Here is a 135,548-nt window from a genome sequence, read left to right as displayed (position 1 = left end):
TCACTTATTTCATGTTTTTTTATAGCATGTATCAGTACCTGAAATTCTTATTTACTTTTTTTTTAAGTTTTTATTTGTACTGGAGTATATTTGATTTGCAGTGTTGTTTTAGGTGTACAGCAAAGTGATTCAGTTATTCAGATTCATATACCTATTTGTTTTTTAATTCTTTTCCCATTTAGGTTATTACAGAGTATTGAGCAGAGTTCACTGTGCTTATACAGTAGGGTTTTGTTGGTTATCAATTTTAAATATAGTAGTGTGTATATATGTCAACCCCAAACTTCCAATTTATCCCTCCCCCAACTTGTTCTTTTTATCTTTTCCCTTCTTGTCAGAAAATGTAACCTCCACATAAGCAGGACTTTGTCTTTTTTACCATTACATCACTAGCAGCTGGACAGGTGCCTGGAAAATAACGGGATGTGTATACCAAGTGAATGAATGAACTAAAAGTTAAGGACAATGTTTATATTCTTTCTTAAAACATTTATAAGACTATTACACTTTTGTGTATCTGTTACATTATTTTTCTGATTCTGTATTCCTTGATGAATTTCTGCCACCTTCGAACTAGGTTATAAGGTAACTGAGGTAAAAATGAGAAAAATATTCCTAAATAATTTGTTTTGAGTGTGCCAATCTGATTTGGGGTTAGGCAGTTTGAGTTTTTATTCTTATATCAACACAATATCATGTCATATCCCAAATGCTTGAAGCGTAATTCATTCTTTGGGCATTTTGTAGCATGCTAACATTCAGAGGAAGAAATCCTGCTGCACCATTTTTATAGAACTGTCTGAAAGAAGTAAAGACAGGTATGTATAATCATCTAGTTGCATAACTAGTTGGATAGCACCGCAGGGCTGGCTGACACTGACCACAAGAACTGCTTGTTCTTTTCATTTGTAGGTTGTTCGTTATTCCTCCTATAACCACCACCATATGTCGATCAGGGCTTCCGTGGTGGCTCAGGCAGTAAAGAATGCCTGCAATGCAGGAGACCTGGGTTCGAATCCCCTGGAGGAGGGCATGGCAACCCACTCCAGTATTCTTGCCTGGAGAATTCCATGGACAGAGGAGCCTGACAGGCTACAGTCCAAGGGGTCGCAAAGATTTGGACACAACCGACCAACTAAGCATATGTCGATCTAATGCCACTTACCTGACTTTGGAGTTCTCCCCATAAGAGGTTTTTTAAATATCCTAAAACTGATATTGCAGACTAAATGAATTACACTGGTAAAATTTTAGTTTTAAAAGGCCAGGAAGGTTCTAAGGAAGAAGCTCTCTGAATAAAAAGTCATGATATCATAGGTCATATTGTAGCTAAATCTAAGAATTTTTGAAGTTTGATCATGCAGAATAATCCGTATTTATGGCTATGTACCCTTTATCCATAGTCTTCATCCTACTTGCACTCCTTACTCAGTGTAATTCAGGGTGTTGGCATAACCTGACATAGGCATGCACATCTGAATGTGGTAGCTAAATAATATAATAGCTAAACATAATCTGCAAAGTATTTTTTGTATTATTTTATATAAGCATTTTATATTATTTAATTTACCGGCTTCTCTGTCCTAAGAGCATGTTATTATATTTTCCCTTTTGGTTACACAAATTGAATTTGGGATGCTGGGTGTATCCAAGGGTAAATGTTAACTGCTAAGTTAACATTTACTAATGTTAACTGTAACTAATGTTACTGCTAACCAATGTTACTGTAACTGATGTTAACTGTAACCAATGTTACTGCTAAGTCGCTTCAGTCGTGTCCGACTCTGTGCGACCCCACAGATGGCAGCCCACCGGGCTCCCCCGTCCCTGGGATTCTCCAGGCAAGAACACTGGAGTGGGTTGCCATTTCCTTCTCCAGTGCATGAAAGTGAAAAGTGAAAGTGAAGTACCTCAGTTGTGTCCAACTCTTAGTGACCCCATGGACTACAGCCTACCAGGCTCCTCCATCCATGGGATTTTCCAGGCAAGAGTACTGGAGTGGGGTGCCATTGCCTTCTCCCCTAACCATTGGACCACCAGGGAAATCCCTTACCTTCATATTTAAAAACTATTCTTTAATACTGCCATCTTTTTTCTCAAACCTGGTATCTGTGGAAATCCTGTATGTGAATTTCACATAGTGGGAATCAATTAACAAAAATACTTTTTAACCAAAAGTACAGTGGAGGACATTTTGGAAGCCAAATAAACCTTCTCTATTTTACTGGGTATTTTAGAAGCTAAATAAATTTCTTCAATTACCCTGAGCTCCAATTAAAAATGTTTATTTTAAAAACTAAGAAAAAGCCAGTTGTAAAATGGTGACAGGTGAGATACACCAAAATAAATTAACTGCTATGGTTTCAAAAAATAAAACTGCGGGAAGAAGAATTATTTTGTTCATTTTTTCCCTGAGTAGTAAAATAATAACCAAAAATATAACTGGAGTGGTTTCATGATAATTGAAGAATGAAGAAATAATATAAATATGAACTGAATCCTGTTGATTAAAAAAGAAGCAATCATATATTACAATAAATCCCTTTAACATAGTAGAGATATACCAGTTTTCAATTCTACCGTAATTAGAAGTAAAGTATTAACCCTTACAACACTTCAAGTAGATATATTCAATTTATAGAGCACAAAAAGTCTCTTCTTGAGGAGGAAGGTTAAGCTGAGAATCAGAACTCTTTAGTTTGTCTTAAAAATCCAATGTGATTATAAAGTTATTAAACTCTTATGTCCTACAGGATCACAAAGAACTCAGGTAAATAGGGGTGAAGAGCGCTTGCACTGAGCCGTGGACCCCTGCCACATGCAGGTGTGTGTGTGAACACAGGTGCCATGGGCCCGGTGCAGCGCTTCATCCACGCCTGCCTTCTTTGGTTTGTCATCTTCTCTCTTTTTTGAAGAAGAAGAATAAGCTTAAAATGTTAACTGGGGTACTGGAATTCAGACGAGGAAATTAAGACTACGAGATGCTAGGTTATGTTTCAGTATGAGAGATCTAGTGAATCTTGAACCCAGTGTTTCATGTTGCTTCACACATAGCTAAACTGTCGGTGAATCAGCACACAATCGGTGTCTATGAAGACAGTTCAGTTCCAGACCTGTGCCTTCTTCAGAAAATTACCGTGGTGGGAAGGAACCCAAACAATCAACAGCTTGCAAATGTATAAGAATATCCACTCAGTGCACTTAAGATGGAAACCCAATAATATAATTTCATTTATCTATTCAATCAGTATTTACTGAAAGCCTACTACGTCTTCTATGGAGAACAAAACCTGGTCCCTGCTTTTAAAGAGTACTGGTGTAGCTGAAATGCAGGGTGACAGACACTGGCATTGAGGAAGGCCAGGGTGCTAAAGAAGAACACAGGAGGGGCACCTAGCCCGGGCCAGGTGTCCAGGGAAAGCATTCAGAGGGATGCGGAGTCTAAGCTGAAAAGATAGAATGAGGAGAAACTAGCTACAAGGAGAGGATGTGGGGAAGAGCGTTCTATTAGTAGATACATCTGAGTCCAGAGAGCAAGTAAGCATGGTTGGATTGCAGAAGGAAAATGGACCAGTTAGAGGCAAGACAGATGAAGCTATAGTAATAAAGGGGCTGGGGAATGGAGGCTCTTACAAGCCACATTAAAGTTTGAACTCTATCGTTAAAGTAGTGGGAGGCCATTGAGGGATTTTAAAGAAAATAATGACTGTATTTTGGAAAGAGCACTCTAGTAGCCAGACAGAAAAACATGTTCTCAAACTACAGGTGATGATCCATCGGTCAGTTATGAAATCACTATAGTGAGTCAAAAATATCTGAGTTTCTTAAATACATAAAATACACACATTGCAAAAGAGTATATGGGAATTACAGTTTTGTTCAGAAATTTTTTTGTTCAGAGTTTTTGTGTGTATGTCCTTGATCTTGATGTGAAATGTGTTTCTTCCTAAGGATCTCCATTAAAAAAAAAAAATTATATGAAGTACAGAGAACAGACTGGAGTAGATTGGAAAGGAAGAGTGTCAGGTATTCCAAATCCCGATCATTTTACAATCATTTAATGCCCTACCCTCCACTGTACTTTCCTCCCTAAGATTCCAGTAGAGAGGGACAGATTGAAGAAAGGGGAATAACTAATGAAGTAAAGACCATCTAATGCCTTGGAGAATGCATATGACATCACGTTAGTGTGTAGCAGTAGGTTCCATCTGCCCCAGCATCCAAATGTGAAGTCAGAATTTGTGGATGCCAAACCACAGATCCAGAGGGCCAATTATTAGTTATACTCGGATTTTTGGCTGCATAGTCAGTCAGCACCCATGATGTTCAAGGCTCAACCATATATTATACAAGATGATACCCTACATTCCCTTTAACTGAAGTGTGTTTTTTCCCTTGGTTAATGTAAGGTATATGTGATTTTGATTATTTGCCTGGAATGTTGATCTTGGACAGGTAGGGGTGGGCAGTGGGGAGCATTTAACCAGGGCTCATGATGCCAGATGTGAAGGAAAGCCTGGATCCACTTGAAATGTTTCGGGGTTCTAGGCAAGTGTCCTATATTGGGAGGTATTGAGAACTCATAAGAGGCAGGTAAGAGGTGGCCTCCAAGACCAGTCTAAGGAAGACAGAGGTCTCTCTGATTGGGTTTCCTAATAAACTACCCAGCTGACATGGGATGTAAGTTATAATGCTGGGCTGGGGTGGGGTGGGTGTGCCAGAGTTGGAGAGTCTTGTGAAGTGAAACACTGGGAAACAAGATGGGCTTGGGTAGCTACTGTGCCGAAAGTTTTCACTTTCATCTCAGGTTCAAAGGATTTGTTAAAAGAATAAGCCACTTGTTCTATACAAATGAATAATGCCATTATTTGTTAGAGAATTATCTAGCTTACTTTCAATATACTAACATTAAAAGAAAAGAGAACTAGAAACAGCAGAGGATACATCACCAAACTGGGTTTTGACCAACATCCAGACTCAAATAGTGCTGGGAAGTCCCATGTCACAGCACATCTGGAGTCCCAATTGGCAAAAGGTCCCAGGCAGCACATGCCGCTCTGTGGCTGAGACTTCAAAGATTGAAGTTCAGGGTTCCCACTTATAATTCCAGCAGGCAAACTGATATCCTCATCAGTCTGTGAGCAAATTTCAGCTCTTTTCATATTAATGCTGTTTGTTTTGTCTTAAAAAACTTGGAATGTTAAGCCTGGGGCTTGGTTGGCCAGAGCTCCTGCAAGGGCTCAACAATCTCAAGATTTGTCCCCTATCTTATCTATGGTGCTGTAAGTCTTACACTCACAGCCGGCAGTCAGGGCACTCAGGGCTGTGTCCAGGCAGGTTGCAAACAAGGTCAGAGGCCTGTTCTACTTTGTCTCTGAAGCCTAAACAAGGCTATTTATTTAATTTCCCTAACAGTAGCCTTGTTCAAATGTACCCTTTTGCACCAGGAGACAGCCTATAGCAGGCACTGCTTGATTCCCCCTCCATCCTTTTCAACCTAGGTGATAAATCTAAGCTAATTATGGTACTTCCATCCCACTTGCTACTAGTTTGTTTGCAACAGCTTTGAAATGTCACATAAAAATTATATTTTATATATATTTAACAGGTACAACTTGATATACAGTCTGAAATGACCACCACAATCAAGTGAATTAACGTATCTATCACCTCTATGTAGTTACTTGTGTGTGTGTGTGTGTTGAGAAGATTTAAGATCTATCCTCTTAGCAAATTTCGAGTATGGGCATACCTCAGAGATATTTTGAGTTCAGTTCCAGACAACCACAATAAAGCTAATATCACATTAATGTGAGGCATGTGAAGTTTCTGATTTCCCAGTGCATATAAAAGTTATATTTACCACTATACTGTAGTCTATTAAGTGTGCAGTAACATTATGTATAAAAAATAATATGCATACCTTAATTTAAAATATTGCTAAAAAATGCTAACCATCATCTGAGCCTTCAGCAAGTCATAATCTTTCTTGCTGGTGGAGTTTGAAATATTGCAAAAATTATCAGACGGTGACACAGAGACACAAAGTGAGTGAATGCTGTTGGAAAGATGGCCCTGAAAGACTCACTTGCTGCAGGGTTGCCACAAAGCTTCAGTTTGTAAAAAACGCAGTATCTGTGAAGCACAATAAAATAAGGTAGGCCTGTGTATAATAAGTAATGTTAGCTGTTGTCACCATGCTGTACTTTAGATCTCAAGAACTTATTCATCTTGCATAATTGAAACTTTGTACTCTTTGACCAATATCCCTTCACTGCTGGTTATTACTAGACAGGGACAGAACTCAGCCAGTCTCAGCTAATAAAACATGAAACAAGAAAGCATAGAGCCCTCATAGATACCTGCAGCAACTTAGAATCATGGGAGGCTTTATGCTGAAACCAATGCTAAGGACAGTGGAGGAGAAAAAAGAAGAAACTAGTCCTTGATGACATTTTTAGTGACAGTCAACTCTGGTTTAGTCCTTTACCTACCTCTGAATATCCTATGCAAAACAATAAATTTTCTTATTGTAGTTTGTTTCTTATTTTCCATTACTTTGCAGCCAAGAGCATCCTATTGTATGTATCTGCAAAGCATAGCAAATATAATGACAATAGTGACATCCTCTAGGATTGTAAGCCTTACTGGACTCTCTAGGTCACCATCAGGTCCCCGGTGGGTCATGGCCACCCAAAGCAGGAAGAGGAACTGGTAGATCCTTGTGCCAGTTACAGGTGCAGGTAAGTGAAAAGTGGAAATATGAAATCAGCTAGAATGGTTATCTCTGCGTTGTGTAAGTGAGGAGAGGAGGTAGGTAAGAAGAATTTTACTTTTCAGTGTATGCATTTTAATTTTTTTCATGTCACTTATATGTGACACATGTGTGACGCATGTGTCACTGAAGTCTTTTTTACTGGTAAAATGTAAAATACAATTTACCAGTTTAACCATTTTTAAGTATATAATTCAGTAACATTAGTACTTTGATACTGTGAAATCATTACCATCATCCATCTCAAGAACTTCTACATCTTCTCAGAATGAAACTTTGTACCCACTAAATAGTAACTCCCCATCCCCCTCTACCCTCAGTCCCTGGCAACCACTATTCTACTTTCTGTCTATGAATCTGACTACTCTAGGTACCACAGGTAAGTGGAATCCTACAGTATTTGTCCCTTCGTGACTGACTTGTTTCACTTAGCATAATGTCTTCAAGGTTCTTCCATGCCCAAGCATCTTTCAGTACCTGATCCCTTCTTATGGCCAAATAATATTCCATGGTGTGTACATATCACATTTCCTTTATTCACTCATCCATTGATGGACAGTTAGATGGCTTCCACCTTTTGGCTATTGTGAGTAATGTTGCTGTGAACGTGTATGTACAAATAAATATTCTATACTAAAAATTTTTTTATATGTGCAGAATCTAAAAAGATGATACAAATGGACTTATTTGTAAAACAAACAGACTCACAGACTTAGAGAACAAACTTAGGGTTGCCAGGGGGAAGGAAGAGAGGAAGAGATAGCTAGGAAGTTTGGAACCTACTTACACACTGTTGGGTTTAAAACGGATAACTGACAAGGCCCTACTGTATAGCATAGGGAACTTGGCTCAATGTCATGTGGCAGCCTGGATGGAAGGGGGGTTGGGGGAGAATGGATACATATATGGCTGAGTCCCTTTGCTCTCCATGTGAAATGATCACAACGTTGTTAATTGGCTGTACTCCAGTATAAACTGAGGACTTCGCTGTAGCTGAAATGGTAAGGAACCTGCCTGTGACTCAGGACCCCAGGGTTCAATCCCTGGGTTGGGAAGTTCCTCGGGGAAGGGAATGGCAATCCACTCCAGTACTCTTGCCAGGAAAATTCCATGGACAGAGAAGCCTGTCGGGCTACAGTCCGTGGGGTCGCAAAGAGTTGGACACGACTGAGCAACTAACACACACACACCAATATAAAATTAAAAGTTTAAAAAAAAAACTTTTAAATTAAGCCTATACATGAGGTAGGACAAAACCTGGGGGGAAAAAATTAATGAAAATGTTAACCATGATTGCATTTGTGTGATGAGATTATTTCATTTTTGTCTGCTATAAAGTCATATACTTTTTTTAAAAAACAAGCATATATCACTTTAAAGGAAAAAATATAGCTGATTTACAATGTTTTGCTCTTCTTTGAAAAGAAACTTAAAAAGGAAGTTAGAATAAACAACAAGGTGCTACCAAATAGCATACCAAACTATATCTAATCTCTTGGGATAAACCATAATTGAAAAGAATATTAAGAAAAGGATGAATGTATATGTATCACTGAGTCACTGTGCCGTACGGCAGAGACTAGCAAAGCATTGTAAATGAACTATACTTCAAACAAATAAACAAAAAAGACCAAGAAAAAGTAAAACTGACCTTAGGAGCAGAAAAGTTTACACAAGGAAGAGAAGAAACAAAGCAATATTCATGAATTGCCTATTGGACATGAGGCATTTTAGCAGGCCTTAGTACACTTTTTGGTGTGCTAGAAGCTTCCGATTAGGATCTCTGTGTGTGTCTGTGCTCAGTCGCTCAGTCATGTCTGACTTTTGCGACCCCATGGACTGTAGCTTGCCAGGTTCCTCTTTCCATGGAGTTTTCCAGGCAAGGATACTGGAGCTGGTTGCCATTTTCTACTCCAAGGGATCTCCCTGACCCAGGGATCAAACCCACATCTCCTGCATTCCTAGGTGGAGTCTTTTACTGCATCACCTGGGAAGCCCAATAAGGACCAACACTAACAAGTAAATAAGTAGGTCATTAAGTTCAGAAAAGATGTCATCTGAGACAGAGATGCTGATCTTCATAGAACATTAACCACTTAGAATACTCACAAACTGGTTTATTCTTATGCACAGTTGGATAATTTAAATAGAGATCATTGCAAATAATCAGCAGCAGCCTCCTACATCCATTGGATCATCGAAATGATCCGTGGGATCATTGAAAAAGCAAGAGTATTCCAGAAAAACATCTACTTCTGCTTTATTGACTATGCCAAAGCCTTTGACTGTGTGGACCACAACAGACTCTGGAAAATTCTTCAAGAGATGAGAATACCAGACCACCTGACCTGCCTCCTGAGAAATCTGTATGCAGGTCAGGAAGCAACAGTTAGAACTGGACATGGAACAACAGACTGGTTCCAAATAGGTAAAGGAGTACGTCAAGGCTGTATATTGTCACCCTGCTTATTTAACTTATATGCAGAGTACATCATGCAAAACATCAGGCTGGATGAAGCACAAGCTGGAATCAAGAATGCCAGGAGAAATATCAATACCTCAGATATGCAGATGATACCACCCTTATGGCAGAAAGTGAAGAAGGACTAAAGAGCTTCTTGATGAAAGTGAAAGAGGAGAGTCCAAAAGTTGGCTTAAAACTCAGCGTTCAGAAAACTAAGATCATGGCATGCAGTCCCATCACTTCCTTTGCAAATAGATGGGGAAACAGTGGAAACAGTGAGAAATTTTATTTTGGGGGGGCTCCAAAATCACTGCAGATGGTGCTGCAGCCATAAAATTAAGACGCTTGCTCCTTGGAAGAAAAGCTATGACCAGCCTAGACAACATATTAAAAACCAGAGACATCACTTTGCCAACAAAGGTCCATCTAGTCAAAGCTATGGTTTTTCCAGTAGACATGTATGGATGTGAGAGTTGGACTATAAAGAAAGCTGAGCACTGAAGAATTGATGCTTTTGAACTGTGATATGAGAGAAGACTCAAGAGTCTCTTGGACTATAAGGAGATCCAACCAGTCCATCCTAAAGGAAAACAGACCTGAATATTCAGTGGAAGGACTGATGTTGAAGCTGAAACTCCAATACTTTGGCCACCTGATGTGAAGAGCTGACTCATTTGAAAAGACCCTGATGCTGGGAAAGATTGAGGGCACAGGAGAAGGGGACGATGGAGGATGAGATGGCTGGATGGCATCACCAACTCAATGGACATGACTTTAAGTAGACTCCGGGAGTTGGTGATGGACAGGGAGGCCTGGCGTGCTGCAGTCCACGGGGTCACAAAGAGTTGGACACAACTGAGCAACTGAACTGAACCGAGCCTCCGAAAGCCCTTGTTTTCTTAGAATTGATTACATAGTTCCTATTATTGTGTGACTACAAAAGAAAGTTTTAATAGTTGGTTAACTTTCCTGAGCTCTTTCCTGCCTTTTTTGAACACTTAGCTTGCCTTCTCTTCTACTCTGTAACAAATCTTTTGGTATTTCATGCCCCTAGGTCCCTAAATGTATCTTTCCCTCAAAGAAAAATTATTCTATGTCTTGCCATGAAAAGGATTACTTGAAAACAATCATTCTGTAAAGAAGATAAGTTTCACAGTTCCCTGTCTACCACTGGACAGTGTGACAGGAGGAACAATTCTTCCCCATCATAACAGGCACCAAATTCAGTTTCTTCCTGATGGCAGCCGAAGAACTGAGCCAAATGTAGGGCAGAATACTTAAATCAGCAGACAACATCGTCAGCCTATAGCCACCTTCCCTTAGCTCACATTCCACCAGTGCAAAAAAATAAAAGGAAAAAATGTTAAAAATCCTATGTACTAAATGAACTTACAAGAATATTTTTGAGAAACTTGACTCAAAACTGAAACTTGCTAAATTGAGTCACCTTTTGTCACCTATTAAAACAGTGGTTCGTATACTGGCTGCTCCTTCATAGGCTAGTCGAAGTCTCCTAAGTGGTTCTGACTTTGGGGGATTTATTTTCATCCTTGTCTACTTTTTCTTCTCACCTCCTTTTATAAATCCAGATGAAGAAAATGATGCAAAACAACTGCCTATATTCATTCTGTAGGCGCTTAGCTGCCTTCCAGATGGCCACCTGAAGATTGTAGGAATATACTCTCTATTCAGCTGCACAAAATATAAAAACCAGCCAAATATGCATAGGGTGGTTATAGTGTCCAAGAACCATTCTGTGCTGGGGATACATAGGTATAAAAAGAAGTTCCTTTACTCACAAAGCTTGTGTTTTAGTGAGAAGAAAGAAGAAATACATAAGTAAAATATACACTATGTCAAGTGGTTAAAAAAAAAAGTGTTATAGGAAAAAAATAATAGGGAGTGCCAAAACTAGGGGAGATCTGTAATTTTAAGTAGGAGGATAAAGGAAGGGCATCAAGAAAATTTTTGAACACTTGAGCAAAGACCAGAATGAGAAGGAAAAATCCTATGGAACATGGGGAAAGAGCTTTCCAAGCAGAGGAATATTTATTGCAAAGTCCCTGAGGCGGGAACATGCCAAAAATGTTCAAGAAACAACAATAAGGCCAGCATCCCTGAGGGCAGAGTGAAGACTTCAGCACAAAACTGGCTCCCTTTTACCCCTTCTCTGCTGAGTCTGAAGAATCAAAACTCTGTAGATTAAAAAACCTCTAAACTACTAAAGAGGAAGCCCTCAAGTCCATGTCAAGGGATGGTGAAGCTCTACTGAAATGGGCAACAAAATAAAACACATATTAGGCTTAGTCTCCAAGGAGAAAATATTTAAATGGATCAAAATCACTGCTGAACTAAGGGGAAGGAATAGGAGCAGGAATTGACATACACTGAAAGCCATAAACTGGGCACCACTGAACTTGTGAACATGGGTTTTATGGACATCAAACAGGATAGCCCAAAAGCTAATATTAGCTCCCATTTTACTGATGAGAAAACTTAAACTGAGAGCATTTAAATAATAGCTGATAAATAGAATTCAGATTTGAATTCAAGTCTGAATATCTTTAAAGTTTTTGCTTTTCTTCCTGTAACACACTGCCTTGACTCAAAAGGTCCTCGAGTCCATAGCATTCACAACAGAAAATTCCCCTGTGAGAAGGATCATGAAACACTACTAATTAATTATTTCAGATGAATGAAGTCTTATCCAGTCTCATCTGATACCCCACCTCTCCCATCATGGGAATCCAAAGAGATTAAGTGATTTTCCAAGGTCAAATGGTTGTTAGGAGGGAGAGCTGGAAGGTCTCACTGAGCAGTGCACAGGGCGCTGAGACTGAAGAAAGAATAGTTTCCAGTCCAATTCTCAGTAAGTGTGTGCTCCGGGAAATCCTGAAACTTATCCGGACTTCAGTTTCCGCATCTTCAAAGTAGAGGATTGTGGGTGATGATTAAATGAGAGTTCAGACAATGAACATATCACATAATTTCCATGAGATAGATTTTTCACCTCTGTAACTATTTCTATAGTCATGATCCTAAAGTCAGAGACAGACACTGAGACGGAGACAGACAGAGGTCTCTGACATGCCCCTACCCTCTTCCACCACCACCACCACAAGAAGTAGGTCAGACTGGGACCCCACTCCCTTCCAGCACCACCACTAGCAGGCCACACTGGGCCCAACCGGGGCTTCCCAATAGTAAAGAGTTCACCAATGCAGGAGATGTAAGAGTTGGGGGTTTGATCCCTGGGTCAGGGAGATCCCCTGGAATAGGAATTGGCAATCCACTCTGGTATTCTTGCCTGGAAAATTCCATGGACAGAGAAGCCTGTTGGGTTATAGTCCATGGAGTCTCAAAGAGTTCAAGACAACTGAACACGCACATGCACAGGGCCCACCCACAAGAAGTAATCCTAGGCAGCCAATTCCAAGGCCATTCTCTTGTGTCCAACCTTGGTTCTCCCTGGTCAGTGCTGTATTTGTCCATTACTTCCACAGAAATGATGCATCACACATTAACTCATGGATCTGCAGTTCAGCTCCATTCCTGTGTCCAAAGCAACTTACATGGCCAAGTCCTTATCAAAGTTGGTGGGGATGGGCAAGAAGGAGTCGGGGTGAAGAGTACACAGTTCAGATTTAGAGAAGAGGAAACGTTTTACCAGTTCAAGTCTTCCCATGCTCCAATGCATGTGGGTGGTTTATCCCTAGCTATGTAGTTGAGACAATGTGCCTGTCAGTTCAGTTCAGTTCAGTCGCTCAGTCGTGTCCGACTCTTTGCGACCCCATGAATCGCAGCACGCCAGGCCTCCCTGTCCATCACCACCTCCTGGAGTCCACCCAAACCCATGTCCATCAAGTCGGTGATACCATCTAGCCATCTCATCCTCTGTCGTCCCCTTCTCCTCCTGCCCCCAATCCTTCCCAGTATTAGGGTCTTTTCTAATGAGTCAACTCTTTGCACGAGGTGGCCAAAGTATTGGAGTTTCAGCTTCAACATCAGTCCTTCCAATGAACACCCAGGACTGATCTCCTTTAGGATGGACTGGTTGGATCTCTTTGCAGTCCAAGGGACTTTCAAGAGTCTTCCCCAACACCACAGTTCAAAAGCATCAAATCTTCAGTGCTCAGCTTTCTTCACAGTCCAACTCTCACATCCATATATGACCACTGGAAAAACCATAGCCTTGACTAGATGGACCTTTGTTGGCAAAGTGATGTCTCTGCTTTTAAATATGCTATCCAGGTTGGTCATAACTTTCCTTCCAATAAGTAAGCTTCTTTTAATTTCATGGCTGCAATCACCATCTGCAGTGATTTTGGAGCCCAAAAAATAAAGTCTGGCACTGTTTCCACTGTTTCCCCATCTATTTCCCATGAAGTGATGGGACCAGATGCCCTATTAGTTTTCTGAATGTTGACCTTTAAGCCAACTTTTTCACTCTCCTCCTTCACTTTCATCAAGAGGCTTTTTAGTTCCTCTTCACTTTCTGCCATAAGGGTGGTGTCGTCTGCATATCTGAAGTTATTGATACCTGGCAATCTTGATTCTAGCTTGTGCTTCTTCCAGCCCAGTGTTTCTCATGACGTACTCTGCATATAAGTTAAATAAGCAGGGTGACAATATACAGCCTTGACGTACTCCTTTTCCTATTTGGAATCAGGAGCTGCCTATAGTCTATAATGTGCCTATAGCCCCAGTGAAAAGATACTGATTATCATTTAATCTGCGTATTTAGGAGCTTCTTGAGATTTTACCTTCTTGTAGATCTAAAGGATCCCTGACTTACCCAGAGGTAGAGAAAACAAGACATCAGCCGTGCACCCAAGAGAAAGATAGAAGGAGCTCCCAAGGCACTGATTTGCAGCTGACACAGTTGAGAACCTTAGGTGTGAGCTCTTACTTGTTAACAAGAAAGAAACTGAGCTAGAACAGTAATGATGAACTCCACCTGTTAAGGTTCTGTTTTCTTCCCTGAGTAACTGGCCCAGGATTAGGCCAGATAGGGAAGGAATCTGATCAAGAATAGAAATTTAAGTTGTCAGATTCTCTACAACTAAGTCAGAACCTTCCAGAAAGAACCTCTCACAAGCAGTAGTCCTAGGCACCTAATTCTGAAAACAAGGGCTAAATACCTGTTATTCTAAACAGTTCAAGAGCTTTTACATTGAAAAAAAAATACAGTTGACCCAGTCGTAGGACACAGATTTGAACTGTGAGTGTCCACTTAGATGAGAATTTTTTCAATAATAAATTCTATCAGTTCAGTTCAATTCAGTTCAGTCGCTCAGCCATGTCCGACTCTTTGTGACCCCATGAATCGCAGCACGCCAGGCCTCCCTGTCCATCACCAACTCCTGGAGTTTACTCAAACTCATGCCCATCGAGTCAGTGATGCCATCCAGCCATACTATAGTACTACACAATTCCAGGTTGGTTGAAAGTGTGAATGCAGAATCTAGGATACAAAGGAACCATGGACGTTGAGAAATTCTGTATATGGGGACTGTATGTTATATGTGGATTTTCCACTGTGAGGAGGGCCAGCACTCCAGTCCCCAGTGGTCCTTCAAGCCTCAACTGTATTGCTATTACATACTGTTTGACTAAAAAGCATCTTATATAGGAAATCATCTTTCTTGCATCCCATTCATTTGCTGCTGCTGCTGCTAAGTCACTTCAGTCGTGTCCGATTCTGTGTGACCCTATAGACGGCAGCCCACCAGGCTCCCCCGTCCCTGGGATTCTCCAGGCAAGAGCACTGGAGTGGGTTGCCATTTCCTTCTCCAGTGCAGGAAAGTGACAAATGAAAGTGAAGTTGCTCAGCCGTGTCCAACTCTGCGACCCCATGGACTGCAAGCTACCAGGCCCCTCATCCATGGGATTTTCCAGGCAAGAGTACTGGAGTGGGTTGCCATTGCCTTCTCCAAGTTTCTGTTAAGAGAATTGAAAACAGATACATTTTCGAAAGTCTGTCAGAATTGCAGTTAAAGACTGTTACTTCCTTGGTGTCCTGTTTCACAGTGAAACACCTTGCCTAGTACCAGAGTTTCTGTCCTGAGGCTACCTTTAAAGAGCAATTTTGTGGGAAAGAATCAGATACTTTACATCCCTTTCTCTTTCACCAAAGGGACAGAGATCCTGAGTGTGTCCGTCCACTTCCGGCAGCCTCTCTAAGCATTAAAAAGAGGGAAAAAAAGACCCTGCTTTGTGAAATATGGCAGAGTGTGAGTGCGAACTGGAAAGGGCCTGCCAGCGGCAGTTTTCCTTCAAGCACTGCTCTCTTATGGAACCCGTTGTTCCCCGTCAGAAGTTGTAATCGGTCGCCATCTGGTGGTCCCTCCGTCCACCAGATGTTTGAAATAGCGAGAACTGGGTGTCTTAAAATGTGCAAAAGATTTGCCCAAATACAAATTACTCTATCCCCTTTGATTAATTTCTTTATTATTAGAATATTTTCACCTTCAGAAAGAGACCATGTGACCGAAAGGGAAGGGACCATGTGACCATTATTTGAGGAACTCACCACTGTTCTTTAGAAGAAAAGGTTGCAATTTCCGGAGTCCTCTCGGCTGCGTTCAATTCCGGCTGGAATTCTCTCTCGCTTGCCACAACTTTTAACCCTTTCCTGTCTTTCAGGGGTGAGTGTGAGTGTCATCCAGGGGTGCCTGTTGTGGGTAGGGGTGTCGATTTAGCTATGGTTCCCAAGGAAAGTCCAGAATGAACTATCTTTAAAGTACACAATCGCACCGAATTCGCTCTCACTTAAGAAAAGCTGAGTGTACGGTTAACAGCGCTTCCCACAGCCCTCGTCTCGGGAGACAGACGTTTAAACGGTGAGCACTGCCATTCCGCCCCCCCCCCCACCTTTTTGGTCATAAATTAGATGCTTAAAATAGACTTAACGAGCAGGCAAAAATGAATTCACAATGTGGCTCCAAAATTACCTTTTCTGATGGCTAAAAATGCTAAATGCGTCAAAAAAGACTGACGTTTCATATTTACTCACCTTGACGTGGATCACATTTTACGCATAGAAATCTCCCCCGCAGCCCATTCGGGTGCCCCTTCCACTCCTTACTTCACCCACTCCTTTTTTCCTTTGCCGAAAGGTTTGGCTCCAAGTCCACTTGGAGTATCTTTAAACCTCCCAGAGAAGGGGCACTGTGGGCGGAGGGTCATGTTCCCAAGCCCCAGGCATCCTTGACCTAAAGGAAAGTTGTCTTCTGAAGACACAATCGAGTAGCCGGAGCTGCAGGCTAGCAAAACCTCCGCGCCCGGAAGAGAGAGACCAGAGGGGTCGCACTCGCCGCCTCTTTCTTCTGCCTCTGAGCATCTTGTTCCCATTTCTTCAAAGTGCTAAATCTTAGATCAAACGCAAACGAAACAGCTGGGCGGACACCACTCTCTTCCGGGCCACCCCTCACCACCGGTTCGAGTCCCTAGAGAGGATATCTTTTTACCACCCCCATTATCCAGGGCATCTTCCCCCGGGAGTAATAAAAGATAAAAAGAAGAGTGGAAAAATATAAACAAAAATATAGATCCCAAATATTCTGAAGAGCCAAAAGACAACCACAACCACCCTCCTTGCATTTTCTTACTGGATAGGCAAGAAGGGGGCGAGGTACTCCACCATCACCACCACCACCCCGCCCCAACAGGGGAAAACAAACCCAGCATTTACTGCCGGGAGGCGGGTGGTGCGAGGGAGGCGGGTTTGCTAAATCCTGGCGACCTAAGCCGACGAACTGGAGGCTTCAGCTTCCAAATCGTGGGCTCTGTCCTTGGTGCTGAAAGAGCTGTGCCCTACGTTCGAACTCGCTGTGCTGAAACTGTGGAATTCTGGGCCCTCAGGTCTTTACCATCTCCGCTGAGCCCAAGGGCCTGGGTTGGAGTGGAAGATAATTGGAAACCAAACCAAACCCACGAAGTCCCCAAGACTGTTTCTCTCCCCTCCTAACTGGAATGTCCATGAATGCAGGGATAATATAAGTTGCCAAGACAGTGCAAGTTCCCTGAAAACAGTGCCTGACTCCAAACATGTGATTAATAAACATTTAACATATTACTAATATCTAATTAAACATTTTAAAATTAAGGACAAGCAGGAGACTTCATTCCTCCTTTCCATCTGTATAAAGGAGAAAGGGATGGATATCCTCGCAGCTGGACGGTCTCAGCTTTAATTTGCGATACACAGTCCTGTAGATTTCTTTCTAAGGCGAGATTATTTTATTGGCTAAAACGTTAGAGGTGAGCGTTTTGGACACAGAAATCAGAAGAGGGAGTGGTTGGAAATGTCTGAGGCCACAGGTGAATGTAAACAAATCTTCCTTTCTGGGGAACCTCGGGTCTTGGGAGAAGGTGGAAGGGACAGAAGGTGAGCAGGCGTCTTCCTAGTACAGCACACCCTGAGAGGCGCCTCCTCCGGCTGGCCTCCTAGCCCCAGAGCATCTTGAATGATTTACCCCTAGCACCCGGGTCCCTGATTGACGCAACCATTTCTTTTAGGGAGACCTGAGGAGGGGGCGTGGGTAGAATTCCGAGCCTTTTTTCTTAGTAAACTGCGTTTTTCAAGCTTGGCAGAGAAGCTGCGCGGTGCACGGTTTGGAGGGTTTTTTTCCTGCGCGGAGTGAGCACGCCCACCTGCCCAGTCCTGAGCTCTGGGACTCGGAGTTGCAGTGACCCACGCCCGCCCTTCCGAATGCTCTTCCGTCTTTAAAAAGTGCCCGAGGTCTTACTGTAAGATTGAGAGAGGGCAACAGTATTTTCTTTAGTATCAAGGGCAACGCGGTTATTTCAAACCTCACAAAGAGAACCCTCTTACTAAATCGGACTGTATCTTCTCAGGAGGAAGGGCGGAATCTTCGGTCTCCCTTATGGAATTTTCAGTGCTTTCTAAGATTTTCGGCATTCCCACTGTGTAATGGTGAAAGGCAATAAGACATTCAGAGAGAAGAATCAGGATTCCGGTGGGCTAGCAAGGTCGAAGAAGTGTCCATAAATAACCCCTGCCTGCAGCATCGCAACAACAAAATCACTGTGAAAGCGAGGAAAGAAATCACTGGTTACACGGTGTCACCCAGACACGGTGATCAACTCTGCTTTGCCCTAAAGAAAAAGAAACTGGGGTGGAGGAAAGAGGACACCATAAATTAGAGACGAAGGTGTCTGAGGGTTGGCTTGAAAAGGCCGGAGAATAACAGCCCCGCAAGCCCCTCTAGGTGTTGACCTGGGGCGCGAGCAAAGACCCGGCCAGCACAGGGCCTCTCGGTCTCTGGCCGCATGGCGCCATCTGGTGGATACTTTTCCGTGAACGCCTTTTTACCGCGAGGGGCTTTCGGGACGCGGCAGTTCGTTCAATCCGTCTAAATATTGCAAAAAGAGAATCCTTAAACAGCGTGAAACGAAGGGAGCAGTGGAGGGGAGCGGGCCTGGGCAGAGATAGCCGGTCCGCTTCCCCCAGCCCACCCCCGCGCCACCTCTATGCTCGGGTTACCCTTGTGTGTGGAGCGGCGCTCGTGCGTGTTATTAACCTTCAGATGTGATCAATCAGGAGGACTCCTTTCCCCATCACCAAGGGAACCAAAGCTAGGAGGGAGCGTGTAGTGGGTTGGAAATCGGACCCTTTTCTCTCCGGAGGCACTCGGTAGTGTGCTCCGGTGGAGTATACTTGGGGAAGCTCCGAGCAGGATGAGAAAACTGAAGTGAAAAAGAGATGGAGTCCTCTAAGGGTCTGCGAGCTCTCCCCTCATGTCTGTGTCCTTTGCTTTTACAACAATCCTGGCTCAGTAGAGAGCCAGCAAGGACATGACCCAGGGAGCGGTTTCCGCTCAAGGAGGCATCACAAAGCTGGGGCAGCCGCGGGGCAAGTAACTGAGGCTAAGCTACAGCTCTAGTCTTCTCGAGGATATGGTAATGGGGGAGAGAGGAAAGGGAGGGAGAAGCACTCAGCAAGGCAGAATTCTTCATAGAATTTCTCCCTTCCTTCTCCTCACCCGACCCTCTGCCTAGCTCAAAAAACAGACCGTGTTGAGTACGTTCTGGATTACTCATAGGGCTTTTTCTTTTCGTTTTTCCGGGTGCAAACCCGTGATCTGGGTTTATAATCGCCCTATAAAGCTCCAGAGGCGGTCAGGCACCTGCAAGGAGCCCCGCCGCTCTGCCCACGAGCTGCCCCCGCGAGCAGCGGCCTCGTGATTCCCCTGCTGAGCCGGTCCCCGCCTCCCCACTCCGCCTCCGCCTCCCCCAAAGCCAAGCAGCCGCCTCTTCGGATCGCTCTCCTCTCTTCCAGGAGCTCGCGTGCGGGACGGTGCCAGCAAAAGACAGGCTGCAGCTGGAGGTGACGCCGGGCAGATTACGCCTGAGGCAGAGCCGGGCCGAGCCGGGCAGATTGCTGGGCGCTACGCAGAAGAGCGACAGGAGCGCGCGGCTTGCTGTCTCCCAGCCTAGGTGGGTAAGCGCGCAACCGCCGGGACCTTCCCAGTGCCCAGCAGCGACTGTTCAGCTGGGTCCTCTTCACCCGCGGTTTCATGGCCAACCCCCACCCCCAGAGTCTGCCATCTACCCTCCCGAGCCGAGAGCGTCCCGCCCGCCCGAGTCTTGGCTCCCGGTTCCTGCGCGGCGCAGAGACCTCAGCCTTCACAATCATCCTATCCCCATCAGCGAGATTCATGCCCCGGGGACGCACAGGGGCTGAGGCAGAAGTGGAGCGAGAGCGATTTTCTCCTCCGTTTCCCGGCTGCGAGCACCGGTCTCACCAACGGGCTCCTGGCCAGCAGCAGCCGAAGGCGCGACTCAGAGCGGTAACCTGTTACTTCCCCAGAAACCGCTGTCTCCCAGCTGCCTGCGTTGCGGTGCGAGTGCGCGCGCGGGGCTAGGTGTGGGGGTCCTATGGAGAGTGTGGAGGCGGTGGCCTGCGGGCGCTACTCTGCAGGCTCTTGTATCAACCCAGCTTCGCCCGCACTGTCTCTGTTCCCTGGCCTTCGAAAGCCATCGCACCAATGCCGAGCGCGGAGCAGGGGCGCCGCGCACCTATCCTTGTCTGCCGCCTCCCGCGCGCTGGGAGCAAGTTGGTTTCCCCGGTGATGTTCCCCTTTCTTGCCTCCCTCACCCTCCCCGGGTCTGTACTGCGAGAAATACGAGGTGGAGGGGAAATACAGAAACAAGGACGGAGTCCGGTTCTTGGCTTCGAAATGGCTTAAAGCGGGTGGGGCAAGAGGGAGACGAGAGAGGTTCCGACTCGCTGCTTTCTGGCTGTCTGGAGTACAAGGTGACTGTATATCTTCCCCAGCCAAATCCAAGGGATACCGTGAACACACGAACCCCCTTTTCTTCTCTCACCTTGTCTCACCAAAGTCCCCGTTCCCTGGAGCAGTTAGCCTCCTTCTTTCCAGGGAATTAGCCAGACACAACAACGGGAACCAGACACCGAACCAGACGTGCCCGCCCTGTGCGCCCTCCTCTGGCTCACACCCCCCGCCCCTCCCGACCGCCCGCCTGCCGGCTGCCGAGACCCAATAGGGCTTGTCACGGCTGGGCTGGAAAATCGCGCAGAGTCTCCCTAGCCCTCCTAGCCCAGCCGCCCGAACCCGCGCGACCTGCACTGGCCTTGGGTTCCCCTAGTCTCAGCGCTGCGCTCCAGGTCGCGCCACCGCGCCGCTAGACTGGAGAGGAGCCCGGGGCTACGTTGCGAGCGCCCGAATCCCAGAGCTCGCGTGCACATCTCCTCCTCCCCTAGTCCCCAGCCTGGCGCACCCCAACCCAGCCCGCCAGCGGCCCTTCCTCTCGCCTCTCCCTAGCCCAGTCTTCAGCCGGAGCGTCCGCGCCCCCGGCCGCTCAATCGCCTCCCGCGCGCCTGGACCCCGGAAGCCCTCCCCATATAGCTCTCGCTTCTCTTTGCAGCCTTTTCTAGTGCCCGACTGGCCGAGGACCCTGGACAGCAGAGGCGTCGGGACGACCGAGCTGATGGCGTCTTCGACCCCTTCTTCGTCCGCAACCTCCTCGAACGCGGGAGCGGACCCCAATACCACCAACCTGCGCCCCACAAGTAGGTCCTGCTCCAGTTTCCTATCAAATGGACTGTAGGAAAGATGGGGGCGCTGGGAGCTGAGGAGTCTGCGCTGGCGGAAAGGGAAGGGGGAGCGCGGAGATGATGCAGGCTAGAAAGAAATGGGGCCCTGACCCAGGTCCCAACCAGAGGTCGTTCGACTGCCAGGGATGCTAGGTGATTCCAGGGCGCTAAGAGAGTGGGAACCACGCAGGGTCGGAGCGGCGGCGATCCTTCGCGGCGGGTGAAGGACACGCGGTGAGAGTGTTGTTTTTGTTGTGTTGTGTTGTGTTGTGTTGTGTTGTGTGTGGTTTCTTTGCTAGGTGAGACGACCGGGGTCGGTGCACCGGACGGTGTGAGGAGCTGGGAGACTCAGCGGGAATAGAGTTTTCTATCTCTAGCTTTCGTTGAGCCGAGATCTGACCCCTCCCCCTCTGCCTTTCCCCCTGGAAGTCTATAATCAGCGGAAATTTCGACGTTAATTGCAGCTTTTAGAAAACTCGGGGTCCCTAATTGCTCCAAATTTGCGTCGAGCTATTGACGAGTGAGGGAGAAGCCAGTGGCGAAAAAGGAGCATAAAACGTTCTGAGATTAAGCCTCGACATTTTAGACAATTAATTACATTTCAGAGAAATGTTAAAAAAAAAAAAAAAAAAAGTGGGCCGCATTCTGAGTGGCAAGAAGTGGGGAACAAGGAGGAGCCCAGAAGGTTTGCCAGGCCAACCTTTTCCGGGGCAGGAGATCTGTCAGCAGTGGACACCTCCCAAAGAGTGAAAGGGGGAACCAGATAAAAGGTGGCGGGAAGATTTTTGCTTCCCTATCCCTAGCTCGGTGTGGCTCCTCAACCCATTTCTAGAATCTGGGCTTAATTCAGATTGATTTCCTACCTCTTTGTAGAGGTGGGAAGATGGAGAAATTGTTTTCCGTTTTCCACTTTAGATTGAAATGGTCTCCCTCCAAATCTATCAGCTCGAGAGAGTAAGGGCACCAGAATTTCTGTATAAAAGGGGGGCTTAGGGATGGTACTGTGATCGGAAAGAGGGCTCATTGCTTCACTTTTATGGCACTTTCTGTAAGCTTGAGAAAACATCAATTGTTCTCAACAAGGAAGGTTGGCAGGGGGCGGAGGAGGGAGTGGTCAGGTAAACCCTTTATCCTCCCCTTAGGTGCTGCCCTTGGCTTCTTGGCAGGAGACCTCCTCTTAAATTTTTAGACTGCTTTCCAGTTCCCTTTGCAGCTCCAATGCCCCACCCCCCAGGGAAGCTACAATTACCCACACAATAAAGAGGGACTCGAGAGAGCCGCCAGCCTTGGTAGCTCGTGAGCCACACACTGGCCACCAGAGCTGCTCGGAACAGTCCAAGAGAAACACGAGGCTTTAGTGCCTTTGTCTGTTGCTGTGGCACAGATGGATTTCTTTTTCAGTTCTCTCCACATTTCCCGCCCCTTTTCTGCTGCCTTGGCAAGGGTGGGTATCTGTAGTGTTCATCCACCCTCGAGTCCTGCACCCCCAGCACGCCCCTACTTCCCAGAGGCAGCCCCCAATGGAGCCCATGTGCCCAACCCCAGGTCCAGACCCAGTAGAGGCACTGACCTGAATTCGTTCTTGGCCTGGAGGTCGAGCCAAGGCAGAGGGAAGATCCTGAAACACAGGTTCTGAGAAGCACCTGTCTTGTTTCCTGCCCCAACAGCCCAGCTGCGGTGTGAGCATCCCAGGCTGCGCTCACTTACCTGGCTCTCTACCCAGTCTCGCCTGCCCAGCTGGCTCCGCTTCTCTGTTCCTCCAAGGTCTCCTGGGAAGTGGCTTTGCTTAATTCACACAATCTTACACTACCTCTTGCTCCAGCGACCCCGCCTCTTTGCCCTAGACCACTTAGTCTTCCCTGCATCAAAGGGGCTCTCTCACTGCCTCTTCCCATCTCATTCCCTTTCTTTCACTGTAATCCCCACCTCTAAAAGGCAGTGCAATGGGTCTGAACTCCAACGCCATAGCTGAGTGACCTTGGAAAGCACTCCTCGCCTCTCTGAGCCTCAATGTTATTATTTGTAAAATGAGTCTTAGATGAACACTCCTCTTGCTTCATAGGGTTATGAGGATTCGGTGGGATGGCGTTTAAACTGGAAGCACTGTTCCGGGTGGAAATAGCTCTTTACCTTAAAGGTGTTGTTACTGGGGTTTAGCTTTCGCACTGATTTACTGTCTGTTGCAGGAACTCCATCTGTGACACGCTGCCTCACTGACATCGGGCTAGTTCCTCTCCCGGCTGAGGCTCTGTTGTGCCTCGGGTTTAATGGATGTCACTCTCCTTATCGCAGCCAACATTCGCGACGGGCTGAAGGCGCCGGCCAGGGTGGGGGATGGGAGGGACTAGAGACGCCTTGTTAGGAGAAATCTGAGGGGAATCTCTCGCGAGGCCCACCACACCGGGTCGCATGCGGGCTCCTCAGGCTCCCCTGTACTCCTGGGTGGAAGCTGAACCCTGAAGGCAGGATAGACACTGAGCTGTCTGAGAATACCGCAGCTCCTGAGTCCCCGATTTAGACCTCGAGAGAAAGTGTCTGATTGCCTTTACTTCTCGAGATGCCGGGGAGGAAGGGTTAATGAGGAGCAGGTTAGGAAGAGGGGGCAGGGGATGAAGACCCCAGGCGCACTATTGTCTACTGACTCCCCCAGTCCCACTCAAGAGCAGCCAAGCGAGCCCGATCATCTAGTCAAATACTATTTTTCACCCAATTAATTCCTGAACTCTTCCGCGACCCCATTTCATGCCAGTTTATTTTAAGCTGCCACTCGGCTGGAGACCCGCCAGGAAATTATGAGACGCATTGGTCCCAGATGTCTCTTGTGTTCCCTTTCCGGGCTGCTGTGGTCGCCCTTCGAGTCTGCAGGGCGGAGACCGAGGGACAGGGCCTGCGGGTGGGTGCTGGGCAACTGAGGCGCCAGCCCTGTCCAGCTCCGCGACCCCTCGGCGGCTACCCGACTCGAATGGCTGGGGTCGCTTGGAGGCCCAGCAGAGCGCTGTTCCCTCTCTGAAGTAGAATCGGAAAGGGAGTATGGTGGGTTCTCTGAGGGCACGAGTCTCCCTGTCAGCCCAAAGGTCAGACTCTCAGCTCGTTGGGGAAAGAGCTATTTAATGAGGCGCACTGGCAAAGACCTGCCCCCACCCTCCCCAGAACACCTTTGCCTCCGACCGGGTCCCGGACTGTCGGAGCCTCACTGAACGCACGTCTCTTGCTTTCTAGCGTACGATACCTGGTGCGGAGTGGCCCATGGATGCACCAGAAAGCTGGGGCTGAAGATCTGCGGTGAGTCAAAGGGCCCGCTGGGCCCTAAAAGGCTTCGACGCGAGCTGGCTTGGCGGGTTTGGGAGAGAGGGATGTACGCGGAAGAGAATCCTGGCTTCTGAATGTTTTCGGAAGTGTCTACAGCCCCGACGCCGGGCGGAGACGCTCCTCTGCGGGTCTTGACCTTTCTCTGTCCTCTCCTGACCTGTTCCCAAGGGATCTTTTCCGATAGGGTCCAGGGGTCCGGGCTCCCCTGGCTGGGGAGGAGCACAGCGCCCCAGCACTACAGCCTCGCTCTTCGTGCCCCGCGCTGGGGCAGTTCTGACCGGAGCGCTCGGCCTGAGTGTCGCGAAGGTGGAGTAAAAAGGTCTGGCTTTCCTGGAGAGCAGGCCCAAGGCGAGACGCGGCTAAGACGGTGGCTAACGCGTCGTACCTCTTCCTCCTCGACCATTGCGGGGTTGAAAGTGGGCTTCTCGGCTGGACATTTTTGCTCCGAGATGTCGAAACGGATTCAGATTGCGTTCTTTGAGGCCTTGGAAGCCCAAAGAAAGGATTGCCTGCAGCCCTAGGTGGCCTGCCTGGAGGAGGTGCGGGCAGTGCAAGCTAGAGGTTTTGCGGAGCTTGCCCTTGAAGGGAGAGGCGGGAAGGGAAAGGGGGCCAAGGGGGCGTGGGGCCAAGAGAGGGAAAGAGGAGGTGTCGGGCACGATTCGTCAGAGATAAAGGAAAATAGATCTGGAAGCTGGAGGGGACGAAAGAACAGCTCTCCAGAGATGTGAGGATCTGAGATGAAAACGCCCAAGGGGGTGTGATTTTTTTTTTTTTTTTTTAAGGAAAAAAAGATTTGTTCGAAGGGACACAGCTGAGTGGCTCCGGCTGAACAATGAGGACTTGCTTTCCTTGCTACATTTCACCGTCTAAAATCTCTAGCCTTATCTGGTCCAGAAAATACGGACGTCCCCGGGCAGGGGCTGGAGAGGCGGGGGAAGATTAACGAGGGGCTTATTAAAAGGCAGTCCCTCAGCTGCTGCGCTCGGGAGATAGCGGCGGCGCAGGCGTAGGCGCGCGCGCCCACCCAGCCCAGCGAGCGCCCGGGGGCAGGCCGGCGAGCCCTTGGCCTCTGGGACAGAGCTTCCCGGGGCCCTACATCCCGGGGCCCCAGGGCGGCGGCAGTTGGTGGTCTGAGCGAGAAGGCTTATTTAGCAGTTTGTGGGAGAAACCCACTCTCCCCTGCCCGACCGCGCGGCGCCCTCCCTGCGATTCTGGGGCTCCGTCCCCTTGATCCGAGGAGCAGCAATTACGGCGAGGAAGGGTTGCTCAACTCCAGGACCTAGGCGTTCTGCGGGGAAAGCCCAGCCTTGGGTTTGGCCCCCTCCCCTGCACGCGAGTCCCGGGCCGCGTCCCCGCGCGAGGGCAGCAGGCGGCGGCCGAGCTTTGTTCTATAAATAACCCCCTCCCCCCGCCGCCATTCCCGACTTAATAGCCCGTTTCGCGCCAGGTCCCTTCGGCGGCCGCGGCTCTCGGCTTCGTCAGCCGTCATTGTCATGCAGCTGGGCAAGCAGAACTGAGCGGGCCCTGGGCGCCCGCCACGGTCGAGGACCGGGGTGCGGGCGGCTGGGGCCGAGGGCTGCTTTCCCCGCGGTGCAGGCGTTGCCTGGAGGGCGGCCCTCGTCCATCCCGGTCCTGGCTTCCTGGCCTCGGTCCCGTGCGGTGCCCCCTGCTGCCCCGACTGCAGCCCCTCGGAGTCTGGGAGAAAAAAAAAAATCTAAGCGCCGCTTCGGAGACACACCCGAAGTGCCCCGAAAGGGTAGAGGTGCAGGAGCATCCCTGGATCCGGGATTAGGTGTCTCGGAACTGGGTCCGGAACTGGGGAGTAGAGGCTTGCATTAACTTCCCCGGAAGAGGAGCTCCGGTGGAATTTGGGGGCTACCATCCTCGGGGAGTTTCTTTTGTTTTTACCCTCCTCCCCAACACTAATTTCAAGAAAGTTGCAACCCCTGTAACAGGAGAGGGAGGGCAGTTTGCCCAAGGGAAACTGGCTTATGCTAGTGTGCAAGCTTTGGGAGCCACAGGCTAGAAGGCTTTACAATACGTTTGATTCCGAAAGGAAACACCAAGAGGATTTGTTTTTCCGTACTTTGAGCCAGCTTGGGCTTTCCATTTTAGTTTAGTTCCCGGAGGCAAAGTACAGTCTTTGGTTTTGACCTGAATCCACAGCCAGTCCCCTCCTCCACACACAGATACCCACCCCACTTTCATCCCAGGCCTTCATAGGCTTGAAAGGTGACCTCTTGGCCTTACACTATCCAGGTTGATTTGACCTTTCACCTTAAGATAGTTGAGGGGACTAATGGTCATCTTCTCATTTCCAAATCCATTGCCCTGGGTAACCCCCATTAAACGTTTCAGTGCCTTGCCAAGATTCAACCCCTTCCACTCTCCTATCCCCTCTCCTGGATCCCCACCCCCAACCAGAAAAACAAAGCTGCTAGGAAGGCCCCTGGTCTCACCGGTGGGACCCTTAGTTCTGGAGGCAGAATCACCTGGGAGAGCAGTCAGCCAGGAGAAACCCCAGAACTTGCCAAGAGGTGGAGAGCAGGGTGGTTACAGGCATGATGGTGTGACCTAAATAGGAGATACAGGGAGCCCTGAGTTCTGTTCTGTGCTCTGCTGACTCGCTGGTGAGTCCTTGGGCCTCAACCACTTCTTTATGCCGAGCTCCCAGACTGGCTCCCGGTTACAGCCCCTGAGCTGTTTTATTTAGCCCCATGCAGTGTGTTGACATGTGTGTTTTATTTTGCATCAGTCACCAGCTTTTAAACATAGATTTCAAATCCTCTATACTTACGGTTTCTTGAAACTAAAAAAAAGTGTTTGAGCTGGGGGAGAGATCTGGCAGGGTACTCATATCTCAGAGAAATCAGGAAAAGAGCCCCTTCCTCTAGGGAGATGCAATTCCACGCTATAGCAGGGGCTTGGGCTTCAGTCCTCACTTGCTCCCTTGGCCAGGTGAGCCTTATGCCAGGCTCAGTTCAAAGCCTCACTTGGAAACAACTGGCTTGAACCCAGTGCTCTCCAATTTCTCACATTTCCCTCCAACTCATGGGGCTGATTGGACCTTTGAGTTTGGGGTCAGCTGTGAGGAACCAACAGCAGAGCCCAGAGAGGCCCTACTGAGGCAAGTGGAAGAGAGCCGAAGCTGCGGTCAGCTTTGATCAGTTGTAGTGCCTCTTTGCCTCCTAAGATTGTTAAAGTGAAGTTGCTCAGTCGTGTCTGACTCCTTGAGACCCCATGGACTGTAGCCTACCAGGCTCCTCAGTCCATGGAATTTTCCAGGCAAGAGCACTGGAGTAGGTTGCCATTTCCTTCTCCAGGGGATCTTCCCAACCCAGGGATCGAACCTGGGTCTCCCGCAGTGCAGGCATACACTTTACTGTCTGATCCACCAGGGAAGCCCCAGTTATTCACAGGCTTAAAGTGAGTGAAAGTCGTTCAGTTGTGTCTGACTCCTTGTGACCCCATGGACTATACAGTCCATGAAATTCTCCAGGCCACAGTACTGGAGTGAGTATTCCTTCTCCAGGGATCTTCCCAACCCAGGTATTAAACCCAGATGTCCTACATTGCAGGCAGATTCTTTACCTACAGTCTGAGCCACCAGGGAAACCAGGTCCTTATAGCTGAGATACAGAGCAAAAAGGAGTACAGTCTGCATCAGTCTCAGGGGCCTCTGCTTCTAAGACCTCTTGCTAGCCAGGGAGGTTGTCAAAGCACTAACCTCAGTGTCCTTGAGGACATTGTCCAGTACCTCATCATCCTTGGAGAAGCATACAGTTCCTTCTAGAACCTCTCAGAGCCCAGAGAGGCTGGGGTTATTGACCTTCTTTGGAGGCTCCTAATATTTTAGAAAACATATACCTTCCCAAAGAAGTGTTATTCTGAAAATCATATCCATTAAATGTTTATACTAGCAAATTAATGGCTTTTATCACAGATTATAATGTGGTATTGGCTCAGATGGTAAAGAATCCACCTGCAATGCAGGAGACCTGGGTTCGATCCTTGAGTTGGGAGGATCCCCTGGAGAAGGGAATGGCTACCCACTTCAGTATTCTGGCCTGGAGCATTCCATGGACAGAGGAGCCTGGCAGGCTACAATCCATGGGGTCGCAAAGAGCTGGACATGACTGAGTGACTTTCACCTTCATAATATAGTATAAGTTGTGCTATGCATAAGATAATTACAAGATGTATAGAACACACTAGTTCCTAGCGCACTCCAGGAAGTGTGGTTCAGGAATGGGATGCAGGTTTAAAGTTGCGTTGTAATTGTCATCTTCCATTCCTATCAGGATACCTCTGGGATTACCTGTGTCAAGAACTCCTTTGGAGATAATACCCAAAGCCCAAATGCAGGTCCTGGTCCTTTCCCAGAGGAAAGGAGATGCTCAGGGGTTTCAAGGCAGAGACTTTTCCAGGGAGTGAGTCAGCCAACCAGAAGTCAGAGACCTGGAGAGCAGGAGTTCAGCAAAGCAGGGCCTCATCTCCATTAGGGCACATGGACATGGTCTTTTTGGCCTGAGAGATTCCACAGCTGCCAGATCTGGGTGTAGGCAAGCAGTCTTAACCAGAGGCCAGGTGAGGATGGCTCTGCACCCCTCTGGTAAATGAATGAGGGCTTCTGGTATTGGACTCTAAGGGTTCGAAGGAGGAATTCAGAAAGTAGAAGAAGAGGTGAGGGAGAAGATGCAACCCCCATCTTCATATCTAAGTGTGGAGCTCTGTTATAGTGTTTCCCCATCCTTGTGATGTCCTTTAGAGCTTTAGTGATACTTTTAAAAAGTGCTGGGAACAGTAAAAGGCCTGGTGCCTCTGCCTTTCTATTCTTCCCTCCAAAAATAGACCCTGCTCCTGCATGTGGGAGGATTCTAATCACCCCAGCCTTCCCCCTGCATCCCTCCTTCCTCCACCCCTCCCCACTGAATTACAGTCCTGGGGAAGTAAAGCTGAATTTCCCAGAATAACTTGCCTCTCTTCCAACCTCTTGGGACTTTCCTCCAAGCTTGCCTTGTGACATTTGTGACACCCCGAGGATCTTGGAATCTACAAATATAGCTTTTTCTTGGGGTCACCAAGAAACTTAGAACTTTCTTCCTCTTTTCAGGGTGTTGTATTTCTAAGATTGAGACTGAATTGGAGGAGATTAGGGAAGGAACAGAAGCAGGGATGGGTGGAGGTACTGAGGGAAAAAATGGTGCTCTTGGCTGGCAGAGTCTCCAGCCCTTTCAGCTCAGCCTGCTTCTGAGTTTGCTGCTGGTAATGTTTGCACTGCTCTCCTCAAGCAGGAGAGCATTCCACCCCTTCTGAGGGGCAGAGGGGAGGGCTTTGATTCCCACCCTGGACTCAGAGTTCATCTCTATGGAGTTCTTCTCAATTTATTACATTGTTGGTCACCAGCTGCCAAACTGTAAGCTCCTGGAGAAGAGGGGATCTCTCTCATTTATCTGTATCTGTCCACTGTCCTAAATGCTTAGCTTAAGTTCTTTTCCACAATAGGTGCTCAGTAAGTATTTATAGAATTAAATGTCACCACACATAAAATTTTAGGCTTTCTTGTCTCTCCAATACCTTTATTTAAGAGAGGGAGGGTACAGGGAAACCTGTACTTTAAGTTTGGGTCAGAAAAATTAAACTTACATTCAACCCTGGTAGCGTTTACCTGGTGTACCCAAGGAAAGCACCTTCTCCAGTTCTCAATGCTGGTCCTCACCTCCTCCTCCCTCTGGTTGCACAGCCCGTCAACCCAGTACTGGCAGCATCCTCTCTGTTTGCATCCCTTCCCTTAAAACCCCATCCTGGGGCTGGTTACTGGAGTGGAAGCTGTCCAATTGACTTAATTCTGCGTTCACTGTCATGTTCAGAGAGGAGAATGGGCTTCACTTACTGTTTTTCCCTCTTGCATGACTGGGTCTGTGCCACTGATGACTCTTGACACTGCCCCCTCCCCGCCTGAAGGCGAGCAGTGCCAGAGCCCATTGAAAACACAGACATGCGGCTTCTTCTCAGGGGGTGCGAGCATCCTGCTTGGAGAGTCAACCTGGGCTGGCAGCTAATGCTGTGAGGCTGGGAGTTCGGTGCCCTTCCTCTGACCCAGCTTCTTGTGCTACAGGCTTCTTGCAGAGGACCAACAGCCTGGAAGAGAAGAGCAGGCTTGTGAGTGCCTTCAAGGAGAGGCAGTCCTCCAAGAACCTGCTTTCCTGTGAAAACAGTGACAAGGATGGCCGCTTCCGGCGCACAGAGACAGACTTCTCCAACCTGTTCGCCCGAGGTACTCCCCACCCTTACCCCACCCTCACCCCACCCCCAGTGCTAGCCAGTAGGCTCTTTATTGGAGTTTCTTTACTTTCTCCTAAAATTTTGCTGACCTTACCAAAAGAAGTTATTATTCCCTCTGAGGCATCATGAAACTGCTTTCCCAACATCTGTTTAGAATATTCTCCCTCCTTCCATACTGTCCAGGTAGCCATCATTTGAAAACTGGATGAGGGCAATCAGTAAAACAATCAACTCTAAAGATACTTTCAGGGACAAATATAGATTCATAGACTCTGAAAATCCAGAACAAGCTTACATATAAGAAAATCCAGTGGTTCTCTTAATAGCATTTATGCTCCAAGGGTGGTGGCCACAACAACAAAATCGCCCTGTGGAAAGCTGTGTAACGGGGCCTCATGACCAAATTGCTGTCCTAAAGCTCATTTTTCTTTTGAAGATCTTTCAGTCACTATTGCTGCCCCTACAACTGTCTCAGCAAGTGCTTTCCCAGTCTTTCCCGATGAGCTCAAAGGTAAACCCATCACCACACCCTTCCATGAACTCCCCACGAGCCATGGAGGCCAAACTGGAACAGTAAACAAGACTCACAAAATATGAGCGGGATAATCTGAAGATTAGACAAAGAACTGAATAGACAAAGAATATCATTACAGCCAGTCTGATCTTGAGCTATGACTGACAGCTTCAGCTTTTCTCCATGGCTGCCTCGCCTGTCTGACTCTGCCTAACAAAAGTTGAAACACAGAGTCATGTCCTGGCATCCCAGAGGCTGAGCTGCAAAGGATAAGGTCAAGAGACAGGCAGGAGTTCCCTCTCTCACCTTCCTAAGCCTCATCTTTCAGTTCCCATTTTCAGTCTAAGGACATAAAGAACCACCCTCCTCAGGGAGTCCTCAGCCTCTACCCACAGAAGCCTCACCTTCCACCAGCAATAGATCAAGCACATCATAATAACACCAAACCAAAAGCCCAGTGTCTGAGCCAGATGTACAGAGACATACCTGGTACTAGGGCAGCAAGACAGAAGCCCTGTACATCACACGCCTGACAGGTGCCCAAATGAATAACAGTAGTATTGAGCAGTGGTAGGCTGCTCATGACTTCTCAAAGCTTTCTATTTATGAGCATATTAACTGTCAGAAAGTCTGTGAACTCCCAGGGAGTATAAGCAACACTTCTGTGTATTTGATTATGTACATTTTTCTGCAAAGATGGTACAACAGATAATGCACATATGTATCCTGGAAGGAAATTAGGCCTATAAAGATATCATGGATATTAGGGATTTCTAAGCTGAGGGAATCCAGATAGGAGTCAGGTGATAACCACTCATTGACTTTTCCCCCTCAGATCTGCTTCCGGCTAAGAACGGGGAGGAGCAAACTGTGCAGTTCCTGTTGGAGGTGGTGGACATACTCCTCAACTATGTCCGTAAGACGTTCGATCGCTCCACCAAAGTGCTGGACTTCCACCACCCCCACCAGCTGCTGGAAGGCATGGAGGGCTTCAACTTGGAACTCTCTGACCACCCCGAGTCCCTGGAGCAGATCCTGGTTGACTGCAGAGACACCCTGAAATATGGGGTCCGCACAGGTAATGTGGACGGCCAAGTGGACCTGCAGAAGCACCTTTGCCCTGCAGCAGACCTTTGCCAATGGTCAGGATGTCAAAGTCATGTTGAAGGAGAAATACAGACCCTGGTGAAGGAAGCAGCAAAGTGCTCCCTAACTACAGAACCTCCAGAGGCACCAGCTGTTGGTGGAAGGCCCAACCCTGGCTTTGTTATTATTTATTGTTGTAAAAGCCTAGCATTATTTATTGTTGTAAAAATAGACTTAAAAGATACAGATACATGGTGCTGTGTCAAGTTCTATATAGAGTTTCATTGTTGATTTTAGGTTATTCACAACCTAAAGAGAGCAGAATGGTCCACCCCTCAGTTCTTTTCTCTCTTCTCTTTTCATCCCTGCCTCATTTCTGATGAATCCTACACTTGCCTGTCCCTGCAACTGGGGAGAATTGGGCCCACTTCCTTTTCTTTCTATACTAGTTTCCTATGGCTGCTACAAACTGGGTCACTTAACACAACAGAAATTTATATTCTCTCACGGTTCTGAATACTACAAGTTCAAGATCCAGGTGTCTACAGGGCCATGCCATCCCTGAAGACTCTTGAGTAGGATCCATCCTTACCTCTTCCAGCATCTAGTTGTGGGAATTCTCTGGCATTCCTTGTCTTGTAGATGCATCACTCAATCTTTGCTTTCACCTTCACATGACATTTTCCACGTGTGTGTGTCCAGATTTCTCTCTTCTTTGGATTAGGGGCTGCCCCAATCCAGTGCAGCCCCATCTTAACTTGTTTACATCCACAAAGACCCTATTTCCAAATGAAGTCACAGGAATCAGGGGTTAACACTTGAACGTGTCTTTTACGGGAAACAGTTCAACCCACTGCACCTTCTATTTTCCAGACCCCATGGTCACACATTTATACACTCTTCTCATTCTGTTCCATCCTGTGGAGTTTAGAGGTTCTGAGGCACCAAATGCTGTCTCCAGTGGGGAGCCCTGGAGGATAGCCTCTTTCCTCCTTTCTATGTTATAGGAACTCTCTCTACTTGGTAATCCTGGCCAAAGTGCCTCAAGTTCAGAGACTTTGGGGATCTCTGTCTGGCTCTTTCTAAGCCTAGGAATCAAGCAGTGGTTTCTTCTTTCTACAGTCTTTCCCCACTGCATCCTGGCTTTCCTGAGCTCTTGGGCAAACAGATGAACAGGAATTGGCAGTCCAAGGCATAGTTGTCACCACAGGGAAGCCCCTGGGGCCATGACTGGTAGCGTCTTGTTCTTTCTCTCTCTCTCTCTCCCCCGTTTATTATCTTGCTCACCCTTCCTAGTCATTTAAAGATGTGACTGGGGAGGGTGTGGGAATAGAGCTGAGTAAAACTACTGGATATTAAAAACAAGGGTTATAATGAAATAATGACGCTTGACAAAGAATCCCAAACAGCTTTTGAAGTCTGCCAACACCACTGGTATAAGGGTAGCTTCCTTGAATAACGGCAGGATGGCCAAGACTCAATTATGTTACAAAGTCTGCGTTTGATTTTTAAAGAAAAGTGTGCTCATCAGTTCAGTTATATCTCACCTTGGTCTGATGGTTAGTCTGTTGCTGGATATTGTCTCACTTTTGTCTGAGGGCATTTGTTAGTCTATGTCCGTCTTTTGTCTTTGCTATGCAACATGATTTGGATATATTGTCAACTGGTGTGATTGCATTTATTTATGATTCAAACCTATATTAGAATGAAATATTTGTTTTCAAGTGAATATTAAATTATACATATGTACATACACACACACTTATTTAAATGGACTTCAACAAAATTAGTTATGTTGTAGGAGATACAGATTTTGTTGGCACTGACATAAGTAGAACACAGTGAACTAGTTTAAGCTATTTAGAGTAATCTACATGAATGTCTGGAATCTGGCCTTGAACTTACCCTAAGCTTACTATTTATGCTTCTTTTATTTCCTCTAAAGATCAGTGTTATTTTTCAAGGACTCTTGGAGTGCAGAGATTGGTATATTCTGCTATAAGAAGTCCTAGTCCAGATGTTCTGAATGAGTCCTCATCACATGGAGGGAAGGGCAGACTTTCAGAGAGAGGGACTTAGACCAGGAACATTCCAACATTAGCTCTCTGACAGTTATTTCAGAGGCACAAGCAGTTTCCGCTGGAAACGCAGCAGTCAGCACATCTTTCTAACACCAGTTCTCTGTCAGACACCCCTAGGTAATCTGTCGCGATGGCTCCTTCATGACAGCGAAACCTTCTGTGTGGGGTTGAGCTTTCCTGTGAACGCCAAATTGGCCAAAATTTGGCAATAATCCTGAATTTGCCGTTGCCGAGAACAAAGCCTGATAAAGCTTGTGGTGGGTTGAAAAGGGCTTTTGAGTTATATAATAATATAAATTATTCTACCAACAACTCAGTGAATGAATGAGGCTGTGTCTGTCCCTATTTCACAGAGCAGATGCCAGGTCACCTCAGCAACATATGTAGTTTAACAGTCACCCGACTATATGTGGGCAAAACACACCAATGCTTGACATCATTTTGGACTACACAGAGGCCCAGAGAGTGATGGCATGCCTTGGCATCAGCTGCAGAGCTGGCATCAGCTCTACACGGGCACAGGCCCCCTCTGAGGCCTGCAGCCTCTTCTCCTCCATGAGTATACCTTGACTTGGGGATTAAAAGCTTGAGATGTTAAATCAAAAATTGAAATATTTATGGAGAGAAATAGGACCACCACATCAAATTTGTATTAAAAAAAAAAAACACAGCAGCAGAGCTCATCTGGAAATCAACAAATAAGATACTGGGCAGATTTTTCTTTTTATGACATTGGATTTTTAATTTAAAAGCATTATGCTTTAGAAACGTGAGTTTGAGAGACATCTTCAGTGCTAAATGTTGATAAAGGGTGGGTCAACCTGCCCTTCCTTCAGTATTCTTGGGAAGCCCTGTTAGGCCATTGGTATGGAGGTCCCATCATCGTGGCCTAGTGGAGTGGAACTTTTGAATTGAAGATAGCTTGAAAAATCTGAATATGCCCTGATACTTGTCTGTTACTCACCTCTTTAGGTCATCCTCGATTTTTCAACCAGCTCTCCACAGGACTGGATATCATTGGTTTAGCTGGAGAGTGGCTGACATCAACTGCCAATACCAATATGTAAGTCCCACATATTATTTTCATGTAAGCAACCATGCTGTCTAAGTATGGCTTGTTGGGGTAAAAGTCCAATTCCAATGGTTCTATAAAAATTTTATTACATTTGCCTTAGTTGTCTTTTCTCTTAAAATCTTTTAGGTTTATCACAGTTCTGAATTAATGGTGGATGGTTGATAAACTATATTTTAATTGAATAATGCAATTTAATAAGAACATGGTCATAAGAAGTTATAACCCTAACTTTTAGAGTTTAGTGTGAAACTTCATGTTAAAAGACTTAGCATTTCTTAATGATATGTTTAAAGAAGTCATGTTTTGGGGTATGATCTTGGTCTATTTTCCCACCCAAGCATATTGCTCCTTATCATTTAGGTCATATTTTCTTCAAAATTAAGGGGGACTATAAAGCCACAAACCAATTTGATCAGCCTATGCTCAACTAAAAGTTCTAAAACAATTAATGTAGTGATAGTCCTTTGAAATGAATTATATATTCATTTGTAAGAAATTGTATATTGCTTTGAAAGGAATTATATGTTCCTTTTAAAATAATTGGTTGTTTTTCTGAATGTGAAATATTTTTCATACTTATTTGAGTAGGCAAAGCCAAAGTCTTCCAAAGTGTGTGTTTGTTTCTAAGTTCTTGTAAATTTATTTGAAACTGATTCTAAAGTCCTGATGGGTAGGAGGGGTATGTGTGCAAGTAATATTTGGGTGCTCTTCTGGTAATGACCCCACCATTTCTTCTACATGCACATGCCCTCTCTGGAGACAAGGACAGATTACAGGTTGATGGAAAGTCATCATAACCTACTGAGTACTGTCTTTTCTTTAACTTTATGATAATGTTTACCACTCTCTGTATATCCAGACAATGGTACCACATTCTATGAAAGAATCCAGAGGGAAATAATATGGTTATTGCAATAATTTTTAAATGACTTTATAACAGTTATATGGATTTTAGTCACTAGAAATATTTGGAAAATAACTATCTACTTTTAAAGTTCGTGGTAAAGTAGATTTGAAAAATAAATTTAGCTTAAAGAGTGGTATTATTTAAAAAGAGAAATTTCATTTGACATCAAGATAGAATGTAAGTTGTTACAGTTCTAGGTATTCTATTTTTCTTAAATAAACTACTACCAGCCACAAAGCCTGAAAGGGCATTTTAAACTTATATTGATTTGTGTGTGTTCCAAAGCTGTTTAATGCTGTGACTCAAAATACTTAACTACATTCAGAAAAATTTATATTAATTAAGGATTCCTGCTTTGTTTATTAATTTAAAACAATGACAAAATTTAAAAAGCAAATGTGATGAGCAAGGCCATTAGTGCTAAAAGGCATAAAAGATTAAATTGATTGAAAAGCAAAATGGTTTTCCTGCTCCCTGCTTATAAATCAAGGTTAACTTCATGGATTGTCCATGTTGGATCACTGACGCTCTGGAGAACTGGGCGGAATTCAGGTCAAAGGTACAATCACCTGTACGATCTCCTGAACAAAACCCCCTCTTCCAGTCTTCATAATCTTTGTGGTTTGTGAGATAAAAAACATATCAGCAAACATAGACATCATAATATATTAATTATAACTTGAAAAAGACACTAATGCTTAATTGAACATCTCACACTAAGGAATTATTTTAATTAGAAAGTTTAGCTTTTTAAAAGAAACTTAAGTATTTAGAAAATAAATGAGAAAAATAGAGTAAAAGGTATATACACATTAAGGCCCAAGGACCCTTAATTATATATAGGCACTGAATTCACTGTGTCTTTAAATGTGTATTCTGTAGGCCTCTTGGCTGTGATCTATATATAGATCTATGTGTATATATATATGTATATATATGTATGTATATATATATGTATAGCTCAATCTCAAGGTAAATAAAAGAAATTCACCCTGTTGAACCATTTATGATGACATATTCTCCTAAAAGGCTTTCCTTTAACCAAGGAGATCTCACAAATTCTCCTTTTTTTTTGTATGTGTTCATAAAATCAAAGTCCCTTCCTCTTCCCTTAGCTCAGCCATGAAATGCTAAAATATTGTCCAGCCATCTGAGGTCAAGGCCAGTCCAACTAAATGGCACATAGTAATTGCACCTGTACTGAACAGTGGATATTTATAAAATATGATCCGATTCCAGCAGATCGATCGCAAAGGTTATTTACAATTGTGAAATAGTTTCTGTCAGTTCTCAAGACAAGGCATTGTCTGAAGAAGTAATAACTATTATCTAGAAATTGTTCTAAGCCAGTTCCCCTGGAAGACCATGAAATGTGGCAGCACTGTCAGGAGCTTATGTAGAAATTTGCTCCCTTGTGACAATACCGTCTCCAACTGGGAACAGTGTTCAAAATAAGTCTAGGAAAGAACGGCAAGAAGGTCTTTTCTGGCTGAGTAGGATTTAATTAGTGACATACTCATTTTTTGATCTGCAGTATTCATTGAGCTTGGGTGGCACTGGTAATAGAGAATAATAACTACATTCCTCAGTATAGTCTCTTTAAAAGAACTATCGAATGTCTCCATCCAAGTGACAAAGTATAAGGCACCTGATGGGTAGAATAGAAGGAACATTCATGTTTATGCTTTCACACCTGCCTGTGCATTCAGCTTGGAGATACATTCTTCCAAGCAAAGGACTCAGTGAAGATTCAAAGAAAACACCACCAGCGTGTAGTTGGCCACAGCATATACAGCTCTCTTCTTCCAAAACATGGCCACTGAGCACAACTGTGCGGGTTGAGCAGTGACCGGGTATAAACAACAGCCTGCCTTCAAGGACCTGATGACAATTCCTAATCCCAGTGGCACGATCTATCACAGCCCTTTGTTGTGAGGTTATGATTTCAAGTATCTAGCACTTTATTTTCATAATAATTACAAAGAAGGAATTTTCTATGCGGGTCATCCATCACTTTATACTAGTCGGCAGGTTGTTACAAAGGAGCCTCTAGTAAGTAGTTCTCGTTTGTCATAGAAAAGCAACTCTGATGTAAAGGACTTGGAATTCAGGCTGGAAAACACCCTAAATATGAGATCTTGGAATAGCTCACTGAATTTCTCTGAACATCAGTTTCTTCTTCAGAAAAAAAAAATATGAAGAATAATTATGCCCATCTTACAGAGTAGTTCTGAAGCCTAACCAGGATACCAGTGTTAAGTGCCCAGTGCGTTCAAGGTGCAATGTACCCCCCAGGAAAGGCAGCCACCCCACAGGTCACTCTTGCGCATCTGCAACCCCTCCTCACTTCAGCCTTCCAGCTCTTTCGTTTCTGTCTCTCATCATCTCTGGACATCAGAGGGGCTCACTAAGCTCCCCCTCAGGTGTGTTATCTTTTAAGGTAACCGCTATATCCATAAGGAGGATCAAATCTAAGAGGAGTGTCAAGTTAGTGAGTCAACATAGAAAATTATTTCTTCCTCTCATTAAAATAGTTCCTGTCTTAGCAGTCACCAAGGACGCAGGGTCCTTGTGCCTTTCTGATCCATATTGGGGCATGTGGCTCTCATCTTCAGTATCCGCATCTTCATGGTGCAAGCTAGCTAGTGGAGTTCTAGCCATCACTTATATGTTCTAGATCTCAGGAAGCAGTGCAGGCAGAGAAAGGAAGGACAAAGGAAGGAAAGAAAGAAAAGGAGGAGGAAGAGCAAAAGGGAAACACACTGTTTGCTTTCAAGAACCTTCTCAGAAGCTCCATATGACATTTCTCATAGCATCTCTTTAGCCAGAACTTAATCTCATGGTCACACCTAGAGAAGATAGAAAATAGTCTTTGATCTGAATGAATTGCAACCCCAAATAAAATTGAATGAAGTAAGGGAAATTTTTATATTGGTTAGCAACTGGCAGATCCTGCCACCAGAGAAAATCAGCTTAACAATCAGTTTGCCTTGGTTCAGAGTTAAACCCACTGGGAAGGTGAGTTGAACTACTAAAACAGGCTGACTCACTCCCCTACTCAGAATATAGAAACTCTCCTTTAGTGTCACTCCCTGAATGTCAAAATCATACTGTTTTTAAATCCTTACTTTGAATCCTGTGTTCTTATGCTTTGACCTAGAGCTTTTGGCAGTTTTAGTGTCTTATCCTCTGATTCTGAAATATCACCCTGTACTATGACTTTGGCACCTAACCAGCTTCTTCTGAATCCATATTTGACCTTTGATCTCTTGACTTTATCCACTTTCATCTGTCATTTACGGAAGGGGTACCAAACCTAGAGTCCTGGCTGCAAGAGAAGAGTCTCTTACAAGTCTATACACAATGATGTGCATATCCTCGTTGCCTTCCTGGAGAGAGGGACTATAGCTTTCCTGGAAGTCCTAAGGGTATCTATGATCTCAGCTAAGAACCACTGCTCTAGGGTGGACTTCACAGTCTTCTCTAAGGCTTTGGGTGCAAGCAGACTCCCAGTTGTAGACATGGCCCAGGATGAGAAAGCAAGTTCAGAGGAAGTATCAGGAATGGGGACACCATGTTAGCCCATGTGACAGGCCTGGCTGAGGATCAACAACCATGGGGCAAGCTACCAGCTTCCAGGAGAGGATGTCAGGACTAAGGTCATGAGTCAGAGTAAGTTCGGTGTTAGCTATGGCGTTGAACTAGTCCTTCAGACCCAGGCGAGGACTGTCAAATAGGATGCAACTAAGGCCAAGATGCTGGAGTCATCGTAATAAACTTCCTCCTCAAAACTGAGAATTGTGTCTTGTGACAACTTTGTCTCCTCAGTATATAAAAAGCCACTTGGCAGAGAATAGTCATTCATTAACTACTTATTGAACAGAACTAAGGCTTTTGGAATCATGAACCTGGCATAAATAAGGAACCTGAGGTTGATGAGATCAGATGGTCTCATGATCAAACTCTCTAGATTCTTCCTCCTGATCCTGAGAATAATGGTCATATTGCTGGTAAGAAGACTAGTTCATGCAAATCTGGGGCCGAAATTGATTCAAATCATGAAGTGGACCAACCCTCTGGCCTTCCACACCATCCTTTCTCCCTTCCCCGTGTGGTTCCTGCACTGACTTGATTCTGGTCCAGCTTTCATCCAGTCCTTGACAAGATTCTGATATTATGGTATGATTCCATTGATTCCTTGCCTTACCCTAGAGAGCCTTCTCATTTGGTACTGTGAGACTCCAGCACACAGCCGGCCACCAGTACCTCTTTACAGTGCATACATTTTTGCCAACAATCGGTGGCACTGTTTATAACGCATTTGTTCAAGAATGGATAGAACCACATCATGAGTTTGCCCCTTGGTACACTCAGCAGCACAGGCTAAACCAGGAATCCTTCTCTTCTTCTTCCTTTATCAGGCCATCAGACATGAGGGAGTGTTGGTTGCTACGGTGATGGGGCTCAGAGCAGAACCAAAGCATGATTGTGACCTCCAGAGGTGATGGTAACTGAACACATGATTTCCAAGGGTCTTCCTCCTAAATTTCAAGGGTCCTCCCAAGGAAAACAAACATATTCTTTTTGAAAACAAAATTCTTCCACCAAGAGATATACCCTGAGGATCCTGCAGGATCTTTTGTCCTCTTTTACCACCATGTGATTAATTGGATTGTTTAATTTTTCTCCATGTTTAAAACTTAGTATCTTCACCTGTGTCTTTGTACAACCATTGGTATCTCATTCTTGCAAACAGCTTTTCTGAATCATTAAGCTAGCAAAAATTCCCATTAGTCCTCATCACTGGCATTCAGCCTGAATACCCTAACCAGGGATAAAATCTCCCCTTATCATTTGGCTGAGTCCATCTAGGAATCTCTCTTCGGGGAGCATGGTCTGAGCCGAGCCCACAAACTCCAATGCTTAGGAAGGCCAAGCAAAAAGAAGAAAGACAAAAAGCCTCACAGTTAATATCTTTTTGTTTTGGCTTAATTTTCTATAGACTGACCTTCTGTGATTTCTTTTAAGCCCTATGCCTTGGCACCATGGCCTTGTTTCAATGACTCCTCACTACACTGTGCTTGTGTTTGAATTGTTTTGAGAAGAGCGTGGCTTTCTACTTTTAAATAAAAAGTCAAAGCTAACCTACCAGTATATCTGATGCCCTCAGTCAGCTGTGTGCCAGTTGACATTCTTCTTGGTTTTTTTGTAATTGGTCATTAGAAATCATCACTTATAATTATTCTTGACAGGTATTGACTTCATAGAGTTATAGAAACCTAACTGTCCTTAGGGACCATCAGTAAAAAAAAAACCATGTAGATAATTATATTGCAATCTTTAAAATATGGTCAATATTTCCAATTATCTTCATGGTTAGCTTTCAGATGTTTACACTGTTCTTAAAAGATAAACTTTGGTTCTGGGTTTTATAGATTCTACAAGTGTGAAATCGGCAGTCTCTTTTAAAAAAAATGTTGCAAACAGATTTTATATAAAACTTGGAATATTTTTTTCTATTAGCATTTTCATCATCCTATATTCTTAGAAGTGAAAGGAACCCAGAAAAGTCATTTTATTTCCCTTTATTTCTCTGGGTGGACCACACCTAAGACATTCCTTTCAGATGAGAGTCTGTTTTGTTACTGACGAATCACACAGCAGGTATTTCCACCACCTCTCTCAGTAACCCAGGCTGGTTTTTGATATTTTGTGATTACTGACTGAATAACACTTCTAAGAAATGAATTGTTTTAGTGGTTTTGAACATCTTTTTTTCAAACCCAAGTGCAAAACTAAACCAGTGATCTGTGTTCTCCAAATAAGTGATTTGACTTCTTTATTTTCATTTTTTTTTCACCACTTTTCCAGGTTTACATATGAAATTGCACCAGTGTTTGTCCTCATGGAGCAAATAACACTTAAGAAGATGAGAGAGATAGTTGGATGGTCAAGTAAAGATGGTGATGGGATATTTTCTCCTGGTAGGTTTCTGTTCTCTTTTCCAGACTCTCTTCAAGGTTTGCAGTATGGATCCTTAGGATCTTTGAGAACACTAAACACAAAGTGAGTTTGTAGGAGAACTATGACCTGAAAAATATGATTTTTCAATAGTTCTGCCTTCTTTGTCAAAGCAAAGGCTAGCAAGAATGCTACATTCTTTGTGTTCCAACCAACCAAACGCTGTTCTAAACCTGTACAAACTGACAAAGGCTGTGTCTAAACCATGCTACACAACTGTGGTCTGATGACAGCAGTTTGATTAAGCTGGGGATTAGGGAATCAAGATTATCAGTGGATTGATCAATCTTGGCCAAAATAGTATATTTACTTTAAATCTGTAGTTCAGTATAGATGCAATAAGAATCTTTAAAACAAGGACAAATAATCGTGTAAGTAGGAGGGAGTTTGGAGTGGTGTCAGAGACGGCATGATTGTATATGCTGCGCTTGTGCTTAGTCATTCAGTCGTGTCCGCCTGGTTGTGACTCCATGGACTGTAGCCTGCCAGGCTCCTCCATGGAATTTTCCACGCAAAAATACTGGAGTGGATTCTCTTCTCCAGGGGATCTTCCCGACTCAGGAATTGAACGTGGGTCTCCTGCATTGCAGGCAGATTCTCTACCATCTGAGCCACCATGAGGGAAAGAAAAGAAATAAAAATTGCAATTGTCTAGGCAATTCATCCACAGAATTTGCCTGTTTAATAATAGGTAACTAATGCAAACATGATTCATTTTTGTTGTCCAGACATACCTGGTGACCTCAGTTCTCCTGTCATCTTGATTTAAGTAAATATGAGTTTGGTCTTATTTTAATACGCTTGGAGTTCTCCTAAATGACTCAATAACTCAGTTGGGCTGTTCTTTCAGGACAGTACCCAGGCAGTGTCACTGCTTCCATAGGCTCTGTTACTCTCTCTTTCTTTGTCTTTCTGGCTCAGAGAAAAGATTCATCTTTGTCCAGTAAATAGAGCAGAATGTGGGAGCAGGAAGGTTGTAACTCACCTATCTCTGCAGCTGCTGCTTCTGCCACCTTTTACATTGCTGTCTAGGCTTCAGGTGGGACGGGCACCAGAGTAAGTGAATCATCTCCAGCCAAATTGCCTTCATGGCTTTGTTAATGAGTGTGATTATTTGTATTTCCAGGCAGAGGGACCAGAGGGAAGCTCTGGCAATAGAGAAGCCAGCAAAACCTATCAGGATATTTTCCTTCCCCTTTCTGACCTCCCTTGTCTCTTAAGATACCACATCAGCCTTTGTTGTTAAAAACAGTAATGAGGGCGTCCCAACTGCTCCCACTGTGTCTTCTTGACAATAGGGGGAGCCATATCCAACATGTACAGCATCATGGCTGCTCGCTTCAAGTACTTCCCGGAAGTTAAGACCAAGGGTATGGCGGCTGTGCCCAAGCTTGTCCTCTTCACCTCAGAACACGTGAGTTGGGTGCACTTGCTCATGGACTGTGGTGTTTTCCAAGGAACTCTCTAACATCTAATGTCCAGCTTCTGTTTGTTGCAGAGTCACTATTCCATAAAGAAAGCTGGGGCTGCACTTGGCTTTGGAACCGACAATGTGATTTTGATAAAGTGCAATGAAAGGTAGGCAGGGGAGAGTGAATATTAGCTTCTTGATGTATTAAATGTGCTCATCTGTTAAATTTGTTTTATTGTGCTTAAGAACTGACTCAGTACAGTGTGCCAAGCTGCTAATGGTCTGTTGAAAATATCCGATTAAATTACTTTTTGCTGCTGCTGAAGTTTTTTTTCCATGTGCAATCTCATTGATTCTTCATTTTAATTTCTCTCCTTTTATTATAATTACAGGGGGAAGATAATTCCATCTGATTTAGAGACAAAAATTCTTGAAGCCAAGCAAAAGGTATGTACTCTATGATGTATCTAAATTCTGGTGAATACAGATTTTTTTTAAATAATCTTCTTTCTGCCTCCAACAATAAAAGTCTTTGATGATATGAGATAATTTTATTGTGTTTCTGAAATTCTTTTCTTAGATGTTTGCTTATTTTTAGCTTGTGTGATGACTTGGCTTTAAAGCTGTGTCCACACAATTTTTTTATTTTGAAAAATGAAAAATTCAGTCATTAATCCACTGGTTCTATCTTCATTGTGCAAATGATTAGTTTGATGTACTTCAATAAATCCATTATCCAAGTCTCACAAAGAGACAGCCTAATTGAGGTTTTTTTACTTGCTACTTGTTAGGTATAATCTCATTTTAACAAAAATTATTTAAGGTTAGGATTCTATTGAGCAAATTGCTTCCATGCTTTGGCAGATGGCCCATGATACTTGGTGAACTAAGCCACAATAAGTTCTATTAAACAGAAAAATCACACAGAACAGATATATCACAAGGCACTGCCAGGCAGCTGTCAGGCCACTTACCAACTCTTAGTTGTTTTGGTTACATTCTTGTACCTCTTTCTCTGACTGTGGTCGTTTGCCTGGGTCTCAGCAGAGGAAATAGATAGAAATGTCGCAAGAACTGAGCAAAGGGAGAGGAGGATCTCCTAGAATTCATAGATTTTCCCATGCCTGTCTGAGCTCTATTACTCTGCTTTCTCGTTTATTTCCTGTTCACACCAAAATTTTACTATATCTGCCCTGAGGGAAATAGTGCATAGATCTGTTTTCAATAACCAAACAGTGCTTCCATATTATTATTACATCAATACACTTAGAACAGCACAGCTTCTAAAATGTAGTATATCCAGATAGCATTCAGACACCCGCCATCACTCCAGACACTTATTATTACTTTGTCTTGCTTTATTGTTTGCCATAGAACATGTCACTCTTAAACATACTATTTATTTTTCTTATTTAAATTTGCTGATTGTCAGTCACTCACCATTAGAGTGCAGACTCCACGAAGACAGAAGTCTTTGTCTTTTGTGCTCACTGCTGTGTTCCCAGCATCCTCAACAGGGCCTGGCACATGAATGTCACTAAAAATATTGGTTGAATAAATGAAGAAATGAGTGAATGCACCAATGGAGAATAGTCCCAGATATACTATCGGATATCACACCAGCTTAGCTGGTCTCTGTTGGAAATAAATGCTACTGCAGTTCGTTGTGTGGAAAGGAGGGAGGTTAGAAAGACTCATCAGCCTGTCCCTCTTATAGGGTTACGTCCCTCTGTACGTCAATGCAACTGCTGGCACCACTGTTTATGGCGCTTTTGATCCAATACAGGAGATTGCAGATATCTGTGAGAAATACAACCTTTGGCTGCATGTCGATGTAAGTGCTGTATAACTCAGAGTGGCCTGGGCCCTTCGAGGGGTGGAAGCAGCTCTGCTTTATGATTTTCCTCCAGCTTCTCCCATAGCCTCACTCCCCACCACATTTCTTTCGTCCCCAGCAGGCTGTTCATGACAGGCATACACCCAGGCCTGTCTGTGCCCTGGGGCTTATTCAGTCCTTCCTGGCCAATTGCTGTCTTCTATGGTTCAGCCTACAAGTTCAACTCTATCACTTTCCCAGAAAGCTTCTGTCTGAACAAATGGCTATAGAGTAAAATACAACTGATTTCAAAGGGGAAAAAAATGTAAGATACAATATATAGAAATTGGCCATGAATCTGAATATGGACACTCAGCTGCCTTCAGTCCAACCATCTATGGCACTTTTCTTAAAAAGAAAGGAAGGAACGAAAAGATAAGACAGGCATATCTGGTACATGTAGGAAAAATAAGGCTGTATGTGGGAGGTGTTATCAATGAAGAGATTTTGTTCCATTTCCTAGGAACATAAGAGGTAGATTTTCACATGTGTGACTGGGTGTGTTGTTTTCTCTTTCTCTCTCCATTCTCTCATGGGTTTAACTTCCCACAAGTGGACAATGGGGTGATCTGCCCTGATATTGGACAAATGATTACAAAGTCTGTTCCTGTGTCACATGGTGTCCCAAGCTGTTTGATCAACATGCATCAGGGAACCCGCAAAAATGTCCTGCTCTTGAAGGAGCAGTTGCAGAAAATCCAAGCCCACTAGGGCAGCTGCCTTCAGAGATTTTCAGAAACCCTTAGAGTTCTACTCTGGGTAAACTCAGATGGCAACCTCTAGTTGCCAACCTGCTCCCAGAGCCCCCCAGGGGCTCAAGTGTCTCAAGTGGGTCATCTCAAGTGTCCCTGGCTTTCTAGAGTACTTTAGGCCTTGAATCTCAGCTCCACAGGCTCAGCCCCATTTATCTGTATTACTTGCATGGTGACCCTGACATTAATCTGGAGGAACTTTTGAAGAAGATGTGATAAATGATGAATAGTTACAACTGCCCTTGGTGGAACAATCTGTGTGGGTTTTGTTTGTCAGAGGAGCTCGTGTTTTTCACCATTTATATTCTCGTCATGTTTTGCTAGAGGTGTGGTGTGACCGGACTCAGACTCATGAGTGTTGATCAGGGTCCCTTTCCCTCTTTTCTCTGTCCTCACAGGCTGCCTGGGGCGGCGGGCTGCTCATGTCCCAGAAGCACCGCCATAAACTCAGTGGCATCGAGAGGTAAGGGCTGAGCACAGGGCCTCCTCCATCCAGGCCATGCAACACATGGTGTGCTGAGTCCACTGATGTGTCTGCCCTGATCCCCAACATCTTATTCAGTTTAAGCTCACTTTTGTTCAGCAGGCACTTATTGAGCACTTACTGTATGCCAGGCACTGGGGAATCAAAGATGATGGATTTCCTAGTCAAATGAGTTTTTGCCTCAATGAGCTCACAGTTTAGTAAAAGAGAAAGACAAATAGTTACCACACCCTGTGATAAGCTCAACAGTAGATTGATTGCAAGGTGCCTGAGCAGGAGAGAAGAGAGATTTACCAGTGTGGGCATTTGGAGGCTAAATGAGTTTGTCGAGGGTACATGAAGGGGTGCTGATTTAGTTCGTTCTTCTTTCTCACTAAGCTTACATTTCCCACTAAACTGAGGAAAGGGCAGGACTCTCAGCATGCCTTATTTACTTATTTTCTTATTTACCATTCACATTCAGTGGGTGTTCTAAACCAAATACGATTTTGACCTAACTCCTAAATATCGATCTGAAATGAGCTCACAAAGATTCATTGATTCATTCGGCAACTATTTACCGAGCACCTGTCATGAGCCAGGTACCTGTCTTCAGCCCAGCCACCAGGCACTCTTCTAAAAATGTGTACCTGGCACATGTAAAAAAAATAAGGCAATATATGGAAGGTGGTGTCAACTAAAAGATTTCCCCTCCCAAATCGTACTGTCCAGTGGACTAGATGTTCATAAACAAAGAGATGTTTCATCTGCCAGGGGGTGCCATTTTAGACAGGATAGTCAGAGGCCCTTCTAGGGTGGTAGCGTTTCAGCAGATCCTAGGATAAACAGAGATAGAAAGACAGATACAAGGAAAAATGTTCCAGGTGGCGGGAAGGGCAAAAGCAAAGGTCCTGAAGAAGGATGTTCAAGGCAAGTTGGAGGAAGGACCATCATCCAGGCCACTGTGGCTGGAGCAATGTGACAGCAGCAAGAGCAGATGAGGGTGGAGCGGTGGACCGGCAGCAGACGTCAGGGAGGCGCTCCAGTGGGTCAAGTGTTCTTACCTCTCTTGTGCCTCCCCTCCTGCCTTTCAGCTTTGAGAGGCCAATATCTGAGTGAGTGGGTGAAGCATAACTTGCTGAAGCATAGTTATATGAGCCTTAACTTGGAGGACAAGATCTTATATGTAGATGGGCCAGTCCAACTGTACTTTAAATTTCTCAGGCAATTTCCATTTTCCATCTGTGAGTCAAGGGAAAACTTGAAACATTTTGCCCTAGACTTTTTCTTTTCTAACATTTTAAAGCACATATGTCTTCTGAAAGAAACGGAATCTACAGCATATGTTACTACTTTCCACTTGTAGCACCAAAGAATGATTTACTTCAGTCCTTTAGGACATTCAAAAAAATTTTTCAGATATTTTGTGAGATCTGTGTATAATTGTTTAATGGTTCAGTGCATGATAACTGTGAGAAAATGGATTAAATTCACTACCTTCTAAAATATGGCTTGACACTGATGCTTTTTAATGAGATAACATTGAGTCAACTTAGAACTTTTCATAAGATTTTCTTTATTCATGCGGTAGGTACTTCAAGCCTTTGTTCTCTTTGAACAACAGTAGAGACTCTATAGTCAAGTATACACTAAATTGTTTTCCCTCTATTGGACCTAGGCAAGATGAAGAGGTTAAAAATTCACAGCAGGAATTTAGCTCCAAGGAGAGCAGAGGCAGTATAATTCCAAGCCAATTGCTATGTCTGGGGAAAACATTCTTCACAGGTATTAAAGCACAGAGCCCAGCTGTGGGCTAGGCCATTGAGAAGGAGTTACCCAAGTTTTAATCATCATACATTACACTTGTTTGTTTCTGTAATGTCCTAGCTAACGCGCTCCTTAACCATTTAATTGTGTCTGACGGAGTGATATGGTTGCTAGGAGACCATGCTTGTTAAACTACCATTGCAGACTAAACAGGCAAGATTATGTTTATTTAGCATTTAAACAATGCTACTAAGTAGTCAAAGTCTGGAATTGTCCAACTGATCCTTGCTTTTATGTGTCCGTCTTCATACTACCTTATAAGCAAGTAGGTCAGCATCACCAGTCTGTTTTATAAGTAAGAAAAGCAAGGCAGAAAGAACCTGAGTCTATTGCCTAGCGGGAGGCAGACTAGCAGAGAGGTTATGAACACTAGATTGACAGTTAGACTCCCTGAATTTGAATCTTGACTCCAACACTTCCTGGCTGTGTGACTTTGGGTGGTGTATTGAACCCTCTTGTGCCTCACTCTCTCCATCTAAAATAGAGGTGACAATAGTCCTAATATGATAGGGTTGTTGTAAAAATTAAGTATTTCAGGCATGGTTATTAGCATTATATTTACTAACTCATTTTACTAAGTTTATTCAATTCCTTGAGGTAGATATTATTCTCCCCACTTTACAGTCAGGAAAACTGAGGCACAAAGGAGTTGTGTAACTTGCCCAAACTGGCAAATGTCAGAGCAAGGTTTCAGACTTGGGTAATCTGGCTTCAAAGCTTGAGTTCATAAGCATGACACCACACTGATAAAATGCTTGTAATGCTCTTGGGATACTAAGAAACATAATAAATGCTCTTCATAAATGTTAGCTAGTATTAATAGCAGTTTTTTAGAGAAGGCAGTCTGCTACTTAGTACTCTGAGACTGCCCACAAAGTGTTTATTTACCACTTATTGGTCAGTTTAGGGGGCTTCCCTTGTGGCTCAGCTGGTAAAGAATCTGCCTACAATGCAGGAGACCTGGGTTCGATCCCTGGGTTGGGAAGATCCCCTGGAGAAGGGAAAGGGTATCCACTCCAGTCTTAGGTCAGTTTAGGGGACTGGGCACTGAAAACGTGCATTGACTTGAGTTGTGGGGGGTGATGGTTTCCTCAAGTGGACAGTTGCCGCTTGCTGACCCCTGCAACTTCTCCTCAGAGTATCATATGCTTCTTTCAGGGCCAACTCTGTCACCTGGAACCCTCACAAGATGATGGGTGTGCTGCTGCAGTGCTCTGCCATTCTTGTAAAGGAAAAGGTCTGTCCTCCCCCTAGAGATGAGCTATTGGCCTGCACACCCTTTAGAAGGCATGAGAAGGGGGAAGTTTGGAGGTCTTCTTACAGTATTTGTTGAGGAATTGCCAAGGCTGACAGCCTGGCTCAGCCTGCCACGGCTGTTGTTTCCCCTCTGTGTCTGCTAGGCTTCAGCTAACCCAGCACCTTCCCTTGGCTCTTGCTCTGCACAATTCCTTCTTCCTTGTTCAGTGCTCAAGGCCCTGCCAGTGGAGGAAACTTCAAGGGCATTGTTTTATTTCACATTCCTTCTCTAAAAAGTGAGAGTGATAAGCTGAGCTGCCACCTCTCACCTCAGGACGAAAAGAGGTGGCGGGAACATACTTCAGGTTCTGAGCGTGAGTCTGTGGCCCCAAGAGCTGAAACAGATTACTCCGAACCACAACTACAGATGTCAACTCAGGGCAACTGGGAATGTTGACCAAAAAGCTGTGAGTTAGTAGCCTGTTCTCTTCTTTAAGACTCTAACAATGGAACCCCGCCCTGCAGAGCTTGGTTCCTTCAGTAAAACTTTGCACGCTGAAGCATTCACAAAAGTCTGGAGAGTTTTGTTCCTTCAGTAAAACTTTGCACGCTGAAGCATCCACAAAAGTCTGGAGAGCTTTGTTCTTTCAGTAAAACTTTTGCACCCTGAAGCATCCACAAAAGCCTGTTTCTGTCCTGTGGCAGCCACAAATGCAGATGCTCCTTACTCCACTCCTAAGTAGAGTGCCTGTTAACTTCATCTGGGAAAGGACTGGAACACCTTTTAAGGGGCACTTTGGGGAGGACAATTCTTCTACACATGAGACTGTCCCATCCTCTGTAGGAAGTTTATATCCCCAACTCCTGCCAACTGAATGCCATAGCACTTCCCAGTCTGTGAAATAACCCGAAACAGCCACAGACATTTCCAGATGCTCCTTAGAGGGACAATAGGGTGGGCGCTCATGGTTGGCATCTGAGACGAAAGATAATTTTCCAAGTACAGTGACAGAGGAGAAGGGGCAAAGGTTCTTCCAAGGGTGGTTTTAGAGAAGGACATTGGGACAAGTGCAAGTCCTCATGAGACATTAGAAGAAAGGTTGTATGTGACCCCAAGTCCAGCGTGCCTTGTTTCCAAGCCATCCACACTTCTGTCCTGAGAGTACAGATTTCCATGTGTTGATTTCCATGGCAGGGTATCCTCCAAGGATGCAACCAGATGTGTGCGGGATACCTGTTCCAGCCGGACAAGCAGTATGATGTCTCCTATGACACTGGGGACAAGGCCATTCAGTGTGGCCGCCACGTAGACATCTTCAAGTTCTGGCTGATGTGGAAAGCAAAGGTATGAAGAATGGCCTTCAGGAAATAGAGCAGAAGTGTAATTTGCACAGGCTGGCTGGCAAAAGAGGGGCAAAGCTGTATCACAGATAATTCATTATGTGTGTAATCAATATCTAGATAATTGAGTTAACTGTATTTTCTTTGCTTGTGAATGAAATAACTTTATCCCTTATGTCAAATTCTCTCTCTTTCCATTCAGTCTCAATTTGAATTAGCATGACATTTTCTTTAACTTTCTCTTATAAGCACTAAAAATTTTGCCAAGATAAGGGCTTCCACAGCAGTTCTTAGGGATACTGAAATTATTTAGTGCAGATGTAGAGAAAGAGATAAAGATAAAATTACTGCATTTTTCTGTGTAAAACCCTGATTTCTTTTATGAGATCTCGAATCATGGGATGTATATGTCAGTTTTAAGTTCTATTTAAATAACGGCCTCTTTCATACCCTCTTCTAGAAAATGCATACTTGATTCTAAGAAATCCTAAACTGAGGCATGCTGTGTCTGCATTTATCAGTCTTTCAGGTTGCTTTTCTATGTCTAGAAGAAAAAAAGCAAGCTATTGGAATTTCCCTCAAATTTTGGATGAGGAGAAGGAATACTATGTGACTATTTGTTTCAAAAGTATTTTTATGCAGTCAAGTAAAGGCAATTTTGATTTCACAGCTTTAGATCACAACCATCATTTTTCTTTACTGTAAATTAATTTTAGTAAGTTTCAAGATTAGGTCTACTAATACCAAAACAACAAGGTTTTCCAGCCAAACATCTAGTCAAATGTTCTTCTGTAGGAAGAATTTGATGGATTATTAGTGTTTTTCCTCACTAAGTCATTTTGTCTTAATATAGAAATAGTCTGAATTTGATTTCTACCACAAAGTAATCACAGGTATTTTAAGCATATAAATAGCCACGAATTGCAAGAAGAGAAAGAGCCCTATGATTCAGAAATATAATAACCACATGGCCTGTCTCTGTAATTTGTGCCTTGGTTTTGCCTAACAATAACCCCTTGAACCATCTGCCGGAAGTTTGGCTCACAGTGAATTGGTTACCAAGGTGAGATCCTGGTGTGGGCTTCATTCTCAAGAGGAAAGCGGACTGGCCCAGGCACATGCTCAGCGATGACTGCTGCTTTGCCAGTGTTGGCCTTGGCCCAGGTGCATTAGCAACCCACAAGCCTCGTGCATCTGCTCTCCTTGCTGACACCGGCCCACTCAACAACCCCCATGCTGCTGTCACTAATCAGCCATGCTGGCTTTGGAAACTCATGCTCAGCCAGTTTGTCAATACTTGGAGCTATTGCCGTCTCAGGGTGTGTCCTAAGACCAGTGCTTCCCCTTCTGCCTGCCTGCCTGCCACCACAAAGGGGTAACATGATGTTATGTGGAGGGTAGCCTCTCCGGGAGTGAGGGGGATGTGTTTGGTCAGGACTTCCTTCTGGGGAAGGTAGGTTCCAAAGTACTATTTCTCCAACTCTCTGAAGAACCAGTTGGGGTTTTCTTTAACCTGTCATAGACCAATACAATAAAGATGAATTGCTAGAAGGATGAAATAGAAAGCCATACAAAATATAAACATCAATTTTAAAAATGAGATTCAGTAGATGTAAAATTACTCTGTCAAACGGCCATAGAAGTTTCTTATTGCTTAATCTCAGGTTTTCAACTCATCTCATCATGGGCTGGTTACAGTGTGTGTCCGTAGACGACAGTTTGGGTGGCAGTAACCTAAAGCAAACCAAAAATGGGCTTCAGACTCAGGCTGTGAATTACTAGCAAGAATCTAAAAGCCCTGTTGAGGATAACTGCCCAGAGACTAGAATGCTTTCAAAAGAGATTTGGCACATGTTATCACATACAGAGCTGTGAGAAAACCATACACATTCAATGAGATGGTTCTTGCTAACCATCTCCAAGAATACTCTTCTGTATATTTCTGATAGATAAAGACAGCAAAGCCCTCTCAATGCCATCACAGGGAAATGCAACTCTTCACCAACAAATATGACTTTCTTTCTTTTTAAAAAAAACAGGGTACAGTGGGCTTTGAAAATCAGATCAACAAATGCTTGGAACTGGCTGAATACCTCTATGCCAAGATTAAAAACAGAGAAGAATTTGAGATGGTTTTTGATGGTGAGGTAAGCTGTCATCCTGAACTAACATGTATCAAATATCTATTGATGGAAGTTTACTGAGGGACGCTTCTGAAGCTGTAGTGTCCCACATTACCAGAAGCTGCTTCTGAATTTTCATTCTATGCACTCCTCGTTTACTTCCCTCTGTGTTCACAAATGTTTCTTCCAGTAGCATTGGGACGACTTTTCCCCTTCTCTTGCAAAAAGGTGTAGTTCTCAGCCAGCTCTTCATAGACAAGAGGTCTTTCCTTGGCAGGTCTGAACCCTGTATCATTCTTGGAACTTACTGTGGTGGTGTACCTCCATGAGAAAGTGTTCTTCAGTTCCAAGAAGCTCATGGGATGGGTATACCGATCCTATACCCTTGTCTCCCAAGACTGGTCCTAAAATGAAGTTGTACTCTACATAGATTCATTGTGATGAGAGCAAGATAAAATTGTCTCTGCCCTGAGTTCAGATCCACACAGCACACAGGAAGGTGCTTGTTATTCTGGTATTGGCTGAGCGCCTGCCGTGTGTCTTGCCCCAGAATGGGAGCTTGGTTGTATGTAGAGTAGTGACAAAAACAGGTACCATCTCTCCCCTATTGGAGCTCACAGCTAAATAAAGCTGGAATAGGAGCCAGTGCTGAATAGAAGGAATTACACTCATAATCCAGTGTAATAAAATACTGCCTGCATTCAACTCAGTCTATTTATCAGGCACCTAAACTACTAGTAACACTCTGGAGAGTCGCCAAATGAACAAGAAAGAGCCCTAAGCAGTTCAAATCCATCATACAGTGCTCATGCATTTCACCTCTGGTGCCTCACGCTCATCATTTACACTATTTTAAATGTTCCACTAGCAGGTTAAGATGAATATGATGTCTCCAACCCATGAAAGGTAGGCACAGTGATGGCAGACAGCAACTAGGAAGGAAACTGAAAAACTGTAGCAAGAATACAGTAGTACTCAAAAAGCATGAGAGTCCTTAGAGAAGGATCACTGAACAATTCAGTATATCTCAGTCAGCCCTGTCTTACAGTTTATAACCGGTACCAATGTTCATTATAATAATCCTGAATTATCAGGAGAAGGTTTAGTATTGATAGAATAAAGTCAAAACATTCAGTACCAAAACAATTAACAATGCTTTGAGCATCTTCTATATATGAGGCACTACAAAAAGGCAAGATGGATAATATCCTTTATTGAAATGACTGAAATGTAGTATTTTTAACATTTCACTGTTCAAAGGTGGGTAACTTTAATCAACCAGAAAATTGGTTGTGGGAAATAGCTCTCTTCCCAGATATGATGGGATAAACCAGGCTTTGTTCTCCCAAGTATAGAAGTAACATGAAGCCTTTTTGAGGGATGGGTGGGGAGTTAGAACAGCTTTCTCTCAAGTTCTCTTAATTTTCTGTTTTGTTTTTATGCATGCTTGTTTGTGAAAATTGCTGCAGCCTGAGCATACGAACGTCTGTTTCTGGTATATCCCACAAAGCCTCAGGGGTGTTCCAGATAGCCCCGAACGACGGGAAAAGCTACACAGGGTATGGAATCTCTCCTTGTCTCTTCTAACCCTCTGCAGTTTCTCTGGCTGGTCACAACATCCTCACTCTAGGAGTCTATCTGAACAGGAAGAAATAAAAGCTAAAGGTTTGGGGTGATACGGAGACATCTTGTTATATTCTTCTTCTTGGGTCTGAATTGTCCCCACTGTGGTTCAGATGCAGTGGGAATTTCTAGGGAATGCATCCCTGCATGAGGTTGGTGTTTGTCATCAGAGGGGCCATCTGCTGTACAGTTGAATAATATATATATTCCTTGGAACTTCCGTACTAAACCATGTCTGTTAAAATATCTTTTGTTAAGTTTGAGTCAACTCTAATGCTGATTCATTTTAGTTACTGGTTTCTATATCTAGTTTATATGTTAGTTATAGTTGTTTGTATTTAATTTATATAATATTTCACTCATCTAATCATTCAACAGATATTTGGTGAGCAGAGTTCATGTGCCAGACAGTATCCCAGGTGCTGGATTATACAGATGTCTTCATTTGTATTGTTGCCCATGTGAATTTTTCATTTTTGTTTTTGATTTTGACTTTATTATCATTGTCCTGTGTCTGACTTTAGAAATTCAGTTGCACAATACTTTCTGTAGGAATGTATGTTTGAGTAGACTTAAATAGTCATTAGTGGCCATCATCAAAAAAGTTACAAATAATAAGTGCTGGAGAGGGTGTGGACCAAAGGGAATCTTCCTACACTTTTTGTGGAAATTGGTGTCGCCTCTATGGAGAACAGTATGGAAGTTAGCTATAAAAAGAATGAAATAATGCCATTTGCAGCTGCATGGATGAACCTAGAAATTATCATACTAAGTGCGGTAAGTCAAACAGAGAAAGACAAATATCACATGATATCACTTAAATGTGGAATCTAAAAAATTATATAAATGAACTTATTTACACAATAGAAGCAGACTCACAAACATAAGAAACAAACATGGTTACCGAGGAAAGAGGGTGGCGGGAAGGACAAATGAGGAGTTTAGGGTTAGCAGATACACACTGCTGTATATAAAATAAACACTAGGTCCTACTGTATAGCACAGGGAGCTATGTTCAATATCTTGTAATAACCTATAATGAAAAAGAGTCTGAAAAATAACCTGTGTATGTGTGTGTATAACGGAATCACTTTTCTGTCCACCTGAAACTATCACAGTATTGTCAATGAACTGTTTATGTCAATGTAAAAATTAGTCATTAGATATTAACCACTGAAGAAATTTGGATATAAAATATTTCTTTGCCTTTGTGTCAGTGTAAATACATAATGAGAAGCAGATTGCTCTTTTTTTCCAGCTAAGAAATGGGTTGTATTATGAAAAAGAGCATGGTGTTAGTATCAATCTTGAGTTTTGTCTTGTGTTTTCCCTTACAAGGTGGCCCCGAAAATCAAAGCCCTGATGATGGAATCTGGCACAACCATGGTTGGCTACCAGCCTCAGGGGGACAAGGCCAACTTCTTCCGGATGGTCATCTCCAACCCAGCCGCTACCCAATCTGATATTGACTTCCTCATTGAGGAGATAGAGAGGCTGGGCCAGGACCTGTAATTGCCACGCACAGTACATCAGTTTCTGGGACTTCCCTTTCCCCTCTGCACTCTAGAACAAACCTCTATATGTTGCTGAAGCACATAGGCCATTTCATTGAGGGAAAACATAGTATCTTGAAGAATACTGTTAAAACCTTCCTTAAGCTTATTAGAGTTAGCCGGAAATAATGTTCTTTTTCAAAAGTTGCACATTAGGAGCACAGTATATATGTACAGTTATATATACCTCTCTCTATAAATACACGTCTGTATAGTGAGTGTGGTAATAGATCACAGCATGTCTCCCACTCCAAGAGAATCCATTTTACCTTCTTCCTCAGTTACTGAGGGGCCAAACATGCCACAAACCAGCTTGCCCAGCCACCCCAGAGAAGATGTTTTTTCAAAATGCTGTGTGTTGGGGACCAAGGAAAATGCTGTTGGCAGGCATTGACCTCACTGTCAGTATTTCACCCATCTGAAGTCATGATGGATGAGAAAAAGTGCCACTGGGTGACAAGAGTCCCACCCTCCCCATTAGTATCCTGTTAGGGGAAACCAGTAGCAGAGTCATTGTTTCAGGTGTACTATTGCCGTGAATTTAGAGTTTAATTTTGTGTAGGTTGTGCATATTTCTGTTGTTTGTCCTTGGGAGGGGGAGGGGAAGAATATATGTAATGAGCTCAATGACTGTTTGTAGGTAAATGAAATATTTGCTTATTTATATTCAGAGATTTACCATGTTAAAGAGGTGTCTTGTATTTTCTTCCCATTTGTAATGTATCTTATTTATATATTAATGCAGTAAGTTCTGAAAATTGTTTATGGTATTTTCGTGCACTTGTGAGCCAAAGAGAAAAGACTGAAATTAGTAAGACTTGTATTATATTAGAGTGCCCTTAAAATAATGATTTAAGCATAACTTTACCGTCTATAAAAGAATTCTGATACTGTACATAACATCGTATATATGGAAATCCCGTGACTTACATAGCATCTGCTCTTCTATTACTCTTTCTGTCTGGCTGTATGTTGGGTGTTCTCTATGCTTTTCTAGTAACTGTTGGGTAATAATTAGGTCTTCTGTAATTTTGTAGTAGTTCATGACCAATCTCTGTGACCCTTAGCGCAAACCTAAGGCAATGTTTCTGAAGACTTTCTGAAGATCTCACACTGACCAGGCTCACAACTGTTTTTGAAGAAAGGAAATTCACACTGTGCATTTTAGAGTATGCAAGAAGACTATAAATAAATAAAAATATTCTCTGTGGAGAATTTGAACAAAATTTTCTTTCAGTATGTGTTTCATGCAGAAAAGAGAAGTTTCCTGTTATGGTTACTGGGATCACCATAGCCCATTCATGCTCCCCAGCTGACTTCAGGTGATGCTCACTACCTTTATTAGGTTGGGACTCAACCCACAGTCTTAAGAGTCCCAAGCTGCTTATCTAAAAATCATTGGGATTCTAATTAAATAAAATTTGCGGTTCACACTTGGAAAAAGAAAAATCATTCCTATTTTTCATTTTCCTATTCTGTATCTTGGAATTCCATTCATTCATTCAACAAATGTTTTATTTTTCTGTTATAGCCACTGTTCTAGGACTAGAATTGCAGAAGTGTGCATGGCTGAAAAAGTTTGCTTCTCGTGGGGATCTCCCACCACTTGGTATCTACAGTATCTGAATACTTCTAAGAGCACAGAATTGTGCCTTCCAGCTGCTTATGCTTCTACAGTAGGCCCAGTTCACTTCCTCAAGAAATATATTTTGGTGCTGGGTTATTATGAAATAGAGACCATTCTCTATGAATATTCTGTTAAACCATGATAATACCATCTCACTCATTTGGAATACAAGGAGTTCCCTATTTGGCACTTGTAGGGATTAAATGAGTCATTTTTAATAGCATATCAATTGCACAAGTAACCATTGTATTAAACAAACTAGACTCCATAGGAAAGTGATGTTAAAGTCACTTTTTTCCTCTAACTGTTCCTTCAGTTCCTCTCTGAAGGAGGGGTTGATTGTTTCCATGCCTGTATTTGAATTCAGGCTAATCTCATAGCTTTCCTGGCCTCTCAGGCACAGAACAGCCTCATTTTAGAAACTGTCCAACTCTGTGTAATAAGCAAGCCCTCAAATTTGTATCCAGTATAGAATTTCCCCCCTTGTTCCTGCTGATACTGTTTTGGGCTGCAGTCCATTGTGGGGGGCGGCGGTGGGGGGTGGGGGCAGGGGCATGTCCAGGGTGGCAAGGCTGATGGTGGAGACACAGTCAACTTCTTTTTTCACTCTTTCCAGCTACTGTATTTTCCCATCTACAGTCAGATCTAGGGAGAGAAGGGGTCAGAGTAACAAAGTCACAATTTTAGATAACTGTTAAATTGTCAGTTGGCCTCCAGGCCCCTGGTCTATAACATATTTTTTTCTCATGGGACAATATTTTGAGAAGAAATTTTTAAATTAAGATATAACTAAGGTACAGTAAGATTCACTCTTTATAGTGTAATATGAGGGGAAGGGGCGGCAGGCACCATGTCGGGCTGCGAAGGTGGCAAGAAGAAGCCCCTGAAGCAGCCCAAGAAGCAAGCCAAGGAGATGGACGAGGAAGATAAGGCATTCAAGCAGAAGCAGAAGGAGGAGCAGAAGAAACTCAAGGAGCTAAAAGCAAAGGCCGCGGGGAAAGGCCCCCGGCCACTGGTGGAATTAAGAAATCTGGCAAAAAGTAAGCTGTTCCTTGTGCCTGAGGCAATGATGACCCTTAGTTCCATTCCTGTTTAAACACCTGGATTCCCTGCCATGATATCTGTTGCCGCCTATAGCTAGAATGAAGTGTTGTCTTGGAACCTATTGTACATTTAAGAATAAACTTCTGTATAGTGTAATATGAATTTTGACAAACCCATTCAGTAATGTAACCATCACAATACCTAGAACAGTTCCATCACACCCATAAATTCTCCCACATCCCTTTGTGAGTAGCACCTTCTCCCACCCCTAATTCTTGGCAGCCTCTGATTTGCCTGTTTCTAGAGTCTTGTTTCTCCCATTTTGTAAATGGAATCATATAATATGTAACCTTTTGAGTCTGGCTTCTTTCTCCTAACACCATGCATTTGGAATTCATCCATGTTGTTGTCTGTATCATTTGTTCATTCCTCTTAGTACTGCATAGTATTCCATTTGTATGAATGTACATTTTTTCTGTTCTCTCACACAAGGAAATTTGAGTTGTTTCCAGCCTGGGGCAATTAAAATAAAGCCACTATAAACAGTAGGGTACAGATTTTTTGTGTGAACATAGGTTATCATTTAACTTGGGTAAATAACTAGGTGTAGGATTGCTTAATCATATGGCAAGAGTATGTTTATCTATGAGGTAACTAGTTCCAAAGTGGCTGTACCATTTTGTATTCTCACTAGCATTGCAGAAATTTTCTAGTTGCGCTATATTTTGCTGACATCTGGTGTTGTTGATTTTTTAAAATTTTAACCATTCTTTTGTTGTTGCTACAGCTTTATTGAAATATAATTCATATGCCATGTAATTCACTCATCTTAAAGTATATAATTCCCTGGCTTGTAAACTGTTCACAAAGCTCTAAAGCCATCACTCCAGTCAAATTTAGAACATTTTAATCATCCCACAAAGAAACCTCATACCCATCAGCAGACATTCCTCATTCCCATATACATATCCTCCCCAGCCCTTGGAAGCCACTACACAGCTTTTTGTCTATCCTAGACATCACATATAAATGAAATCACACAGTTATGTAGTCTTTTGTGACCAAATGTGACTTCGGATGTTTTCAAGGTTTATCTTTGATATAGCATTCATCATTACTTCATTCCTTGTATTGCTGGATAATATCCCATTGCATGGATACACTACTTTTTTTATCTCTTCATCAGTTAATGGACATTAAGGTTACCACTTTTTTACTATTTTAAACAATACTAGGCTTTGCAGTTTGGCTCAGATGGCTCAGATGCAGTTTGGCTCAGTTTGGCTCAGATGCCTGCAACGTGGGAGGCCCGGGTTCAATCCCTGGGTCAGGGAGATGCCCTGGAGAAGGAAATGGCAACCCACTCCAGTACTCTTGCCTGGAAAATCCCATGGATGGAGGAGCCTGGCAGGCTACAGTCCATGGGGCTGCAAAGAGTCGGACACGACTGAGCAACTTCACTTTCACTATGAATATTTGTGTACAAGTCTTTGTATTGACATTATGTTTTGTATTGTTTTTACACTAATAGTGGTATCTTTCTTTGGTTTTCATTTGCTTTTTTATGGGGCACTTTTGAAAGATTCCACTGGAGTCCTTCCACCTCATTGCACATGAGGCATCAAAGTCTCCCCTCCCGTAATCACTTAGGACTCAGCCCCTCAGCCCTGGGTCCTTGGCCATCCACCCTGTCCAGACCTTATATTGGTACCCCTTCTCTAGATAGTACTCTTGGGTGGAATCTTTTATTTAAAATCAAGTGTGTGGGTTACATAAGGAGGGCTTTTAAAATATACACATACAGGATAAAGAATGACTATCACAGAATACTTGAGTACCCACTGCTCAGCCCAGGAAATAAGACATCATCAGTACCTTAAGAGCTCTCCAACTCCATAATGAACTCTTCCATAACTAGATGCTTTCCTTTCCCCAAGAACTAGATTCATTATTCTAAATTCTGTGTTAATCACTCCTGTTTTTCTATATAATTTTAATACATATATATGAATCATTATTGTTTAGTTTTACTTGGCTTTGCACTCTATATAAATGAAATATTACAGAATATATACACTTATGACTTATCCATCTGTTCAACATTATGACTTTGTAGGGCCAGTGCTAACCCATAAAGAGCCTAAAGGCACCCCTTCCTTCAGGGATAGACATCCCTGTGCAGGTGTTTTCAGCTTGGCATGTGGAGCACATAATAGATTCTAGCACCTACTAAGCCTGCTCCCACAACCTGCAAGCACAGCCTTATGTGGCAGCCTCATGGTTTTGAGATTCACTTTTGATGATGCTATAATCCATTTTTATGGTTGTAATGCTATTTCACTGGTATGAATATACTTAAGTTGGTTTATTTCTTCTAGGAGGGTAGATAAATGATTTTTCCCCCAGTTTTTGCCTTTAGGGACAGTGTTGCTATGGGCAGTCTTGTTTTTCCTTTTTCTTCAGTTTTTAAAAAAAAATATTGATGAATAGTTTATTTACAATGTTGTATTAATTTCTACTGTACAGCAAAGTAATTCAGTTATATATATATATACACACACACATATATGTATATATGCACATAATTTTTCATCATGGTTTATCACAGGATATTGAATATAGCTCCCTATGCTACACAGTAGGACCTTGCCGTTTATCCATTCTATACGTAATAATTTGTATCTGCCAACTCCAACCTCCCACTCCACCCTTCCCTCAATCTCCTTCCTCCAGCAACACAAATCTGTTCTCTGTGTCTGTGAGACTGTTTCTGTTTTCTACATAAGTTCACTTGTGTCGTACTTTAGATTCCACAGATAAGTGGTATTTTATGGTCTTTGTCTTTCTCTTTCTTAATCACTTCACTTAGTATGATTATCTCTAGGTCCATCCATGTTGGCAAATGGCATTTCTTCATTCTTTTTATGGGTGAGTAGTATTCTACTGTGTGTATGTGTATATATATATATATTTTATATATATATATATATATATACACACCATATTTTGTTTATCCATCCATCTGTTTATGGATGTTTAAGTTGTTTCCATGTCTTGGCTGTGTGAATATTGAGGAGCATGTATCTTTTTGAATTAGTTTTCTTTGGATATGGCCCAAGAGGAAGATTGAAGGATCATATGCCAACTCTACTTTTAGTTTTGTGAGGAACCACCATACTATTTTCCACAATGAGCATTCTCCGCACTTGTTTCCTGGTATTCATGTGCAAAATTTTTTCTAAGGCTTAATGCTTAGAAGTGAAATTGCTGGGTCATAGAATAGTTGTTGAACTTAACTGAGTAAAGCAGAGTGGGCAAACCAAGTTGCACTTTCACCAGCAATGCACATTTTCCATACCTCACCATCACTTGCCTAAATTTTTTGCCAGTCTAGTGGGTATGAAATTGTATCTCCTTGTGGTTTTGTCTTTCCCTAATTACAAATGAGGTTGGGTATCTTTATGTTCTCTCTTCTTTGAAATGCCTAAATCACACTCTTGTCCAATTTTAAATTTAAATGTTTGCCTTTCTCATATAGTTTTTAGAAGCTCTCTATATATTCCAGTCACTAATTCCTTTTGATTTTGTGTTTAATAAATATCTTCTCCTAATTTGGGGCTTGACTTTTCACTTAACTAGTGGTCATTTTTTGAAAACATGTATTTAATGTAGTTGGATTTAGCAACATATTTCTTTACAGTTTTTGGTTTTTTTATCTGTCTTCTTTAAGAAATTCTTCCCTATACCAAAGTCATAAAGATATTCTCAAAAAAAAAAAAAAAAAAGATATTCTCATGTATGTATTGACTTCTAAGATTTATGGCTTTATACCTTTCACATTTAAGTCTTCAATCCACCTAGAATTGATTTTTGTATTTGGCTCTTCCTCAAGAGTGAAAGAGCTATTATTAGCCTTTTTCTCTTCCATATAAATTTAGAATTAATTCATCAAGTTCCACCAAAATACCTTGTTGGAATTTTTATTGTAGTTTCATTGAATCTGTGAATCAATTTTAAGAATATTAACATATTTTCAATATTGAATATAATAACCTTAAAGTTTATATCTCCATTTACCTAGGTCACCTTTAATGTCTTTCAGTAAAGTTTCATAATGGACATGCACAGCTTTTGATAGATTTATTCCTATGTGCTTTATACTGTTGTTATTTTAATGGCATCTTTTTAAAACTGCATTTTCTAACTCATTGTTGCTGATGTATAGAAATGTAGCTTCTCAGTAATGATTTTGCATCCAGAAAACTTTCTAAAACTCAATTAATTTTGGTTCTTCAGTGTTTTCCAAATATAGAAATATACCATCTATGGATAATGAGAGCTTTGTTTATTCCTTTTTTCCCCCCATTCTTTTTTTTTAATTGGAGGATAATTGCTTTATAATATTGTGTTGGCCTCTGCCATACATCAACATGAATCAGCGACAGGTGTACATATGTCCCCTTCCTCCTGAATCTCCCTCCCACCTCCCACTCCATCCCACCGCTCTAGGTTGTCATGGAGCACTGGGTTGAGCTCCCTCTGTCACACAGCAAATTCCCGCTTGCCATCCCTTTTACTTCTGGTAATGTACATGTTTTCATGCTATTCTCTCAACTCAATCCCGCTCTGTCCTTCCCCCACTGTGTCCCAAGTCTCTTCTCTGTGTCTGCGTCTCCATCGTCGCCCTGCGTAAATAAGTTCGTCAGCACTCATCTTTCTAGATTCCATACACATGTGTTAATATATGATATTGCCTTCCTCTTTCTGACTGTTTATTCTTTTTTGATCCTTATGATCCTCATACCTTTTTCCCCCTTTCCTTTGGTATACTGCACTGCCAGAATATCTAGTACAATGAGGAAATGAAGCATTGGAAGCATCTTGCCTTATTCTGGATGTTAGAGGGAATGTTTTCAGCAGACACCATGTAGTTTTATGTTTCTTTTAGGTTTTGGTAGATACACTTTATTGGGTTAAAGAAGTTTCCTTTTATTCCTAGTTTGCTAAGAGTTTCTGTAATAGATGAATATTCAATTTGTGTTATTATTCATAAAATACTAAAGTTTTCCATATCTTCTTGTGTCTATTTTTGCAAGTTGCATTTTTTTAGGACTTTATACATAGTTTGATGTTTTCAAGTTACTATAAAGTTGTCCATGATATTTTCTTTTTTTAAAAAATCTGTTGCATCTGTACTCCCCTAGAGGAGTAATTTGTATCTTCTTTGTTTTTTAATTGATTAATCTTAGCAGAAGTTTGTCAGTTTCATTAAGCTGTTCAGAAAAATATTTGTCTTGGTCCATACTCTCAATCATATAACTGCTTTTTACATCATTAATTTCTGCTTCTATGTTTATTATTTCCTTTCTTCTACTTTTTTAAGGCTTATCTGCTGTTTGTTTTTATAACTTCTCAAATTCTGTGCTTTTCTTCTTTTCTAATGGAAGCATCTAAGGATATATATTTTCCCACAAGTGTCCTCTCTCTTATCTATATACTACAAGCTTTGACACACAATAATGTGTTGTCATTCAATTCTAAATATGTTATATTTGTCTATTTTTCCTTGTAGTTTCACTTTTGCTCTGTTATTGGATATAAACAAATTTTTGATTGGCATATTTTTCTGGTGATCTAAAGCTTTTATTATTATGCAGTGACCCACTTTTTTTTTGCCTTCTTGTCTATTTGTCTGATATTAATACAGATATACCACACTCTTTAGTCTTTGCCTAATATGTATTTTCTCTTCTTTGAACTATAATATTTCTGTATCCTTATGTTTTAGGTATGTCTCATATAAACAGCTAGGTTTCAACACCTTTTCCATCTGACCAGCTTTGTCTTCTAACTGAAAGATTTTATTGATTGTGATTAGTGATATATTTGGATTTAATTCTACCATCTTATTTTGTGCTATCCATTTGTTCCACCTTTTCTGTTCTTTTTTCTCTTTTCTTGTAAAAGATTTGGATTGAGGTTTGTTTTTTGTTTCTGTTGGTTTTCAGTTTTAACTTATGAGAGTATAAGTGCTCATAAATTATACTCCCTGTGTCTACCCTAAAGGTATTGGCATGCATGTCATTTCAAAAGTTAATAATCTTACTCTTCTCATGAATTACAAAAGAACCTTAGATACTTTTGCTCTGATCATCCTCTTCCTGATACATATGCCATTGTTATACAATATTTTAGATCTCTTTTTTAACTCTATAATTTATACATTATTAATAGTTTTATTCAATTGATTTTTGCTTAGATATACCTGCATATTTACCAGTCCCCTATGCATGATTCCTTTTTACATCTCAGACCTTCCATTTGTGTCATTTTCTTTTTCCTTGATCTGCATGTGTTTGAACTTTTCTTTATTGAAGCTTATTAATAACCACTCTCTGAGAATAGACTCTCTAACTTTGGTTCCTGGACATCATTTGTGAGGCTGGTTTGAAAGCACAGTTATTTAGGCGATTTGCTGCCTTGAAGCTGAAAAAGGTAACTCTTAGATAAGGCAGACTTTGTTAAACAGGAAATGTTCCGTCACATCAAGGGACCCTGCTTCTAGGCATGATGGGGATTCTGTTGTCTCTTACAGATAAAAGAAACCATTTACATGCATCAAATTTACCTGCAAGAATCTTAAAATCCTTTAATCTGACCAAGTGATGCAGAGCAATTTAACAAAGGGAATCTCACTTTATTTTGGGTTGAAGGTTAGAATTTCTTATAATACAAAGTTTGCTTTAATATTCCAATAAAACCACTTCAAAACTCCTTCTGATTCCCTCAGTGTCCATAGTGGACATTTGTGTTTTTTACCTGTTGGACATCTAATCTTGCTTCTTCTGATCATCACACTCCAATTTTGCTTTGAGAGACTATCCTTTCTTCATTCTTGCCCCATGTAATTGGAGAAATAAGCCCACCCTCTGATTCCAGAGCTGGTCATCTGAGTTAAGTGTGGCCAATCAGTGTACACTCCTGGCTCCAGGGATGGACTCTTGATCCTGGACAGGCTGACAGGTGAGGTGATGAAGCTCTAATCAACAAGAACTCTACCAGCGAAGTAACAGGTGAGAAGTCTAAGCAATCTTGGTCCTGACACAACAGAGGGAACATAGGCCCCACATGAAAGCTTAGACCATGTTCATCCAAGCCCACCGCCTTTCCAGAGAGGAAGGGATTTCAGGGTTGTGAGCTGAGACCCAACACCCCGGAGCGGTAGGAGCCTGGAGGCTGAAAGGGAAGCGGCCTTCCGGAGGAGATGCAACTCCTCCACACTGCTGCTGTTTACTCACTCAGTTGTGTCTGACTCTTGAGACCCCATGGACTGTAACCCACCAGGGTTCTCCGTCCATGGGAGTTCCCAGGCAAGAACACTGGAGTGGGTTGCCATTTCCTCCTCCAGGAGATCTTCCAGCCCCAGGGATGGAACCAGAGGAGAGGGTTAAAGGGGGAGGAACAAGTGGTTCTCTGCTCTGCCCCCCAGTCAGGTCGGTGAGCCTCCAGGTGGGCCACCAAAGTGGGGGAGAGGACAGCTTTGAAAGGCTGGATTGTCTTTCAATAATCAAGAACAACAAGGAAGTAACAGAATCTAAGCTACTGCCAAGGACCCCCTACATAGTGAGAAAGTTTCAGTATTTGGGGCTAGAGATTGGAAGACAAATAAAGCAGGTTCATGTTTTACCCCAGAGTTAAGATTGTTGAAAATGTTCACAACGAATTTACAACAATGGCAGAATAAGCACCAAGAATCTTATTTTCTCCTGAGAGTAAGCGAGCTGCCCTACCCTTTCCTGGAAGGAAAACAACAACAACAAAATATCCGGAGAGAAGGGACAACAAGAAAGAAGGGGGAGGGGAGGGGGGAAGAAAGGTCGGAGGGAGAGAAGAGATTTGAAAAGTAATATCTGTGGCTAAACTTAGTCGTGAGCCTTGGAGAAAATAAGGTGAAAGGAAGGAATGGGACGGAGCTCCAATTACAACCTAATAGAGAACGAAACTGATTGGGCAGTCGTTTCAGGCTTAATAAAAGAACAGCCTTCTTGCCTTAGTCTAGTCCGGGCAGTCAGAGAAGCTCCGTCCTCCCGGGAGGCAGATGTAGAAAGGTACCTTGTGTTAATGTTATTTTTAGGGTTGGAGGTGGCGATGGTGGTGGTGGAAAAAACAGAAAGCAGAAAAAGAAAAGCCACAGAACACTTCCTTTGTGCTGTTTTAACAGAAAAGCTCTCCTTCTCGCCTCAAGCTCAGTAGACGCCACCTAGTGGGAAAATGGCAGACTCGCACCCAGCCGGCAACCGTGGCCAGCCCAGGTTTGATATTTCCTGTCTACCTTGCTTCACCTACAAAATCCAGAGGTGTAAATTATGTGTTCGCCTCTCAAAAGCTGCCCCTCACTTTGGGGTAGAGGCAGCCGATAACTCAGGCTAGCAGAAAGTGGCCCAAGAGCGCCAGAGAGTCCTGAGAGCTGGGGTAGACAAAGGGGCCTCGGTGGCTGCCAGACTCAAGACGGGAGCTGGGAACCAGAGAGGCTGAAGACTGGCCAGGGCTTACAGCTAGCTGTGGGCAGCTGAGGGTCCGGAAACCGGGGTGCCTGCTGAGGCAGGTTGGAGCTCATTGGTCCTCAAGACAGAGATCTGACATTTAGAAGGTCATTGGTATTCAAGGCAGCGGCACCAGCCAGCAGAAATACAGTGGAGAGATTCATTCTAGCCAAGGATCATCAGTCCTCTGGCCTATTCTGTAGTTTATACCACTGTGTGTGCGTTCTGGGCCTAGAGAGAACTTCTGGGGCCCGTAGGAGCATGGGCTTAAGGAATGTTTCAGCCAGTGTGAATTGAGGTGTCTTTTTCCTGAGTTATAGTTGACATATGACGTATTAGTTTCAGGTGTACAACATAATGATTCCATATTTGGATTTATTGTGAAATGATCACTGCAATAAGTTTAGTTAACTTGAATCATCATAGATAGTTAAAAAAATTGATAAGGACTTTTAAGACCTACTCTCTTAGCAGCTTGCAAATAGGCAGCACAGTATTATTAACTATAGTTGCCATGTTGTACATTACATCCTCATGACTTTTTTAGAACTGGAAGTTTGTACATTTGACCCCCTTTACCCATTTTTCTCACTCCCCAACCCGCAACTCTAGCAACCACCAATCTGTCCTCTGCAGTTGTGAGGTTAGGAATTTTTGTTTTTGCTTTTTAGATTCCACATATAAGTGAGAGAATATGATGTTTGTCTTTCTCTAACTTACTTCACTTAGCATAGTGCCCTCATGTTGCATAATGTCCATCCATGTTGTTGAAGATGGCAAGATTTTCTTCTTTCTTATTGCTAAATAATAGTCTTTATATATATATATACTTTATATATATATATATATATATATATATCACATTTTCTTTATCCACTCATCCATCAATGGACATGTAAGTTGCTTCCATGTCTTGGCTGTTGTAATGCTGCAGTGAACATGGGAGTGTATTTTTTCTTTTGGAGTTAGTTTTATTTTCTTCAGGTGAATACTCAGAATTGCTGGATCATATGGTAGTTGTATTTTTAAATTTGTGAGGAACCTCTATACTGCCTTCCATAGTGGCATGCAGCCACTATTTACATTCCATTTACATTACCACCAATAGTGCACAAGAGTTCTCTTTTTGTCATTTCCCCACCAATACTTGTTACTTCTTATCTTTGATGAAAACCATTCTAACAGGCATGAGGTGATATCTCATTGTGATCTTGATTTGCATTTCCCTGATGATGAGTGATGTTAAGTGTATTTTCATGTGTCTATTGATCATCTGTGTATCTTCTTTGGAAAAATGTGTGTTCAGATTTTCTGCCCATTTTTTAATTGAATTGCTTGCTTTTCTGCTGTTGAGTAGTATGTCTTCTTTATATTTTTTGGATATTAATTCCTTATCAGATGTATGATTTGCAAATATTTTCTCCCACCCAGTAGGGTTCTTGTTCACTTTGTTGATGGTTCCCTTTACTGCACAGAAGCTTTTAGTTTGATATAGTCCCATTTGCTTATTTTCGCGTTTGTTGCCTTTGCTTTTGGTTTCAGATCCCAAAATCCTCACCAAACCGATTTCAAAGAGTTTGCCACCTATAATTTCATCCAGGAGTTTTGTGGTTTCTGGTCTTATGTTTGAGTATTGATTCCATTTTGAGTTAATTTTTGGGTATGGTCTAAGATAGTGGTCTGGTTTCATTTGAATTGAGTGCTCACAATCAAAAGAATCCTGACTGATACATCTACTCAGTCCTATTGCAGAGGACGTTGGAGAGGCCCAGTGGTCAGAAATAAAGTGGCAGTAAGGCAGTACACGTGATCTATACCTACCTGCCCGCATGCCCTTCTCAGGGATGGTCCTGTCTAGACTATCTTGATGAAGATGTGGACCTAAGCATGTTGTTCCAACCCTGCACTTGGCCAGGAGCTGGTGCTTGATCCTTGGACAGTCAAGATAGGTTAGGTTATGCTACCTTAAGGAATAACACCCATATTATTAATGGCTTAAAAGAACATGGAACAGAGGGAGGAACATGGGCTTATTTCCTGATCACACTCCCTGTCCATAATATGTCATGTTATGTTGTTCTCAATCCAGGAGAGGTTGAAGGGGCAGTCACTTATTTTAGAGCATTGCTGGTCACTGCAAAACAAAAAAACGAAACAAAAACAAGAAAATGGCTGAGATAATACAAGGGATTGAATTGTCAGATCAAACATACAGGGATCATCAATCCTACATGATACTAAAATATATTAATAATTCAAAAGATATAGGCAATTCCAAGATATAAGTGAACATGGAGGAATTTGGGACTATCACTACAGTTCTCCCTTTCTTTCTGGGTTAGAGGATATTCTTGTTTAGATTTAAAATCTAAATCTAGGTTTTAAGAAGGGCACCACTTGGGAAAAAGGAAACTTTCAGCTAAGAAATATCTCTAACTTATACTCCAGTCATGACATAGCTGACTGACAGTTTTCCATTGGGCCATGCCCCATGAATGCATATATTCCAGATTTGTTGTCAATAAGCAACCAAACAGACCAAGTACCTCTTGTTAATAACATTCTATACATGAAGACTCTCCATTATCTGCCATCAGGAGGTGTGTGTAGCACACTAATAAGGAATAATATCTTTGAATTGATCTCTGTTACGCGTTGGTATTCCCAGAAGGAAGAGAATAGATTCAGGCCAGAGGGTAATCTTTTCCTTTGTGGTGATAAATCATGCTTTGACTTTTAAAAAGTTTCCATCTGCATATTAAGCGTATCAGTTCTATTTGCATTTCAGTGGCCAAAGCAGGTCACATGGCCAAGTCTGGAATCAAGGGGGTGGGAAGTATAATCCTTCCTTGGGGAAGGAAACCAGATATTGCTAAACAGTGATATAGTCTACCCACAGGCAGCCAGTCCAGAGTCAGGAAGGGGGACGCTGATGTACAGCTTTCTCTGGTGGATCAGACAGTAAAGAATCTGTCTGCAACGCGGGAGGCCTGGGTTCAATCCCTGGATTGGGAAGATCCCCTAGAGGAGGAAATGGCAACCCATTCCAGTATTCTTGCCTGGAGAATCCGCATGGACAGAGGGGCCTGGTGAGCTACAGTCCATGGGATCGCAAAGGGTCAGATACAACTGAGTGACTAAGCACACACAAAGTGTTGCTAACTGCTGTAATAGATAACTCTCAATTTCAGTTGCTTAACACAAAAAATGCTTATTCCTCTTTCTTTTTATAAAAAAAAAAATTATTGACATCTGGTTGATTTACAGTGCTGTGTTAATTACTTCTCTTTCATATTACAATTCTACATCATATGTAGTAGGCAGCTTTCTACATGGTAACTCAGAATCCCAGTCTCCTTCCATATAATTACCCTCTCTGGTAGCCTCAGAGTTCTCTTCTAACTGGTTCACAGGAAAAAGGAGTGGGGTTTCTGGATCATAATAGTGATCTTTTCTTGTGCCTATTCGCCATTTGTATTTCTTCTTTGGAGAAATGTCTATTTAGGTCTTCTGCCCATTTTTCAGCTTGGCTATTTGTTTCTCTGTCGTTGAGTTGTGTATGCTGTTTGTATATTTTGGAAATTAAACCCTTGTTCACATCATTTGCAAGTATGTTCTCCCATTTTATAGGCTGACCTTTCATTTTGGGGGGTTTTTTGTTTTGTTTTATGGTTTCCTTTACTGTGCAAAACCTTGTAAGTTTGTTCGGTGCCATTTGCATATTTTTGTTTTTACTTATTTTGCCTTGGGAGACTGAACACGTCCTAATATTCTTTTTTTTTTTTTCTTAAGTATACTTGATATACAACATTTGCCAATCTCTGTTGTATAGCAGAGTGACTCAGTTATAGACATATAGACATTCTTTTTTTAATACCCTTTACCATTGTGGTTTATCACAAGATATTTAATTAACTGTCCTATTGTATAGCACAGGAGACTGTATTAAGTATCCTGTCTTAAACCGTAATGGAAAATAATATTAAAAAAGAATATATGTATATAACTGAGTCACTTTGCTATATAGCAGAGACTGGCACAACACTGTAAATCTATTATACCTCAAAAAAAGAATATTAGGACTTGTTCAGTCTCCCAAGGAGAAGGCAATGGCGACCCCACTCCAGTATGCTTACCTGGGAAATCCCATGGACGGAGGAGCCTCGTAGGCTACAGTCCATGGGGTCGCGAGGAGTCGGACACGACTGAGCGACTTCACTTTCACTTTTCACTTTCATGCATTGGAGAAGGAAATGGCAACCCACTCCAGTGTTCTTGCCTGGAGAATCCCAGGGACGGGGGAGCCTGGTGGGCTGCCGTCTATGGGGTCGCACAGAGTCGGACACGACTGACGCGACTTAGCAGCAGCAGCAGTCTCCCAAGGTAACTACAGTAGGACCTCATTGTTTATCCATCTTATATTTAATAGTTTGCATCTGCTAATCCCAAACTCCCAGACCCTCCCTTTCCACCCCTTCGTTTTGTAGTTGGTTCATTTGTGCCATGTTTTAGGTTCCACATATAAGTGATATCATATAGTATTTGTGTTTTTCTGACTTATTTCACTTAGTATGATAATCTCTAGTTGCATCCATGTTGCTGCAAATGACATTATTTTGTTCTTTATGGCTAAATAGTATTCCGTCATATAGATGTGCCTCACCTTCATTATCCATTCATCTGTTGATGGATATTTAGGTTGTTTTTATGTTTTGGCTTTGTGAGTAGTGCTGCTATGAACATTCAGTTCAGTTCATTTCAGTCACTCAGTTGTGTCCGACTCTTTGCGACCCCATGGACTGCAGCACGCCAGGCCTCCCTGTCCATCACCAACTCCCAGAGCTTGCTCAAACTCATGTCCATTGAGCCAGTGATCCCACCAACCATCTCATCCTCTGTCGTCCCCTTCTCCTTCTGCCTTCAATCTTTCCCAGCATCAGGGTCTTTTCAGATGAGTCAGCTCTTTGCATCAGGTCACCAAAGTATTGGAGTTTCAGCTTCAACATCAGTCCTTCCAATGAATATTCAGGACTGATTTCCTTTAGGATGGACTGGTTGGATCTCCTTGAAGTCCAAGGGACTCTAAAGAGTCTTCTCCAACACCACAGTTCAAAAGCATCAATTCTTTAGTGCTCAGTTTTCTTTATAGTCCAAGTCTCACACCCATACATAACTACTGGAAAAACCATAGCCTTGACTAGACAGAACTTTGTTGGCAAAGTAATGTCTCTGCTTTTTAATATGCTATCTAGGTTGGTCATAACTTTTCTTCTAAGGAGCAAGCGTCTTTTAATTTCATGGCTGCAGTCACCATCTGCAGTGATTTTGGAGCCCAAAAAAATTAAGTCTGCCACTGTTTCCACAGTTTCCCCATCTATTTGTCATGAAGTGATGGGACCGGATGCCATGATCTTAGTTTTCTGAATGTTAAGTTTTAAGCCAACTTTTTCACTCTCCTCTTTCACTTTCATCAAGAGACTCTTTAGTTCTTCTTCACTTTCTGCCATAAGGGTGTGTCATCTGCATATCTGAGGTTATTGATATTTCTCCCCCCGGCAATCTTGATTCCAGTTTGTGCTTCATCCAGCCCGGTGTTTCTCATGATGTATTCTGCAAAAAGTTAAATAAGCAGGGTGACAGTATACAGCCTTGACGTACTCCTTTTCCTATTTGGAACCAGTCTGTTGTTGCATGTCCAGTTCTAACTGTTGCTTCTTGACCTGCATACAGATTTCTCAAGAGGCAGGTCAGGTGGTCTGGTATTCCCATTTCTTTAAGAATTTTCCACAGTTTGTGGTGATCCACACAGTCAAAGGCTTTGGCATAATCAATAAAGCAGAAATAGATGTTTTTTTCTGGAACTTTCATAGGGGTGCTTATATCTTTTATAATAGTTTTGTCCAGGTGTATTCCCAATAGTGGGATTGCTTGATCATATGGTAATTATGTTTTTAGTTTTCTGAGGAATCTCCACACTGTTTTCCATAGTGGCTGCCCCAATTTATATTCCCCCCAACACTGTAGGCGAGATCCCTTTTCTCCACACCTTTTCCAGCATTTATTATTTATAGATGTTAATGATGGCCATTCTGACCAGTGTGAGGTGGTACCTCACTGTAGTTTTGATCTGCATTTCTCTAATAATAGTGATGTTGAGCATCTTTTCATGTGCCTACTGGCCATCTGTGTGTCTACTTTGGAGAAATGTCTCTTAAGACCTTCTGCCTGTTTTCTGATTGAGTTGTTTTTGTTGTTGTTGTTCTCCTAATATTCTAAATGGACATCTGTTAATGTCTTTGATAATCCCCTGCCCTGGAAAATGATACTAGATCAATGTCTGTTGTTTCATTCATGGACTTTCAGCATTAGGTTTGAGAAGGTGGGAGACAACAAGTAGTTGTAGTTTTGAACTTCATTTTTACTTTGCTCCCTGCTAGTACCTTGAAACAGATGGATCCATTCAAATGAAAATGAAGTTTAAAAGTGATTTTTATTAAAATTAACATTCAGTTTAAGCTCTCCTTTATTCATTCCACAAATAACTATGTGAATTCCCTGTAAATAGGTTGTATATATGACATAATTCATAGTCGTTTGTGCTCTACCAATTACACTGAAATTATGACAGAAGTTACCATAGAACCTCAGTAATCATTATGATGTAATTTGCAGTTTTCAGATTTGGGAGCTTTTTGGAAGCTGAAAGTAACTAGCCAATTGTTTTTAAAGAGTACAGTAATGACTGTTATTACTGAGAAGTTGAATGAAGCTCCTTTTATGCCCTGAAGATTACTTGATAATTATACCTGATGGTGTCATTAAGAAAAAAGTAACCAACACATAAATAGATAGCAAACTATAATAACAGTCCAATAATGTGGGCCAATATTGTTGGCTGTGAAAATTAACACACTCTTCCATTGTTCTTTATTTCTCTAATGGGAACACCTGCCTATACAAGTACACTTAATTAGATTCATTGCCTTGTCTCTTGAATGGCATTAGACAATCAGTGAAATTAAAAGGAAGATTTCTGAGACTTTGTTTATCATGTGAAAGCACAATAGGCCACCAAGACTCAAACTATTAATGAGTCAGCTCACCTTACCTCACCGAAACAAACCTGGCTCTATCCTCCCTTCACAGCTCCTTGAATATGGTGCCCACACCTACCATCACCATTTCCTTTCAATCATCTGATCTGGACTAGAATGTATTATTATGGCCCACATCTCAGAAAATCCTGACTTTCTATAGATGAAGCCCATTAAAAGATTTTTAGCTTTTAAGTACCCAAAGCCAGTATTTTTCCTCTGTTTTTTCTCCTTTAAACTAGGCTGTAGTAGACTTTTCCCATTTTTTATTTGCATATATTTTTATCATATATATATTTTCCATTTTTTGATTGATATATAGCTAATTTATAGTATTTCATATGTACAACAGAAGGACTCAGTTATACACATATATATTTATTCTTTTTTAGATTATTTCCCATGATAGGTTATTATAAGATATTGAATATAGTTCCCTGTGCTATACAGTAGGACCTTGTTGTTTATTTTGTTCCCAGACATTTTTTATGCAGGAAAACATTTTTCTCATTCAAAACTGACTCTGGGTTGAAGTGTCAGGGATTCAAAGCTTGGTTTCGGTACCATTCACCTTCTTTCCCACTCCTCTCACCTTTATACATTCAGTTCACATCTGAGCAAAGCTTGCTTTTGTGATCGTCTCTGGTGCCAGGCCTTGTGCTATCTTTACTAGTGATAATTGTCCTGTAAAATTTACTTCTAGGGAGTGAATAAAAGATTCTCTCCCAATCTTAAAGTACCTCAATCAGAGTGAGTCACATGGCTTCTGAACTCTGATGTCCAGTTACCTTTTTGCAACTCTGGTATAGCCAGTGAAACTGCCCACCATCCTCACTTCCCTGCTGGAAGAATGGAGGTTCCTGCCTGAAAACAGCCCAGTGACAGCATTCAGGTTGAGTCTTTGGTGCCCTCATTTTCCACAGCAGCTATTCCAAAATAAAAGCTCCTGCCTTTCACTGATAGGTTGCCCCAGAAACCACTTTAATACATCTGTTACCATCTTTGTTCATGTGCTGTGTGGCTGCTGGTATTGGCTCCCATTTCTAATTTTAATAAGACTTATACTAGCTAGCTCACTGAAACAGCCCTCTTACATTTTTTATTCAACTGATTAACTCCAACTGTTTTATGACTAAACCATTTTATTTAACTTTCTCCAAAAGTACCCAATAAAATGCCTCATGAGTCGTTTTGGGGGGCCTTTTTAATGAGCAAGAGCTATTATACTTTTCAAAATTCTTGTGATCAAACTCATCTACTTTTAGAAGGCTCCAGTTGAAGGAAACACCGTCTGTAGAAAACCTACTGCCTGTATGGGATGACATGATAGACAGAAAGGCTGAGGTTTCACACTACTAGGGTGCCACCCAGCTCTTCCTCTCTCAGGAAACTTCTTCACCCCCTTTCACAGAGCTGAGTGTTGGCAGCCATGTTTATACTACAAGTTCCCCACTACCTGTCACAGCTGCTTGGGCCTGAGGGGAGCATCTAACCAAAGTCAGGCCAACCCAGATCTCTGGCCCAGGAATTTGGAACTCAGCCTGAGCACTTAGTTGGTCTGTATATATTTTGCAATCTCAAGAGCAGGGATTGGGGTGGGAAGTGCATGTTACACGCCACCTTGTGGACAGCGGAAGCAGGAAAGCCAGTCTGAAGAGAAGGGAATGAAGTGAACAGGGCATTCCAACCCTTGAGCTCATCTCTGGCTGATGCTCTGCTTCATTTGCCTAGAGTTCCATGAACTCCCCCTGCAGCCTTATAACAAAGCCCTAAGTTCTGCTTCAACTGGCCTCTTATCATAGTGTAGGTGGTACTTTTAAAAATGCATCCCACAAGTTCTTTGCTATTCCTCCCTTCTCATGGTGAAGGATAAATTTCCTCCCCTGAAATGTGGGCTGCAAAATTGTGACTCACTTCTAACAGAGAGAATGGGGTGGAATGGACAGTGTAAGACTTCCAAAACCAAATCATAGAGGGCCTTGCCACACACTTTGCTTTCTTGCGTCTCGATCACTCTGGAGGATCCAGGAGTCGTGTCTTGAGGACACTCAAGCAGCTTATGGAGGGGCTCAAATTGAGAGACACTGAGGCCTGCCACTCTCAACTAGCTCTTCTCACCTGCCATTAAGTGAACCACTTTGGAAGTGGATCTTGTAGCCCCAGTCAGTTCTTGGCCAATGCTTCAAATAAAAACTCATGAGATTCCCTAGCCAGAACTGTCCAGCTAAGCTTCTTCCAAATCTTTGACCCACAGAAACTGTAAGGATGTAAGTGTTTATTGTTTTAAGCCACTAAGGTTGGGGTAAATTGTATGCAGCAGCCTTCAAGGCCCCACACTATTTGGGATCCCTCTCAAACCTCATTTCTGGCCCCTGCTGACCTTGCTTTCTATGCTCTAACCACGTATTTTCCTCCTTGCAACCTTCACCCTAGTATTTCCATTGCCTGAAGTCCTCTCCACACAAAAACACTTTCTCATCTTTTAGGTCTTAGCTTAAATGACAATGCCTCCAAGAAACCTTTCTGAGACCTTACCCAAACTATCCTTCTATCCCATTCTCTCACAGTATTCTGTTCTTTGTGTTCATAGATGTTTACTATAACTTATGTATTTATTTGATTTGGGGTTTTCTTGTTGATATTTGTCTTTCCACTGTAAGTCCAGGGCCAAGCACACAGTAGACTCTCAGCAGTGTTTGTGAAATAAATACTATAAGTGAAATGGGTTCCATTAGCTATGACTAGAGAAAGTGAAGTTGCTCAGTCATGTCTGACTCTTTGCGACCCCATGGACTGTAGCCTACAAGGCTCCTCCATCCATGGGATTTTCCAGGCAAGAGTACTGGAGTGGGTTGCCATTTCCTTCTTCAGGGGATCTTCCTGACCCAAGGATCGAACCTGGGTCTCGCGCATTGCAGGCAGACTCTTTACCCTCTAAGCCACCAGGGAAATTTTTTATGACTAGAGAAGGAAATGCCAACCCACTCCAGTATTCTTGCCTGGAGAATTCCATGGACAGAGGACCTTGGTGACCCATGGGGTTGCAAGAGTCAGACACGACTTAGCAACTAAACCACCACAAGGAGTCCTTACTAATGGCCCAACAGATAAACACTGGGCCAGGGGACCCAGATTCTCTTTCCTTGTTTTCAATAAACCAAATGCCCTACCCATGGTGTTTTTTTATTTTCTCTCTCCCAAGATATCTTTAGGATAGGTAGATATCACCTAAGAGGGCCCACAAGCCCAAGGAGTTACTTGTCAGAGACCAAACAGATAAAAAGCCTTGGACAGGCTGGCAAGATTCTTTTTGAGAATCAAAAGGACCAGGTCTGACAGGACGCTCTGGCAGCTCCCTTTGTCTGCCACAGCCTCTGCATATCTAGCTTTCCAGCCATTTTCAGAGCAGCAGGTCTGACCCTCATCCTAGTGTCAGAAAGATCTTGATTTCTGCACTTAGCATGAGGCTCCCTAGCTCTTCCCTCTCCTGCTTTCCCCCCTGAGGCCACCGGGGGGCGCTCTTCCCTCGTCCCTCTCATTCCCGCCCCTCCCTGCCCGGTCACAGAGAGCTTCCCCAGGGGCCTCACTCTCCTGGGTTCTCAGACTCAGTGGTGCCAATAGCACTGGCCCACAAACTCCCATCTCAAGCCTCTTATTTACCTACTAGGATATTTACAGCTTCAGTAAATATCCTTAGGATCACCCACAGGTAAGGTGACTTTTCGTCACAAGTAGTTGGTGGCTCAGGTGGTAAAGAATCTGCCTGGTCCCATCTCTGGGTTCGGAAGATCCCCTGGAGAAGGACATGGCAACCCACTCCAGTATTCTCGCCTGGAGAATCCCATGGACAGAGGAGCCTGGCGGGCTACAGTCCATGCGGTCACAAAGAGTCTGACAGGACTGAGTGACTAACACTTTCACTTTCAGCCAGGACATACAGCAGGGCCTCAGCCCGCGATGACCACCAGGAGCATGGCCATCTCATGGGCAGACCCATGGAGTATGCGGATGAATAGACAGCCACAGCCACCCCTCACTCTCTCTCTCTCTACCCCACCCCCCACTTTCCCAAGACCACTGGTTTCATGTTCCCTCTGTCTCTCTTTTTCATTCTCAGCCAACTTCCTCTGTTTACGTAAGTTCTACAAGGCTCAGCCTGTACCTCATTTCTACAGGGCCAAATACCACAGCACCCACAGGTCACTGGCATTTCAGCTCTAGTTTTGCAGACAGCTTGTGAGAATTCAGATCATATTTTCAAGCCAAGTTTTGCCAGTCGGGCAGCAGTGGATCATCTCCACATGGAGGCATCTGGGGCCCTCAGGGGATGGGGGCAGGGTCCTCCGCAGGCTGTGGGCAAGTGCTGTTCCAGAAGGGTGAGGGGTGGGCAGACCTCCTTCAATGTAATTTCTCCACCAAGACCTGCCTCTCAAGAGGGAAAGTATGATTTCAGGGTCACCCAACAGCCTAACTATCTACCCCATCAATCTTTGGAATTCAGGGAATTTTCTCCAGAAAAAAAATCCTAATACTGGAGGATATGTTACACAAGCACAGTTTAGTGTCTAGGAAAACAGAACTTTGGAGGCCAGGGATATCTAACCTCACTCATCTCATGTCAGCTTGACAGCACTGTCTTATGAAGAATTGTGCCCTCATCATTCTGTGATGTTTAGGTTTGAGGATGTACTGGATGTCTACCTGGATGTGTTGAGTCACTCAGCATCATTTCTTTGAGGAAACCTACCCTTTTCCAGTCAGTGCGGGACTGGAGTGTCCCTTATGGTGTCCTGTCCCTTCATGATCAGAGGTGAACATACAGTTGTGACTGAATCTGTTCTAGCCTGGCCTCAGTGACTGGTGCAGAGGTGGATAAGGGACTCTGGCAGGACCACTTAGAGTCCTTTGATAGATATGTTCTGTTAAACTAACAAACCCTGAGGCTGCCAGATGCCCTGTTCCCTATGACATGAGAAAGACTGCAGGGCTGAAGACAAGGGTGGTCCTACAGAACAGGGGTCCCCAACATCTGGGATCTAATGTCTGATAATCTAAGGTGGAGCTGATGTAATAATAATAATAATAAAGTGCACAATGAATGTAATGCACTTGAACCATTCCAAAACCATCCCCCTCCCCGTCCATGGAAAAATTGTCTTCCATGAAACTGATCCCTGGTGCCAAAAAGGCTGGGGACAGCTGCTGTAGAACGTAGAGATGGAGAGAGAAAGAGACAGGGAGGGAGAACCTTAATAATACAGTTTGACCTACTGGATCCAACTATGCCCAAAGAAGCCAACTCATTCCTTTTTTTCCCCTTAAACTACCATATCCCCCCATTATCTACAGTTTCTCTTTCTGCAGTCTCAGTTATCCATGTTCAACCTCAGTCTGAAACTATTAAATGGAAAATTCAAGAAATAAACGATTCATAAGGTTTAAGTTGTGTGCCTTTCTGAGTAGTATGATGAAATCATGCTGTCTTGCTCCATCCGCCTGGGTTGGGAATTCTCCCTTTGTCCAGCGTATCCTGCTCAGTAGCCACTTAGCCATCTCCATTATCACTGTGTCTATGTTCAGGTCACTCTTATTTTACTTACTTATAACTTCCCAAGCACAAGGGTAGATATGCTAGCAGTTTGGATCTGCCAAAGAAAAGCCTGCAAAGTGCTTCAAGTGCAAAGGTGAAAATTCTCCACTTAATAGGGAAAGGGAAAAAGTTATATGCTAAGGCTGCTAAGATCTAGGTAAAAACCAACCTTTTCTCCATGAAATCATGAAGAGGGAGAAAAAAATGTAGGCAGTTTTGCTATTATACCTCAGATTGCAAAAGTTATGGCCATCAGTCAGTTCAGTTCAGTTCAGTCACTCAGTCGTGTCTGACTCTTTGTGACCCCATGAATCGCAGCATGCCAGGCCTCCCTGTCCATCACCAACTCCCGGAGTTTACTCAAACTCATGTCCATCAAGTCGGTGATGCCATCCAGCCATCTCATCCTCTGTCGTCCCCTTCTCCTCCTGCCCCCAATCCCTCCCAGCATCAGGGTCTTCTCCATAGTGCATGATAAATGTTCAGTTAAAATGGGAAAGGCATTAAATTTATACAATAAGATATTTTGAGAGAGACCATATTTGCATAACTTTTATTACAGCATATCATTGTAATTGTTCTATTTTTATTTAGTTATTAATCTCTCTACCTAATTTATAAATTAAACTTTATCACTGGTGTGTGTACATAGGGAAAGACATAGTATTGTATGTAGGATTGGGTTCTATCTGTGGTTTCAGGCATGCATTGGGATTCTTGGAATGTATTAATATCCCTCAGAGATGAGGCTACTGTAGTTTGAGCTGAATTTCCTGTCACATGAAACTTACAGAATTCAAACTAATAATCTCATTCATTTTACAGAGGAGACTGGGAGCCAAGAGAGTAAATGATTTGCCTAAGACCACTCATCTAGTTAGTTATATGGCCAGTTACAAAGTAGGTTCTAAGAGAATGTGACATGACCCATCTCTCCTTGCTGGGTCAGAGAAAAAGACCCTGTTTAAAGCTAGTTGGATTCATTATCTCTCTCTTCCCATATCATTAGAAAAGTTGATAAGCATCCTATAAATGTCTAATAGTGAAGTTGCTCAGTCGTGTCCAACTCTTTGCGACCCCATGGACTGTACCCTACCAGGTTCCTCCATCCGTGGGATTTTTCAGGCAAGAATACTGGAGTGGGTTGCCATTTCCTTCTTCAGGGGATCTTCCCAACCCAGGGATCGAACCCAGGTCTCCTGCACTGTAGGCAGACGCTTTACCGTCTAAGCCAAGTCTAAGCCACTGTTAATATTCTTAAACAAAACAAGATCCTAGCCACAGAAAACTCCCCCCATAATGACAATGACCCATTGGCCAATCTTCTTTTGAGAAAGTTATTTAATTGCTTACTAACCCACAAAGTATACTATTTCGCAGTCTGCACCCTTGCTACTTAAGGAGTGGAGTCTGGACTTGGACACCACAGTGGAGCCCGTGAAAATGCAGGTTCTCCAGCATAGAAACATGTGTATTATCTATGGTGAAACAGATCACCAGCCCAGGTTGGGTGCATGAGACAAGTGCTCGGGCCTGGTGCACTGGGAAGACCCAGAGGGATTGGGTAGAGAGGGAGGTGGGAGGGGGGATCGGGATGGGGAATACATGTAAATCCATGGCTGATTCATGGCAATGTATGACAAAAACCACTACAATATTGTAAAAAAATTAGCCTCCAACTAATAAAAATAAATGAAAAAAAAAAAAAGAAAATGCAGGTTCTCAGACCCCACTCCAGACCTTCAGAATCTGCATTTTAGCAAGATCCTCAGGGAGTTCAGTTTGCAACAAAGCTTGAGAAGCATGGATCTTCCATACCTGAGGATCCTTACTGTAACACACACACACACACACACTTTTGCCATATGCCTTTTAAAATTTAATGAACTTATACATACACACCCTTTATCTGAAAATCAGGCAGCCCTTTTGCAATAAGGAAATAGTTTTGTGCATCTTTTTCTTGCTGAACTTGTGTAAGCGCATATTGGAGCCTTCCAATAAACCATAATTTTAATAGAAAGAAATATTGTTGAGGCTTAATGCCAAAATGCCAGGACTACAGATTACAGCATCTTCTTTTTTTGACTTTTTGAAAAATGGAATCATATTTGCTCATCTCAGATCTTTCCAAAACCATCCCTAATATTCTTCCAAAACATTCTTCATAGTTCTTTAACGATGGTCAGAGAGGTTCAGTGATTTCATTTGTGTTTTCAATACTCTTGAACTCCTCCAGGTCAGGTCATTCAGGCTCATTTAGAGTGTCTAGGTCAGTGGATTTCAACCCTGGCTGCACATAAGAGTCACCCAAGATAGCTTTAAAACTACCCATGCTTGAGCCCCTCTACAGGCCAATTGAATCAGCGCAGCAGGGCATTTCTTTTTTAAGCACTCCCAGGTAATTCTAATGTGTCACCAGGGTTAAAAGCAATTGAATATAGTGGGTTGTTTTTTTTTAAAATATCTAACACCCAGTGCCTGCAGAATCAGAATCTCTGTGACTGAAGTTCAAGCATCAGTAATTTTAAGCCCCCCAGATACCAGTCAGGTAGAGCCAGGATAGAGAACCACTGATGAGAAACTGTTCTCAATTTAAGCCAGATATTATGCATATTCTTCTGTATATGGAGCCTAATCTAATCCAAATGAATGCAAGTAGGATTCACCATGTGGATAAATTCCCCAGGCATCCTTGAGCCCTCCTAGCCCAAGGTCCCTTGGCTAGCAAGGAGAAATGACCAATTCAAGGAAAAAGCACAGAAGACCAGTTCAGGAAAAATATATAGCTGCCAGAACAACTCAGTAGGAGATTTTATTGTTATTGAGCTGAAATATTCCTCTAGCCAGTGCAAAGATGTTAAGTTGGCCCTTTGCCTGACCAGAAGAAGATGATTTTAAATCTTACTGGATTCTGGTCCAAGTCCCTGGAGGAAGCTTAAGGGAGGCTGGGTGGAGAGACAAGGGGAGGGTGCACTGTCTAAGAACTCTGCCACATGTAGGCTAATTACCCCCTATATAGATATAAAGATGTAAAGATGCGGGGATCAATTCAAAGTGTCACCCAGGTCCCAAAGTTGAATTAGTGAGGCCTCTCGATGTCACCTCGAGAACTAACCTCATGGCAAGGGCAAACACCTCAGTAAGAATCTCTAATTACTTTCTTTCCTTTTATTGATCTTGGCTGATCTATTCATTGGGTCCAACCCGCACTGAATGGAGACTGGTCCATTTAGTCTCTTCCTGGCTGAGGAGCTTGCTTAATTATTCTTGCTGTCTAGTTCATCACCTTTGAGCATTCTCTATGAAAGATGTCATTGACACCTCAGAGAAAGGAGTCCTTTATAATACAACATTTTTTCTGGAAAGAATTTCATCTGCCACATGGGAAAATACAGCTTGTCAGGCAGACGGGTGGAGCATTTTTCATGCTCTGAGAGTTTTCTTTCAGCTGTTCAGTAGGCTGTGGTCTGGGTCATTTTCAAGATCTACTGAGAGCCAGTGAATGGCTGGGCCCACAGACCCGGCTGCATAAGCCACACATAAGCCTCCTGTGGCCCGGGCCCCCTTCAGAGGTCCCATGTCGCTTTAAAAAGAGCAGTAAGCTGCCACCCCGGGTCCAAATTCTGAATGACTCTGCCCCTGTGATATTGTGATGTATAGTAAGAAATATTTGTATTGGTCTCTGCCCCTGGTTCCTGACACAGTGCTCCTGAAACCCTTATAATTTCCTGGGTAATAGGAGTGTCTTTGTTCCAATGAGGCAGCTCTGGGTAGGCTTCTGGATGGCTCCTGGATGAATGATGGTTATTAGATAGACCAAGCCATGATTAGAAGCCTGGAATTATCAGTCCCCACTCCCATTCTCTTGAGAAGAGAAAAGGGATGCCTATGTGGTGATGCTACCATAAAATCCCATAAGTATGGAGTTCATAGAGTTTCCAAGATGGTGAACATATCCACATAAAGAGTTGATGCACTGCAGCTCCATGGGGACACAAACTCCTGTGTGTGGGAACCCCCCAGACCCCACACTTAGGTATCTCTTCATCCGGCTATTCTAGTGTATCCTTTATCATCTCCTTTAAGAAAATGGTAAACAGGTTTCCCTGAGTTCTGTGAGGACCTCTAGCAATTCAAACCTGAGGAGAGGGTTTTGGGAACCACTTATTTGTAGCCTAACTGGACAGAAGTTGTGAATAACCTGGGACCTACTACTTGCAGTTGATATATCAGGTGGGGTCGCAGCAGGCTTGCAGGACCACGCCCTTAACCTGTGGGAACTGATGCTGTTTCCAGTGGATAGTTTCAGAATTTGGTTAAGTTGTTGGACACCTGGCTGACATCACAGAGAATTTCTTGGTGTGGGGGAAAACTTCCACAAATTTAGGGACCAGAAGTGAAGTGTTCTGTGTGAGAGTAAGAAAAGAAAGAAAGAAAGTGAAGTTGCTCAGTTGCGTCTGACTCTTTGCAACTGTAGCCTGCCAGGCCCCTCCGTCCATGTGATTTTTCCAGGCAAGAGTACTGGAGTGGGTTGTCATTTTCTTCTCCAGGGGATCTTCCTGACCGCAGGATTGAACCCGGGTCTACCTGCATTATAGGCAGATGCCTTACCACCTGAACCACCAGGGAAGATTGGTGTGAGAGTAAAGAAAGACACAAAAGTAGGGGAGAACTGGGTTTTTCCTGAGACAGAAAATTGGGTAGGTTTTTCTTTTTCAGCCCCTCACTCTCACTGGCCCCTCACTTTCAGGCAATCAGTTAACATCCCAGGGCCTCAGTCCACTTACTTGTAAAATAAGAAAAAAAAATTTAAGAATGCCTTCAGCTTTGAAATACTGTTACTTACAGGACAACAATGGAGAAACAGACATAGGGAAGAGACTTATGGACATGGGGAGAGGGGAGGAGAGGGTGAGATGTATGGGGAGAGTAACATGGAAACTTACATTACTGTATGTAAAATAGATAGCCAACGGGAACTTACTGTATGGCTCAGGCAACTCAAACAGGGGCTCTCTATCAACGTAGAGGGGCTTGGGTGGGGAGGGAGGTGGGAGCGAGCTTAAAAGGGGAGGGGATATATGTATACCTATGGCTGATTCATGTTGAGGTTTGACAGAAAACAGAAAAATTCTGTAAAGCAATTATCCTTCAATAAAAAATAAATTTATTTAAAAAACTAATTTTATAGTATTTTGTAGTGGATTTTATTTTTATTTATTTTCATTTATTTTATAAATGAAAACATCTATTTTTTTTCACTGCACATGAGCAATTATTTTTTCTTACTTAAATAGTATTTAAATACTAGTTAATGTATATGTTTTTCCAGAAAGAACACATACACATTAGCAGAAAGATTAAACTGTAAATCTTCCATATTCTCACCACTCTTAATATTTTGTATATATGCTAATAGACTTTTATCTAAGCATAAGCATGTTAGAAATATTTTTACAAAATCTGATCTGTGGTCTAGATCAGATAGATCACATCTGATCAGTGGTCTACTTTTTCACTGAAGACAGTATTTAAAACATCTTTACTTCTCAAATATATACACATATATATTTATATGGTAATGATCACATAGTATTCTAAAAAAGTAGCAAAATTTAACCAAATTCCCATTTTTTTGCTACTGTAAATATTGTAATGTTGAACATCCATGGATATATACTTTGTCTCGTTTCTTTTTCCTTAGGAAATTTCCTAGAACTGAGACCCCTGAATTTAAGAATAAACTTCTTTTTAGGGATTTTTATACATAAAATACATTATACATTTTATATATAAAATTATCCTCTAGTAAATTGTATTTGTAAATTGTATGTAAATTTGTATGTAAATTGTAAATTTACATACCTCAAACAGTAAGAATTCATTTTCCCTCATTCTGTTTACTTTTTGTCTTTCATGCTGTGCTGTGCTAAGCTTAAGTTGCTTTAGTGGTTCCAACTCTTTACAACCCTATGGACTACAGCCCGCCTGGCTCCTCTGTCCATGGGATTTTCCGGGAAAGAATACTGGAGTGGGTTTCCATTTCCTTCTCCAGGGGATCTTCCCCACCCAGGGATCGAATCCACACCACTTATGTCTCCTGTGTAGGCAGGCGGGTTCTTTGCCACTAACTCCACCTGGAAAGCTCTTGTCTTTCATAGGTACATCCTATTACTGGTAATTTAGCATTCTTTGATAAACAATAGGATCTGTTCTTGTTGTGTATTTTTCTTGGAGATTTGTGTGTTTTCCATAGAAAGCGTTCTGTGTCCTTTGTCGATTTTTCCTTTGGGACTGTCTCTGGACTCTCTTGCATAGGCCTAACTGCTGCCACCTTAAACATGACAGATGGATAAGGTGATGGGTAAAGGGGTGAAGAGGCAGAGAGTCACCATGGAAGGTTTGGAGCTAAAAGATAAGCCCCTGTGCTCCCCAAAACTTCATTCTGTGCTCTTACCCCCTGGGTAACCTGCATCAGAACACAGAGAGGGAATACACAAAGACTGCCCCTAAAAATGTGGGGGAGTTTTCCAGGTGTCCAGTGAAAGCTTGGCTGTCACAGCAGAGTCGGGGCACTGGAAGGCCCAGAGCAGTTCAGCAGCCATCTTTGAGAAAAAGTGAGCAGGAGAAACAATGCGTGATGGCATGGGGTTGAGTGTCTCCAAAGTATCCAGCTGCATCACTGAGACCCACCATACATTTCTGCTTTCGTCTTCTGATAACTGTTTATTGAGCATTTCCTTTGAGCCAGGGACTACCCTTGCCAAAATAGATAAATGTCCAACAGAAATATCATTACTTATGTAACTATTTGGTCTTTATTTCTTCAAAAGCATTCCATTTTCAGCATTAAGCAGACTGGGAGTATTTCATTTGAAATAGGACCCATAATCAGAACAGTAAATGAAATAGGATCTGAAATGGATGGAGAGGGACCCCTTCTCCAAAGGGTATGTTGTTTGTATAAAACCAGGTGATTAGACAGGACCTGGAGATGCCAGGAGCATTTGCAACAATGCCTTCAATGGTTTCCTTGGAGCCAGAGGAAGTGATATTACCCTTAGTATTAGGGCTGGTTGCTCAGTCGTGTCTGACTCTTTGTGACCCCATGGAAGGTAGCTCGCCAGGCTTCTCTGTCCATGGCATCCTCCAGGCAAGAATTACTGGAGTGGGTTGCCATTCCCAGCCAACTTGCCAGAGGGGAATACGTTTTCACAAAAGGCAAACTTATCAAGAGTTTGTGCCGAGTGGTGATAGAAATAGCAGTGGTAGTGGAATATCTATTGGTTTTTACAGTGACGTGTATTATAACTTTTTAATGTGAAAATCTCCAGACTACTGACATGAGAGAGATGGAAACTTGTGGATATTCCCTGTGGCAGCTGTTCAGTAATTCACTATGGCTGACTCAGATTTCAAAAACAGTATAGTTCAGCCCCTCTTTCTTGCCTGCCCCCAAATACCTAGTGCAATCAAAACTTCAGTGGAGTATCTCAAAGGTATGGAGTAGTACAGTAAATAAGCCCCACATTTCATGTGTCTCTGTGTTTATAAGGCAGGTTTCACATTTCACCCTGGGCTTACCACTTGCCAGGCCAGTTTTTCCTTTCTGTGTGTTTATTCTATAGGGATGTGTGTGTGTGTTGTTGGTCGTTTCTGACTGTTTGTGACTCTGTGGACTGTAACCAGCCAGGCTCCTCTACCCATGGGATATTTCTAAGCAAGAATACTGGAGTTGGTTGCCATTTCCTCCTCCATGGGGGTCTTCCAGTCCCAGGGAATGAACCCGCATCGCCTGCGTTAGCAGGTGGATTCTTTACCATTGAGCCACCGGGGCCAGCGGCTGCATACCACAGCAAGCTCCTTCCAGGCCAGGAGGTGGGGGTGGGGAACAGATTTTGCAGTATCTCTAGCCATCTTCCAAATAAATAATTGCCTTTCAGGAACACAGACCTTTGTTTCAGCAGTTCAGGAGAATTCATTCTCAGTAGAGAAAACTCATTTGCGGGTGACAGTGATTCAAGCTGCTAACTTCACAGAGAATATTGCAGGAGCCAAATTCTTTCTCAGTTATGGAGGTCAGAGGTGAGGCAACTGTGCTTACAGGGCAAAGCTCTTTTATGGATTCCCTTGGCTTCCTGCTTTCTTCTTTACCGCCGATTAACACCCAATGGCCATTTCTTTAAAAAAGAAAAAGTCAATTCCTCAGTTTAATTAACTTCCCTAAGGTAGTATTCACCGCCGCCTGCCAGAATCTGGATGCCTAATTTGAGACTTCATAATACTTGATTTCAGTTCAAGGTAAATCATTGCTGTAGTTCTCTAAATATTGTCTCAGGGCTGTGGGGTCAGGATCAGGCTTGGATTTAACCCTTGGTGAGCTCATGTAAGCACTCCCTTGTCGGTGACTTTTGGAGAGCCTGAAACGTTTTGCCTTGGTTTGACAGTTTGCCTCGATTTCATGGTCAAAGCTTTAGTATCAGTCTTCCTTCCCTCTCCAGCACATTTGCTGCCAGCGTGGGTTTTGTTGTTGCTCATTTTAACACACTGTGGGGTACTTCTTCTTGCCTCACTCTTGGAACACCAATAAACAAATGTTTATTGAGAATCCAGGGAGCATGGTTTGCTTTGTACATTTACTGAGTAGCTGTGGATTTAGACAATCATATGCATTTTTATTCTTTTATTATAGCTCTTCTGTGTTATATGGTAGAGGCAATAAACTATAATGGCTTGTTGCATGAATGCTACTTCAAATTGCCTGGGTTCAAATATAGCTCTGACATCTCACAGGTGTGTGATCCTGGGAAAGTTAATTGATTGCTCTGTGCCTCAGTTTCCCCATATATAAAGTAGGAAATAGACAGGATCTACCTTGGGGTTGTTAAGTAGTAGCTTAGCTGACAAATATAAAGCAGTTAGAATAGTACCCTGGCTTATAGTATATCTTCATAGTGCTCCTCATAGTGAGCATTTATTAAAGAATATCACTACTGAAAGATCAGTATTTCATTGAGAAAGAAGATTGTAAATTGTCTACAACTAATCGTCCTGTCAACTATGGTTCAGCTATTACTTGTTTTGTGCAAGGCACGATGTGAGTGATGAAGCCACAGAGGTGAATCCTACATAAACTCTGCCCTTGAGGTGACTGGGAACTTTGCACGTACATCACAATTGTGTGATTAGTCGCTGTGTGAAATCCCTCCACTGCTCCAGCTAGGCTGGGACCAGTCAGGAACTGGTGCATCTGTGAAGGGTCACAGGGCTCTGATATCCAACTTGCCATTTCCTTTAAGGCTTCTAAATTACCTCACCTTTGTTGGTGATATCTGCTCTTGGGGGAAAAAAAAAGCCTGGGGCACAAGAAAAGAAACAATGCCTACTGACCTTTAAAAGGTGTTATTGTGTGTCACAGATTCTAAGGCGAGCATTTTCTTTTAACCTTTTTGTGCCTCTGAAGCTGATGCAGCTAGAAAGCTTTGCCATTGCTGTCTTGTGAGCAAACGTGGTCAGAAGAGCTCAGCTGTCACTTCAATTGACTTACGTACATCGTCAGTACCATAAGACATGAAATTTATCATTGTTCAAATGTCTTCAAATAGATTACAGTATGATTTAGATTGAAAGTTACTGTAGAAATGGAAAGGCACAGAAACAGAGTACTGTAATATATGATTTTTTAAAATTGTACCTAGTGAGAATAAAAGAGAGCTTTCATTGAATACAAAACAAATTCTAAGTGCTAGCAAAGCATGGGCCATAGCTTAGTTAGCAACATTCTCTGTTTGGCCTTGGAGTACAAAATGAAGCAGGTCAAAGGCTAACAGAATTTTGCAAAGAGAACACACTGGTTGTAGCAAACACCTTCTTCCCACAACACAAGAGAAGACTCTACACATAGACATCACCAGATGGTCAATACCAAAATCAGATTGATTATAGTCTTTTCAGCCGAAGATGGAGAAACTCTATACAGTCAGCAAAACCAAGACCGGGAGCTAACTGTGGCTCAGATCATGAACTCCTTACTGTAAAATTCGGACTTAAATTGAAGGAAGTAGGGGAAACCACTAGACCATTCAGGTATTACCTAAATCAAATCCTTTATGATTATACAGTGAAAGTGATAAATAGATTCAAGGGATTAGATTTGATAGAGTGCCTGAAGAACTATGGACGGAGGTTCGTGACATTGTACAGGAGGCAGGGATCAAGACCATCCCCAAGAAAAAGAAATGCAAAAAGGCAAAATGGTTGTCTGAGGAGGCCTTACAAATATCTGAGAAAAGAAGAGAAGCTAAAGGCAAAGGAGAAAAGGAAAGATATACCCATTTGAATGCAAAGTTCCAAAGAATAGCAAGGAGAGATAAGAAAGCCTTCCTCAGTGATCAGTGAAAGAAATAGAGGAAAACAATAGAGTGGGAAAAACTAGAGATCTCTTCAAGAAAATTAGAGGTATCAAGGGAACATTTCATGCAAAGATTGGGCTCAATAAAGGACAGAAATGGTATGGACCTAACAGAAGTAGAAGATATTAAGAGAAGAGGTGGTAAGGATACACAGAAGAACTATACAAAAAAGATCTTCATGACCCAGTCATGAAGGACAGGCAATGACTGGAAAAGAAAGGCAATGCCAAAGAATATTCATACTACTGCACAATTGCACTCATCTCACACGCTGGCAAAGTAATGCTCAAAATTCTCCAAGCCAGGCTTCAACAGAGAACTTCCAGATATTCAAGCTGGATTTAGAAAAGGCAGAGGAACCAAAGATCAAATTGCCAACATCCACTGGATCATCGAAAAAGCAAGAGTTCCAGAAAAACATCTATATCTGCTTTGTTGACTATGCCAAAGCCTTTGACTTGTGGGTCACAATAAACTGTGGAAAATTCTTAAAGAAATGGGAATACCAGACCACCTTACCTGCCTCCTGAGAAATCTGTATGCAGGTCAAGAAGCAACAATTAGAACTGAACATGGAACAACAGACTGGTTCCAAATAGGCAAAGGAGTACGTCAAGGCTGTATATTGTCACCCTGCTTATTTAACCTATATGCAGAGTACATCATGCAAAACATCAGGCTGGATGAAACACAAGCTGGAATCAAGATTGCCAGGAGAAACATCAATAACCTCAGATAGGCAGATGACACCACCCTTATGGCAGAAAGTGAAGAAGAACTAAAGAGCCTCTTGATGAAAGTGAAAGAGGAGAGTGAAAAAGTTGGCTTAAAATTCAACATTCAAAAAACTAAGATCATGACATCCAGTCCCATCACTTCATGGCAAATAGATGGGGAAACAATGGAAGCAGTGACAGATTTTATTTTGAGGGGGTTCCAGAATAACTGCAGATGGTGAGTGCAGCCATGAAATAAAAAGATGCTTGCTCCTTGGAAGAAAAGCTATGACCAACCTAGACAGCATATTTAAAAACAGAGACATTACTTTGCCAATGAAGGTCTGTCTAGTCAAAGCTATGGTTTTTCCAGTAGTCATGTATGGATGTGAGAGTTGGACTATAAAGAAAGCTGAGCGCTGAAGAATTGAGGCTTTTGAACTGTGGTGTTGGAGAAGATTCTTTAGAGTCCCTTGGACTTCAAGGAGATCCAACCAGTCCATCCTAAAGAAATCAGTCCTGAATACTCATTGGAAGGACTGATGTTGAAGCTGAAACTCCAATCCTTTGGCCACCTGATGCAAAGAGCTGACTTATTTGAAAAATCCCTAATTCTGGGAAAGATTGAAGGCAGGAGGAGAAGGAGATAACAGAAGATGAGATGGTAGGATGGCATCACCAGCTCGATGGATATGAGTTTGAGTAAGCTCCAGAGTTGGTGATTAAGCTCCAGGAGTTGGTGATAGACAGGGAAGCCTGGCATGTTGCAGTCCATGGGGTCACAAAGAGTCAGACACAACTGAGCGACTGAACTGAACTGATTCTGTTCTTCATGATACATAATACAACAGTTCATTTTACATTTAAAAACTTCTTAGATTTCATGAAATATTCAAAGCCCTAGAAATAATTAGAAGCTCCTAAGATAGTTACGTTGAAAATTTCCCCAACGTTCCAAATTTTCAATTTGAGGCAGAACCAAATTCCACCTAAATTCCTATTTCATTAATTTTCAAACTCATCTCATTTTTTAAACCTAAAAGCATTATTTTGAAATAAAACATACACTATTGCTATAAATATAAAATGAAGGTTTTGATTGCTAGTCAAATGATTAAATATGACTTACAATAAATTTATAAACATGAAAATGAAAAAAACACATTTGACTTTTTATCACTTAAATTCATCTTAAAATAGAATGAAGATCCCTTGAGGGAAACCCCACATTTATGTGTGATTTTATCTGCTCAGATTTGTTACTTTCTCACAGCCACCAAGTCATTTCCAGACTTCATTTCTATCTACTTTTAAGAAATCCATGCTGAAAAATCCTGCCCAATCTGAACTCACAGAGAGCAGCTGCCAATTTAGAGTTTGACTCCTCAGTACCCATAACTCCTTTTTTTATTATTATTATCAAGGATGGAAAGTCAATGCCCTACTTTGGCTGTAATGACTGACTCTCTAAGGTTGCCTGACACTTTGCTATAAACCCTTACCAATGTTTTAACACAATGATTTTGGAACTTTTGAGCAGAGGTCTGATTTTAGCCTAGGGACATCATTTTCAAGCTTGGTACTTGTTCTTCCATTTACTTCCATTTTGTAAACCTAGTCATACATCTTCTTCGACTCAATAGAGCATCACTTTCACATATGGGCAGGATTCTTGTGTCAACAAGATGAGGAAATTCTGTTTATCAGCAAGTGACACTTTCCCCACTTTGTGCATCCTACTAATTATGGCTGTTAAGTTTTCAGCATCCTATCACGAAGAGCAGCTCATTAACCTTAATTATTTTTGAAAATCACTGGCTCCAATACACTGAAGCTGGCAGGTGCCAGAGGGTTAGGGTTGCAGAAATTAATTAACAAAGAATGAAAGTTCTTATTAGCTGTAATGTTTTTGCTATCTTCCTTTTTCCCCCCCATTTAACCAGTTTAGAGTGGAGCTAAGACCTTCAATCTGGACGGAGAGAGAAGTTAGAAACTGAATGTTCAAGACCCAAGAAACCCAAGTGTCAGCCCTCACCTAGGAATGGAGCACTTGGCTTGTTTTCCAAACAGTTTATCACTATCAGGTCACATTTAGAGAACTCACAGGTCAGTTGGATCCCAAACCACCTTTAGCTGATGTCAATGTTTAGTTGTTTCCAAATAGAAGCTAACTGTTAAAAGCATGCCTGGGATCCCTCTGCACAGCAGCCTGTTAGTGCCAGATTTCAGTGACCTATGGAAGTTCTCTGCTCTGTGAAGATGTGGATCTTTGCTGTTATTTTTTAAACAGCAAACCTGTTAGAATCAATTGTGGAAGATTCCTCTATTAAATCTATGTCTGGTCTAATTTCTCTCTTTAAAGTAACTTCCTGATGTGGTAAAGTGGCACTCTCCAACACTACTAAAGGCCGTGTAAATTGGCACAGTCTTTCTTTCTTTGGTACAATCTTTCTTGAAAGCAAGATAGCCAAAGGTATAAGATGCCATCAAATGTACATGCAGTATGACCAAGATTCCCACAAATATTTTGTCCAAGGAAATAATAAGAAATGTGGGCAAAGACTTATCAACAAAGAAGTTCATTACAGCGTTAATTATAGCTGTGAAGTATTAGAAAAACCCAGCCATCCCAGCCACCTGAATATTATACAGCCAGCAGAAGTGATACCATAGAATATATGACACTGGAAAATGTTTCCCTTATGTTGTGATGTTAAAGAACTGTCATAGAACTATACAGTGTTCTTCTAATTTTTTAAGCACTTACGAGGGAAAGAACTACCATGGTATTTTAATTTTCATCTCTGTATGTTTCTATATTTTTCAAACTTTCTACATTGAACAGCTATCACTCTGTTTCTTCAGAGAAGAAAGATTCAGTTCAGTCGCTCAGTCGTGTCCGACTCTTTGCAACCCCATGAACTACAGCACGCCAGGCCCACCTATCCATCACTGACTCCTGGAGTTTACCCAAACTCATGTCCATTGAGTCGGTGATGCCATCCTACCATCTCATCCTCTGTCGTCCCCTTCTCCTGCTGCCCTCAATCTTTCCCAACATCAGGGTCTTTTCAAATGAGTCAGCTCTTGGCATCAGGTAACCAAAAGATTGGAGTTTCAGCCTCAACATCAGTCCTTCCAGTGAACACCCAGGACTGATTTCCTTTAGGATGGACTGGTTGATCTCCTTGCAGTCCAAGGGACTCTCAAGAGTCTTCTCCAACACCACAGTTCAAAAGCATCAAATAAAAGAAAGCAAGTCACCTCCTTGAGGCACAGCACAACTGTTGAAATTCAAAGTTTATCACAAAGTCAAATCCTTATTCTTCCTGAAGTTTCAGGAGGAAGGAAACTATGGCCATGTTCTTGGCACTGTGCTGGGACATTTTGCATATTATCCCACTTAATCATCACAATAGTCTTGAAAGGTAAACACTATTATCTTTATTCTTAGGGGTGAGGATGCAAAGTCTGAGAGAACTTAAGAAGCTTAACTTATTTCAGATAACTGACAGTCAGAATTCAGAGTCAGGTCTCATTCATTTTCATTCATTGATTTATTCATACATACATGTGTGTGTTTGTATATATATATAAACACATCTATAAAAATATGTATATATAAACCTATAAAAAAACACTTTACCAGCTGAGCCATAAGGGAAGCCCAAGAATACTGGAGTGGGTAGCCTATCCATTCTCCAGGGTATCTTCCCAACCCATGAATCGAACTAGGGTCTCCTGCATTGCAGGCAGATTCTTTACCAACTAAGCTATCAGAGAAGCCCATATAAGAACATATGTATATATATATGTGTGTGTGTGTGTGTGTGTGTATATATATATATATATATACATATATATATATATATATATATATATAAACATATATGTAATTGTGAGGATGGCTAAAATAGTCTGGCATATGAAAAAATAGAGAATCATATAACAAACATAGAGAATAACTTAAAATATCCATATATTCACTTTCCAGCTTAAGAAGTTAAATATTTCAGATAAGGAAAAGGATGCCTATGTACTTGTCCCCCATTCCATTCTGTTCTCTTCCATCTAGAGGGAACCATTATCTTAAACAAGGAGTTTATCATTCCCATGCACGTTATTGTTCCTTTGCTACATATCTGTATATCCATAAACTATGCTGAATCAGTCATTGTGCAGTCAGGAAAACAGAAATCACTCTATGTATTAGACACAAGGGAGATTTAAAACTGAGAATTGGTTATAGAAGCACAGGAAGGGCTGAAGAGGCAAACAGGATGAGGAAGCTATGACCAGTTTTATCAATCCGCCCTTCCAAGTCAATTCTGTGCCTTTCTTTGAGCTCAGAAAGCTGAACTGTACAGACTGCCCCACTGGATTCTTTTCACCTCTGATTTCCGGTTGGTTTTAGCAGGTGGAATGTGCTGGCAGGTAGTAGGGCAGAAGAGGAAAATGACCTCAGTCTACTTGCTTACTTGGTTTTTTCCCTGTAGGGCTGCTACAAGTTGGCACTACTGCTGCTAGTATAGCCACTGATGTGACTGAAATGCTTATTTTCAGTCACCTCTTATCTGCTGCCACCAGGGCTGGAAGCACTGCCAGGAATGGAAAGGAAAACAGCGTCTCCCTTCAGTTTTCTAATCTCCTGCACAACCTAACTAGGAGCCAGTATATAAGGGAACTTGCAGCATATATTAATAGTTCACAGGTTACCAGTCCTTTGCAATACATATGGGTGCATAGAAGAACTGGGATGGGGTTGAGACTCAATAGCATAAGCGCACAATATTGTTTCAATCTTAAAAACTTTGTATAGATAGTGACCTGCTGTACATATCCTTGCTTTTTTGTTTAACTTGATACTTTTGAGGTGTATCTATATTAATACATATGGCTCTGGTTTATTCATTTTAACTGCAGTATTGCATTCCATAATGGTATTTCTGTAAGCAAATAATTGAAGATAGAAACATAGCATTGATAAAAAGAGATATAAAGATAATATGGCTAACAACCATTGTGTGCTAAGTCGCCTCAGTCATGTCCAACTCTTTGTGACCCCATGGACTATAGCACACCAGGCTCCTCTGTCCATGGGATTCTCCAGGCAAGAATACTGGAGTGGGCATCTTCCTAACCCAGGCATTGAATTTACATCTCCTGCAGCTCCTGCAATGCAGGCAGATTTTTTACTGTCTGAACCAATTAGATGAAAGGAAAATATTTCCAAAAGTTGTTGCTTCCTTCATTCAACACAGATTCATTGAGATTCCACCATGTCCCAGGCATTGTGCTTGACAAAAAGAACAGGAAACCAAATTTGACCTGTTCCCTGCTCTCTACTTGTTGACACATACACAATTAGATAAACAATTTGCATCAGGGTAATAAGGTAATAAGCCCTATGATAGAATTATGACTCATGTGCTATAGATGCACAGAGCTTGATAAATAGAGAAATAACTACAGAGCAATTTCAGTTATAGGAATAGATTTTAAATTTCTAAATAAATAAAATACAAGTGGAATACAGTAGCGTGGTGAAAAATAATACAATGCCGAAAACTACTTATTTAAAGAATGTAAAATGTTTCAACATTTAAAAAAAAAACTATAAGCATAACAAGTTAAATGAGAAAGAGCATGGATTAAGTGGAATTATATCCAAAGGCATTTGATATAAGCCGACATTCAGCAGCTTTTTCTAATAAAAACTTGAAGTAAAGCAGGCTTATGAGAATTCCATCTTAACATTATAAAGATTAGTTAGCAAAAACTGAAAGCAAACATCATGTTAATAATAAATTGTTAGGTACATTTCTATTTAAACCAGGAGTAAGATACCACTAGTAATCACTTCTTTTTTGGACATGTTAAATAGTACAGCAAGTTTGTTGGCTTTTTAATCATTTTTTATTGAGATGTGGTTAATTTACAACATTGTGTTAGGTCAAGTGTATAGCAAAGTGACTCTATCTAATATATATGTGTGTGTGTATATACACATATATATATATGTGTGTGTGTGTATATACACACATATTCTTTTTCAGATTATTTTCCATCATAGTTTATTATAAGATATTGAATATAGTTTGCTATACAGTAGGTTCTTGTTTATCTGTTTCAAATTGCTACGTCCATGTGTCTTTCTATTTCATAAATAAGTTCATTTATATCATTTTTAGATTCCACATATAAGCAATAACATATGATGTTTGTCTTTCTCTGTCTGACTCACTTCACTCGGTATGATAATATCTAGGTCCATCCATGGTGCTGCAAGTGGCATTATTTCATTACTTTTTATAGTTAAGCAATATTCTTTGCACGTACATATACCACATCTTCATCCATTCTTCTACTGATGGCCATTAGGTTGCTTCCATGTCTTAGCTATTGTGAAGAGGGATGCTATAAACATTGTGAAGAGAGATGCTATAAACATTGGGACGCATTATGAATTAGAGTTTTCTCCAGGAGTGGAATTGCTGGGTCATATGGCAACTTTATTTTTATTGTTTTAAGGAACCTCCCTACTGTTCTCCATAGTAGCTGTACCAATTTACATTCCCACAAACAGTGTAGGAGTGTCCCCTTTTCTCCATACCCTCTCTGCTGCTAAGTCGCTTCAGTCGTGTCTGACCCTGTGCGACCCCATACACGGCAGCCCACCAGGCTCCCCCGTCCCTGGGACTCTCCAGGCAAGAACACGGGAGTGGGTTGCCATTTCCTTCTCCAATGCATCAAAGTGAAAAGTGAAAGTGAAGTCGCTCAGTCGTGTCCAACTCTTAGCGACCCCATGGACTGCAGCCTACCAGGCTCCTCCATCCATGGGATTTTCCAGGCAAGAGTACTGGAGTGGGGTGCCATTGCCTTCTCTGATACCCTCTCTAGTGTTTATTATTTGTAGACTTTTTAATGATGACCATTCTGACTGGTGTGAGGTCATACCCCATTGTAGTTTGATTTGCATTTCTCTAATGATTAATGATATTGAGTACCTTTTCATGTATCTGTTGGCAAGTAAGGCAGATATCAGGAGGTCAATATTGTTCTTACTGAACTAATTACTGGCCCTACCAGCACCTTTCATCTTCAAAGAGCCCACAAGTAATAATTAACCAAAGGATCATTCCCTAAAATTAGACACCCATAAAATTGCTAGAAGGACTCAGATGGAAGAGACAGTTGAAAGAAGTAACCTGGGAAAGCTTTAAGTGAATTCTTTTATCTGTTAAAACACACACACACACACACAAAAATAGGCAGGTTATCTCAAGTAATAGAGGTATTAGTTTAAAAGACTTGTGGTGATAAAAAGATGATGAAATATGAAAGAAATACAAGAGCTTTAGTACATTTGGGGCCTTATTATTGAAATTGTTTGCTGGGAAGATCACACCCAGCTCTAAAGGTTCTTCTTTGACAAAGGTGCAAAGACAATTTGATGGAGAAAGGATTCTCTTTTTAACACATGGTTCTGGGACAATTGAATGTTCCTAAGCAAAAGAAATGAGCCTCAACACACACCTTATACAAAAATTAACTTACAATGCATCATTGACCTAACTATAAGGTGGAAAACTATAAAACTTCAAAAAGAAAACAGGAGAAAATCTATGTGACCTTTCATTTCCATGTTGAAAGCAAAATCTGTGAAAAAAAATGATAAATTAGACTTTGTAAAATTAAAAATATTTGCTTTTTTTTTTTTCACAGACAACTGTTAAGAGAATGAAAAGACAGGTCAAATCTGGGTGTAAGTCACATATTTTGTAAGGTTTCAAATCCAAAAGACATAAAGAACACTTAAGCTCAATGATATAAAAATAAATAACCCAATGTAAAAATGGACAAAATATCTGAACACATTGACAAGAAAGAGATATGGATGGCATATAAGTATTTGAAAAGATGTTCAGTTGCATTTGTCATTAGAGAAATGCTAGTGAAAACCACAATCAGATACCACGACATACCTAATAGAATGCTTAAAATTCAAAAGCGGACAATACCAAATGCTGGTGTGAATGCAGAGCAATAGGAATGCACATTCACTGCTGGTGGGAATACAGACATTTTGGAAAACAATTTGGCAGTTTCTTATAAAGTTAAACAAAAATGTACCATGCAACCCAGTAAATCGATTCCTAGGTATTTCCTCAAGCGAATTAAAAATTTGTATTCACAAAAAACCTATGTATATTCAACCTATGAGTGTTCATAGCAGCTTTTTGATACTCACCAAAATCTGGAACCAACCAAAATGTTTCTTGATAGGTAAATGGAAAAACAAATGATGATACATCCATACAATGAAATACTATTCTGTAATTAAAAGGAGTGGGCTACTGAGTCACGTAACATGCATGAAAATTAAATAAGTTTTTCAAAAATAAAATAAATAAATAAATGAGTTTTTCTTTTAAAAAATATATTTTTATGTATTTATTTGGCTGCACCAAGTCTTTCTTACTTGTGGCATGTGGGGTCTTTAGCTGCATCATACAAGCTCTCAGTTACAGCATGCAGACTCATACTTAGGGCATGCGTACGTGGTAAGTCGCTTCAGTTGTGTCCAACTCTTTGCAAGACTATAGACTGTAGCCTGCAAGGCTCCTCTGTCCAAGGGATTCTCCAGGCAAGAATACTGAAGTGGGTCGCCATGCCTTCCTCCAGGGGTTCTTCCTGACCCAAGGATCGAACCCACTTGTCTTATGTTTCCTGCATTGGTAGGTGGGTTCTTTACCACTAAAATGCATTTTACTAAATGCATTTACCACTAAAATGCATTTTTCTAAATGAATAAAACTAGACCCAACAGTCTACACATTGTGTAATTTCATCCATATGACATTCTGGGAAGGGCAAAACTACAAGGATGGAAAACATGGTTGCCAAGAGGGAATGGCTTATCACAAAGGGGCCATGTAAGGGAAGTTTTAAAGTGATAGAAGTGTTCTGTATGGTAGTAAGGGGTTGGATACATGCATTTGTAAAAATTCATAGAAATACACATCACAAAGAACAAATTATACTGTGTGCAAATGAAAAGAAAATCATGATGGATCCAGGATCCCAGCCTAGAACTAATGAATCTAACTGTATTGCACAGGTGAAGATTATCATATATCTTCACTTTGTTGAAGGGGGCCAGGGGGCAGAGGAGCTGACCAAAGTAACTTTGGGAAATGGTGTTTTGACTGGAAACTGTAAAGCAAAAGATAAAAAACTGTATGTAAATACAGTACTCTAGTTGATAAACAGCTTCTCACAGGAGTCCATGTTAACAATTATGAATCTACCTTGTGTATGTACTAAAGTTGAAAAAATGAGTAAAGCGTAAATAAATGATAGGTAATAGAAGATAGGTTTCTCACTGTCAGAGGCAGAAGTAACAAATAAACATAGGGAAAATGCTGGACTGAATCCTATAGTGCTCAATTAGAGTTGGAGACAGTATGATCTTATATTTAGTTTAATATACACAGATAGAGAAATATTATAAATATGTGTATATGCTTAGTATATAGGAACATGTTTTCTGGCTCTGTCTGCTGAGGAGATCAAAGGGTGGTGACACTTCAATAGCAAACAGCATACCCAGCACCAACATCTTAGCTTCTAAATACCATTTTCCACGTAAAGGTATCAGAGCTCCTTGGAGGAACGGCTGAGTCTAGGACTGAAACAGGAAAAATACAAGATAAGCCTAGAGCATTTTGTGGAGCATTTTGTGGAGCATTTTGTAGCCATCAAGTACAGAAATGCTCAAATAACAAAAGAATGGCTGCACAACAATGTGAATGTACTTGATACCACTAAGCTTTACACTTAGAAACGCTTAAGATGGTAAATTTTAGGTTATTTGTATTTTAACACACACACAAAAGCCTGTCAAAGGGATGCAGAGGCCAACCCAAAAGCGATCCCAATTAGTAAAGGTGAAACAATTTGAACAACAAAATATACCATTTTGCTTTCCTACCAGCATTGAATAACATGGTATTGGATTATAGTCAAAGAATATAATAAAATATACATGAGCCTAATCATTTTATATAAGTAAAATGATTAAATAAATAAATAGGAGAGAAAAGTAAAAATTTCTTACAGAAGAATTCCAGATTATTTCTGTATGTTCCCCCACCTAGGAGGTGGAACTTAAGGGTAAGCTAGACTTAGTAACTTGCTCCCAGGGGAAAGGGAAAAATAGTAACTTCACTATTAAGGCAGATAGCATCTTAACAAAGGGATCAAAGTTAACATCACCAGTAATGTCATCCTATAGTGAATGATGCAATGATGTAATGCTATGATGTAATTAAAAGGGCACTTCACCTCTTGGTCTTGCTCCCCAAATTCCATAAACCAAGTCTAATCATGAAAAGAACATTGATGTTCAGTTGCTAAGTTGTGTGAGACTCTTTGAGACCCCATGGACTATAGCACTTCAGGTTCCATGTCTTCCACTGTCTCCTGGAGTTTGCTCAAGAAAACATTAGAGACACCAAATGCATGTATATTTTGCAAAGTACCTGACTAATACTCTCTTTTTTTTTTTTTTTTTTTTTTGCTGCACTGGGTCTTAGTTGTGGCATGTGGACTATCATCTTTACTTCAGCATGAAGAATCTTTAGTTGTGGCACTCGGAGTCTTAGTTGCAGCGCATGGGATCTAGTTTCCTGACCAGGGATCAAACTTGGGCCCCCTGCATTGAGAGTGGGGAGTCTTAGCCACTGGACCACTGGGAGGTCCCTGACCAGTGTTCTTTGAAACTGTCAAAGGCAAAGACCTCATGGAATTTACATTCTAATATGCAAATAAGCATACATTGAGAGAAGGTCTCTGCTTATATTTCTCAGCTCCCAGTGCCCAAAGAGAAAATCTATTGACCAAGCTAGTCACCATCAACTGTTGTTTGTTTTTGGGGGTAGGGAGGTGGGTGGGTGGAGGCAGAGCTTTTCTTAATAGCCACCCCACAGGTTATTGGTTAGTGCAGGTGTTGGTTGCTGATAAGTCAGGGGGTCCCCTCTACTCCAGTTAGCTATGATTGGGGTTCTAAGGCATATAACATGACCCCTCCTGAGGTCTGCTCCCTCAGCAAAACAATCCAGTTCAGGAAAGGGTTATAGATGAAGGAGGCCCTGCTATTTGACTATGCAGAGTGGTTGCCCTCCAAATGCCCTAGGAGCCAAACTTTCCCAGAGTAGTCTGGAGGCAAAAATATTAGGCTGTACTAGCCAATATGTCACAAATAACCCTTCTATCATGAACTGCTTATTTATGGAAACTCAGAATTAATGAAACCCAGAATAGACACACAAAATTACATCTCAGATGCTTTTTCTTCCAGAAAAATAGATTTCATCTTATTTGATTTCTTTTAGTCTGTAGATATTTGCTTTTGTTGGGCTTTGTTTTTCTGTTGCCTGTGATGTTTCAAAATACCAACTTGCCTGCAGCAGATTCCTACTTCAACTGAGACTGATTTGGACAATAATCTCCCAAGCGTTCCCTTCCATCATGACATCAATTTATATTAGCTTTGGCAACATCCTTGGGATTTTATTCTTTGCCCTCTGAACATACTTCCCCAAGTAAAAGAGGAAAATCAATGGCACTAGGAAAATAGGAGCAATGGTTATCACATATTCTCAGGTCCAAATCGGGTGAGCCTTGCACCTCACCCTCTACCAGTTTCCATTAGAGAAATAACACAGGGTTTGATGGGGCACAAACAGGAACAGCAGAGGCAACTTATTAACTGGTCCTGAAAAGGAAAGGTTTGGAAACTCTTCATCACCCACATTCAAATCAACGAACATTACTACCATGTTCCCAACACTCAAACAAGAACTGGGAATCTAAAACGGAAAAATATGATCCTCAGTCTGAGTGAATAGACTATAAATGGTGGAAGACAGCATGGTGGTGGGGGTGTGATGATGCTACCAGAAATGAAGGGAGTAACTATTCCAGGAACTCAGGACAAGGAGAGAGTCATATTGAATTTAAGGGTAAATAAGTGACATTTGAGATGGGTCTTAAGGGATTAGTTGGAATTTTTTGAAATAGAAAATGTGGAAAACAGCATCTCAGATGTATGGATGAGCTTGAGTAAAGTCAAGAAGGTAAAACACTAAATGGTCTGTATGGGAAATAGCAGGTAGTCACTCGTAGCGCTGAGACACATTATAGCTCTAAGGAAGGTGGGAGTTGCTTATGGGCTACCTTGGGTCTACAGCCAGGGCTCTGCAAACCATGGCATCATGCTGGACGTCTAGGAAACAAAAATTTTGACCATTGAACACAGCAATGACTTATGACCTCACCACGAAGAGGGTTATAATTGCCAAGCAGAACAAGAAAATAACCATCAAATCCAGTTCTTATACTTACTCCATTGCGTTAGTTTCATTAATTTGCTGAATTAGCTGACAAACACTCTGCTGAATATTAGGAACACAGAGCTGATTCCACTACCTTTCCCAGTTATTAGGAGCCTAATAACTGGAGATTTCATTTCTTTATGTATGTACTGGGTTTCCTAAAAACCTGGTATTGGTCTATTGACAGCAAAGAAAGAAATATTATTTTTGATTTTTTCATTTTAAATACTTTTGTTACAAAAGCAGTCCATGAGCATTTTAGAATGTAGAACCAGCCAAAACAAAAAGAAAACACCTCTGTCACTGCCCAGGGATCACTGCTGTTACCCTTGGTTGGTATCATGCCACATTTTTATATGCATATTATATATTAACATGTATTTTATTTACAAAAATGTTTTCATATTGTTTATAGGCATATTCTGTCTTATAACCTGATTTTTTCAGTCAATAATTTCCACTTTTCCATGACAGTAAATGCTTTTCTTCAAACAGTAGTCACATTTTCCCAATTAAGCCCAAAATGTCCTTTACAGAAGATTTCTCCAAACCAGCCCCCAACTCAACACCTTTCACTGCATCTCCTGGTTATTTCCTTCATATCTCTTAACCCAGCATAAACCCTTTCTTTTTTAAAAAATGCTTATTACTTTGTTTTGGCTGTGCTGGGTCTTCATTGCTGTGTGCAGGCTTTCTCTAGTTGCTGCGAACAGGGGCTACTCTCTAGTTGCAGTGCACAGGCTTATCATTACAGTGGCTTCTCTTCCTGTGGAGCATGGGCTTCTTGTGGAGCATGTGGTCATGGGCGCTTCGGTAGTTGTGGCACATGGGCTTAATTGCCCGAAGGCATGTGGAATCTTCCTGGACCAGGGGTGGAACCCATGTCCCCTGCATTGGCAGGTGGATTTGTAACCACTGGACCGTCAGGGAAGTCTTAAGCCCTTACTTATTATTCTGACTTGATGAAAAGAACTGGCTAACTGTTCTAAAGAATAGCCAGTTTCTTTTGTTTTGCGTGCTTGCTTCCTTGTGAAGTCATTTTACTTGTTCTTCTATCCTCTGTATTCCTGTAAACAGAAACAGGAAGATCTAACTAAAGGCGTGAGAGGAGCAAGTAAACCTTTTGGGCTGGAATACTTCATGGGTACTTCACGTTGCTTCATATTAGAATACATTTGTTCTGATATCTGGTTCATCTTCCGTCGCTGATGGTCAGACTGGCCCGAGGGCAGTAACTGGGGATTTGGGGGGCGCGGGGGAAGGGATAAAAGGAGGAACCGAATAGGAAAAGTGTGACTACAACTACCTAAAAGAAGTGGAATGGGGAACCCAGCCGGCAGTGCAACGCCAAGGTCATCCCACTGGGTTTCCCACACTGGCATCGCTCAGGTTGTGACCGACTGATCTTATTTTCACAATGAGGGAAGGCAAAAAACAAAAACAAAAAGAGAACTTTGATGGGTCCTCCATGACTCTCTAGGACAGGTGTTTTATAAAGGGGACATTTTCTTTTATAAAACTGAGCGGAGCTGGGCGGACGCGGTAGCCCGCTCACGGAGAGCCACTACCAGGATCCTCTGTGTAACCCGGAGACATGACCTACCAGTTCAGAAACCCCGCGAGTAGGGAGCTCCCTGTGATTGCATCGGGCCCTATTCTTTTCAGCAGGAGCCCCTTTCCGGCCTCTGGCCACCAGGGGGAGCTACAGTCGAGCAACTGTGTTCTTTAGGAACAGCGGGAACGCGTCTAGATGAATCTTGTCAAGCCCAGGGACCCGTAGCAAGCTATCGAGGCCGGATGAACCGTATTTCTGCTCTCTCGCGAGCATAAGTAGGCCTCACCCCGCCCTCCGCTCCAGGCTTCCCTCCCTCCCGGCCCGCGTGGCGCCTCCGACCCCTTCGGGTGGCTCGCGGCAGGTGGCGCTGTCTGCGGCGTCGCAGCGGCCCTGGCTGCCGCGGTGACCATCTCCCAGCGGCCAGTGCGGCCCGGCTCTCCGGCGGCAGCGAGTGCCACGTCCCAAGTGCTACGCGGAGGAGCGGAGCGGACGGCGCGCGGGGGGCGGGGAGCAGCGCGGAACCCAGCCCGACCACACTGATCGCCCGCCGCCATGGGCTCCTCGCAGAGCGTCGAGATCCCAGGCGGGGGCACAGAAGGCTACCACGTCCTGCGGGTAAGGGCTTCGACAGCGGCCCGGGGGGCGGCGGGCGGGAGGCGGGGCTCGGGCGCGGGGAGGCGGAGGTCCCGACGGACTTCTTCCCGGGGCAGCCAGGCCCGACCCCGCGAAGGAGCGGCGGTCGAGGGCGCATCGTTGGACAAGGCCGGCTCGGGAGGCCGCTCGCATCCTGCCTCCCTGGAGCGCCCAGGTTCCGCCGCTTTGGGAGGACGGGCTGGAAACCGAGGAGGCAGCAGGCGACTTGGCCTGGGGTAGCCCAGGCGAGAGGGCAACCCTGACTCCTTTTTCTCTTCGCGGCCTTCTCAGCCCCCTCCCCTTTATTCTTAGCTCTCAAAGTTAGGGAAGGCTCGGAGGGGGTGGGAGGAGCAGTCTGCAAAAGAGGTAATGGTGAAGGTAGCATTTGAATTTTCCGAGAAAAGGAAACCTGGAACCCGCAGACTAGAGGCGGGGGGTGAGAAGGCTAGTGTTAATTCACCTCAGCGCTGTCTGGATGGCCGGAAAAGCCAGTTAGGCAACGAAACGAATTGCCTCGAAGTAGGTTTAACGGACTTAAACCTACTTGATTTTCACTGGATTTCTCTCTCTCCTGTGTCGCTGTTGACCTTCCCAACCCTCCTCTTCCACATTTCCTGGCGGGGGCAACTTCCGTTCTCCTTTTTCCTAAGGCTGCTCAGGGTGTAGTGGATTTTAAAATTTAGATCCACAGTGTAAAAGGTAATGGAAAGGAACTTTAAAAAATCCACGTAAGTATAGGAAAGCAAGTTCAGTCACCAGGATGCAGAGAAACAGTATTTCGAAAGGCGTTTGCTCAGCCGCAGCTATGAGCAGCCTGGATTGTACAGAGCTGATCCTTTCCTCAAGGAATTGGGAGTCCTTTCCTCAAGGAAGTGGCAGTGTTGGTTGTGTGTGTGTGCTGTGACACCTGCGTGAGTGATAACATGATGGACTGTTAACAAAGTGGCCCCAATCCGTGGTGCTATTTCAGGACAAAATAGAGTGTAAATAGGTCTCAGCTCCTCACTGAAAGTGGGAATGCTGCGCTTATCTTCTGCCTTGGGTCCCATGTTCCAGGTGAGAGAACATTTCTTAAACTAAATTAGCAGACATCTGCTTAATGGCGCTGTGATCAATAACCTCTCTGATCTTCAGGATTATCACAGCTAGTTGTCCCTCCTTTCTGCTAAAAATTCCTCTTGAAGCCACACTCTGGGTCGGAAAGGATAATTTTCCCAGAAAATAAAGGGAATCTATATATAAATCATAAGACCTCCCTGTTCTTTTAGCTGAGCCAATCCCCAGGTGCCACACTGATGGGGGACATGGAAGGAGAATTGTCAGATCCCAGATGTGAAGTGGAAGTTAGTGGCAGTATTTTTCTTTGTATTCTCTGGTTTGATTCCTACCTCTCTGCTGTGGGGTGTGTTATCCAGTATTAGGAGCTGATTGTGGCCATGAATCCCCAATGATAATGTTTTCTAGGTAAAGCACAGTATTAATGAGTGTTAAAAGTCTGTATGAAAGCTGTACACATCAAAAGAATTCCAATTCGGTGACTTCTGTTATTGACTGTGTCGGATGTTAAACGATTTGGAGTGTTTTTTGCTTTGTTTTGTTTTTTACATAGGTGCACCTCAGTAAATCACTCATATTCAGTCTGCAGGTGCAGAATTACTAGGGACAACCTTAGTTTCCAGTCCACATCTGGAGCATAAATGTTGCAAAAGATGAAGTAATTCTTCTTTCATTTGAGTTTTATTAGAGGGAGCTTTAAAAATAGTAGTGATCATCTACTTTAGGAGAATTTTTTAAATGTTTCAGACTTCCTAACTCACTCTGCCCCATTCTGTAATTGGTTTCTTTATCTTTGTTTTTAGAGGAGGAAAGCAAAGTACTATGTTAAATCTCAAAATATAAAAATCTTATTTTCATTTGTTATTGCCTAAATTATGGTTGTATATTCTGTCTCTGGATTAGTGAGCTTGTAAACCAGAGTAAATATGGCAGGATAATCATGGAATAAAATCACCCATGTTTAATAAGTTCTAGAATGGTTTAATTAAAAACTAGTTTTCTTTAATAATTCTTTGGCTGTTTCCTTGCTAGTGATAAAAATTTGTGTAAGTATGTTTTGAAATACCAGTTTATAGTGCACACATATTCACTGCTAGTTATTATGTTATTTTTAAATTGTATTCCTGCAATTCACAGATTGAACTTTCTGTTTTTTCCATTATTTTTCTATATCTGTTGTTAGATTCTGCTTTTAAAAAGTACTTAGGAGACAACTTTGAAATGATTCCAGATTTTCTCCTATTAATAATTTACTTTTTATCTATTATGTATTTATGTATTAATGCACATTTTCATGTGATCATATTACATAGCCAACTCTCCATACTTAACCTAGAAGTGACCGATATAGTTTATGTATCCTTTCAAAAGTGTTTTATGCATGTAAAACAATCCACATCGCATCCCCAACTTTTAACTCTGCTTTCTTTTATAAGTTAGAATCACATGATACATACTGTTAGACACCCTGGTCTTCTTAATTGGGAAAAGCATCTTCTCTGTCCTTCCCTAGCAGCACACAGGGATTGGCTTCTCACTTTCTCTTAGCTCCTTAGTGAATCTGTTGTAAAATAGTTTGGTTAAGCACCACCCCCTGGTGTCAGACACTTAGTTTTTCTAGTCTTTTGTTGTTACAGGTATTTATCTACAACCTTAAATGCTACCTTTTATCTTCACTGAATTGTATTTCCCCATATTAGTGAATTCTAGTGTCTATTTATAGGAACATTGGTCTCTGTTTTAGTAAATTAACATTGTTTTCTGATTATCAGCACATGTTTATTAGAAATCATTTGGATAAGTTCAAAAAGTTTAACAAAGAACCTCAATTACCTGTAATCTTACCATCTAAAGGTAACTACTGTTAAAATATTTTTCCTTGTCCTTTTTTTTTTCTGTGACTAACATTGCCCCTTAACCACATTTCACAAAGATTTTGAGTAATTTAACATATTTAAGTATATTACAGTATGGCCAAAAGTTATCATAGGATGTTAGCTTTACAACTTATCCAACAGCTGAGGAGCTGTTAAATAAATTATGGCCTAACTGCAGATTGGAATGCTATGCATTCAGTGAAAATTATGTTTCAAAACACTCTGGGTTCATAGATGTGCCTTCACATATGTGTATTTGCATATGCATTCAAGTGCCCAGGAAAATGGAAAGCTAAAAAGCCAGGATATTAAAAGGATAATTGGTGGATGGCAACATTTTTATTCTTTTAATTTATTTTCCCAACATGTTCACAGTTACTGAAATATTTGTATATTTTTTAAAAATATAGTTATAAAAATTATTTTTTAAAAGTGGACTACTAGTGGAAGATTTTAAAATTTGCTGAGAAGCTTCCTTTTAAAAATAACGTTATAGGAAATTTCCTGGCAGACTCCATAAGCCGCGTGGTATGCCTAAAAGAAAAAGAAAAGAAAAACAACGTTATATTTTGGATTTCTATATGGATTGGGTCCGATTCTGTGTTCACCATGCATACCACTTTTATTCCCATTCTCTAATCCTAACATAAGGCAGGAGAAATGTTAGCCAGGACTTCTCAGCCTTATGCAGTTACTACAGTTGAAGTAACTGTATTTAATAGAGAATTCTTGCCTAGATTTTCCATTATCAAGTGAAACCATCAAGGCCATTTTCAAAATTTTTGGAGTTGCTTTATGGGTGCCCCTTGTAAGATATTTCTAAATTAAAATATTCAAATTAATTCCACTACACTTCATACTCTTTGAAATGGGGGATATCTGAGGACATTGTGGAGCTTGTATTCACAACAGTATGGGGACATGGAAAATGTCATGTTCACTATTCCTTATAATTTCCTCTGAGAGAGATTTTGAGATGATGGATGTTTTGAAGGAAAGGCCATTGAGATGAATTGCGTCTCCAGTGTAATAACAGGCCTTTATCTTCTGAGCCATTTGCTGCATACTGGGAAGCATTAGGTATTCTCCTTAGAGGATAAAGGGACAGTAAGTGAAATTATTTCTACAGAAAACAATACCAAGACCATATCTACTGTTATATAGATGTACTCTTTCTTAATGTTACCTAAGTAATCTACATTAAATCCTGCAAGATTTCAACTTCATTCTTATTTTGAGAAAATGAAATCCCATTATTTGGTAGCCATAATTTTTTTTATTCTAACACAGTGTTTGACTTTTTTAACTTATACCTCCATTTGAAAAACATAAAAATCTCACTATTAGCCCCTTCTCTTTTCACTCATTCTGAAAACAATGGGTGCAGAAAGAAAACAATGGGTTATTTGAGATTTTCCAAATATGGTCTTATAATTGAAAAAGCTTTATAAAGCACCATTTGAAGATTCTAACCTCCCAAAATTGACCTCTGCTAAAGGCTATGAATTGTTTCATAAACGTATTTTGCTTTCAAATGTAGAAACAGAATACTTCATTTATGACGAATGTTTTATTTGGGCTTCTTTGGTGACACTAGTGGTAAGGAACCTGACATAAGAGATGCTGGTTCGATCCCTGAGTTAGGAAGATCCTCTGAGAAGGAAATGGCAACCCACTCCAGTATTCCTGCCCGGGAAATTCCATGGCCAGAGGAGCCTGACAGGCTGCAGCTTATGGGGCCACAAAGAGTCAGACACAACTGAGTGACTGAGCACGGGCCACAGGGATGTTTTATTCGTTGTATGAAGTACAGTGTCGGTGAGCCTGAGGACACTTTCAGGAATTGTCAGTATCGTTGAGCATAAACTTTCCCAATGTTAATAAGCCTCAAACCAATTAATACTGCTACATTGTTTGTATACCCTTATATATTTTTTATGATGAAGAGTATTCTTACGTATGGACTTAAGGATCCTTGTTTGGAGAGACCTGCTCTTGGTGGGTGATTATGGTTTTTGGCTCTGGTCATTAAGTAGTAAATACACAGAACTGGCTTTAGTGGCTTTCTGGGTCAAATATTGACAGGGCTTTTTAATAATTACCCTGAAGTTTTCATAAGAATTGAACTTAAAAAAACCGCTAACATCAGTATATTCATTTTGTTGGCTTTAATATTCTATCAAAATGGTTAATTATATTGCTTAATTCACTAGTAAAATATCAGTTAGCAATTTAATAGAAAATATCCATAAAGATTTGATATGTGCTTTAGAATCTGACTGTAGCTTGTCTTGGGAGTTGTAGATTATCAAGTAAGATGGGTTTTTTTCTACACAATATATGCAAAGCCAAAGGAGTTACTTTGAGAGACTGTGTACGTCCTTTTGACATTGCGTATAAATTTACTACAGCATGAAGAGAATGGTGCTGGGGTTCTTTGGGTTTTGCTTGTGTGTGTTTTTTTTTTTTTTTTTTTAAGCACCAGTGAGAAAGCATTTAAGCACATTTTCAGCAACAGGGAACCTTGTGGACATGGATAGATACATTGAGAAACGATCATAACCCACTATTGGAAACCACCCTCATGAATCACTAGATTCTAGTGTCATTCCATCAATTCATTGTTTTTCCTTGGACAGATTGTTGAACTTCTTTGAGCTTTGTTCTTTTTATCTGAAAAGTGGGGAGAGTAGGAATGCCTCCTCCAGTAGTAATGCCTTTTTTTAAAAACTAAAAACCACATCAGATAGTGTATATGAAAATACTTTGGAAAAGCATTGAGCACATTGTTTATTAAAACTGTGCTGTCCACCACCTCATTGGTTATTCTGAAGATTAAATGGCATATTCCATGTAAAGCACTTAACATAGGGTCTGGAATGTGATTAAAAACTCAATAAATGTTAGCTGGTGCCTTTATAAGCATTTACATTATTTTGTCACCCATTGAGAACCACTACTGTAGTGACAATACTGTTAAAATAAACTTGTAAACATTTTAAATAGTATTTCCACTTAGTCACTCAGCAGCTGCTTCTTGTCCATGTACCTAACTGTGTTTTTTACTGCTATTTTAAGTTTTGGATTAGATCAGACCCATTAATTCTATAAATGTGCTTAATTTTTGCAGATCCTCATTTTTGAGGAAATTTTTTATCTGTATGTTAAAAGACAGGTGAGTGCCAGTGTTCTTTTCATTGCTTTGCCATTTTTGTTACCGAGCACGTGAACTAAAATGACTAAAAGTCTGTATGATTAAAACGATCTTGTTGAGTTTGATGTACACTATAGAATCAATAGATAGCTTAGCAAGAGACTTCTTTCTTGCTGAGTCATTAGATCTTAAAGGCTGTCTAGTCAGCCTCCTCACTGCACAGCTAAGGAAAAGGAACAGGAGAGATTATCACCTGAGGTCACAAAGCAAGTGTTCTTTCCCTAAGAAACAGGTACCTGAGGTGGTATTTGAAGAGTATAAAATGAGGTGGCATGTTGTCAGAGTTTTAGCTTCTTTTGGAGCAGACTGATTTCTTTTATTATTGTTTATCTAACCTACAGATCTATCTTAGAAAGGTATTATGTAATGATGGGTTTTTACTTCATTTAGTTATCAGAATTTTATTTCTAATTGCTCCATATGTTACAAGTTATAGGGCCAGAATCAGGAGAACAATATCTTTTGAGTTATTTTGGTAGAACATGTGAGAAGAATGTTTTAACAGGTGAGCCTTGAACTCTTCTAGTCTGTTTCAAAATTATTTACCACACAATTGTGCGTGCGTGCTCAGTCACATGAGTCGTGTCTGACTCCTTGCAACCCCATGGACTGCAGCCCACCAGGCTCCTTTGGCCATGGAATTCTCCAGGCAAGAATAACTGGAGTGGGTTGCGATGCCCTCTTCCAGGGGATCTTCCTGATGCAGGAAGCAAACCCACATCTCCTGCATACCAGTCAGAAGCTTGTATATCTTTGCATATAAGCTTATAAAACACCTAGTCTGGTGATATCCTGTGTTCAGAAAGTAGCATGTGGTTTCCTTTCATTACTTTAAGGTATTAGTTCTGTATCCTTTAGTTGGAAGTACATAAGTAAAGAGATGAATACTTCGCTGGAAATCAACCCAGTATAGAATGATGAGGTCTGTACACAAAGAAGTCAGTCACAAAGATCACATATTGAATGATTTTATATGAGACATCCAGAAAAGGCAAATCCACAGAAACAGGAACTAGGATAGTGGTTACCAGGGGCTGGGGCAATGAGGAGCAGCTGTTTAATGGGTACAGGCTGTCTTCCTGGGGTGACCCTTACTAAGTCATGAGTTTTTGGTACTTCTCTATTTTGACATTTGTCAGTTCTGTCATGATTCACTAAATCGATCTCAGAACCCACTGAAACTGCCTGTAGTGACTGAGTGAATCCACATTAGGGAATATTTATGTATAGTTGGTTATTCAGAATCCAGCTTCCAATCATTGGTGCTAATTTATTTTTATGTAGTAGAGATGGCTGCCCCTTCACTGCAGTTTCTGTCATAAACTCACCTTTTGCTTCTTGGAAGAGTATAAAATGTGTAGCATATGCCATCTTGCTTATTGTAGCTGTTTTTTCTAGAGTGCTTATGGAGAATTGTTTCTTTTTATGTTGTGAAGAAGAATGAGTGTTAGAGCAAGTTACTTTGTGGCCTTTACATTGACTTTAGACTTAATTGTTGGCTTTCAAACTGTGTCCCTTGTAGGTGAGGTGTTAGGTGTATGTTCTTAAGATTGTGGTGATTTCATTTCTACTTTTTGGATAGAAGGACCACATCTTAAGACTTTTTATACGTAAGTGTACTGCTTGATGAATTTTCAGAAACAACACGCTCGTGTAACCAGCATTCTTTCCCTTTCTGGTGACACCCTTCAGTTCAGTTCAGTCGCTCAGTTGTATCCGACTCTTTGCAGCCCCATGGACTATAGCACACCAGGCCTCCCTGTCCATCACCAACTCCCAGAGCTTGCTCAAACTCATGTCCATTGAGTTGGTGATGCCATCTAATCATCTCATCCTCTGTCATCCCCTTCTCCTCCTGCCCTCAATCTTTCCCAGCATCAGGGTCTTTTCATATGAGTCAGTTCTTCGCATCAGGTGGCCAAAGTATTGGAGTTTCAGCTTCAATATCAGTCCTTCCAATGAATTTTCAGAACTGATTTCCTTTAGGGTGGACTGGTTGGATCTCCTTGCAGTCCAAGGGACTCTCAAGAGTCTCCTCCAACACCACAGTTCAAAAGCATCAATTCTTCAGCACTCAGCTTTCTTTATAGTTCAACTCTCACATCCATACATGACTACTCGAAAAACCATAGCCTTGAGTAGTCAGACCTTTGTTGGCAAAGTAATGTCTCTGCTTTTTAATATGCTGTCTAGGTTGGTCATAACTTTTCTTCCAAGGAGTAAGCGTCTTTTAATTTCATGGCTACAGTCACCATCTGCAGTGATTTTGGAGCCCAAGAAAATGAAATTTGACACTGTTTCCACATTCACCCCACCTGATTGCCATGAGATGATTGGACCAGATGCCGTGATCTTCGTTTTTTAAATGTTGAGTTTTAAGCCAGCTTTTTCACTCTCCTCTTTCACCTTCATAAAGAGGTGAAAGTTCCCTCTTCACTTTCTGCCATTAAAGTGGTATCATCTGCATATCTGAAGTTGTTATTTCTCCTGGCTGTCTTGATTCCAGCTTGTGATTAATCTGGCCTGGCATTTTGCATGATGTACTCTGCATGTAAGTTAAATAAGCAGGGTGACAATATACAGCCTTGATGTGCTCCTTTCCCAATTTTGAACCAGTGCGTTGTTCTTTTGTTTCGTATCTGCTAAATCCTTTTCTCCATTTCTTTAAGTTGTCTGTCTTTTTTAAACAGATTTATTGAGATTATAATTTACATAGCATTAAAATAATGTTTTAAACTTTACAGTACAGTGGTTGTTTAGTATATTCACAGAGTTGTGTAACCATCATTAGTATCTTCATTCAGAACCTTTTTATCACCCCAGAAAGAAACTCTATACCCGTTAGCAGCTGCTCTCTGTTCCCCCTGCTCCCATCCCCTGGTCACTAGTAATCTACTTTCTGTGGATTTGCCTATTCTGGATATTTCTTATAAATAGGATTACATATTATATGGTCTTTGTGACTAGCTTCTTTCACGTAGCGCAGTGTTTTCAAGGTTCACTCGTGTCTTAGAATGTGTTAATACTTAATTTCTTTTTATTGCCAAATAATATTCCATTCTATAAGTGTACCACCTTTAGTTTATTCACTGATGGGTTGAAGGACATCTGGCTTATTATCACTTTCTGGCTATTATGAATAGCACAGCTATGAAATTTGTGTGCAGGTTTTTACATAGACATGTTTATTTCTCCTGGCTATATACCTAGAAATGAAATTGCTAGGTCCTGCAATAACTCTGTATTTAACATTTTGAGGATCTGCAAAACTGTTTTCCACAGAGTCTGCACCATTTTAGATTTCCACCATCAGTGTATGAGGATTCTAGTTTCTCTACATCCTTACCAATCCTTGTTATTGTCTTTTTACTTCAGCAGTTTTTGTGAAGGTGATGTGGTGTCTTATTGTGGTTTTACTCTCCTCCTTTTTGATTTGCAGTAGTTTTGGATTCGTTCTAAATGCAGTTCCTTTGTTGAATACATAGCCTATTTTTTCACTCTATTAATTGTGTCTTTGATGAGCAGAAGTTCATAGTTTCAGTAAAGTTTATCAAGTTAAAAAAAAAATATGGTTAGCTTTTTGTGTTCAGTTTAAGAAGTCGTCATACTTGATGATCCAAAAGATGTTCTCTTGTTTTTCTCTAAAAGCTTCTTTGTTTTACCTTTTATGTTTAGATTTGCTATCCATACGGAATTGATTTTTGAGAGACAACATTAAAAAAATGATTTGTCTCCTCCTCTTAGCTAACTAATGTTCTGTGTCTTTCCCTCGTTTTTTTTAAGGAGTGAGAGAGAATTAATACATAGCCAGAAAAATAATGCAGTGTCCAGGAATTAATAGCTTATAAAAATTTGCCCTCAGGTGGTGGTTTGTGGAATTAGGAAGTTGAACTTAAGATTTGTATGACTCTTACCATATGCCAGAGACTTCACCAGGCATTTCATGAAGTTAAACTCATTCAATCTCTGTGGTAGTCTTCTAAAGTAGATGGTGTTATCTCTTCCTTGCAAATGAGAAAATTGAGACCCAGGAAGATAAACTTTTCACAGCTCAAAAAACTAATAAGTAGGCAAACCATGACTCAAAATCAAGAGGGTTTTGCTCTAAAACTCTTTTATCTTTTCATTGTACATTTTTTCAAAATCATGTAAAATCTTAATTATTAAACTTTCAAATTTAATTTATCCATCTTAAACTTCCATGATATTTGGCCCAATAATAAGTAGCCCATGAGGCCAGGTATATGTATTTTTTCTTTTCTTTTTTCTTTTTTAATTAAGATGGTTCAGGAAGCTGGCAATGAATCAACAGTCAAGAGATCTCTCATACGGGACAAGGTAGTGGAGTGATAATCTGATGCTTGAGATACTAGATGCCTGAGAGATTCTCATCAGTGGATAATATTGCCAGAGAAACTTGCCTGTGTGGATATTTAATTTGCGTTGTTGTAGAGTTTATTTTCCATGCTGTAAAATGTAGGAAGTTCTGTTTTAAAGAATTAGGGTCAAAGAGAGCATTCTCTAGGGCCCCCTCTGCTGGCTTCCTAGCCATAGTTAAGTAAGATACCTGGTTGCCAGAGTTGTACTGGTACTAACAATGTAAATAAATTTAGGAAAGAAATTAATTTCAAGGTCCATTAGAAACAGGTTGATGTTTGTCGCAGATGAGAATGAAAAATAGAGAAAGGATTATCTTGGTTTATTTATATTAGAATCAAAATTTAGCTATTGAATCTTTTGAGTTCTGGGGAAGAATAATCCTAATGGTATTGGAGACTTTCCATTTCAAACAGATAGTGGTAAAACTTGATACTTGGAGGGTGGCATGATAAGAATCAGTGTGTGGGATCACCTTTCTAGGCTGATGACATTACAAAGGTATTCGTAAAGGTAAACTGTTGGCAGCCTCATCGGAGAAGTCTGAAATTGATCAATCGACTATTTGGTTTCTTAAAAAAAAAAAGTGGTAATTTGGGAACATTCTGAATCAGAGAATTATTTGATTAGTTGTGGACCCTGTTACGTGAGAAATTCCTCTCCAAGGGGGCTTCTAAGGTCTGCAGTAGCTATCTTCTTTTCACACCTCAGGCATTTCACACCTAATTGATAGGAACCTAACAGACAGGCATTTTACACCTAGAGGATCATGACCTTTTGCCAGCTAGCTATGACTCAACTTCTCTGTTCTTATTGTAGCTCTAGGCAGCTACCCTTTTCCTTTTTGAGTTGCCATTTAAGGAGAAATCTGTGTGCCATTTTGGGTTCTAGACATTTTGCTTGATAATATATAGAATATAAAATATGCCCCATTTAGGAAAAGAGTATAAAGAAAATAAGCAGGTATGTACTGATTATTAGAACCAACACTTTTAAATAATAAGTCCCTTTGATATTTAACTTGTTTAATTTACAAAAATGGTTTTAGTCCCACATTTGCAGGAAATTTTACATAAAGCAAAATCAGTTTTAGTAAGTTAAACATTGAGCCATTTTTATAAAAAACTATTCCTTACTGTGACAAATGAAGAAAATCTAGTTTTTACTTCTTTGGAGGCAATAATAGTATAATTTGGCTTTAAATGAATAAAAGGTAGCATTAACCCAAAAATAATGAATGTATCATCAGTTCAAGATTAAGTCTCATTTGTGAAGTCTGATATTAGAAGGACGTATTCTGGGAACAACTTGGGTTCTGTTTTGAAAGTATTCAAATGATTTGTTACTGTGTGAATAGCTGCAGATTTGTATGTGGATGGATGTGGATCTTTTATTTGCATTAGCCTCAGAATTGATTATTAAAACTGTTTGGACTATTACAGAGGATCAACCTACAAATATAGTGCAAACTCTTCATGGGATAATTTTGACAGTATTTAGTAACATCAAGCAGAATAAAAATTCCTTAAAACATTATGAAAATATTTTAGAGGCTATTTTATTTATCCTCTGAAAATACTTAGAGGATAATAGAAAAATTTTTTCTATTAACTTTTTGCTCTTTTGTCATTTCATTGCCATTACTAGCTACTGATATTTGTGTTATTGCAAATTTAGGAAGTTTAATAGTTTATTTTAATGCATTTGAAATTTGAGATGCTAAACATTTGAGTTGTCGAGAAGCTAGGTGAATCTTAATCTTCCAAATAAAACCCTCTGTAAGTCTAGCTGCATTCTTCCTTTCCATCCTTCTCACCGGACTAATGGTTAATAAGATATACTTTTGAGTTTCATCCCTACCATTTCCCCACTTTGAGATCATAGGCAAGTTATAAAATGGATTCTTCACCTGTAAAATAAAAGAATTGCAAAAATCCGTTATTTTAACACTTTATTTGGGTCATGGAGACACCCTTTAAGAATCTGATGAAAGCCTGAAAACTGCTGATTCATACAAAATGTTGCACATAGTTTATTTCTGTTCTCTACCATCTTGTTGTCTCTAGTTAGGGACATTATCCTCGTTTTTCATACTTCTGGGTTTTTACTCATATTATTCTTTCAACTTTCAGATGTTTTTTCTCATCCCCCTTAGCCTTCCTTAGTTCTACCCTCCTTTTAAAGCACAACTCATTTTATTTTTCTAGGAAACTTCTTCACTCAGATTTTAATCTCACCCTTAAAACTTTGTGCCTGTAACTCTCAACCTGTTTGCTTTTGTATTACAGTTATTAGAGGTCTGTGTGTCCTCCGTCTCCCCTTCTTCTTGCCTGTTACTCAGCAGATTATAATGTTTTGATAACAGCAGCTGTGTTCCTACATTAGTTTTGTAACCAAATGGTACCTTGCTAGTAGTAGTCATGGGATAAATAGAATAAATTAATTTGAATTTGCCACTTAGTTGTAATGATTAACTGTCTGTTATGTCATGTGCTAAATGCTGGGAGGATTGTTTCCTCCCACCCCCTAAAAAGTGGAAAGCAGTGTGAAATAGAACCAGAGGGAAAACCTCATATATGAGATGAATTTAAAGAATGCGTAGAATTTAGGGAGCTGCAGGGGCATTATCTGGAAGATAAGAGAAATGAGAAAACTAGTGAGTACCTGTGTTTTCTCATAAATGAGATTAATCTGTTTTTACTGAAGTGGTAGATATTAAAATTTAACTTTTAATTCATAATTAAGCTTTGCATTTTTCATTTTTGTTTTCACAGGTACAAGAAAATTCCCCAGGACATAGAGCTGGACTGGAGCCATTCTTTGATTTTATTGTTTCTATTAATGGTTCAAGATTAGTAAGTTCAGCTTTTTGTAGTTTCACCTATGATATTTTGTCATCTTTTGAAAATAGAGATTTTCAGATTATCTGAGATGGATATTGATTTATTCATTAGTTACAAACATTACATATAGAGTATGATACCAATAAAATAACCATGTGTTAGTAAACATGAGAATGTCAAATATATTGATAGAATACTACACCTCACACTCCAGTGATGAGCGGGAGGAAGAAAGACACTGGAGACTTCTACTTTGTACATTAAATATTTATTTATTTTTTAAGCAGAAAGATGTGATTTTGTTGCTTTTTCAAAAAATGTCAGACTTTTATAGGTTATTGACAAATGATTTAGTAATGACTCATTCTCAAATAACTTGTCAATTTTCTTGTCACTCAGTTCCCTGATATAGAAATAGTGTTATAAATCTAGACAGAGATGTGTTCCAAAAGTGCAGAATTAAAACCACTTTTCAAAAGTTGCTTCTAGTTTACATGTAGTAAAGTGCAATAGGAAGGAAACTGTATTATAATTTCAGTAAATTCTTATGACAATGGCTATTTGGTTTATTTTTTCACAACAGTCTAAGTTTTTGTTCATTACTTACTGACATGTCTTATATAATGGCCTTTATTCATTTACATAATGAAATATTTAACATACTATTTCCTACCAGTTTGTACTAAGTGTATATATGAGGAGTAAAGTCCAAAATTAAACTTTAACTCCAGCAGTGTTTTAGATTTTAAAATCAGTCACGCCAACTCTGTTAGCAGCATGTCTTCTTGTGGAATAATTAGAGTTTTTTATCATTGAAGCCCTGGATCATTTCAAATAATGGTGGGTTGCAAATTCCATGATTCCATAGCTGGCTATTAGAAAAAAGTCAGAAGCTGTTGCTAATGTTACTGAACACAAGTTTGTGTGCCTGACGCACAGTGAGGCCAAATAATACCGAAATGTTAGAGTTTATAGCAGAGAAAGGTTTATTCCAGGACAAGCAAGGAAAACTGGTGGTTCATGTTCAGAAAAACCCAGACTCCCTGAAGGGTTTCAGCAAAGCATTTTTGAAGTCAAGGTGAGGGAGGAATATCCCAGGGTATGTGATCAGCTCATGCACAGTTCCCCGATTGGTTGGTGGTTGGTTGGTGGTGGTCAGTCCTTAGGCATCAGAAGGTCTGTGGCTACCTGCTTATAATCTTCAAGTAGTTATTTCTTGCTTTTGGTGGTAGTTTCTGGCATCTGAAAAACTTAGGAAATATTCATGAGATACTATAATTTGGGTACTTGAGAGAGGAGCTACAGCAGAGGATGTAGGGAAAGGCCTGTCCCCAGAAGGTCCTGTAGAATCCTACTCGGTTACACTAACATAAGTTCCTAATTTCTTGACATTCTTTTACTTTGAAGAATATTGAGTGTTAATGAAATCTCCGCTTATTGAATGTTTTATTTATGTTAGTTATTAATATTACTCCAATAGGGTCATAGGATGCTTAAGCTAATTAACATTAGATTTTTATTTTATTTATTAAGAAAAATTTCTATGTTTACAGAATAAAGACAATGATACTCTTAAGGATCTACTGAAAGCAAATGTTGAAAAACCTGTGAAGATGCTTATCTACAGTAGTAAAACACTGGAGCTTCGAGAGACCTCAGTTACACCAAGTAACATGTGGGGTGGACAGGGCTTGTTGGGAGTCAGCATTCGTTTCTGCAGCTTTGATGGAGCAAATGAAAACGTTTGGCATGTGTTGGTAGGTATCAACTGTGAACTGTTACTTGCAGTTTAAGAAACAGTGTAGAAAGGTGTTTTAATAGTGGTGGTTTCCAATTTGGGAGACTGTAGGGCTATTATTATTATTAGGCTACTTTTAGTTTCTGAAAATCAAAAATTGCTTTTAAAATATGTATTAATAAAAAAGAAAAACAGCTTGAGGAGGAAAAACAAATGTGATGCCTAAACATTTTTTCTAATGATTTATCCATTAGAAGAAGTTAAATTAAAGCAAATAGCTGCAGAAATATTTTAAATATTTATAAAAATATTGTTGGTCTTTTTTTTTTATGTTTGGGATATTTAAATAGGTGTATCCTATAGCTTCTGATCCGACATGGTCTCTAACAAGACAAATATAAGAGAGTTTAAATTACTATAATGACTGAACTATACAGTTTGGAAGATTATTTTATATATAGTAATTTAATGGGGATGCTCCGCTGGTGGCTCAGCAATAAAGGACCCTCCTGCCAATGCCAGAGACATCGGTTCAGTCCCTGGGTCAGGCAGATCCCCTGGAAGAGGAAATGGCAACCCACTCCAGTATCTATGCCTAGCAAATCTCATGGACAAAGGAGCCTGTCCAGCTACAGTCCAAAGGGTCATAAAAGAGTCAGACAGGACCTAGTGACTAAACAATAACAACAGTTTGATTGTATCATCCTAGGAAGTGGAATCAAATTCTCCTGCAGCACTGGCTGGTCTTAGACCTCACAGTGATTATATCATTGGAGCAGATACAGTCATGAATGAGGTAATTTGTTTATTAATACTAAAAATAATTTAACATTTTCTCACTAATGTTTAAATTCAAGTATATTTGCATACTTTACATTCAGAGTTGAAATTTAGGTCTTTGCTAATCAATATAGCTAATGTCCAGGGTGATAAGCAAAAATATGGAAGATGTCTCTTGTACCTCAAGATTAAATCAAATCCTCACTATGATTATTGATTTCATTTTCTCTTTTTCTAAGGTAGCAAAATTGGCTTACCTATCTTAGTTGGATCCTTTTCCTTGTTTGTTAGCTAGTGGAAATATGTATTACTCAATTACAAATGACAGGAAAAAAAGGTGCCCAGATAACCAGCTCTTAGTAATAGGAAGAAAGCACAATTTGTTGAATTTGGGTGTAGAAAACTTTTACTCAATTGCTGACTGGGTCTTACAGAACTGAACGTGAGGCCTTGCTGTATAGGTCAGTTTTAATAATACTGATTTAAGAAATGCTGTTTATGCCTAGGGGCAGGCCCAGGATCTGGTTTCTGTGTGTGTTTTGTTGTTGTTGTTCTTTCAGGTGTGTTTTTTGTTTGTTTGTTTTAGGTATTAACTAGGTTTGATATCTACTATTTGAGACTTACTATTCAGAAGTTCAGTAACATAAAAACATTTTTCTCCTATAATGCTTTTGCAGTCTGAAGATCTATTCAGCCTTATTGAAACACATGAAGCAAAACCATTGAAACTTTATGTGTATAATACAGACACTGATAACTGTCGAGAAGTGATTATTACACCAAATTCTGCATGGGGTGGAGAAGGCAGGTAAGGTCGCTTTTTTTACACTAAGTTACAACTGCTTAAATTTACCAGTCAGATCTGTTGTAAGCATTGTTTTTATTTTGAAACAAGTTATTGGTTTATAGTAAAACTTCTCGAAAAAGGCAAAGAGCCAACCTAGAATGTTGAATCCAATAATTCATTTTTTTAAAGCACAATTTAGTGAACATGGTACACAAACTCTAGTCCTTTTTTTTTTTTTTAACTCATCTAAGCACAAACTAACTTTTTTGTTTTGTTATTTTAGTAAAATAGTTTTCAGTTTTATTTTCCCAATTCTCTCCTCAGCAGTGGGACAATACAGTGTAACTTTCTCTAGTTGCTGGGGGAATTTCTTAGCACTTGGAGGAAACTGTTGGCTTTCAGAAATGAACAGACCAATTTTGACCAAAAGTTAGGCAAAATTGCAACAATAAAAAGGAGTTTAGAAAGAGGGTCAAGCCAAACAGAAAACCAAACTTTATAAAATCAGTTTTCTGGGTCTTTTCTTCAAATCAGTTTCCTAATTTCAAAAAATCAAAGCACAGCATTCCTACTTAATATTATATCTGTAGGTCTTTTATTGTTTAAATTGTATAAATTTTTCATTATTTCGAAAGTTCTAAGAACCTTTTTAAATTTGAGGAGTTGTTGAGCATAAGCTCGATTTATAAGAAAGGCTTGGATTTGGAAACTTCTGCCAATGTTTTTAAAAGTTCTAGTACTTGCCAGGTAAAGGATGACCTTAGTTGATGCAAACAGAGAAGGCCTCTGTTTGCCCACAATACCCTAACCCACACAACCCGAGATTCTCCAGCTGGATGTATGCTGCCACCAGAATGCTGACTTACTGTAATTTAAGAAAATGGGACAGAGAATCTGGCTTGTCTGGCAGCCGTACTTGATCAAGTAATGGTTTTTCAATGTCCAGGTTTGTCAGAAAGGTTATCTTCTCAAGGTATTCAAAATTGATTTCATTCTAGAGGGACTGTCTCATATAAACTAAATTTGCAAATAAACTTCTGTATGCATTAGAATTGTGGATTTTCAGCTTACAATAGAAAAATGCTTCCTCTCCAGTTAGAAGAATTCTTAGATCCCATTACTACCTCCTCCTTGCTTGGTGTGCATGAAATCATGGTCTAAGGAAGAGATTCTAGATGAAGTTCAACAACAAAGAACATTACTAGTTTGTTTCTTTTTAATTATGCTGACTAAATACTGTTACATGCTTGTTCTTGGCACCCTTCTTTTCTAGACTAGCAGTTTCTCTTTTTCTGTGGAAGACATTTTTCCTTTTGACATGGTTTTGTGCTGTTGATCAGCTGTTGCTTTAGACAGGCCCATACACACCACCTTCTTGAGTCTGCCCCCATTTGGTATATGTGTGCCTATGGTTTTCATTCCTTCCTCAGAGGCTGACCATATTGCATTCACTACAGCAGAAAATTTTTCTTAGCTTCATTCTTGGGCCGTCTTTAAATTTTTGGAGGGCCTCTCTCTTGCCTCAAGTGCCTTCTCTACCACCACTTAGTTCTTTTGATTAATAAGTAAATTTTAAATGTATTTTGAATGTTTTTAAATGCAGCTGCCTCTGAAAGGCTTTTATTGATCAGTATATTTCATCTCTCTTTCTTCTAAATCTGAGATCCAGTTGAGTAAAAATTGCAGCTTGATGGTATAAGGGAGGAAAAGTGAGGGAACAAGTAATTTTGTAATGTGAAGCACTGTTATGGAATCAGATTCAGATAAGAAACTGCTTTCTCTCTCAGCTTTTGGTGGTGGTGGTAGTAGCCATGGAAATAATAGATGCCTTAACGGGATAGGCACAGAGGTATCTGTACATGTCCTACTCAGAAGGTACAAGTACTTTGGAAAGTATAAGCAATTATGATGGAAACATAAGTTGAAACCTGGTTGTGAAAAGTCTTAAATAGGGACTTAGAAAGGAAGAACTAATTGGCAGTTTCATCCGTAGTCCTGAGCAAGATGGGTAAATTGGCCTGGCTCTGGTCATGAGACACGCCTGATTTGGGGCAGGACGGGCCCCCCGATTGACGACAGTCCCACCAGCATTGCACACAGAGCCTGAGGAGTAGTTCTCTAAAGGGAAAAGGGAAACAAGAATGTGGGAGGTCAGCAGACTGGAAAGAAGCATCATGACTGTATCTAGTTAGAAAAATGTCACTGGCGGCATTAGGATGATGAATTAGGAGAAATCGGGATTAATTTGGATTGATATGTGTTGGTTCTGAGGTAGACCTATGGGATGTGTGAATATCATTAGCATGCAAAAGTGCTTGGAACTCTTGAGCAGAAAGACTATATGTCATTCATTCAGCAAATAATCATTAAGTGTCTACCATGTTCCAGGAACCATTAAGGCAGTAAACATAACAAGGTCTCTGCCCCCTTAACATCTTACTGGGGGAGACAGAAAATAAATATACAGTGTGTTGGATGGAGATAAATACTTAAAGGGAAATAAAGGAGAGTAAAGTTAGTGTCTGTGGTAGAGGGAAGCGTGCTTTTCATAAAGAGTGGTCAGACAAGATCTCTGATAAGAGACAGCATTTAAAAGAATGGAGATGTGTTGTTCTGTTTCAAAACCTCAAACAAACATAAGCTGTGATTGACAACAATAACTTTAAGAAAAAATTATTTTCTCAGCCTAGGATGTGGCATTGGATATGGTTATTTGCATCGAATACCTACACGCCCATTTGAAGAAGGAAAGAAAATTTCTCTTCCAGGACAGATGACCGGTACACCGATTACTCCTCTTAAAGATGGGTTTACGGAGGTAAGGTAACTTTACTGCCTGTTTATGTCATAACTTTCCACCCAGATTAGTTGATGTGTGTGGTGATAGCACTTACTGAAACTGGGCAGATGAGTTAAATACTGACGAGTAGGATTTGAAGTTCTTGTAGGATACCTGGATGGGTATCCTTCGGTTCTAGATTTCAAGAAAGAGGGCAGGGCTAGAGATACAGATTTGGGAATCATCAACATAGGGAGGGTAATTTACCCAATGGACATTGATTTAGGGGAAAAAGAAAAATGGGTTGGGCTTGGGTGGGTTAGAGGAACAAGGCTGGAATCTTGACTGTTCATAGCATTTAAATGGACAGGCAGAGACAGGAGAGTTAGCAGAGGATGGTCAGGAGAAGCCCAAAGGGAGAAAGGAGAGCATCAGGAAAGCAGGCGCAGGCAGCTATGTGAGGATCTACGGAGAAGTCAGGTGAGAGGAGTGAAAAAACATGTCCTGGCTGGAGCAGGGATGCAGATACCAACTTACTGGAGAGAGAGGGTGACTGGTGCGGGAAAAGGTGATGACAGATGGTGCTTACGATTTCAAGAAACTTGATTGAGAAAGCAAGGAGAGCTAGGGGTGCAGGAACAATTACATGATCAACGTAAGGCTGTTTGAGGAGTACGAGAGGTATTTGCACAGGCTTAGGGGCTTTTAAAATGTTTCCTGTGCAGGCCTTATAGGACAGTTAACTTTTGCCTGCATGAGTAAATAAAAACCAAACAATCAGAAAGAAAATGCTGCAGTTGTAAAGAAAGGGCTGCTGTCATTTTATGGTTTATGGTTTGGCAATCCCTAATTCTAGAGGAAGTGAAGAAGAGCTGTGGGAATGTGTAACCTCTCCTCACCCCACCTATCATTGACTCATGGCCAGAGCCAGTGTCGTTATATATTCAGACTCCTACTATCATATATGCTGGCCCAGTCAGTGCTCTCTGCCCCTGTAAGGCTCAATGGGCAGTCTGAGAAAACCAGATGGGGAAATGGCAGCTGGGGAGAAGGGCCATAATACAGGTCATGTTGAAAAGTGCCAGAGGACACTGGAGCTGGAGGAAGATGGAGGATTCAGGGGTGAAATCTGAAAAGCACCCATCCACCCATTTGTAGAGTCCATACAGATTCATTCACACCCCTACCCTATGCTCCCAAAGGTAGAGATCTAGTTCCCACATTCATTCACTGATGAGAAAAGATAAGGGGGACTCGTGACGTTAGACAGCATAAGAAATTTCTAAGGAATCTTTCATGGTATTAAGACTTCAGCTGACTTCTTCCATGAACAATGAAAATTAAAAACAAAAATCTGGCTGAGAAATCGGAGAAGAGGAAAGAAGTGGTGTTTTAACGGTTGAGTATAATCATTTTTGGCTGGCTAGGAAGGAGAAGAAAGAATCTCCTGGTGTCGAAGTGGCTAGAACAGTGTGTGTGACGGGCTACATGCCATGTGGTAAGAGACCAGAAGTGACAGGATGGAGAGATGTCTACAGCGTGACATCCTTGGCACCTATCAAAATTAGGAAGGAGTATCTGAAAGCCTAAGTGCCAGGCGAAAACTTTTGACAGTTTGTACATGATCGAAAAAGTATCTGTAGGACCAGTGAGAGCCAATATGTATATTTTGAGTAAGCTTGAGTAATTTTCCTTTTTTCTTTCTGTTTTTTGGAAGGTCCAGCTGTCCTCAGTTAATCCCCCGTCTTTGTCACCACCAGGAACTACAGAAATTGAACAGAGTCTGTCTGGACTTTCTATTAGTTCAACTCCACCAGCTGTCAGTAATGTTCTCAGTACAGGTATGCAGAAAATAGATGTCTGTTTTCAGTCTGCTTTGTTTTACATGATATTCTTTTTTGTCCCAAGCTTTAGAATTTTAAAAATTAATTCCAGTGTACTTTGAAAATTATAAATGTGCTCTGCATTGACAGGCCCTGTCTGTGAAAGCTGGTAGGTACTAAATTATCACATGCATTTAAGCCTCTTCTCAGCCAGTTTTAGACTTCGGACTTCTCTGTGTTCTACCTTTAAATTGTGTTTAATTGCTCTATTTACTCAACAGATGTTTGCATATCCCCTAGGTAGTGTACCCTGGGGAGACAAAAGTGAGCAGTTTACCATTCCTTTCTTAGGGGCTCAGTCTTGCTCAGGGGATGTGTGCCTGTCTCTTTTTCTGTACTCCTTGTTCTACCTACTATACTCCATTTTTGTGTGTTTTAGGTTTTTTCCAACTTTATTGAGATGTAATTCACATAGCATATAGTTTACCCATTTCAAAGTGTACAGTTAAGTGGGGTTTTGAGTATATTTGCAGAGTTTTGCAACCATCACCTCAGTTTAGAACATTTCATTACCCCAAAAGAAACCCTGCACCCAGTCACTTTTTTCCCCGGTCCCCCAAGGCCTAGGCAATTATTAATCTACTTTCTCTTTCTAGTCTAAATATTTCATAAAATATGTGTGGTTGTCTGTGACCTTTCTCTGTGGCTTCTTTTACCTTGAATAGTGTTTTGTTTTCCAAGTTCATTGATGTCATAGCATATGTTAATACTTTTATCTTTTTATGTTTAAATAATGTTCCATTGCATGGGTATGCCACATTTTGTTGATGGACATTTGGGTGGTTTCTACTTTTTGGCTATTATTGAATAAGGCGGCTATGAACATTTATGTACAAGTTTTTGCATAGACATATGTTTTCGTTTTTCTTGATTATATACCCAGAAATTAGAATTGCTTGGTCACATGATACAGTTTTTAACATGGTGTGTTGACATAGTTTATTTTTCCCTTTCCTTTTTTTAAATATCTTCATCATACCAAGAGTATATTATATACTCAATCAGTGTTGAATAAGTGTATAAAATACTGTCATGGTTTCATTTTCTTAGTATCCTTTTATTCTTGAGCTCTTTTTTTTAATATTTGTACTCCAGATCTGCTCATATTCCACTTTGTTCTGGAATGGACTTAAAACAACCCATCAAGATGCAGTTAAGGTCAACAATATCGTCTAAATACAGATACTCATTTGTGTAAAGAGTAGTACAATAGACCCCCCACCACCCAGCTTCACCAGTTATCAGTATGATGACATTCATCCCTACCCCCTAGTCTTCGCTGGGTTTTTTCCCAGCTTTATCAAGCTATAATTTGTATACCATAAAATTTATTTACTGAAAGTATAGAATTCAATGATTTTTAGTAAATTTATGGAGTTGTGCAGTCGTCACCACAGTCTAGTTTTAGAATATTTCCGAAATGAAATTAAATATTAACGTCATCAGTATCAAGTCATAGATACATTTGGAAGAGATTTTAAAGTTTATTTCATCAAGTAATGTTTGAGTCCTTTTTGTGAGATTGAGTTTTTTTAACTTATATCCCATCAGATATAAGAAATGGTCCTTTAGTTTATTCTTTGAATAGACTTCTCAAGGCAGCAACCCAGTCTGTGTCTGATGACTCTCACCTGGCTTTACAGTGAGAGTTCCAGTGCATATGAGAGCTCTTCTGGCTTTAGGAGATAACTGATGTCAATTCAAGTTCCAGTTTCTATTTAAATCTTCCCTCATACATGACAGTTATACTTGTGTTGTCTTATAAGCACATGCACTGAGATCCCTGGTCTTATTACACAGTAGAGAAATGGGTTATTGAATAGTAAAAGAGGTATCAATAAATCAGAAATTCCTAAAGGAGATTGAAAGAAATCAGCATTTTCTCTTTGAGTAAGTAAATTTAGCATGATGACATGAGAAACCACTTTTTGTTAGGTATTTATTTTTCAATCTTTGCTTTAATTATATTGCTGGAAAGTAGCCCAGACAGTAACTAGAAACAAAAGTATGTGTTTTTAAACAAAAAACAAAAACTTCACTGTGGATTTGAAAAACTTGTATTTTCAGAAAATGAATATATCATTTTGAAATGGCATTAATCGATATGACCCCCTAACTCTTCCTGTCTCCCTTTCTTTTTCTGCACCTGATTTGCATTTCATCAGAATGCAAATTTCCTGAGGGTAGTTATTTTTATTTTCTTTATTCTGTAAGTTCCTTAGTGCTTAGAACAATGTCTTGACATATAGCAGGTGCCCACCCTGCCCCCAAACTTGAAAGACTAAACATACCAACCAACCATCCAACACCTTTGAGAATCAAATAAAACAAAGAACTCTCTTCTGATTTTTCATGCCTTCAGTTTCTGCAGAAAAGTAAATATGTGACTAAATAAATTGATAAAACTATCTGAAAATAGTTGCTTCATACTTTTAGGCACAGTTCATTCTGGCTTTAAGCAGATCTCTGTAAGACAAAATCAAAATCCATGTGCAGTATTACTGTTGTTTGCATATCAGTGAAACTTCCCACTTGAGTAGCTGGTAAGGGTTAATAGATAACCTTTATTAGGTGGTATCCTAAGAGCTACTTGAATGTAAAGAACATAAACTCCTCAAGCTAACATCAGTAAAAATGGAAATGTACTAGACTTCAAAGGCATGTCACAGAACCAAGGTCAGAAGGAAATGGTGATTCAGGAAGGTCATTCTCCCCATCTCTGGAGGTCCATATGCTCTTGTCTCTTTCAGGACATCTACATCATTCTCTTTCACAGACTAGCATTCACTGCTTCACGGGGCACATAGCCTCCAGCAGCCCCAGGGTTACATGACCTTTTAGATCAGGAGCCCAGTAAAGATTGACTGGAATCCTTGTATCTCATTTCCAAAATTCCAAAACAGTTTTCCAATCCAGCCCTTCTCAGGGGTGAAACTCATGCCTGGTGTTACTTAGCTGGGGTGGGCTTACAGAGCCCCCGCCCCCTTGGCCCAGGCTCTACCAACAGCCCTTGTGAAGGGCAGAGGGCAGAGCAGGTGGGTGAGCCGTGGAGTGACACAGCTACAGACCAGCTGACTGAATGAAGTCTCACTGAGGGAAGACCTGCCCGTGGCGGGAGGCTGACACTGAGGGCTGTCCAAGATGGTCTGCTCATTCTTTATCAACTGAAATGTTTCAAAGGACCTGTGCTTTTATTTTAGGTGTACCAACAGTACCATTGTTGCCACCACAAGTAAACCAGTCCCTCACATCTGTGCCGCCGATGAACCCAACTACTACATTACCAGGTAAGCCACAGGAGACGTATATGTGATAGTAATAGCTTTACTGGTATTTTACATCTTAGAAACAATGAAAAAAATTTATCCCTATGTGGTGACTTTTTACATGTTTTATTCTCATTTTATCTCTGCTGTGACTTCATGATAAGTGAGAGCAACTGGCAGTGAGCTGCAGTCACCAGCTTGTCAGCTGCTGAGCCCTGGACTCCTTAAACCTAGCCCACCATCTTCTCTGCCCCCAAGCAGCCTGAGGCTGGAATAAGGAGTGTGTAGATGTTCCATTCGTCAGCACTTCCTTACTTAGGGCATTCTGGTCAGTGCTTAATGAATACGACATTGTATCCTAGAGACGAGCACCCTTGCTTGGGTCCTCGGTAACTAATGTTAGGTGAGATTTTTGTTTATTTTGCTTATTGTTCCTAGTGAAGACTCAGTCCTTTTATCTATCAGGTAGGGATCAGATGTTATTTCAGTGATCAAGTAATAGTTGTGAGAGCCTTTAATTGTATGGCTAAAGATGTTGTTACACAGACATACTAAGCCATTAACCAAATGTGAGCGCACACAGAATGATAAAGCAAGTGTGATAAAATGTTAATATTTGAGAAATTTGAGTGAAAGATATACATGGGGATTCTTTATTACCAACTGTGAGTCTGAAATTAAAAAGGGAAAAGGAAAAAAAAAACGGCTGAGAGAGTGTAAATCTCAACCATCAAAGAAAATCAGTCCCATATTTGCTGAGATAAATCAGCTTCTTCTCTAAGACACTTAGGCCGGCATCATTCTTGCCCTTGGGTTCAGAGGTTTGTTTTAACCATTACTCACTTAGCCATCTAATCACTTAGGTATAGAAAGATGCTTCATGGGGGAGAGATTTTTGTTATCATTGTTACTGTAGTTGTGGTACAAAACTGCCACAAGGTAAGTGGACTTCTGGTATTTTCACTTCGAAGTGGGTGGTATTTTTTTCAGTACCGCAAGGGTTTATCTTTGGCGCTTTACCTTCTGCTCTCTGCCTTCTCTTCAGGTCTGATGCCTTTACCAGCCGGTCTCCCGAGCCTGCCTGTCCTCCCCAATCTCAACCTGCCCGCCCCGCCGGTCATGCCAGCTGTCAGCTTACCGGAACTTGTGAACCCGGGTATGTTGCCCATCTTGCCATAGGACTCTGTGTAATAAAAAGTTTTATCCAGGAAAGGCAGTCCTCTATTTCAGTCTTTTTCTGGCAAGGGCAGATTCGTTTAACAAACTACAGCTGCTTCAGATATAAATTAATCTTTTTTTATTTAAAAGGGTTGAAAAAGAAGAGGAGGAAAAATGTCTTTGGGATGTTCCTCTGCCTGGCTTCCTGTCCTTCCCCCTTTCTCCCTCCTGCACCTGACAGCCCAAGCTCTGTAAAGGCCAGTTGTAGAAATAAAGAGCGGTGGTGTGGCCTCGCCAAGCTGAGTGGGATGGGAGGTGTGCAGTTCGCCCAGTGGCAGTGCATGAACTTCCTGTGATTCTCCATGTATTTTGGGCAGCTGCCACCCAGGGACTAGTGGTACCCGTGTTTTGCGTGGCTCAGGCTGGCTGGACATGCTGCGCTTACTACTTGATAAATATTCTTCATTTTCTTAATTGAAGGATAATTGCTTTATAGAAATATTCATTATTAATGTTTTTATAATAAAAACTGCAAGGTTTTAGCTACACATAGTTAAGTTCACAGATACTCAAAGTATTTACAGCCAGGTTTTACGCACTGATGAAAATGAAGCAGCAGAGTCTCCCCAGAGTCTCTTCTTGCTAATGATCGCCCAGATTCATTAGCTTTGAGACAGCCACACGCCAGGTTACTTTTAGTTGCTGTTCTCGAGAGTTTGGCCCATCAGTGATGTCAGTGAATCATCTTATTACACCATAGTATACATTGTCATGTTTCTGTTTAGATCATAGCAGCCCCTGTTGTATATTCATTACCTGTCCTCTTTAACCTATTTTTTGTTTTTTGGCCCAATGAGCTAAAAAAAACAAATGAAGTCAGTAAATTCAGGCTAATGTTTACTGTCTCAGCATTCCCTCTGTCCTTTTTTGCTGGGGGGCCTGTATTCTTAGACTTTTGGCTTTGCCCTTTCCCCAGGTTGACAGACTGGGCCACAGGTTGCCCAAAGCCTGTTTTACAACCTGCCTTCCTTTTGTTTCTTGAAGATGTAATACTCTTTCCCTTCATTCTGTGTTTTAAAATTTTTACAATAAATTCTGCCAAGTGTACTATAAATAGTTATCAATCAGAGGGCTTGAAAAAAGGCTGAGTACTTCTGGCTTCAGGCCTGGCCCCTGTGTCTCCTGTTCCTCGGGTCTGTCCAGAGTGCAGCTGAGAGTCAACCTGCAGTTCGCTTGAAGAGCAGAGTTCTGCTCAGCACTCCGTGTGTTGCCTTGCAGGCAGATGGGCTCCTGTCCATCCTGGCTGGGAGAATCATTTCTTCCCTGAGCTGGGCTGAGTCACACGAGGGAACCTTTCCTCTGGCCAGCTGGTCCTGTGGTGAATATTTAACTCTGTCCCAGCCTCCAGCCAAGGATAATCAGAGGTGGTGATTTGTGTTGTTGCTCCTCAGCTTCCATTTCCTTAGTGAAATGCAAATGAAAATGATTGTGTGACCGTGACTGTTGCCCTTCTGTGCTGGGAGGATGTGTCATCTCTGCCTTTTTGTCCTAGGTTTGCCACCTCTTCCTTCCCTGCCTCCCCGAAACTTACCAGGCCTTGCCCCTCTCTCCATGCCATCCGAGTTCCTCCCATCATTCCCTTTGGTTCCAGAGGTCTCTCCCGCAGCAGGCTCCGCAGAGCTGCTCTCCTCCGTCCCACCCGCCGGCAGCCCACCCTCCGACCCCATCCTGACCACTGCACGGGCAGACGCCGCCTCCGCACTCACTGTGGACGTGACACCCCCCACTCCCAAGGCCCCAGCCACTGTGGAGGACAGAGTCAGCGACTCCGCCCCAGCCAGCGAGAAGCCCATCTCAGCGGTTACGGTTACAGATGCATTTGCGTCTGAGTCACCTTAGCTTTGGACTGGTCTTCAGAATTGGCGTGGTGTGCCTGTTTCACCACAGGAGCGTGTCTGGAAATGCAAACTCTCTTTAATTTCATACTAGTTTGTACCGTTTCTGTAGGCATCCTGTACATAATTCTAAGGGAAAACTCAGCAAGAGGATGTGGGCTTGTATTCTGCCAAGTGGGAGTGCGGCTCACGGGCCGGGGAGGGAAACGTCAGGAAGTGCTTGTATTTTAAAACAACCAAAAAGAATTGTAAGGGTGGCTTGCTGCCAGGTTTCCACTGCCATTCTTGGGGGTGTAGCTCTTTGGGAAAGGGGGTGACGGGGTGTTCACTCGGTGTTCACGGGGTGTTCACCTGTCCTCCTGCTGCTCCTTCTGTAAGAAAATGTAATATTTTATGCCTAATACCCACTCGCAACATTTCTTGTATTTTGTAAATCATTTGCAAGAATGCAGACCACCTCACTAAGCCGTGAAACGAAAAGATATTTTACTTTTGGTCTCTGTGAGTCACATCTCTATTAAGGTTTACACGAAAATTCCAACAGAGGATGTTATTAAAGTTAACACAATGTGCACTATTAATTGAACATCTTTTTATTCAGCCTATACACAGATCCTTCTTTTGAGCTCTCAAAAGTACTCAGACAACATTTTATAACTGCTGCTGTTGCTTTATACGTCCACTAAAAAATGGCATTTAAAAAGTTGAGATGTTGCACAGTTTTAAGCCAGAAGGTGGCACTTTGTAGCTACTTAGAATATTATAGCTGTACTGGGAAGCATAGATACAGCAATAAATTACAGTACTTTTGCTTTTCTTCTTGTGGTACATTTAAATTACAACTCCTGATTGCCATGGTGCATTCACTAATCTCTAGTGCATCACAATGCATTCCTGTAATTCCATGTCTGATCTTTGCTTTCTCCTAAATTTTCTAAGAGATGGTAAGTTATGTGGAATTGATTTATTGAATGAAATTAAATGCATATTATATCTCTGCTTCTTAAATAAGATGAAAGTGATTCATCAGTTATTGACCTGGCAATGGCTTGAATGTTGCTGAGGAGCAGCGAGTAGAACAGGGCTACTGAAACCCACCTGGAAACTAGAGTTATCAATGACCACCAGTTTTTAGGATAGATCCATCTCCAAGGCCAGGTTTCTATTTGAAGTAAATGACAAAAGCAGGCTCCAGCTCAGGTAAAGTTGAGCAAGTTGTTATTTCTAAAAGATATTCATGTTTTTTAAAAAATGTTAAGGAGCTACCTTAATGGGAAGCAAGTAATTTTGAGCTTTAAAGACAAATTTTTTAACAGTAGATATTCCGAACTCTTGTGAGGTCAGAGTTCTCATCTGAGGATGACGGCAGCCCTGGACCATCTTCCCAGAACAGGGTCTATAAGCATATAAAAAACACTGAGCTTTGGGGATAGAGGGATTCTCAGCATTCACCTGGAAGATGGGCACAGACTTGGC

The 135,548-nt window shown here is 41.6% G+C and overlaps 2 protein-coding genes and 1 pseudogene across 3 annotated transcripts; all 3 read left to right on the top strand.

Annotated features, from left to right (window-relative positions):
* The first annotated feature begins 21,191 nt into the window (after positions 1-21,191).
* GAD1 (glutamate decarboxylase 1) lies at positions 21,192-56,763 on the top strand. Of its 2 annotated transcripts, XM_061135134.1 has the most exons (16): positions 21,192-21,297; positions 24,541-24,603; positions 30,749-30,907; positions 32,265-32,507; positions 35,569-35,659; positions 42,450-42,562; positions 43,898-44,013; positions 44,098-44,177; positions 44,403-44,457; positions 45,728-45,844; positions 47,037-47,101; positions 50,087-50,165; positions 51,360-51,509; positions 53,545-53,652; positions 55,098-55,187; positions 56,590-56,763. In XM_061135134.1, the coding sequence occupies exons 1-16, from the start codon at positions 21,216-21,218 to the stop codon at positions 56,761-56,763; spliced, it is 1,785 nt and encodes a 594-aa protein (XP_060991117.1). In that variant the 5' UTR covers positions 21,192-21,215. The 2 variants fall into 2 exon arrangements, with proteins under 2 accessions (XP_060991117.1, XP_060991119.1); XM_061135136.1 differs by lacking the exons at positions 42,450-42,562; positions 43,898-44,013; positions 44,098-44,177; ... (6 more) ...; positions 55,098-55,187; positions 56,590-56,763 and adding an exon at positions 41,000-41,036 and having other exon boundaries at positions 21,216-21,297.
* Positions 56,764-59,266: 2,503 nt separating this feature from the next.
* On the top strand, positions 59,267-59,475 carry LOC133051195 (translation machinery-associated protein 7-like; annotated as a pseudogene).
* A 46,739-nt stretch (positions 59,476-106,214) lies between these two features.
* On the top strand, positions 106,215-134,888 carry GORASP2 (golgi reassembly stacking protein 2). The gene is made up of 10 exons (XM_061135625.1): positions 106,215-106,401; positions 119,718-119,798; positions 121,340-121,543; positions 122,234-122,320; positions 122,982-123,112; positions 125,777-125,909; positions 127,588-127,711; positions 130,954-131,040; positions 132,065-132,175; positions 133,730-134,888. The coding sequence occupies exons 1-10, from the start codon at positions 106,339-106,341 to the stop codon at positions 134,074-134,076; spliced, it is 1,368 nt and encodes a 455-aa protein (XP_060991608.1). The 5' UTR covers positions 106,215-106,338; the 3' UTR covers positions 134,077-134,888.
* The last annotated feature ends 660 nt before the right edge of the window (positions 134,889-135,548 follow it).

This window comes from Dama dama, chromosome 33 (assembly GCF_033118175.1).
Source record: "Dama dama isolate Ldn47 chromosome 33, ASM3311817v1, whole genome shotgun sequence".
Taxonomy (NCBI): Eukaryota; Metazoa; Chordata; class Mammalia; order Artiodactyla; family Cervidae; genus Dama; species Dama dama.
This window is presented reverse-complemented; position numbering and strand designations above follow the sequence as displayed.

Bases quoted from the DNA above. Each gene is read 5' to 3' on its own strand.
- GAD1 (XM_061135134.1), top strand. From the start codon at position 21,216: ATGGCGTCTTCGACCCCTTCTTCGTCCGCAACCTCCTCGAACGCGGGA. The intron at 42,563-43,897 runs GTAGGTTTCTGT...TCTTGACAATAG, and splicing joins TGATGGGATATTTTCTCCTG to GGGGAGCCATATCCAACATG. The intron at 53,653-55,097 runs GTAAGCTGTCAT...AAATTGCTGCAG, and splicing joins AGATGGTTTTTGATGGTGAG to CCTGAGCATACGAACGTCTG.
- GORASP2 (XM_061135625.1), top strand. From the start codon at position 106,339: ATGGGCTCCTCGCAGAGCGTCGAGATCCCAGGCGGGGGCACAGAAGGC. The intron at 119,799-121,339 runs GTAAGTTCAGCT...CTATGTTTACAG, and splicing joins CTATTAATGGTTCAAGATTA to AATAAAGACAATGATACTCT. The intron at 123,113-125,776 runs GTAAGGTCGCTT...TTATTTTCTCAG, and splicing joins GCATGGGGTGGAGAAGGCAG to CCTAGGATGTGGCATTGGAT.